Below are 144,179 nucleotides of genomic sequence, written 5' to 3' on the forward strand. Positions count from 1 at the left end.
AAGCAAGCCGGGTTGTAGATCCCTACATATTTCCGTCACTAAACAAAAGAGTATAAATTACCAAAATGTTGTTATAAAATAACAAAATTATAAAATAAAAGTAATTTACGAAATAAAAATACTTAAAGGAGTGCATTTGGAGTCCATGTTGAAATCTGAACTGGTGATGGGAAGATAATTGAAAAAACCTTTTGTAAGATGAAAGAATATCAGTTGCGGAGAACGGAGGAAGTAATCTTTTGCGTTGCAGCGGTGGTGATTACATTGCAATTTTGGATGTAAACTTTTGAAAAACTAAACTGATAAATTAATTGTAGCTATTTCATGAATTCGTTTGAATTAATAAAGAGTTTTGTTTTTCATGAAAACCATATTTCAATACAGCATTTCCATTATCCAAACAAGACATGAAAATTTCATGCCAAGGGGTTGGTGAAAATGACATGCCAAAGCATTGGTTAAAATGACATGTCAAAGCATGGGTGAAAATGACGTGTCAAAGCATTGGTGAAAATGACATGTCAAATCATTGGTGGAAATGACATGTCAACGCATTGGTTAAAATGACATGTTTAGGATCCAGAAAAGAACGTCATCTTTTGGGGTCCACGCTCATATAAAATTCATCGATGAAGATGCTAAAAAGATGACATGCTAGATCACTTGCACCCATGATTGAATGTCATCTTTGGCATCGAACATTTTGCTGGGATTTGTTGTCTGACTGTAGCTCGTTTTCCATACCTAACATATAGAATATTCTAGGAGTATGTAAACATCTGTACCAAATTAAAGACCTCTGTCTTAACCGTTACGTTGCATTTCCAAACGCTGGCAACATCTATTTTCATATGATCTCGAATATTTTTGTAGAAGGGCTGATATTAGCTATTTTCGTCCAAAATCTGGAATACATTGTCATAGTTAATCATATCTTCATAAGTATTTAGAACGTTCGTCCGACATTTTATTCATACACATTTTTTAATAAAAATGTGGTTATTTTTACATTTTTCTGCAGCACATGCTTTGCACAAGACGTAAAGAACAAAAATTAGTGGTATTTTGCTTTAAAAATCCTTAAATGTCCCAAATATATAGTGATTCTAGGTCTACAAATACTATATATGAATAATCTACGAATAATCTATACCTAAATGACGGAATATATTCAAAATGTGTTTTGTTATTTTTAAATCTTTCTCGTTATAGCAATGTCCATCAATAGTTTCATATATGCATAAAAATATGGAATTAATAACGATTTTGTTCATTTTTGAGGAGTGTACCAATATGAACTTAGCATACTGTATATTTTATAGGGTCACCGATAATCATTTCGATGTGTTACAAACGAAATGACAAATTTGATTATACTCTTCATGTTACGGTAAAGGGTTGTACCCTTTTTGTTTTTATTAAATTTTGTTTGGTATATTTTTGTAACATTTGTACATTTTGGTAGAATATTTTTTAATTCAGTGGCGACCGTGACCGGCAAAAATAGTAAAAGTTGTAAACTGCTCCCATATGAATTGTATGGTGTCTGAAGTAAAGGAACGCTTTTCAAGTATTAAGTGTCAAAACTTGAAGATTCTTGCACGTAAAGGAACAGAGCTTTTGTGTGAATGTTGTTGGTAGCTGACGAAGTCAGAGCGCCATATGAAGAGAACAAGAATTTCTTTTTGCTAGATCGAAAGATCAATGTCTAATCCGGCTTGAAGCGACCAATGTATGCGAAGGCAATAAAAAATAAAAACAAAAAGAAAACAAAACAAGAAACAACAGTATCAATTTCGTTATAATAAAAATAAATGAATTCATTTATTTAATTTGTCTGTTCCTTTACTTTAAAAAATTGTAACAGTGGCAAAAAATGGTAAAAGTGGTGAACAGCTATCATATAAATTGTACGCTTTTAAAAGTAAGGGAGCCCTTTGTGGGTAAAAAGTGGTAAAAACTGGTAACCTCAGGAACGCAAAGTCGATGGTCAGACTAGCATGATTTCAACATGGCGACGTCAAGTTTATAGGCGAGGGGTATGAAGTAGCACAGTGTCACGACCGTGGCCAAAAATGGTAAAAACTAAATACTTCGTTGAACAAATTTATTGATGCGAAGTGATAGAAAACATATTAATTAAGAAGAATCTGAATTTTGGTACTGATACGTGAAGTAGTTTTTGCTATATAAGGATTTAAATCCGACAATTTTAGGTAATACGTATTTTTGTGTTTTTTTTTTTTCTAAAATTAATAAATTATATTATGCGTTAATATTTAAAATTTAAATGAAACGGTCGCTGCAAAAATTGTTCCTAAGTTCTCTTGGAATGTAATAAACTTGGCTACACTTTTGTTTGCATGTAAATATTAATCATATGGTGTTTACATTTACCCAAACATGTATTACTAAGTTTATTAATTTTCTGAAGCAAATTTTAAATTGAGTGGAGTGGGAAAAAGTTGTATAAAAGTGTATATCGATATTTTTTGCTGTATGAGTAGTAAAAAGTGAGTACTTCAAATATATAAAGGTCCCAGCTGCAGAGGTTTGCAGACGAATGTGTCATTTCTCTTTTTCAGCGACCACCTCACTGAGATGATACCCCCTTTTTTAACAAATCGTTTTGCGGTGTTGGCTATAGCGCGAAAACGAATGAACCGATCATCATATATTTTTGTGGGCTTATTAAGTACCTAATAATCTTGCTTTAAAACGAGAAATTTTTAAAAATATCAATTTTGAAAAAAATTGTGAACAGCGAAAATCAAAATTCGATTTTTTACAAAAAAATTGACCGTTCTTTGACCACTAATCGGTCAAAAAAAAATTTAAAGGAAATTTTTCATATTTAAAGACTAGAGTTTGATATATTCAATATGCTTACAAACAATATGAAGACTAAACACCAAATTTTAGTCATATCGGGTGGATATTGGGGCTACAACACTCAAAATACCGAAAATGAGGAGGCACGGTTCTATGGGGTCTATAGGAAGACGAGGACCTATACCGAAATGTTTCTGGTGGAAGGTTATAAGTCCCCCAACGGAGACTTAATACCAATTTTCAGCCATTTCGGAGTGATAATCCGGCTAAAACCTCCAAAATACCGAAAATCGGGAGGTACCGTCCTATAGGGGCTATATGAAGGCGTGGACCTATGCAGACAAATTTCAATGTGAAGGTATAATGCCCCCTACGAAGACTAAATACCAAATTTCAGCAATTTCGTTGAAATAATGAGACTAAAATCTTCAAAATACGGATAATCGGGAGGTACCGTTGTATGGGGGCTATATCAAAACGTGGACCTAAGCCCACAATTCTCTGTTGGAATGTTTGATACCTCTGCCGAAGACTAACCACAAAATTTGAATACTTTCGGTTGGTCATTGTGCCTAAAACATTCAAAATACCGAAAATCGGGAGGTACGGTTCTATGGGGGCTATATCAAATCGTGGACCGACCAACCCAATTTTTTGTCCTAAAGATTGTAAGTCAATAATAGGTACGTGTACCAAAATTGATGCACCTACGACAACTCCTTCTATTTTTGGCCACAGTTAATATGAACTCGCGACATTGTGAGTAGTGAAACACATGTACATGGTTTTCTGTGTTTGTTGTGTTGCCTCTTCTTGTCATTCGTTGCAAGATTTTTTTCTTCCATTTTCTTTCATTTTTATTTTCTCAAGCAAACGTTAACAACTAAACAAGCATAAAAAGATTTAATAAAACCATTTAATTAACGAAATAGTGAAAATTTAACTACTATTATTAATTTAATTATTAGCGTTAATTATTTTGTGTTGTTTTTTTAGTTTATTTATGTTTGTTTTGTTTTTATTGGTATGAGGAACACAACAAACGCGAATGGTAAAATAAAGAGGACACGCAAAATCTTATGGGTACTTTACACGATATGTATTTTACATATGGGTTGTCACTTTGCGTGTACATTTTATATATAAAAAGTGACAACCCATATGTAAAATACATATCGTGTAAAGTACCCATTAAATTTCACGTTAACGTGTGTGGACACTAACGAAACTTGAAAAGAAACTTTAACGAAATTGGTTTCAAGAAACCTTGCTAGTCTGACCATCGACAAAGGAACACGACTAATACTGTACGGATAAATAATAGGTTTGTATGGTTACCCTTACAATTGTAACAATTTGTATCAATTGTTGCCGGAAGTCGTCTGTTAACATAAAAGTCCAGCAAAAGAAAGTGAAGAGATATTTTGACATTTCTTTTACCGAGAGTTTGCAAATTCTTGCTGGACAAATTTCTTCTAGCAAGCACTTGCAACTCTTCTTCTTCCTGCAAACAATAAATCAGCTGGTTTTAATTATTCGATGATTTATGTTATCGTGGAAATAAGCCAAATGTAAAATTTATTTTTTCAGGTTATTTTCTTTTTTTGTTTATATACAAATTATAAAATAGAAAATGTTTGCTTGTCTGGTTCCTTTAATGGCGAACTAATCAAATCAGCTGATTCCTTGCAGGTTTTTGCTGGGAAGATGTCTGTTTACTTATTACATTTTTCTTGCAAAAGAGAATAAAAACTCCTTACTCTCCGAGAAAGTTCTTGCTGGACAATTATTGCTGGGAAAGTAACCAGACAGACCTAATATCTCTACCTATCTGTTTACAAAAGCTTTGTTCCTTTACTTTTTTAATGGTAAGAGTGGTAAAAGAGAAAAGTGTCAAAATTGCTCTCTCATGAACATTTTTACCAGAAAAGTAAAGAAACGGAAAATGGTAGATCTGGCAGCAATGTCAAAAAGAAACATAACAAATAAATTTTCGTCTTTTATTTCACAGTTTTTAATCTAGTTTTGTCAGCGTTCGACTTTTTTCTGTTTTTCGTCCATTTTCTTCTTCATTGTGAAATAATCGTCAAACAAAAGTCGAAAAATCAGTTCTGCCATTTTTTACCTGCAGACATTTTGCTGGTAGCCTGTGGTAGAAGAGAAAGCCATTTTCGCTCTCTCTCTCTTCTCTCACTCTCTTAAAAATTGCTTCCAGTTTTGCCACTTTTCGGGGTTAAGGAACGCTTTGCAGGTTAAAAATGGTAACCTCAGGTAAGTAAAGGAACACAGCTAATGTTGATGTGGACGAAAATCCAAATTACTACTTTGGTGGACGAAAATCGAATGACAACTCTGCTACTTAACAAGAGAGAGAATGAGAGAGAGAATAAACAAACGATAGACACTGCAAAGTGGCGCCAATTTTTAGTACATTCTCTTCTGCTAAATGTTCAAATTCTAACGGAAGAAAATAAACATCTTAATTTGAATAGTGAATAATTTAATTCGTAATTAAACTATGCCCTCCCCACATAGAGGTGTAGGGTATAATTGGTGAGTTATGTAAATACATTTCATCCACCACAAAAACAAAACTTTGGATCATGTAGAAAAAATTATAGCAAAATTAAAATGGTGTTGCAACATAATTTTATACATAAAATGTGAAACAATATTGTTTATCCCTTTCGGTGATTCTATGCCATATGGCATAACCAGTTTTTGAAGCCCGTTTTAAGGCAAAATACTTATGGCCACTCTTTTTTTAATAATTTTGTATTTTTCCCTGAAGTGTTATTTAAAAATAATTCGACAAACATTTTTGATTGGTGGACCCTATACATTGTTATGTCTCAAAGAGCAAGCGCTCCTCGTTCGATTTAAAATTTGCATGAAAATACCATCTTATAATTTTATATATTTTATTAACAAAAATATTTTTTTTGTTAACTTTTTGTATTTAATTTAGTAGATAATCATTGCCTTAATAATTAAAACGAAAAAAAGATCCGAAATATAGTTCAATGGAGCTGCCAGATTTTTTATATTTCATACTATGCCATATGGCATAGATTTTTCCCAACGGAAATGTTTCACTTTGTTTGACTCCCAGATCTTCTATTGTAAAACCCCTAGATCTTCTATAAGAAGACCTCCAGATCTTGTATAAATAGACCTCCAGGTCTTCTATAAGAAGACCTCCAGATCTTGTATAAGTAGACCTCCAGGTCTTCTATACGAAGACTTCCAGGTCTTCTATAAGGGAATCTCCAGATCCACCATAGGAAAACTTTCAGATGATGTATAACAATTCTTGCAGATTTTCTAAAATAACTCCTTCAAATATTATATAAGATGGCCCCCACGTATTCTACAAGCTGACCTCCAGCCCTTCTATAGGATGACATTCAGGTGTTCTATAAGAAGTCCTTCAAATCTGCTATATGAAGACATTCAGGTCTTCTATAAGAAGTCCTCCAGTTTTTCTATAAGATGGCCTCAAATCTTCCCTAAGAAGACCCTAGGTTTTCTATAGGAAGACCCTAGGTTTTCTATAAGAAGACCCTAGGTCTTCTACAAGAGGCTTTAAATGTTCTAAAAGAAGACCTCCAGATATTCTATAAGAAGACCTTCTATGTGAAGATCCCCAAATTTTCTAATAGTAGACCTCCAGATATTCTATGAAAAACCTTCATGTCTTCTATAAGTAGACCTCCTGGTCTTCAATGAGAAGATCTTATACTTTTCTATAAGAAGGGCCCCTGCTCTTCTATGAGAAGACCATCTGGTTTTTTATAAGAATGTCTCCTGATCTTCTATGAGAAGACGTCCTGCTCTTCTATGAGCAGATCTCCTGCTCTTATATAAGAAGACCTCCTTCTCCTCTATAAGAATACCTCCTGCCCTTCTATATGCAAACGTCCTTCTCTTCTACGAGAAGACGCCCTGATCTTCTATGAGCAGACTTCCTGCTCTTGTATAAGAAGTCCTCCTTCTCTTCTATAAGAAGACCTCCTACCCTTCTATATGCAAACGTCCTGCTCTTACATGAAAAGACGTCCTGCTCTTCTATCAGAAGACGTCCTGCCCTTCTATATGCAAACGTCCTGCTCTTCTATGAAAAGACGTCCTGCTCTTCAAGAAGAGGACCTCCTGCTCTTCAAGGAGATGACCTCCTGCTCTTCTACAAGAAGACCTCTTGCTCTACTATAAGAAGACCTCCTGCTCTTCTATAAGAAGACCTCCTGCCCTTCTATATGCAAACGTCCTGCTCTTCTATGTGAAAACATCCTGTCCTTCTATGAGACGACCTTTTGCTCTTCCAGGAGAAGACATCCTGTCCTTCTATGAGAGGACCTTCTGCTCTTTTATGAGAAGACGTCCTGCTCTTCTATAAGAAGACCTCTTCCTCTTCTATAAGGCCTCCTGGTCTTCTAAAAGATGACATTTAATTAAAAACTTAAATATTTTAGTTTTGTTTTTTTTTTTCCTTTAAATACATTCTATGCCATATGGCATCGTCTCCAAAAACCACTTTTCCAAACAAAATGTTAAAAAATTAGTTTTGATTATTCATATAGAGGGCTTAAGTATATATAAAATTGGAAAAATATATTTTTCAGATCAAAAACAAAAAAGAAGCACCGAAAGGGTTATGCAATGAAATAAATTATTTTCTGTATTTTTTGCATATATTCATTCAAATATGGTATTTGGTAAGTATATTTATGCGTGTATGGAAGAGAAACTACACAGATTTCGACTTAAGTTTAAGTGGATGCATGGCTTGTGGATCTTAACTTTCAACTACAGGATGGAAGCCATTTTCATCGGCTGTGTACGTCACTCTGTGCAGCTTTCCTTCTGGATCTGTAAACTCATAGGAACCAGATTTTACGACAGCTTGTACCGGACCCTCTTCTCCCTGAACATCTTTTAATTCACCGGCTTCATCTTGTTTCGTTCCATCAGAGAGGGAAAATCTGAAAAATTGAGAAAATATGATTTGGATTAGAAATGTTGTATACTTGTTGCACATTTGAAAAGCAATAAATGGAAAATATCAAAATTAATAGCAAAAACATAAAACAGTAAAGATGGGACAAAATGCATAAGCAGTTTGATTTTACTGATTTTGATTTTAAGCCACGATACAATAAGTTAAGATAGACCATATTTAACAGCTGATCACAATTTTTGTCTAATTATGTCCTGTTCTGTCAACATCATGCAATAACACATCAGATTGTGAAACTTATGCACAAGAAAACGGAACATAAAACAGAACAGGAATATCTACGCAACATTACAAACACAAATTCGGCAAACGAAATACTCAAAAGCTTAAATATTAAAGAAGTTCGCGCTATTACAAAGTAAACCAATTCATCAACGATGCAAATATGGCGAATAAGCTAAAGAAGAAGAAAATTATTATGGGAAATACCATTTTAGAACAATATAAGGTAACAGCAATACCCAGCTGACTGAACTGGGCTGTAATGTTAGTGTCAAATTCCTTTCGACATTTTTTATAATTATTTCTATGTTCGATGTATATTAGGGATTTTTGAGGAAATAATATATCATTCAGAAAAAAACTATGTCCTATAAAGACTTCTTCATATCAATGACATGTAACCTCCTCCAAGTCCGAACGACGTGCCGCACACTAAAACACCGCTTATAGAGGCGGCACAACATTTGTTAATACGTGTGCTATTTTGCTTAATTTGAAAAAACTAAAGCCCTAATAAACATGTGTTTTTTTGATTTCAAAAACAAAAGATTGAAACACCTACTCCTTTTTCATTGAATTTCCAGCGACCCCAAACATTTTTTCAAGAATTCTATTTCTGTGAGAAATTATGCTTTTAGATGAATGATATGAGACATTCAAATTGAAAATGTAACGAATTTTCATTCATGTTTTTCAAAATATTCAATCAAATGTAAAAAAAATAGATTTTTAAATTCCAATAAGTTATAGACGTTTCCTTATTTATTTTTCATATACCTGTGACGCTAACGTTACAATCAAAAACAAATGTCTATGTGGTTGTTGTTGAGTTGTATTTGTTGTAGTATTTACTTCACCTTATTTGTTCTACCATGTTACATTAAATGAACACAAAATGCATTGCCAAAAGAAATATTTAATGAAAGAAATAAAAATATTGGAATTAAGTAAATGAAAATATTGCACAGCGGAAAAAGTGCAGATTTAGCACGCAAAAATAAAAGTCGATGTTTTATTGTATGTTTGACCCTAATTTGGATAAGAAAACTTCTAGATTGGCAATTTTACTCCATTTATTAATATATTTGGTAAATTTGTATTTTTACCCATACATCAGTACGACGAGATTTTCGGAATTTTAAAGATTTCTACCACTTCATCCAACTGAAATGTCTAAGATTAGTCTCCGTTGAGGTTATACATATATTCCTAAAAAAATTTCGGTATAGATCCACGTTTTTATATACATAGCCCGCATAGAACGGTATCCCCGATTTCGGTAATTTTGAAGGTTTTAGCCACATTATCCAATCGAAATTGCTGAAGGTTGGCATTGTCTCCGTTGGAGGTATAAATATTCCGATGGAAAATTTGCGGCGTAGGTGCACGTTTTGATATAGCCCCCATAGAAAGGTGCCGCTCGAATTCCGGTATTTTAAGATAAAAGTCATAATAAAACAGTATAAAATATTTCGTTGCAGGTTACTCCAGCTACAATAAAAATAAAAAAGATCTACGCGCTATCCCGCGGCACTCCCTACTCAATACCTTTAACAAAGTACTCAAGTTGAAACAAAATCAGTTGTCAGTTTTAATTGCAAAATCCGAATTGCAATAAATATTTTCTTATACGAAATATTTTTAACTTAACTGCAATACAATAAAGCTTAAAAATTGCTTCGTAGGAAGACTGCATGCGACGATAGCCAAGCCTATAAGGCCATCTACATATAGCCCAGAAAGTCTGCGTTCACCTTATTACTTTTCAACAATGATACAAAAACATTACATAAATGGGTAAATGAGAACATGTTTTCTTTCATAAATATTTTATTCGCACTCTTTAGTACAAAAATAAAAAGAAAAACTTAAAAAATCCATTACTATTACGAAGATAACGGTATAAAAGTGTTACAACTGCTAAATTAGAGAACCAAAAAGTCTGAGTTCACTTTTGGTCTGTTCCTTTACTTTTGAAAATGGTAAAACCGGCAAAAGTAGCAAAAGTTGTAAATTGCTCACATATGAATTGTATGGTGTCAGAAGCAAAGCAACGCTTTTCGAGTAAAAAGTGGAAAAACTTGAAGATTCTTGCACGTAAAGGAACAGAGCTTTTGTATGTTGTAATAGTACCGTTAGTTTTTTTTTTTTTGAATCTTTTGCAATTTTCTCTCATTTGTTAATGAATATTGTCACAACTGATCGATCTGTGAGTTCGTTCGCGCATTTAACTTAAAAGAGTGAATAATTTCAAGAATGGAAAACAAGGGCAAAGAAATTAGCATTAACGAAAGGAATATTGTAGGTGAATTATGGAAAAGCAATCGAAATATTGGTGAAATGTGGGTAGAACATATTCGTCCATACAGAGAGTGATAAATAACTAAAAATAAGCCGAAACTTTTTCGTCTAAGCCCAGATAAGGACGTCCAAAAATATTATCAGAACGGGAGGATCGCAACATAATTAATATATTGAATACAAACCGTCCGATAACTACTTCGAAAATTGTTGAAAATATGAAAGTGGTATTCAAAAAACGTATTTGTGCGGAAACCGTCAGAAAAACACTGCATAAAACTGGATATCACGGTAGAGTCGCATGGCGAATGCCATACATATCCTTAGTGAATAGGCAGACACGTATTGAATTTGCAGATGAATACATAAACAAGCCTCCAGAATTCTGGAAACAAGTGATATTTTTGGACTAAAGTATCCCAGCAAAATTTGAAGGAAGGGGTTCTATGCGATGACGTGATTTCATGGCATATTTTGCATTGGTTCAAAGCAAGTCGTGAAAGATCCGATATTTTCATCAGCATTTGAATCATTTGTACATATCACTATAAACAAACAAGTCGATTTGTCCATCCCTACATGTAGCGACATCAAAACAAAAGAGTATACATTTCCAAAATTGTTGTTATAAAATTACAAAATTACAAATTAAATTAAATTACAAATTAAATCCCGCGGGAGTTTGTTAGTTCTCCTACCGGGCGCGTCCCGACCGGCGGATAGGGGGAGGAGGATGGTCGTACCACTCTGTCCAATGCCTATTGAATGGTGGGTCTGGGGCAGAGGGGTGGGATTATCCACCTCTGGAAACCTTGAGTTTCCCGCGGACAAAAAACTGACTATGGGGGTGTTCCCCTAAAACAAAAAACAAATATGGAAGGAAAAAAGGAAGAAAAAGTTACGGTGCAGGGCCTAATAAACCCAGTGCCGGCGGGGATCAGTGATCTGCCTACGAGTCACGCCCCGTCGATATCATGCGATCGTGAGCAATCTCCCGTAGATGTGGGTGCCTTGGCATCTGTGGTCGAAGGTAATGCTACAAGCACACAACCTAGTGTAAAAATGGAGGAGGATAAAGGGGAGCACAGGGGGAGGATTAACTTGACCCAACTATTTGATGGTAGCGACCCTGATTCCGAATCCGATAGCTGCGGCAAAACAAACACCTCCGTTGTGGAAAATCACATGAAAGAGGAAGTCCACAAGATGGTAGAGGAAGTGAGCGAGAGCATCCCTAAGCTCACGACAAAAAGAGTGCAGTGGTCTGGGGCCCAAAGGAAGAAATATAAGAGGAACCAGGCTAAACAAAAGAAGGAACAACAGCTGGCTGCTTCAAAGGTTACCACAGACAGTCCCTCCACTTCTTCGGAAGCGGCAAAGAGGACAAGGTCTCCTGAGGAGCAGAACGTGCCAAAACCCAGTAAGAAGAAAAAGAGCTTCCCACCTTCAATTGCCCAGGACAAACCTCGTCAGGACAAAAGCCAAGTAGACTGCCAAAAGTATCCTTCAAATGATACTGAAGAGGCGAGTTCTGACAAAAAGAAGGTGAGCGCGACATCGGAATCTTCTGTGGTGGCCAAGGACTCAGTAAAGAAGCCTACCTCCACCCAGAAGAGGAAGATGGACGCTGAAACCGGAACGGAGCCGCCATCGACCTACGCCAAGGTAGCCAAGCGATACTACAAGGACGAGCTGTGCTACGCAGTAATCGATACTAGTAAAGGATCTGGAAGGCTACACAAAGAGTACTTATCGGAGATCGAAAAATCGATCAACGATAAAATATTGGAACAAATCCTGAAAGGACGAGTCCCAATAAAAATAAACTGCTGTGAGCCAAGGGGGAACCTCCTATTGTACCACCTCGACTCACACGTAAACTCTGCAGCTCTCGGGGAGGTAGTCGGCAGTATAGCAACTCCATGGGAAGGTGGCAGACTAAAACTGGTGAGGAAAGACGAAATTCCTCATCTAACCAAAGCATCGGTGTACATCAAGGGGTATGGCTGCAAGCTCGAGACGGAGCGCATGCTTGAAGTCTTTGGCGTACAAAACGAGGCCCTAAAGGTGGAAAGATGGGAGGTCTTCCACAGGGAGGAGAAGGAAGACGGCACTCTCCTTGTGATGGGGATCGACGATCTTTCGCTAGCCGGGCTCGTCAAAACCAAGGGCAAGGCATTCTTCGTCTCGAACTCGGTCTTCTTCAAAATTGGAAAGGCAAGAGTTGGTGAGGAGGAGATTGCCAAACCAAACAACCAAGAGGTCAACTTACCAAAAGGCTTACAGGAGGGAGGAGCAGACGATATTAGCGACTCCCAAGAAGCCAACCTACTGGAGGACCAATGATTGAGGTCATCCAGATCAACCTCCATCGGAGCGAAACGGCAACACTAGCCCTGATGGACAAAATAACAAAAGGTAATATACATATTGGTTTAATCCAAGAACCTTGGACCATTAAAAACAAGGTTTCTGGACTTAACCACATAAATTATCAACTTTTTTTACGCAAATACGGGATCCCGACCGAGGACCTGCATTATATGCCACAAAAACTTATGCTTTCTTTTTTCTCCAGAGTTGTCATCGTCCGACGTCACAGTATTGAAGCAGGGGAATGGCAACATATACCTAGCATCATTATACCTGCCGTTCGACTCCCCGACTTTACCACCTTCGTCGGAATTGCAGCAACTGGTGAGAAGGATAAAGCAAACAGGTAACGAAGTACTAGTAGGTAGCGATGCTAACTCTCACCACATCTCGTGGGGTAGTACTAACATTAACAAAGGGGTCAAGCCCTTATGGATTACTTAAATACTAACGACCTGATTACACTTAACACCGGGAATACGCCAACTTTTGTTAATAGAATAAGGGAGGAAGTACTAGATATAACGATATGTTCAGAAAATTTAATAAACGAGGTACACGAGTGGAGGGTCCTGGACGAACACTCCTTCTCAGACCATAAGTATATTAGATTTAAAATAGCTAGGCCATCGCCTAAACCGATAACCTTCCGAAACAAATCCAAAACAAATTGGACAAAGTTCGGAAAACGAGTAAAAGAAAGACTTGGGCAACCTGATGAGGAATGCCTAGGTAAGGAGGACATAGAGAGAGGTGTCCTAAAGTTAACTGAGGCACTAGTAAAGTCTTTCGAGGAAAGTTGTCCCCTTCGAGAGAGGAAATCCGCCTACGAAAAACCCTGGATGACAGGGGAAATTCGAAATAAAGTCAAGGAGGTCCGCAGACTTTATAATAGGGCCAAACGTAAAAAAGCAGCTGTATTCTGGGACAACTATCAGGCAAAATTAAAGGAATACAACAAAATAACAAGAAACGCCAAACGAAACTCATGGAAGCTTTTCTACGAACAGGTGGATAGTGTAAATGACGTTTCAAAGAATAAAAATTTCTATCTAAAACCCATACACAGACCGAGTAATTGGTCGATGGAAATGGAAAAAGGATTGAAACAACGGAAGAAACTCTAGGCCTTTTGATGAAAACGCACTTCCCGCAGAATACCATGGTTAACACTGAGGCATCGACGGAATGTATTAACTCATCGGAAGAGGCACCAAAGATCGACAGCTTAATGGTCCAACAAGCCATTTTAAGCTTTTCACCATATAAAGCAGCTGGACCAGATCAGCGGCTTTACTACAGAGGGAAGTGGACTTTATTGCGTCCAAACTGGTCGGGATCTTCAATGCATGCTTAAAATTTGCATACACTCCTATAGCCTGGCAGGAAGCAAGGGTAGTCTTTATACCCTAACCTGGCAAGCCAAGTTATGCAACACCAAAATCTTATCGACCGATAAGTTTAACTTCATTCTTACTCAAAACAATGGAACGGACAGTTGACACCATGATAAAGAGTAAGATCCCCAACGATATGCTTAAATTCAAACAACATGCATACGTTAAAGGCAGATCAGTGGAAACCGCATTGCATGAGGTAGTACACCACATAAAAAGAACCTTCGAAATGAAAATGTACACACTTGCTGTATGCATCGACATCGAAGGCGCTTTCAATAACGTAAGCACCGAGACACTTATCCACTCCTTAGACGAGTTTCAGGTAGACAGGGCCTTAAGGAACTGGATAAACCACATGCTAAGGAATAGATGGATAAGCTGCGGGCTATACGACGTGAAAATAAGAGACAAAGTTGGACAAGGAACGCCACAGGGAGGGATACTTTCACCTCTGTTGTGGGTTACCACCATAAACAGTCTCTTGAGGACCCTAACCGAAGAAGGATTTGACCCAGTCTGCTACGCAGACGACGTTATAATACTTCTGAGGGGAAAGAATCCGAATCAACTCTGTCGAAGAGCAGAAACGGCTCTAAAAATTGCTTTTAACTGGGCCAGGCCGAGAGGTCTGAACGCCAACCCGGAAAAAACAGAATTATGTCTATTCGCTAGAAAAACGAAAATGGGACACTACGAGGAACCAGTTTTTCTAGATAAGACAATAAATATCTCCTGTACAGTTAAATATCTAGGAGTAATTCTGGATAGGAAACTTAAATGGAAAGACCATATACAAGAAAGGGCTAACAAGCCCCAAATATGTTGGTCAACCTGCAGAAGGGCGATAGGCTCAAAATGGGGGTTCAATCCTAGGATGATACACTGGCTATACAGAAGCGTAATTAGACCAATTCTAACGTACGCGCCTGTGGTATGGTGGACAGCCATGGACAAAAAATGCAATGTGGAAATATTGCAAAAGGTCCAAAGAACATGCTGCCTAAGCATTAGCGGAGCAATGAGGACCACGCCGACTAGGGCTCTAGAAACAATTTTGTTTCTACACCCAATAGATATTCAGGTAAGGTATGAGGCAGCCATCGCAGCTGTAAGACTAAAGTCGATGAACGAGTGGATCGAAAAGAGCCACCAAACATAACACCAAAACATATTAAAGGTCACAACGGGTGAATCTATAAATCAGGTAGTATCGGACCGTATACCTGAAACTAGTGAAGTAGCCTTGTGTGAAGTGTCAATACCTGACAGAGACATGTGGATCGGGGGAGCTCTAGCAAAGATTCCCGCTGGAAGCTGTGGGTTTACGGATGGGGCTGTGCTAGGGGGGAGAACCGGACTGGGTCTTTATATAATGGAAACGGAAATCTCCCCCCGTCTGCCGGATCATAACACGATCCTGCAGGCAGAACTCTGGGCGATAACAGAGTGTCTGCTTTGGTTTGATACTCACACAAGGCCTACCACTGTAAATATCCTTACGGATAGCAAAGCCATTAGAGCTATATCAACCAAGACAGTGAAATCTAGAACTGTCTTGGAATGTATTAAATCTATAAAAAATTACTCCCAACACGGTAAGGTAAACATTATATGGGTACCAAGGCATACCGGGATTAGGGGTAATGAAATAGCAAACTCCTTGGCAAAACAAGCCAAGGAGCAACCCACTGTAAGTCTAGAAAACGCTAAGCCGTTTAAAGCTACGCGACTAGAACTAAAGACATGGGCAAAAAATGCACATGTATCCCTCTGGAGTAGTGAAGAGAAGGGAAAAAACACAAAAATCCTATGGGGAAACCCAGACGAGGACAAAACAAAAGAATTACTTTTACTAAGTAAAAAAGATATTAGTAGACTGACAGGAATCCTTACAGGTCACCTAGGTCTAAAAGCGCATCTGCACAAAATAGGTTGTGCAGAAAACAGTGAATGCAGAGCATGCGGAGAGGACGACGAAACGTTGGAGCATTACCTCTGCCATTGTCAAGCCTTCACAAATCTGAGAACCCAGTTACTAGGGAATGACATTATACCAGGACTCGATCAAATTAGGACAATCGAGTTCAAAAAGATCAGATACTATGTAAATAGGACAGAGATCCTAGACTAAGTCAAAAAAGATAATCCTCCATAACCAAAAAAAAAAAAAAAAATTAGAGCGCACAACAGGCCTACTTATGGCTTAAGTGTATGTCCACATGGGCATGTGGTGATCTAGGATCACCCCTCTTATCAACCTAACCTACCCTAACCTACAAATTAAATGTAGGTTCACGAACTAGAAATTCTTAAAGGAGTGCTGTTGGACTCCATGTCGAAATCTGAACTGGTGATGAGAAGATAATAGAAAAGCTTTTGTAAGATGAAACAAAATCAGTGGCTGAGAGTGGACGAAGTAAACTCCGTTGCGGTGCAGCGGCGGTGATTAAATTGAAATTTTGGGTGTAAACTTTATGCTGATAAATTAGTTCTAGTTATTTCATGAATTAGTTTGAATTAATAAAGAGTTTGGTTTGTCATGAAGATCATATTTCAATACAGAATTTTCCATTTTCCAAACAAGACATGAAAATGTCATGCCACAGGGTTGGTGAAAATGACATGTCAAAGCATTGGTCAAAATGACATGCTTAGGATCCGACAATGAATGTCATCTTAAGATCCGAAAATGAATGTCATCTTATGGTGGTCACGCTCATATAAAATTCATGAGTGAAAATGCTAAAAAGATGACATGCCAGATCACTTGCACCCATGATTCAATAGCATCCTTGGCATCGAACATTTTGTTGGGATGTTCTGTATGTTTGCAATAAATGGACGTCAAATAGCTTGCAGAAAAGCTGGAACAGCGCTTGAAAAACAAAAAAATAGGTACGGTACAACATGGTGGGCGCGCTGTTCTGGTTTGAGGGTGTATGTCAGCTTCTGGAGTGGTCCAACTTACATTTATTGAATCGACAATGGACAAGTATGGCTATCTAAACATCTTGAAACACAATTTGAAACAAAATGCAGAAAAACTTGGCTTAGCTACGACATTTTGGTTCCAACAAGATAACGTTTCAAAGCATACTGCTGGGATCAATGTTCAGGGAAAAGGGAATTATTGTGGAACACTAATAGCTTCACTTATCGCCGTTATTCACAATATGGATGAATATGTTTTACCCACATTTCACCAATATTTCGATAGCTTTTTCCATAATTCACCTATAATTTTCATTTCATCAATGCTAATTTCTTTGCCGTTAAATGGGCATACGAGCTCGCAGAATCATCAGTTGTGACAATATTAATTAAAAATGGGAGAAAACTACAAAAGATTAAAAAAAACTAACGGTACTATTACAACATACAAAATAAACGCAGACTTTTTGGTTCTCTAATTTAGCAGTTGTAACACTTTTATACCGTTATCTTCGTAATAGTAATTTATTTTTTGGAGTTTTTCTTTTTAATCTTGTACTAAACAGTGCGAATAAAATATTTATGAACGATAAACTGTTCTCATTTATGCCTTTTTCAGACTGACTGTGTTTTCCTCTCTATTCGTTGTTCGACCCCAAATTACGATGTAATTACTTCATTTCCCACACAAAATATTGAGAACGAACAACGATTTGTATACATTGTTCAATTTAAATTAATCTCAGAACGACGATAAAATATGTCCCATCTCTAACAAATGAGAGAATTTATCGAAATAAATTAATTATGACAGGAAAAATACAAAATTTAAAAATTTATTAAAAACCCAAACATTTTTGGAAGAACTGCAAAATATGAATGAAAAGAAAACGGTTTAACGAATAGTATATATTCAAATCATAGGAAATTGTGTCTTCTCTTTCATTGCACTTGCATTTTTTGCCCATCGTTTCAAATTCGCATACAAATTTATAAACAAAAATCAAATGCCCGACGGAAAGTCTTTATACCAAAAATTTATTTAAAATAGAAAAATTTGAAAATGAAACTAACTAATTTGAATGAAACTAATATAATTTAATATTAAATAGATATCTGAAAGAAGGGAAAATATTTTTTCAGTTCATATAAATTAACTTTACTCTTTTGGTTGAAACTTTCTTTAAAATCAGTAAACAAAAACTATGAAAATGTGAATCATGTTGCTATGAATTGTGTACCATATCGTATGAACGGGTTAATTCGTGTACGTAATTAATGGAACGAACGACGTTATTCAAATGCTGATATGAACATGGCATTACCCATTTATGTAATATTTCAGTCTCACTTTTGAAAAGTAATAAGTGAAATCAGACTTTTTAGGCTATGTGTATGTTACAAAAGCAAAGTTATCCTAAACTACACCTAACTCTGAAATTAATCCATAAAATTAAATAAAGATATAAGATATTTCTAATTAAACGGGGTTTTAAAGCATAAACTGCTCAAAACAAACATAAAAGCATATTTTATATTAAATTTAAATGAAAAGAAAATATAAACAAATTTCATGGACATCTCTCAAAACCCAGCTATGAATTGTCCATTAATAATTTAAAACAAGACATATTACATTAAGATATCATGAGATCGGGAATAAGAATTCAATTTGGTCCTAAAAGAACGAATTGATCCCCCAAAACTCTTAAGAGAAGGTGGCAGATTGTTAAAAGCACGCGAAACTCTGTCAAAACACGACTTCTCCAACACCGACTTGATTCTCGGCAAAATAATTTGCACCTTCCTCACCGACCTACTAAAGGAAGACAAATCGACAACCCACACCGGTACCAGCAACTAACTATCTAATGAAAATATAAAAGACATCTAATTTCGCAGTAAAATTTACTACCGAAAAAACTCTAAACATTGTCAATAAAAATGAACCGTTATTCCACTGTAGCTGATGCAAAACAAATAATTATAAATAACGTTAGATTCTGGGAACACTTTAGATCAATACTGCACTAATAAATTTTAAATTTGTGGGACTTTTTCCATTTTTGGCGCACTAAATCGGTATTTTTTCCACTGTGCATTGGTGTCGTTTTTATTGGGATAGCTGTTGCAATCAGGGTTTAGAAGCCAGCATCTAAAAACATTAGTATTAGCTGTACACTTCAACTGCAACCGAACGCATATTTACTTTTGTACATTTTTGCTTATTTCGTTTTTTACGCCTAATATTTTTTTTAGGTATAATAGAAAACTACGCTACATATTTTGCAGTTGGCTGACCATTCGTCGCAGCGAATTAGCAAATGAGGGTGGTTTTGTGATTAGAGTTGCCAACGCCGTAATAAAACAGGTGTCATTTAATGTCAAAATGCCTCCATCATATGGTAGAACCTAAAGAATAGTAATACTAATTATTATTGTTTAAAAATAAAAAAATATATATTGAAAAATTTACATGTCCTTTGAACGAAAAAGTGGAATTAATTATATCGTGATTTTTAATGCATTACACTGGTAACCCTGATCACAAAAACAATTGTTTGCTGAAAACCTGGCTAAGCCGTCGAAACTTTGTTGCTTATTATCTTTTCTGATATGTGTTGATCATGTGTGCTGTAAAATATGAGTATGCATGTCCGACGCTATTTTATTATAGCGACAGAATCATTTCATATAATTTTATATCGTCTTAATCACACAGTTGCTCTTATTTGTATTGTATTATTTTAAAACAACGAATTTATTAGTGCAGAAAATTTGATATTGTTCGTAATCTCAATTTGTGTTATTTCAAAATTTGACAACATGAGTTCAGCCATCACCGTACAGCAGAGGTCCTAAGAAAATGTAACGCTTCGAGAAACTTTTTTTTTCAATTTTTTTGTGGAAATTTTAAATCAAAATCACTATAAAAAGGCGTCAGTTTCTTCGAACGTTTATAACAACAACGATTACGACTGGACTTGGTTTTATAAACTCCCATATCTATTTGCAATTTCATCGGAAAATAGAATTCGCTGATAGTATATAATCCTGTAAATCGGTAGCGCGCCGTGTTCTACTCTCCTGGCCGTGAAGGTGTATATATTGAATTTTATATTAACATTAAAATATTGTTTTTTTAAAAGCAAGCAGACATTTGTCAATTTAGAACCACATACGATATTTAACTCCGATAGAGAAATATAAACAAACACTAAGAAAACAGCTGTTCGTGTCTCTTATATTAGTGACATCGCTAGTGCTGCGAAGTTTAGTGTGACTTGGTTCCACTTAATGGTATTGCCACATCTAACTAATTCGTCAAACTGTCCGTTACTTTTAATTTGAACGGGGAAATGGGAGACAATGCGTCCCCCAGCACATCAAGAATCAGCCTAAGTGAATTTAGAGTCACAAAATTAAGAGAGCTAAAGCAAACTAATCTAACAAAATTAGAATCCGCATACACAAAGCTTCATGATGAAAATCAGCAATTAATAAAATTATGTCAAGAGTTAAGCGAGAAAACATCAAATAATAATGTCCAGCCTATTGAGGCTTGTAAGGACCAAGCAAAAGATGTTTCAGCTACTAAATGAAACGGAAGTAATGTTAATCCGACAAATGGTAATTCCCAAACGACGGTATATGTAACGGATGAAGAAGAGTTAGCGAAGGAAACCGAAGAAAAGGAAAAGTAATAAAAAAAGTAAAACTACTATCCAACCAACTCCGATGGAGATGGAAATCTTTACACCACCAATAACAAGCCAATCCGAAGCTTAAGCATCTAATGAATCCCAAGCACCTAAGTAAGTGGTAAAATACATTCGTCCGCTGCCCATTATTGTAAAACAAACTGAAAGTTTCACAAAGCTTTATGAACTCCTCAAAAAAAAAAAATACAAAAACGGGTTTTTAACTAAGACTTTGGATAGAAATGCCCAAAAAATATCCACATTCGAAGCAAAGTGCTATAGAGAAGTCACCAAAGCTCTCAACGAAGCAAACATCCAAAAGCATTCATATGAAAACAAGCAAGGCGGTCCGATACGGGTTGTGGCCAAAAATTTGCATCATACAAGTGACCCAGAATACATAGTTTCTGATTTGAAAGATCAAGGTGTAAAAATATTGAACGTTTTTAACAAAACACATTTTATATCAAAGAAGCCATTGAACATGTTTATACTTAGCTTTGAATCTACGGAAGATATAAAAAAATCTACGGCATCAAAAAATATTAGGAGCATATCCCTCAATTCAAGAATTGCCAAGGATTTAACTACAAATGTTACTGCTCCAAACAAGATTCGCCAAATGTGCAGGTAAGCACGAAACCAAGAATTGCGAAAAACCGACGGTATTTCTTCCTGAATGCTGCAACTGTGAAGAACAACATCCCGCAAGTTACAGAGGATGTATCGTCGCAAAAGTACTCCAGAAAATTAGAAATAAAAAGCAAAAACTACAAAGAGTACCATCAAATCTGCGCCGACGAGCAATATACCACATAGTGCATCTAGAGCAAGGAATACGTCCATTCCACCTCGACAAAATAATCAATATGCAGAAGTGTTAATGGAAAAAACGGCACCTCAAATCAGCACTACAAACATCAATCCCGAAAAACCATAATTGAAAATACTTTCAAAACTGGGAGCCATAGAGTCATTCAACAAAGTCTTAGATGCGCGTCTAAGCTTGCTGGAAAATTTCTTTAGCTGTCTGAATGATTAGGGGACTAAAAGTTATGCAATGGAACGCAAATGGCCTGATGCGACACAAAGATGAAATTAGTCTAATTATGGACAAAGAAAATATTGATATTTGTTTAGTTAGTGAAACTCACTTGGTGAAACACTCATACATTCAATTTAAAAATCACGAATTATACCATACTACACATACCAGCAATAACGCTCGCGGTGGTAGCGCTGTGATAATCAAAAAATCGATAGAGCATTGGCTAGAAAACCAGATTAATTTAGAAGATGATCAAGCAACGACGGTACAATATTTGAAAATGGCAATCCGTTGTCTGTTACATCAGTATACAGTCCGCCACGCCATAAAATAAAACAAGAACTTTATGAAGCTCTTATCAGTTCTTATACATATAGATTTATTATGGGGGGAGACTTCAATGCCAAACATGTGCAATGGGGTTCCAGACTTACTACGATCAAAGGAAAAGAATTGTTTAAAGCTATTAAAAGCAAAGGATATAAGGTTATTACTACGAGAACTTCGTCGCATTGGCCATCAGATGCAGGAAAAAAGCCTGATCTTATAGATTTCTTCATTACCAGGAAAGTTAAGACACAAAAGATAACAGTTCACGATGGTTATGATTTAGGATCCGACCATTCCCCAATATACTTAATGTATCAATATCAGCCTTCATTGGTTTATTTAATAAACATACGGACTGGGACAAGTTTAAATATTTAATCAGCAAATCCATCGAACACTCATCTATAGAAACTACGGAGGAGCTTGAAAACGAAGTCGTAATATTTACACACCTCATACAACAGGCTGCGTGGCAGAGTACACCTCCACTAAATGTGCCACCATCAACACCAACTTATCCGCATCATATCAAAGAACTGGTAAAACTGAAACGAAAGATTCGCAAAAACGATCTCCAGAAAACAAAAGACTTTTGAATAATATCACTCTAAGACTTAGTAGAAAACTTAAAAATTTTAATGAGTGCAATTTACACCATTTTCTCTCCAGTCTTTCATATGATAGCAAAAGCAAAAGCAACAGCAACAAACCAATTCAACAAAAAGCTCTAATCTTACAGGAAAATTGTCTATCGGCAAAGAGCAACACAGAAAATGCAAATGCATTCGCTGATCATTTAAAAACGATATTTTCCAAACCTACAACTTATCCAGATGCCAACCCAGGAAGTTACGAATCTATATCGCAAGATTTAAACCGAAACACAAGCAATGCATTCGAAATCGACTTTATTACACTAAAAGAAACGTGGAAAATGGTAAAGGATCTTGACAGTTAAAAATCCCCAGGTTTCGATTTAATTACTGGTGATGTGCTTAAACAGCTATCTTACCACGGTATATTGAAACTACAGAACATTATGAATTCGGTCGTAAAACATATATATATATATATATATATATATATATATATATATATATATATATATATACTGAGCTACTGGAAAGTAGCTGAAGTAACCAAGCTACAAAAACCAGGTAAAAATTCTAACGATGTAAAATCATATAGACCAATTTTTTTACTAATAGTAGTTGGAAAACTTTTTGAAAAATTGTTTCATAAACGTCTCGAAAAGGTCGTCCTTTCAAAAAATATCATACCTGATCACCAATTTGGTTTTCGGAAGAAACATTCAACCATAGAACAAGTACAGAGGGTAACGCACACTATCGAAAACGCCTTTGAGAACAAGCAGGTATGCTCAGCAGTTTTTCTAGATATCTCCCAAGCATTTGACGGAGTATGGCATGCCGGTCTCATCCAAAAAATCAGAACTATTCTACCTCTAAACTATGTAGAAATAATATCTTCCTACATCGAAAGTAGATTCTTTAGAGTAAGATATGAAACAGAATATACCAAACTATATCCTATAACATTAGGAGTTCCACAAGTAAGTATATTGGGTCCTATTCTTTACTTAGTATATGCATATGGCATGCCTCTGCTCGAAAATAGCTTTCGTACATGCATCTCTATAGGATTGAAATATTTCTTCATCCACAGCTCTTAAGTCTTCGAATGATGTCGGACCACAAACGTAGTCGCATACAAAAAATTGTTGGCGAACGGATCGTTTGTACATAAATCGAAAAATGAGGTTAACGTTGTTGCTGGAGGTGTACCTGCCCTTTCTCGTGCATTGGTTGCATTAAAATAAAATCTTTGTCCATTTTCCAGATGTACAGATAAATGCACAATAGTTGGATGACGTTGATGGATAGGGAAATTTTCCAAACTGCTTCGTTACGGCTTATATAGCGTGCCATCTGATAATGACTTATTTCATCACTGGGATTTAGAAGCGAAAAAACAGCCATATCCCAACCTTTAGTTACGTACTTACAGATGTATTTTATGGACTTCGCCGATTTAGACAAAAGTGGACAGTAAGGGACTATCCAGCGGTTATCAACATCAACGTCGTTGTTTCCCACCTGTATTGCTATTGATTGACCACCATCAGTTGTAGATCGACGACGATAAAGCAGATAGCCGTCAATAACAGTTATTGTGTCGTGAACGAATTGCCGTGGATATTTTGTTGGTACACTTTCCGTCCACCATACATGGAGAATTTTCATTAATTACTCCACATGGTCCATGAACCATATTCTTGACAACAACTCCATGTAGAATTGGATCCACGTTTATGTCAGGTATTTCCGCAGATATAATGTCATCAATAACATCGGGTGTAATCTTTTCCACCAACCAAATAAGAATATGAGCATGAGGCAAGCCATTCTACCATATACATCCAACATCTCGTTTCTCCGAACACACGTAGTTTAATAATGAAATCCATTAGAGATATCAGCTTTTGTCTAAAGACCCGTGCTATCAAGTCATGTCGATGTATCGATGTTATTTCCTCCCACTTTGGATTGCATGTAAATGTTATGAATAAATCTGGCCGGCAATATTATCGCACATAAGCCATTGCATCCTGCGTTTACTCCTGCATATTGAGGGGACTTCCTGTAAAATTGCCGGCAAAATTACTGCTTTTCTGAGATCATTAGGGTTGATGCCATTTTTGGGGATGCCGAATATACATAAGCCGTTCACTTTCAACATCTGTAAAAAATAAATGTACTTTTAAAAGAAGAACTTTTTGAAACAACAAATTTGGGCAATTTCACTTACTTGTTACTGGATTTATTTGCCGAATTTCAAAATGGTATCCATCGTTTCCGTATGGATACTGTAGAGCATCGTATGATCGATGAGTTTCTGATATTATATTTACCGTATAATCGCATCGACGAACTATGATGTCTCGATGTGCAACAGGATCTCTCACAGCAACATCATTAGCTGTAGGGGCATTGTATCGCCCTTGGTGTTCTCCTGCTGGTATCTTGTCAGCGTGTATTACAACTTGATGATTTGGCAGTGATTATAGATCACTATTAGCTTTCTTGAATGTCCGGACTAATTCATTACTTTCATGTAACATCTCTTGTAATTCTGCAACAATTCGTTCACGTGTGGCGGGATTGTGTTGTCGACGTTGTTGAACCTGGTCTAGGTCATCTGAGTGTCCAATAAAATAAATTTGAAGATACTTATGATCTCTGGTAGGTAACAGTGATCCCATACAATGGTATATTTGACCTTGGACTCGAAATGTTGGCATAAACTTTTCTCTAACTACATTAGTGGCACCGAAGGATGTCATCTGGAAACATGCATTTTATTTTCGAATGTTTGAAAGGAAATATTTGGATTCTGAAGATGTTCGCGACATCAACGAAAACAATGGTTCCATGGGTGACCGTAATTCAGGCAATACAATTTTGCCATTACTACAGCAAATTCCGGGTGGTTCATTTTTGTATTTGATCGCATTACAATGTTCACAAACATTATCCATTTCACCAATAGAGACTAATTCATCGTCGCTGTAATCTATATTTGGATTGTAATTGAAAGCGATGCGTTCATATACATTTAGGCGGTTTTGAACTCGGCGTTGATTATGGTTCCTGTGTGGATCACGTTCCTCTAATGTCTCATTGGATCTCCTTTGCGCTGCTCTGGAGCGTTAATTTCTGAGGCGCCTTTCTCGTTCACTCTGTGTTCCATTGCTTCTAGTATGCACTACTCTTAAACGACCATTCCCGAGGCGTCTCTCACGTTTACTCGATGGCTCAATAGCTCTTAAAGATGACGATCTGGAACGTTGACTTCGAAGACGTAGATCATGTTGTGCAGTTGTCTCATTAGACCTTGATGATGCCGTTCTATCATATTGATTGGAAACACGAATTTGGTGTTGTTCCGGTGTCTCTCTCGTGACGATCGAATCCATTGACTATTAAGGTGTACTTGCAGTTGTTCAGGAGTCTGGTGAGTTCTCAATGATGAGGATCTAATCTGTTGACTTTGAAGGCGTACTTGAAATTGTTCGGGTGTTCCGTGTGCTCTCAATGTTGACTATCTAATTTGTTGACCGAAAGTCGTTAATTTTGCTGATTTGATGATTCGTTCGTACGTGAGGTAGACGCTAATACTTGTTGAGTTCCAAGACGGACATTGTAGTGTTCCAATATTTCAGCAGCTCTTGAAGTTTATGCTCTATTCCGCGCATTTGATAGGCGAACTTCACACTCTTGATCCGTTTCATGTGTCCTTAGAGACTGTAGAACCAATGCATTTTTATTTATTTATTTTTTTGCTTACCGATGATTTTTTTGGAGGCATGTTAATGAATTGATTTTTTTAATAGTCATATTGCTTTTGTGCAAAAATATGTGTTTTTAATTAAAGGTTGGAAGCACTCTTCTGAAATAATAAGTTATAATTCATTTTTACTTCACTTTCACTAATCACTTTGAGAAAATGCAAATTTTGGGTTTTTCGACACTTTGTGTCTATCAAAAAAATAGATCACTGAACAACTATTGTATTGCTTTTGTGCGACAAATATGTATTTTAATGAAATGTTTTTAGCACTCTTCTGGAATAATATAAAAAAATATCGCTCCAAAATGTGGCCTCTGTAAAAAAAACATACCTAACAGATAGCCAATGGAAAACACACAACAGAAAAAAACAAAGAGTATATCATAGTTTATTAGTTTTCAACCACAATAATACAAATGACATTTCCCCTTGGGCCTCACTAATTGCTTTTATTGTGAGAATCGTAAAAAATCGTCAACGTTTTTTTTTCCAAAAAAAAAAATCGATTCAAGTGCAGATACCTGCACTTATTTTTGAATAAAAACTTAAGATATCCATCGATTTCTATGAACCATGTCTTATTTCGTTCATAGCTTATGAGCATTTTCCTAGAAGTTATATGACTTAACACATTTTTTCTGTTAACCAATTGAACTGAAACTTTGCACACTCTTCAGACTTGGATGACAATACATTAAAAACCCCAAAACCAATATGGGCCCATTTTTTTATAGCCCCCATATAGCGGTACCACCCGATTTAAAGTATTTTAAGGATTCTATCTTCATTCTTCGGCCGAATTCGCTGCAACTTGGCATTTGGAGTTCCCAATGGTACAGAAACTTCCCCACCAAAAGTTGTAGACATAGGTCTCGATTTTGGTATAGCCCCTATAAAGGGTACCAATCTATTTCAGGCAGTTTAAAGTGTGTATATATATTTTTGACCTAAATTGGCTGTAATTTGGTTATGGGATTCTCAGTGGTCAAAAAAAAATGTATTTACTAAAAGTTAAAAATTAAAAAAAAAAAAAATAATTTAAAAAAATTAAGTTACAGTGTTTTGTTTATAAATGCATTAAAACTAGAAAATAATTTTTCGCTTAGCTTCAATATGTATATTCTTCTTCATGATGAAATCTCTCAAATAAAACGCTAGTATTTGAATCAGGAATGGAAAATTCAGTACAATAGTACTTTTTTCAGTACCATGTCGCTATAAAAAGTACCGAAGTACTCCCGCGACCATTTCAGTACGACCGGTCGATCGGTACGACCGGTATCGTAGTACCTTCCAATCTGAAAAGTTGGAAAACCTCTTCTATGGGCTACATTATTTCTGGCAACCTATCGATAGTCCGACTATCGCTTTGATTACTGACGTAAAACAATGTTAACATCGACCACCAAGACATGTTTTTGGGCTATCTGTTACGAATTATTAAAAAAAATAATTTGATTAGCGATCAAAACGAAAGTCGGACTGGCCTATATGAAAGCATGCATCTATACCAGCCTCGCCCAAGATTTTCCATCAATGCTTTAGTATGTGTGTATGTATTAGTGAAGAAAACAACAACCACATGATGTTTATCGTTTCCTTTTATTCACAACACTGTAAGTGAGAGAGAGGAGCAAATGCAAAAACAGCTCAGTGGGCGCCCTCACTATACTTCTTTGCAAAGAAGCCCTTCTCTGATCTATACCCACAATTGTCAATAGGAATGCTTTATACCCATATCGAATACAAAATAGTTATTTCGATGGGATAATGAGCATATATCTTTAAAATGTCGAAAATCGGATGGTACAGTTTGGACGTGGACCACCACTGTCAAATTTTTGGTTGTGAGTTTTGTAACCCCAACGAAGACCATGGCACAATTACCCAAGTAGTGGTATCACAGCTGTTCAATATAAAAAGTCAAATCCCTTTATAAAAAATTATTTTTGTTGTAATTTCCCCAATAACAAAGAACATTTTGACATAACATATTCAAAATTTTACGATACCCACTACCTGGGTAATTGTGCCATGACGAAGACTAAATACCAAATATCAACAATTTAGTATGATAATACCCCGTTTATATATAACCGGATTTAACAAACCGACTGGGTTTTAAATGTCAATTCCATTGCTTATATTTCAAACAAATCCTCATAAAGAAGGTTAACCCTGCAAAAAGCTCTAATATAAACAGCATATAATATGGATCACACCTTCAAAACAACGAAAATCGTCAGGAACCGGTAGAGTCTCCGACGAATATTTTGATGTGTTACAAACGGAAACAAAGTTAATTATATCCTCTTTCGTATTTAAATATTCATCTCGTATTAAATATTCTTATTTGGTAGATTATTTTGATCGAATACTCAGTCATATAATTCCCGAGCTGTATTTATTTGATCATTAATTTAGTTAATTTATTGTTCGGCTGGTACAATAATTGCTAATACACTTTCAAAATCGAAAAATGACGCAGTTTTTACGATGTTTAAGATAAATTCCAAAATAAAAGTTGAAAACAAAACAAATGTTGAAAAATTTATTTTTTTTGTGGTAAAACAATGTGTGCTATAAAGGAAAAACTGTATTGACAAATTTAAAAAAAATTAGGAAAACATATTATGATAATTATTATAATAATATTTTTGTAATTGATCTTAAGGGGAGTACACACTATCAATCAAAAATGACAGCCAACGTACTTTTAGGACAATTTTCCGGCAAATAACAACTTTTATTTAGCGAAAAACCTTTTAAATACAATATATACGGTATTATTTAGATATTACCAGGGCTTCGGAGTCGAGCCATTTTTGGTCAGACACCGACTCCGAATCCAGACCAATTTTTTTCTCGACTCCAACTCCGGAGTCGACTCCGAAAATAGATAAAATAAAATTCACAACTTAAATTATTATATAATAATTATAGTCATTTCAGTTTGAACTTTCAAGATACATTACATTGGGAGGATACCAAAACATAGACCTATATTGTTCGTTTTTTTTTTCGTTGACAATACGGAATAAAAAGTAACAAGCACTTCAGTATACTTCACACTTCAGAACATGTAGCAAAACCCTTCAAAGCAACTGCAATCGGACGGTATCGTTATAAGGTTTCTCTACCTAAACACCAACATACGAGTATACATATTTACAATTTTCCGAATTTCACTTATGTACCCAATGAGATTCGAAATATCAAATTACCATAATTACTGTCCGGTAACACTCTTTGTAATTTTTCGAGTTATGGAAAATTAACGATATTTTAACACCGCATCGTGATAGAAGACCAAAATAGCCTATTTCCCCTTAACATACACTCTCGTGGTTAAGGTTACTTGAGGTTCACATTTTTAGGGTTTTTATGTTTTCACGATTTTGCTTGAAAACGGTAAGTCCTATTGAAATGGGGCTAAAGAAAATATTGTTTCTGCCAAAATTCACTAGAGGATTGACCTTAAAGTCCAATTTACATATGCACATTTAATGATTTCGTTTTACGAAATCCTAGAATCAAATGAAGTGTATTTACATCTGTTTTTTTGCGTCATTTGCTTACGCACACAATCGCACATACACACATATACAATAACACAAACACACGCACACAATATATTTATTCAGAGAAATAGGAATTTTACAACACAAATGTGTATCAAATAACTTAAATTAATTCTAAAATCAAAAAAACATAATTTTTGCAAGTTTTTTAAACATTTATTTTCACTTTTGTCATCGTTTAAGTATTTTTGTTTTTCTACAACACACACAAACAAACAAAGACATCATAAAACAGTTGCATTTTTTGGTAGTTTATGACAAAAAACTGGGCTGCTTATAATAGTATGATGTTTTCGTGCGTTGTTTAGAATAAATGACGCAGCTATCGTCATTTATTTTTGTATGGTAAATGACGCAAAATGTTGCCTGTTTTAGCAAATAAATGACGAAACAGCTCTAAATGACGAAAAAATTGCTAATGTAAATTGGACATTATAATTTGTTCGTAGGTTTTACCATTTTTGAGATATAGAAGTTTAGGTCACATTTTTAGGTTTTAATTGTTAAGTTTTCACCATTTTGCTTGGGAAAGGCAAGTCTTATCGAAATGGGACTGGAGAAAATCATATAGCTGAGGAAATTCTCTACAAGACTGACTTTTGCAATATTTTCCTAGGTTGTACCATTTTTGAGATATATAAGTTTAAGTTGGTAAATTGTAGTCATGGTATAGTTTTATAAAGAGGCGATACAGTCAGTGCATTGTCCCAATTTGAACTTCTATATCTCAAAAACGGTACGAAAATATCATGAAGGTCACTCTTGTAGAAAATTTTCACTGCTACAACATTTTCTTTACATCCATTTCCTTAGGACTTTCAAGCAAAATCATGAAAATGTAAAAAACCCCTATAAGTGTGAAGTTTGACCGCGATTTATTTAAAAAGTAAAAAACTGTAAAACTTCTCAGGTGTAATCTCCTTCCATTTAAATTTGGTTAAGGGGCACCGTGGTAGGTCTTTCGTATGATTTCCCTTAAAGTACTACAAGGTCTTTCATAGAAGTCCAACAGGTACTTTTACAGCGGACATAAATGACTTCTAATAAAAAAAAAAAACAAACAAAAAAAAACAAGAGAAGACCAGTGAGTCTTCACTAAAATGACCTGTAAATCTTCTAAAAGATCTTCCCCAAGTGTATTTGGAGCATGCAAACATTATTCCAATCAAATGACCCAAAAATGCTTCCGATATGCATTTTGTAGTCAAAATAGAGATTAAGAGTTTTTTTAAACTATGATCATTTAAATAAATTAAATTGATTTGACAAATTTTGATAAATGTAGAAAAGATTGTTGCCCGGAGTCGGAGTCGAGCTTTTTTTCACGACTCCGGCTCCGACTCCAGCAAAATTTGCTAGACTCCGACTCCAGACTCCAACTCCGACTCCGAAGACCTGGATATTACAAAAGAAATTTTTCAGTTAGGCTTCGATATTCCCGAAATAGACCTCGTTGACTGTCAGTTTTGCTTGTCAATGTGTACTATACTTTAGTTAAATACAAAAAATTTCAAGAATATCGAAGGCCATGAAAGGCTTTATCCTTAAATTTTTTTTGGAATGTAAGTGCATATTTTCTATCTTCTGAACGTCATTTAGGACTCGGCGACCAATTTCAATAAAATTAAGGGAGGTTTAGCCGTAATTTTTCAGGAGATTCCTCTACCTTCCCTCCCAGTCCTTGGTTTTGGCTGGCTTATGTGTTTCACGAAATAGATTATTTTTATATTTTCGTGACTTTTGCACATTATTTTAACTATATTTGACTAAATATTCAAAAATAAGCAAAATTTCCTTTTATTTCTGCTGTTTTCATAACTGTCCTTCCGGGTTCATAATATTAACTTCATCGACTTTCATCGGCAAAAACAATATTTCACCCACCAAGCTTGTATCTTCATATTTACGCGCAGTGATATTTTTCCTTAAAAACGGTTCAAGAATACGGTTTTTTTTTGTTTTAGCACCGAACTCAGGTAAGATGCTGTCAAAAAATTTATTTTCCCTGATTGACAATTTTATTAGCTTTCTAATGGTATACATATAAGCTTAATCGGTTACTTAAAATTGGTACAAAATCCGGGTTTTATATCCCTATATCCGGTTCAAAACATTAGATAACCGGTTCTATTCTCTAAAAAATTTGTCATTGACGTGTTCAGCATATCGGGAGCTATATATGGTAAATATTTCGGATACATCCTAGATGTCAATATAAGCGATAACCAATGGGTATGTCTACCTACCAATACATAACAAATAACGAATATACAGAAAAACAAAACATAGGTTTTTTCTGAAAAAAACCGGGTAAATGGCAAAAAAGACAATGAAAACGTGACAATATCGATTAGTTGTCAATGAGAACCGTACCTAAAATTCTCTGAGCAATATTTTTGTGGAATATTTGGATGCTGTAAAATCTCATCTTGTGGTACTTTTACTACGGTTCAAGAAATAAAGGACGAAAAGGACATTAAAGGAATTGAGTTAGAAGAATGAAATGTTCTACAAAAAGGTTCGCCATTCGATTTGACTGAAGACATGTAATCTCAAAACGAACCTACAATAACGGCAAACAGAGATATAAAGCTATTTTCTCAATCATCATAGGCGAAAATTCAAAAAATTCATCGCGCGATATCTCAGAAACTTGACCTATGAGGAAAATTTCCTTTTGGGTTCTTAATATACTCACCAAGGGCTTTCATCTCCAAAAGGAATTTTCCACCGCACAGACCTTGAGCTCATCTTTGTGGCACAGTGTTATCATAGTCATCCATCGATGGTTGAAGGGTAGAAAATCATTCGACAGATTCAAATAGTTAATTCTATATTGACTGTATAAGTCAACAGTGGCTAGCCAGAAAGACGGGATGTGGACCAAAAATTTTTTTCTTATTTATTTTACACCAATTGCTATTGCTAAGAACGAAAACGTCAATGAAATAAATAAAAATATAATGCTCAAGATAGGAAAAAATATTGATGTCCGGATTATTGAGGTACGAAAAATATGAGATGTCCGGATTACCGAGTCTACAATGTAAAAAATTCCAGTGTTCGGATTAACGAGTGTCCGGATTATCGAGACTATACTGTATATTTATCAAATTGTCGTTGAAAATATGCTAGAAACAACTGGATAGAGGCATTTTACAACAATATTATGTTCTGAAGAGTTGTGTATTACATTCCAGCGAATATTTTTCCCAAAGATGCCATTGAGAAAAATGTAACCGTTTTGGAGACACCTTGCGAAATTAATACAAATTATGGTATTTTCAGATATATGTATTATAAAATTTAAGGCAATAAATGAGGGTATTCGTGTTCATCATTTTTTTAAATATTTTCTTCTTGTTCTTATCTACAAGTTTGCTGCGGATGTCATGAAAAGATTCGTATTGGTTTCAAAGATATAGCCCCGATTTGCTTTAAAAAGTCAATATTTCCCCAAGTTTAGATAGGGCCATAAAAGTCGAACCCGATCGAACAAAACAAAACCCAAATATGATTTTTGTCTATTGGGCCTGTACTTTCACAAAAACCGCATTATAAGTCTTTTGCACAAACTATCTTGAAAATGTTGCATAGTTATTGAAGCATTTTTAAAATCATTTTCATATTTTGTTATAGTTATTTGTGTTCAAATACAAAAGATGCCGACTACTGGTACATACCGGACTTAAGAACACTTACCCTATCTAACGTTTTTTCAAATTCATCAGAAAAAGATATAAGCAAATAAAAATATTCCCAATTGCAATGCAATTCGCCATATCTCTGATATTTGACTAAGAAATTTTCGACTGACGGACACAGCTCCGATTTTGTTGAAAACTACATGCACTCCACGTCAGTAGAATAGAACACTTAAATTTGTGTTAATGTTAGCTTATTTATACCAAAGTAATGAATCTACCTTTTTATTCTTGTAGGTATTTAAAGTTTATGATGCTCCGTATTAAAAGCAGAAAAAATATGTTTCTAGCTGTTCGCGAAATGATTTTCTGCACGCAGAAAAATATATGTTAATAATATATTTGGATCCAAACAAATATTTGTTTGGGACTGATTGTAAACAAATATATGTTTGAATCCAAACATAATTTGTTTGTGTCCAACAAATATATGTTTGCAACATTTTGTAACATATCTTAATTTTATATGTTTGGGTACCAACATGTTTTTTATGTTAGAACATATTTTTGGTCGATTTTGTAAAATCAAAGTCAAACTTCCATAAAGATATCACCTCAATGACCCGAGAACTGCAGGCTTTATTTGTTAAAGTTTCCGATGATTGGAGTAAAGTACCTGAAAAGTGCCACATTACTCAGATAGAGAACAAGGAGACCTAACCAGAAGCTTGGATAAAGCCACAAAACCTTGGAACTCCAATTACTCCAGCGTTAAAAAGAGTGTCGAAAAAACCCAGAGCCCAAAGAAAACAGGACCAAAAAGAAGAAAGAACCATTCAAAAGAAAAAGGAGGAGCAAACAAGGGAAGTTATCCCTGAAGTTGGCCACTAGGTTACCGAAGCAACAGAACCTACCTGGAGAAAAGTACTACCGAAAGCTAAGCGGAGAATTAAACCCAGCAAACCGGAAGCGTTGATAATAAAGACATGTGGGAGCTCATCGTATTCCGATATACTTAAACAGATGACAGAAGTCCGATCTTTGACACATGAAGTGCTTCTAGAAATAAAAGACATAGACGGGGTGTCTACAAAAGAGGATGTGCTCGATACAATTAAAGAAGTTTCTGAGAAATTTATTTCCTTGAAATTATCTGCAATAAAGTCGATGAGGAAAACATATAGAGACACTCAAACTGCCAAAATTGCATTGAGTTCTGTTCTAGCAAAAATTATTCTGCAGGTACCGAAATTACGTATTGGATGGGCTGATTGTCGAACACACGGCGACTTCAATGCGTGGAATGGGGTTGTCATATAACAAACGAAAGGGGGCGAATACTACTGGAATCTTTTGCCCGAATCGATGTAACACTACTGAACTCAGGAAATAGCCCGACATTTAGTCGAAATGGTGGAAGTTCAGTAATTGATGTTGCTTTTGCCAGTACAAATATATAAAGTCGCCTTTCTTGGCAAATTTCAGAAGCATACACAACAGCGACCACTGTGTAATACTAATGAGTCTAAGTGAATCTGCACCGACCAGTACTCGCGAACAAAATACAACGGGTTGGAAGAGAACCCCCTTTAATGGAGAGATATTAAAACCGTCAATGGAAAGTATTGAATTAAATGGCTCCCCAGAGGAAATGTCACAACAACTTATCTCGCAAATAACCCAATCGTGCAACGCTTCGATGAAAAAGAGAAAACGAGGTTAAAATAAATTCCCAGTGTATTGGTGGAATGATGAAATAGCCGAGCTACGCAAAGACTGTATCCGAGCCGGAAGACGATTCGTAAGAACCCGCAATAGAGCTGAAAATGTTATACATCACCACATCCTCAAGGAGAATAAAAAGAAACTCAAAGCTGCAATACGCCATAGCAAACGGATCTGTTTTCTGCGCAATTGTGACGAGCTTGAAAACCAGCCATACGGTCTAGCTTATAAACTAGTGACAGAAGTTGCAACGTTGAAAGATATAGTAAATCATCTTTTTCCACGCCAAAAGGTAACATCCTGGGAAACATTCGACCCCGGTATATGCTTCACATACCCACCTGTTACAATAACGGAGATAAGGATAGCCGTTTCAAAATTTGAGGACTCTAAGGCTCCTGGTTTAGACTGCATTCTTAACGCTGCAGTTAATGTCGCTGCCGCTCATATTATTATTTTTGTTTACGTTTTTTTTGATCTCAGTTTCACACAGCAACATATGGATGATGGTGTGACGTCATTGACATGACCATCCATATGTTCGCATGTGTGTGTGTGTTTCTATGTTTTTGATATTATTTTGTTTTGAGTCGTTCTCTTAATTGATCATTGAGCCTTTGTTATGTTTTTTGTTAACCGCAGTCCTTTTCTCCTCATTTTATTGTCACTCAAACAGGTTTTTTGTTGGAACAAAACCGTTGGAAATTTGCAATGCAGTAGAATTTTGTGGTTTATTATTGTCGCCCTTTTTAATAAATTTAGTTCGTGAGGGATAAAGACTGCGGTAAGTTGTGTGGCTCTGTTTATTTTTTTATATTAGTTTCTAATTTCATATTTTTTGTTAGAAATAAACGCGTTAAGCAATAAACCCATATTAAAGGAAATTGTTGGTGTTTTCTGTTTGGTCGTTTGTTGCTAGTGGTTAAATTCGCTATCCCTCCCAGGAGAAACTCACGTCGCAGCCAGCGACAAACTTTATTTCGCATTCTAGTTGCGATTGCTGAAAAAATTTGAAACTTTATTTCGCACTCTAGAGCGATAAAGAGGAAAAATTTGGAAAAATTTTATTTCGCATTCTGGAGCGAGTATTGATGAACATTTTGGAAAAAATTTTATTTCGCATTCTGGAGCGAGTATTGATGAAAAAAAGATGCCATTGAGAAAAATGTAACCGTTTTGGAGACACCTTGCGAAATTAATACAAATTATGGTATTTTCAGATATATGTATTATAAAATTTAAGGCAATAAATGAGGGTATTCGTGTTCATCATTTTTTTAAATATTTTCTTCTTGTTCTTATCTACAAGTTTGCTGCGGATGTCATGAAAAGATTCGTATTGGTTTCAAAGATATAGCCCCGATTTGCTTTAAAAAGTCAATATTTCCCCAAGTTTAGATAGGGCCATAAAAGTCGAACCCGATCGAACAAAACAAAACCCAAATATGATTTTTGTCTATTGGGCCTGTACTTTCACAAAAACCGCATTATAAGTCTTTTGCACAAACTATCTTGAAAATGTTGCATAGTTATTGAAGCATTTTTAAAATCATTTTCATATTTTGTTATAGTTATTTGTGTTCAAATACAAAAGATGCCGACTACTGGTACATACCGGACTTAAGAACACTTACCCTATCTAACGTTTTTTCAAATTCATCAGAAAAAGATATAAGCAAATAAAAATATTCCCAATTGCAATGCAATTCGCCATATCTCTGATATTTGACTAAGAAATTTTCGACTGACGGACACAGCTCCGATTTTGTTGAAAACTACATGCACTCCACGTCAGTAGAATAGAACACTTAAATTTGTGTTAATGTTAGCTTATTTATACCAAAGTAATGAATCTACCTTTTTATTCTTGTAGGTATTTAAAGTTTATGATGCTCCGTATTAAAAGCAGAAAAAATATGTTTCTAGCTGTTCGCGAAATGATTTTCTGCACGCAGAAAAATATATGTTAATAATATATTTGGATCCAAACAAATATTTGTTTGGGACTGATTGTAAACAAATATATGTTTGAATCCAAACATAATTTGTTTGTGTCCAACAAATATATGTTTGCAACATTTTGTAACATATCTTAATTTTATATGTTTGGGTACCAACATGTTTTTTATGTTAGAACATATTTTTGGTCGATTTTGTAAAATCAAAGTCAAACTTCCATAAAGATATCACCTCAATGACCCGAGAACTGCAGGCTTTATTTGTTAAAGTTTCCGATGATTGGAGTAAAGTACCTGAAAAGTGCCACATTACTCAGATAGAGAACAAGGAGACCTAACCAGAAGCTTGGATAAAGCCACAAAACCTTGGAACTCCAATTACTCCAGCGTTAAAAAGAGTGTCGAAAAAACCCAGAGCCCAAAGAAAACAGGACCAAAAAGAAGAAAGAACCATTCAAAAGAAAAAGGAGGAGCAAACAAGGGAAGTTATCCCTGAAGTTGGCCACTAGGTTACCGAAGCAACAGAACCTACCTGGAGAAAAGTACTACCGAAAGCTAAGCGGAGAATTAAACCCAGCAAACCGGAAGCGTTGATAATAAAGACATGTGGGAGCTCATCGTATTCCGATATACTTAACCAGATGACAGAAGTCCGATCTTTGACACATGAAGTGCTTCTAGAAATAAAAGACATAGACGGGGTGTCTACAAAAGAGGATGTGCTCGATACAATTAAAGAAGTTTCTGAGAAATTTATTTCCTTGAAATTATCTGCAATAAAGTCGATGAGGAAAACATATAGAGACACTCAAACTGCCAAAATTGCATTGAGTTCTGTTCTAGCAAAAATTATTCTGCAGGTACCGAAATTACGTATTGGATGGGCTGATTGTCGAACACACGGCGACTTCAATGCGTGGAATGGGGTTGTCCTATAACAAACGAAAGGGGGCGAATACTACTGGAATCTTTTGCCCGAATCGATGTAACACTACTGAACTCAGGAAATAGCCCGACATTTAGTCGAAATGGTGGAAGTTCAGTAATTGATGTTGCTTTTGCCAGTACAAATATATAAAGTCGCCTTTCTTGGCAAATTTCAGAAGCATACACAACAGCGACCACTGTGTAATACTAATGAGTCTAAGTGAATCTGCACCGACCAGTACTCGCGAACAAAATACAACGGGTTGGAAGAGAACCCCCTTTAATGGAGAGATATTAAAACCGTCAATGGAAAGTATTGAATTAAATGGCTCCCCAGAGGAAATGTCACAACAACTTATCTCGCAAATAACCCAATCGTGCAACGCTTCGATGAAAAAGAGAAAACGAGGTTAAAATAAATTCCCAGTGTATTGGTGGAATGATGAAATAGCCGAGCTACGCAAAGACTGTATCCGAGCCGGAAGACGATTCGTAAGAACCCGCAATAGAGCTGAAAATGTTATACATCACCACATCCTCAAGGAGAATAAAAAGAAACTCAAAGCTGCAATACGCCATAGCAAACGGATCTGTTTTCTGCGCAATTGTGACGAGCTTGAAAACCAGCCATACGGTCTAGCTTATAAACTAGTGACAGAAGTTGCAACGTTGAAAGATATAGTAAATCATCTTTTTCCACGCCAAAAGGTAACATCCTGGGAAACATTCGACCCCGGTATATGCTTCACATACCCACCTGTTACAATAACGGAGATAAGGATAGCCGTTTCAAAATTTGAGGACTCTAAGGCTCCTGGTTTAGACTGCATTCTTAACGCTGCAGTTAATGTCGCTGCCGCTCATATTTTTATTTTTGTTTACGTTTTTTTTGATCTCAGTTTCACACAGCAACATATGGATGATGGTGTGACGTCATTGACATGACCATCCATATGTTCGCATGTGTGTGTGTGTTTCTATGTTTTTGATATTATTTTGTTTTGAGTCGTTCTCTTAATTGATCATTGAGCCTTTGTTATGTTTTTTGTTAACCGCAGTCCTTTTCTCCTCATTTTATTGTCACTCAAACAGGTTTTTTGTTGGAACAAAACCGTTGGAAATTTGCAATGCAGTAGAATTTTGTGGTTTATTATTGTCGCCCTTTTTAATAAATTTAGTTCGTGAGGGATAAAGACTGCGGTAAGTTGTGTGGCTCTGTTTATTTTTTTATATTAGTTTCTAATTTCATATTTTTTGTTAGAAATAAACGCGTTAAGCAATAAACCCATATTAAAGGAAATTGTTGGTGTTTTCTGTTTGGTCGTTTGTTGCTAGTGGTTAAATTCGCTATCCCTCCCAGGAGAAACTCACGTCGCAGCCAGCGACAAACTTTATTTCGCATTCTAGTTGCGATTGCTGAAAAAATTTGAAACTTTATTTCGCACTCTAGAGCGATAAAGAGGAAAAATTTGGAAAAATTTTATTTCGCATTCTGGAGCGAGTATTGATGAACATTTTGGAAAAAATTTTATTTCGCATTCTGGAGCGAGTATTGATGAAAATTTTGGAAAAATTTTATTTCGCAATCTGGTGCGAACTTTGCCGAGAGTTTTAGAAAAACTTTATATTGCCGAAATTTGTATGTGCGGAAAAATTTTACTTGTGAAATTTCTGCAGAAATTTTGTGTCATTGCTGTTTTGATAATTTGTGTGGCCCGTCATTAATAATTGGAGATCTGTTTGCTGTTTAAAGAAATATATGCTGTCTTCAAGAAACAACTGGGGCAATTTTAGAAAATTGTTTGTGGATTTTTGGAAAAAATTGTGTGGCCCTTCTGGTGTGAAATTTTGTGGTGCTGAAAATTAAAAGTTGGAGCCATTTTTGTGAAATTTGCCACAATTTTGAAAAATTGTTTGCCGCCATAGAACTTGGAGAATTTTTGTGGCAAATTTTAGCGGCATTTTAATTTGGATTTGTGCTGCCATTTTGAATTTTGATACCTGTTGTGTGCTGTAAACATGATGCCGAGATCACCAGCAAATACAACAAAAACAAATGCTAGTGGTACTAAAGGTGTTCCAGCTGGTGCCTCCACGGCAGCCGGAGGGTCGACCACTGCTGGAACTTCTATTACCATTGCCGCTACAACGCTACAGGAGTTATCACGCAGCTGATTGCAGCAACAACAATGAAAAGTGTTTCCCAAGTTGAAATGGAAAGCTTGAGGAAACAAATTGACGTGTTGCAGATACAATTGCAGAATTCACAGCGTGCATTGAAAGCTGCAAGGACTTCCGCTAACGGATCAACGCCAAATTCAACACAAGTGGTTACTGGTAACATTTTGAGTGAGTATAGTGGTGGTTCCAGTAGTGCCCAATCTGAAGTAGACACGAATCGCCCGAGTGTCACACCACAATCTTACGTAACCAATGATCAGCCTACTGTATTCCGCCATAGTCAGCCGCCGCCTCTGCAACCTGCTCCGTCAGCCGTTGCCCAACCGTCGCTGCCAACTTCTCTGCCTGCATCTCAGTCGCCCTTGACGCAGCCGTTTAATGCAATTCAACAGCCGCCATATTATAACAACTTTTTGATGCCGCCATTGCCAAAAAAGTTGTATGACTTGCCGAATTTTAGCGGTGTCCCTGAAGACTGGCCAATGTTTTCAACGGCATTTGAACATTCGACGACAGCGTACCAGTACAATAATTTTGAGAATTGTGTGAGATTGCAGAAAGCGTTAAAGGGTGATGCCAGAGAATGTGTGATGTCATTGCTCATACATCCGGACAATGTGAACACGGTGATGGAGCAACTGAAATTCCAATATGGCCGACCTGAATTGCTGATACGAGGGCAGTTGAAGCAGGTGAGGGAAATTCCATCTATTAGTGAAAATGCCGTGGAGAAGTTGGTGCCATTTGCAATAAAAGTTCAGAATCTTGCCGCCTTTTTGGAAACAGCAAATGGTCATCAACATTTATCAAACCCTACACTAATGGATGAGTTAATTCAAAAGTTGCCCATGAGTAAGAGGTTGGAATGGGTTCAGAACTCATCGAATTTGGACTCGTGGCCTACAGTTTTGGATTTTAATAATTGGTTAAAAGGTGTAGCCAATTTGATTCGAAGTGTCCAGCTTACAACAACAAGTCGTCCAACAGGTGAAACCAAGAAAAAAGTGGTTCTGTATGCATCCGATGATCGAGATAAAGAAGAAGAGTGCCGATTATGCCGAGGACAACACAATTTGTTTTATTGCAAGAAATTTCATTCCATGTCAGTGCCGAATAGATGGAATGAAGTGAAGAAGTTAAGGTTATGTTTTTCTTGCCTTGGTAGTGGACATTCAACTAGAAATTGCCGCCGTAGAAAAGAATGTCATGTAAATGGTTGCCAAAGAAAACATAACAAATTGCTGCATGACAAATCAAAAGATGTTGGTGAAAATAATTCAAATAGTGTTTTTGCCCGGAATGATCAAGATGCCGAACCAGTGTTGAGTTGTGTTTCCAGTATTTGTGAAAAATCAAACTTGTTGTTCCGAGTGCTGGCTGTGAAACTTTATGGTCCGAACTGTGTTGTTGAAACGTTTGCCTTGTTGGATGAAGGTTCGTCGGTGACAATGATAGACAGTTCCTTGGTGAGGCAACTTGGACTTAGTGGTCGTCAAAGCAAGTTGAATTTAAGCTGGTATGGTGGTAAGTCGTCTCAAGAAAGTGCAATGGTGGTTGATCTTCATGTGAGTGGAATTTCTAAGAAGAGGAAGTATGCTTTAAGAAATGTGTATGGTGTTCCAAATTTGAAATTGCCGACTCAAAGTTTCAACGTGAAGTCAAATAAGCATTATGAAGTGCCAGTGCAGCCATACAACAACGTGACGCCTAAGTTGCTCATCGGACTTGATAATTGTCATTTGGGGTTGCCAGATGAAGTTGTGCCATTGGAAGAAGGTGGACCTTATGCAGCGATACACCCCTAGGATGGGTAGTTGTTGCTCAGATGTGTGGAAGACAGCCTACATCCCACACATGTTTGCTGACAGCTCAGCCAGAGCAAAATTTATATGATTTGGTGTCAAGTTACTTCGAAACAGAAAATTTTGGTGTGAAGACCCTGCCGACAATAGAGGGTAAGGATAATGTTCGTACTAGACAGTTGCTCAAGGATTTTACGATAAAGGTTGCCGGAAGATTTCAATCCAGACTACTATGGCGTGATGAAAATGTAGTCCTGTCGGATAGCTATTCCATGGCCTTTAATCGACTTGTTGGAATTGAGCGGAAAATGAAGAAGAATCCTGATTTTCGTGCCGACTACAAAAGAATCATTCAGGATTATGTCAACAAAGGGTATGTACGAAAGTTAACATCATCCGAAATATCTATTTGTAGCCCGAGAAGTTGGTATCTACCACATTTTGGTGTGTTGAATCCAATGAAGCCTGGGAAATTTCGCCTCGTGTTTGATGCTGCCGCCAAAGTCGAAGGAGTTTCTCTAAACTCGAAATTATTGAAGGGTCCTCAACAATACAGACCACTGCCTGCCGTCTTGTTTAATTTTCGAATTTGGAAAGTCGCTGTCTGCGCAGATATCAAAGAGATGTTTAACCAAATTATTATTGCCGAAGAAGATAGGTGTTCTCAAAGATTTCTTTGGCGTGAAAATGAATGTTGCCCCCAGATGTTTATGAGATGACTGTAATGACGTTTGGAGCCGCTTGCTCGCCTTGTATTGCCCAGTATGTGAAAGAGAGCAATGCCCTAGAATTTCGTGATCGTGAAGGCAATTATCGACAACCATTATGTTGATGATTTTGTCGACAGCTTCGAAACTTCAGCGAAAGCCATAGAGATATCGATGCAAGTGCGTGAAATACATAAGTCAGCCGGTTTCGAGTTGCGCAATTTCACATCGAATTCAAAAGAGGTTGTCGTGGCTCTGGAGGGTAATTTGGGAAGAAATGTGAACTTCTGTGATGATTTAGCCGATGTTCAGTTTTCCACAGAAAAGATTCTGGGCATGTATTGGCATCCTGGTGACGACAAAAAGAGAATTGTTGAGTGTTGTCATGTCGGTATACGACCCCCTCAGCTTATTAAGTCACTTCATGGTAACAGCTAAATTGTTATTGAGAGAAGTCTGGAGATATGATATTCGGTGGGACGAAGATATCCCAAATGAACTGTTTGACATATGGAATAATTGGCGTGATGAGTTGAAGAATGTGGCCCAAGTAAGTGTTCCTAGATACTACTTTAGAATTGGATTGCCTGAAACAGTCGAGTTGCACATTTTCGTCGATGCCAGCGAAGACGCATTTGGTGCCGTGTCGTATTGGAGGTCTATAAAGTCAGATGGTGAGATTGAAGTCTCGTTTATTACCTCAAAAACCAAATGTGCTCCGTTGAAATCAATGACCATTCCCAGACTTGAACTTCAAGCTGCCGTATTGGGAACTCGTTTGCTGTGCACTATCGAGAAGGAACATTCGGTCAAGGTTTCCCGGCGAATTTGCTGGAGTGATTCTTCAACTGTCATCAACTGGATAAATTCTGACAACAGAAGATATAAGCCGTTTGTCGCCCATAGAATCACAGAGATTATGGATTCCACACGTCCTACTGATTGGAAATGTTGCCCACAAATTTGAATGTTGCCGATGAAACAACAAGAGCGAAAAGAAATATGGATTTTTCTTTTAATTCCCGCTGGTACCAAGGTCCACAATTTTTGCATCAGCCGGAGGATGACTGGCCCGAAATGATCCAATGATGAGCCGCCTGAAGAAGAGCTTCTTTCGAAATTTGTTTTAACGGTCAGTACAAATGTTGTTATTGATTTTAATCGTTTCTCGTCTTTTCTCAGGATAAAACGTACAATGGGTTATGTCCTGAGATTTGTCGAACGATATTTTAAGAAGAAAATTGGAGAGGTTGAAATTTGTCTAACAGTCGCCGAATTTAAGGATGCCGAAACTGTTCTTTGCCGCTTATCTCAACGTGAAAGTTTCGCCTTCGAATTAGATGTTTTAAAGTCTGGTGGTTCCATCCCAAAGAGCAATGAGTTGTACACCCTGTCGCCCTATATTGATGAGAATAATTTGATGCGAGTATATGGGCGTATTGATGCCGCCAGTTGTTTGCCTATTGAAACCAGACGTCCCATTATACTTTCACCAAAGCATCGCCTAGCGGAACTTATTGTTGTCCATGAGCATAAACTTATGAAGCACCAAAACTTTGAAGCCACTATTGCCGCCATAAGAAGACGTTATTGGATTCCTCGACTTCGAAAACTATTGAAAAGCTGTATCTCCAAATGTAATGTCTGCAAGTTACGCCGTGTCTCTCCAATGCCGCCATTTATGGGTTCCCTGCCTAGCGACAGATTAACTCCAAATGTCCGTCCATTTGCCTACACCGGATTAGATTATTTTGACCCAATTACCATCACTATCGGTCGACGTCATGAAAAACGATGGGTGGCTCTGTTTACATGTTTGACGATCAGAGCCATACATTTGGAGATTGCCTTTGATCTGTCAACTGATGCCTGCATTTTAGCCATACGCAATTTTATAAATCGCAGAGGAACCCCGATAAGAATACGGAGCGACAATGGCAAGAATTTTGTTGGAGCAGAACAAGAAGCCAAGAGATTTGACGAAGTTTTCGAAGTGGTCCGAGTGAAGGATGAGTTGTCTACAAAGGGCATTGACTGGCAGTTTAATTGCCCATATAATCCATCAGAAGGAGGCATTTGGGAACGGATGGTTCAATGTGTCAAAAAGGTATTGCGTGTAACGTTGAAGGAAGTCGCCCCCAGAGAGCACGCGTTACATAGTTTTCTCATTGAAGCCGAAAATATAGTCAATACGCGCCCTTTAACCCATATGCCTGTTGGTCCCGATGAGGAAGAACGGCGAATCATTTTTTGTTGGGCCATCCAAATATGCCAGAAACTCCAGCCGGAACAATTGTCGACAAACCAGCTGTGTTGAAGAAACAGTGGCGTATCTCACGACAGCTTCGTGGCCACTTTTGGAAAAGGTGGATCGCCGAATATTTGCCCACACTAACTAGAAGAGCTAAATGGTGCCAGTACACAAAGCCCGTAGCCCCAGGTGACTTGGTATTGATTTGTGATCCTGATGTCTCTCGTCGTGAATGGACAAGAGGTCGAGTGCAAGACAGAGGAGGAAGCCAGTCGGCTGAAAATCGGCGGCGCGCCGCCGCCGCTCTTTTTCTTCGAGTCGAGCCCCCGCCGATTTTGTCGGCTCAAATCGGCTAAAAATCGCCAGTCGTCAAATCGGTAGAAACGGCGCGCGCCGATAATTTTCAGCAAAAATCCATGAAATTTCGCGATGTACATAGTCCCGGTCCACACTAGACTGATTTCATCGAAAAATTTCATGAAATTTTGCTTTCTGAGTAATTTTATGAAATTTCTGTAGTGGGGAATTTTACCTTAGAACGTCTAATTTCATGAAATTTTTTAATGAAATTCATTCTAGTGTGTACCGGGACTATGTACATCGCGAAATTTCATGGATTTTTGCTGAAAATTATCGGCGCGTGCCGTTTCTACCGATTTGACGACTGTCGATTGTGGTTTATTATTGTCGCCCTTTTTTAATAAATTTAGTTCGTGAGGGATAAGTTGTGTGGCTCTGTTTATTTTTTTTATATTAGTTTTTAATTTCATATTTTTTGTTAGAAATAAACGCGTTAAGCAATAAACCCATATTAAAGGAAATTGTTGGTGTTTTCTGTTTGGTCGTTTGGGTTTGTTGCTAGTGGTTAAATTCGCTATCCCTCCCAGGAGAAACTCACGTCGCAGCCAGCGACAGTTAAAGAAGATGTTGAATGCTGTGGTGATCAACTGCTACAGCTTTTCAACTCCTGCCTGCGATAAGGATATTTCCCATCAATATGTTGAAGCTACGGATGGCTTATCAGAAAGACAATTTGGGTTCAGGAAGAAAAGATTAACGGTGGAGGCTATAAAAACGGTTGTTGATATTGCAAGAGCCGCAATAGATGGTAAAAGTTGGAAGAAGGGTACAAAGGAATACTTTGTGGTTGTAACCCTCGATGTAAAAAATGCGTTCAATACAGCAAGCTGGGAAAACATTGTGAAGGCCCTCATTCGTTTTATTTATTACAACAAATAGAGACGCTAGTCGTTTCTACTACAACAAGTATATTTGAAATATGGATGTACCTATTTATTACATTATATAATCATTTGATTCCAGATGCCGATTTCCCGCTGATGATTTCAACTTTGAGGAAAATGTGTTTTATTTCACAATTAAAGAGAAGCGTTCAACGATGTTTCTAAATATTTTTTTCTTTTTTAAAGTGTGACTTTTTATAAGTTATTTCATTCAGTTTTTCTTTTATCAAAGTGTGTTATGTATTTCTTTAGAATTTTGTATGTACCTATGTGTCTTTGTTGTTTTGCCTTTTTTCTATGCCCTTCAATAAAAAAACACCACCATTTATAAATGTGTATATGTGTTAGAAATAGCCAGTGAGCGCTTGCTGAGAGCACATGAGCATACATTTCAATGTGTTTCACATTGCCATTTACCTTCCCTTGCTCTCAGAAACCGCCCACTGGTGCATGTGTTTGTTTTTTGTGGCTTTTGGGTTCGTTTTTGTTTGTGCACCCAAACATATATTTGTTTATATTTGGACCCAAACATATGTTACGTTTGGAACTGCTTGCAAACAAATATATGTCTGCTGCAAAATATGTTTGGGACATATGTTAGAGAGGCCATTTTTTCTGTGTGTGGTCATTTCTTCGATAGTTCTATAAAAAATAGTCAATTATTTTTGGTCATCAGAATAGAACAATCATTTTATTTTCGCGAATTGTTGAGATATTGACGCAGAGCTTTCTAATCATTTTCACCAAAGAAAACCTACCCAGCAAAATGTTCGATGCCAAAGATGCCATTCAATCATTGGTGCAAGTGATCTGACATGTCATCTTTTTAGCATCTTTATCGATGAATTTTATATGAACGTGGACCCCAAAAGATTGTATTCATTTTTGGATCCAAAGCATGTCATTTATACCAATGTTTTGACATGTCATTTTCCAATGCTCTGGCATTTCATTTCCACCAATGATTTGGTTTGTCATTTTTACCAACCCTTTGCGATGACATTATCATTACGACGAGAGTTTTAACAACGTTAGTTGTGATATCGAGTCTCCGACAACATCGAGCCTATTGTAAATAATTAATCTTATATATTTAGAAAAATGTGTATAAATAAAAACACAAAATTCATCTCTATTGGATCGATGGAATGGGTTCAAATGCTGATGAAAGATCGGATCTTTCAGGACTTCCTTTGCATTGCACTATAGGTAATTTGTTCAGTTTTTGAGGCAAAAAGTCCATTTTACAATTTTTAATAATAATATTTTTTTAGTTGGCATTGAAAAAAGAACATGTCAAAATTTATTAATATGAAAGATATTTTTTCAAAATAGCGCCATTATCGCGGTTTAAATTGCAGTCAAAGTGAGAATTTTGAAGAAAAACTTAAAAAAGTATATTGTAAGGCTTGAATATTAAAACCGCGGAAAAATAAACCAATTATAAATATATGTGAAGTGGAATAGATTGGCACTTGTGAGAGGAATTTATTTAATATATAATATAGCTTAAATATTTTGGGTAGCGACCAAAAAACACAAAAAGTCAGAAATAAATATTTTATTTTGCTTAAACTCACTACATATGGACTTATACTACTCGTAAATTGACCGTTTTTGGCCATGATTTTGCCACCTAGAACATTACTGAAAGTCTTCTGCATTGGTACTACTTACTAGGTTTCGAAGCCCGATTATGCCCGTTTTTTGATATTTATCAGAATTTGTTAGGTTACTTCTCAATAAAAACTCTTAAAATTGTGGAAGTTTGGTTTGAGGAAATAAATAAATATAAAAATATTGTTTTTTACAATTTCATTGCAAATGAAATTAGTAATGCCGACAATTTGTTCGTTATATCCGTGGTTTTCTATAAACTGCGTGGCAGTAGTAAGCTTTATTTTACCTCTCTTTTACATATTAATCATTGATACGGTTTAAAGGAGTACTAAAATCGAGTTTATTAACGTATTGTTACGGAATTAGATTTAACTAATCTCCGTGTAGACGTTGTTTTATTCCCCAGTACGATTTGGACCAAATAAAACAGGGTTCGTTTTAGATTACGTTTCTACAATGCTTTATTTACTTTATTACACTTATTCAGAACCGACTTTAATTACTAAGCACACAGCAAGTCTCTAGTTAGCACGCAGCTCTTATTTAATCGATCTGTTCAGTTCAACGCTTAAAACACAACTACTCCGTCCTTGCCAGTTCCCCTGTATTTATATCCCATAGTCTCCCTGTTCGAGAAATATCTAGAGCATATGGCAATACCTCGAATCTGTGCAGCGAACACACAGACGCACATTCGCACTAAGCGAACAACCATACTCACATACATACATGGGGGGAATACAATTGGACGACAAGCACAGTAATAACGTAATTACAACAACAAACAAGTGCAAAGAAGTAACAAACTAATCAATAATTACATGATTATGGCAAAACAAAATAAAAGCACATTAATGAAAGGTAAAGTAACATCTAGAATAATGAAGAGAGTTCTACATGGTAGTTGTTGTTGCTTAAATAAAGTAACTGCGTAATAAAAACTTTACGTTACAATTCAAATATTTAAATTAACGGAAATTAAACTAAACTAACTTAAACCTATCAGTTACATTCGTAACAGTATATTTAAAAAATATACAAAATTGCAATAGCAATTCGTTTGCAAATCTACCCGCGGGTAACCATTTTTGTTACTTACAACCGTGAATGAAATTGGTATTGGAAGAAATACCTTTGTTCGTTATAAATGTAGTTGCTTATGACCGTTGTTCGTTATACCCGAATTTATCTGTAGAAAACTTTGTATTATCTCAATTTTACACATAAATAATTTAAAACATTAACAAATCCTTTAATTCCGTCGTTATTAATTTTTGCCTCAAAAACAGGGCAAATTACCAGTAGTGCATTGGTTCAAATGCGAATGAAAAGATCGTATCTTTCACGACTTCATTTGAACCAATGCAAAAGATGCCATGATATCACGTCATCGCATGGAACCCCTTCCTTCGAATTTTGCTGGGTATAAATAATTCCGCGGTCACCGAAATAACAGCGTAAAAGGGCTTCAATTGACAGTTAATTAAAACATCTCAGAATATCAGTAGGAGTCGCACAGTTATGTCATATTTCTTCACAATACAATCGAGTGCTTTGGATGCTGATAAGATGGAACATTTTCAAAAATATTATGAAAAATGTCAATATTTCTTATAAAAAACTTGATGTTTTGTTCAATAAAATGATTTTTCCGCGAACATGTCTCCCGTTTAAGTTTTGAAAATATGCTCCACATTAAGAGGAATAAAATAGCTTCACATAAAGAGGTATAAAATTGAATACACCCTTTGGACTTTGAATTTTATATGTGTTCTTATTTCGATGTCCGCAACTGTTCTCAACAGTTTTATGTTATAATATAAATGGACCAGGTGATGCTCTTCATACCGGATTTTACGAATATAGTATTTTTTTTTTAACTGAACTCACATATATAAGCCTCGTTTAAAATAGCGGTTGTGTTCATATCAGATTACCTTCCTCTGAATGGGAGCATTTCAAACCTTTAAAAGCAGACTTGTTCGCGAAAAAAATCATTTTATTGAATAAAACATCAAGGTTATTATAAGAAATTTTGACGTTTTTCATAATTTTTGAAAATGTTCCATCTCATCAGCATTCGAAGCACTTGATTGCATCCGTCGTGGTTTTCTGTGTCTTATTCTATCTTATTGTGAATAAATATGACATAACTGCGCGACACCTACTGATATTCCGAGATGTTTCAATTATCTGTCAAGCCCTTTTACGCTGTTATTTCGGTGACCGCGGAGTTATTTATAGGTTTTTTTTGGTGATTAGAAAGCTCTGCTTTATCCAATGAAAGAAAATTCGGCATTGATACATCAACAATTCGCAAAAATAAAATGATTATTCTATGCTGATGACCAAAAATAAATGCCTATTTTTCATAGTATATTCGGAAAATAATCAGAAAATCATTTCGCGAAGAGCTAGAAAAATATTTTTTTCCTTACAATATTAAGCATGTAGATGCATTCGTTTTGGGATAAATGAGCTAATATTAACAAAAGGTGTTCTATTCTACCGACGTAGAGTGTATAGGTTTTATGCAGAAATTTTCAAAGGGAAAATTGCAAGTAAGGCGAATTTACTAAGAATGCGAATTTAGGCATTTATTATAATAACAATTTCAAATAAATACATAAAATATAGAATTAATCAGATTTAGATTTAGATTTATTGAGACTTTTTTTTCAAGAATAAAGTATTTAAAACAATCATTGATTAGAATTCTTAAAACTATTGTGTATTATTTTAATATCATAATTTAAAGAGTATGCAACTTGCTGACACAGAGATATGATGTTCCTGTAAATATTTATTAACAATAACTTTATAATACGAACAGTGCTTGCTCCCGGCACTTAGAGAAATTTATAGAGTTATATTTATGTATGTGTGAATAAAAACTTAAAAACTACTATTTTAACTTAAACTAAATAAAAAAATTAAAAAAAATCATCCCCTATGAGTACCGGGAGTAGAATATATATAAAAGTTATGACTAGGACTATCGATTTGCTCCTGTAAAATTCCAATGGCTGATAGATAGTTCGTGTTTATCCAGCTAAATTCCTTTTCGCTTTCCAAAATGTTTTTAATTAAACGGTTATCATGATAAGAAAGTTTTTCAACAAAACGTTTCATTAAATTGAGGGAGTATTTTGACAAAGGTATAATTTTACTTTCTCTATAAATATATTCATTAGAATATCGCTTATTAAGTGATCTAAAATTCCGTCCTAAACACTTGCGGAGGACGTGTCGTTCAAAAATCTCAAATTTTTTCATTGTAGTAGGTGATATGCAAAACCAAATTGCAAAGGCATACAGAAGTACTGGCCGTAAGCTTACTTTATATAGATAAAGTTTAGTTTTTGTAGACAAAAATTTACTATTAAAAAGAAATGCAAAGACACCTTTTATACGATTGGATCTTTCTAAATTATATAAAGCGTGTTTATTAAACTTCAACAACTTGTTAAAATAAACGCCAAGATATTTTAAATTTTCTTTAAAATCAATTTTGTTACCATCCAAAGATAAATCTAGTTTTTTACTTTCTAGTACCACTGTGTATTTGCATTTACCTGAAACATTGCGAATGCATATGGCATTACTTTTTGAAACATCCCAATTTGTGTTTTTAAAAGAAGTAAAACCTTCGGGCGAATCTAGAATGAAGTCAAATTGTGAAAAGGAAATTTAAAGTTGCAGAGGTAAGTGATCTGAAAAAGTGGAGAGGGTACTAGTTGTAAAATTTTGGTTGCATATCAAATTGGTACTGACGATGAAGTGATCTAAGTGGGAAGAACCACTCGGATATGTGGGATATGAATAGCAAATTCTTGAAACATTCTAATTTTCGGATGCAATCCAGTTTGAAAGAACCTCACCATTATAGTTATTGGTGGTATCTCCCCAGGCAATATTTTTAGCGTTTAAATCGCCACCAATTACTAAACCATCAAAATTTTCCGAGAATGTTTGAATAGAGGATAAACCGTTACAAATAGATCTTCTATCATAGTTACTAGGAAAGTAAATAGACCCGCATAAAATTTTCCGTACTGAACCATTAATTTTTACGTTAATCTCCACAAATAAATGTGGAAAATTTAATCCAGGAATACTAACTTTCGTACAAGAAATGTTTTTATTAAAAGCTACAGCAACCCCGAGAGGACTACCATCCCTTAAAATAACATAATTATCTAAATATAAGGTGTTTCCTTCAGGTAAGTGCAACTCTTGTAGAAAAGCTACATCAACCTTGGAATGGCGCAGAATTTCATTACGTTCAATTTTCCTACCAACGTGGACGAGGGATCCAACGTTATACGTAATTAAGTTCAAACATTTATGGACAGTAGACATCTTGAACAGCTTTTACTAACTTCAAGCATTCAGCTTTAGCTTCGTCTTTTGACATTTTTTGGTAATTGCTAAGAAAACGTTTTACCCTTTTTTCAAGCGTCAATTGCTCCAGATCACATAACATTTGTGCTACATTTAAAAATTCTTGAATAAATCTAGGTTTCTCTGGTTTGTCGCAAAAAGTATCAGTTCCCCTAAGAATTTTAGCAAATGAGCTCTTCGTAGTAACGGTGTTTGTTGCATTGAGAGCTCTAGCAACATTGCCGATTGCGGCAGTTTTTTGTGCTTTAAGATCTTCAGCGGCCTTTTTCCTATGTAATACATAATCTTTGTAAGCGCTACATCCCCTATAATTAGCAGTGTGACCATAACTATTGCAATTAACACAAAAAACTTTATCTTCCGAACCTAATTCACAGGCACCACGTTCATGTTTTTTATCACATTTGACGCATGAGATGGGACGACTACAATTTTTTGAAAAGTGTCCCCACTGTTGACACCTATAGCACTGTGGAATTTTGGTCGAACTTTTGGGTTTTTCCCAATATGCAGTTTGACCAAGGATAGTATGGAGCCCAATGACCTCGTTTACTCTGCGATTTACCTTTAAAGTAACTAAAAATAGTCCGGTATCAATGCCATTCTTTTTAGAGAATTCAGTAGAAAACTTAGTAACTGATTCAACAGTATCGGGAACAAAATAGTCAATCTCTGACTTTATATCATCAGGATTTGTCTTATAATATAATCCCCTGCAGATTAAGCTTTGGCCATAGACTAATTAAGCAGAGACTACGAACGCTCTCATTTTTCATTCTCAACCAGATGTCGCACGAATCGATTTGGGGCTAGTCATCTGACTCAAGCCAGACTGGGGCTAGTCAAATGACTCAACTTCGAAAACAGTTTATTAGTTTTTCTACCAATTAGGGTCTTTGTTTGCAAACTTCGCCACTTTAAAATGTACTTTACATATGAAATTAACTATTCCACTCTTTTTGATAGGCATATAGTTCGTAAATGTTAATATTTTTAGGAGTTTTCGTTTGAGTGAAACAAGTAGCTTTCACTCAAACCACAAACATGCGTAAACGACATCTATGTCGCCGCAGATAAATGGTGAGAGCCATTCTTTGTCTCTACATTAATTAGTCTATGGTTTAAACTCCTTAGGAGTGTAAGAATAAGAAGAAATCTTCTTTTCTTTTAATAACTGCATCATTTCTGCATGTGTCGAGGCATCTGTCAAGAATAATTTGCTTCTGGTTTTTGATTGATTTTTAATCTTAAATTGGATGTTTTTGGATTTTAGCTGTTCAATAAGAGAATTTATATTAACGTTCTGCAGAAAAATAGGTGGACAAAACGAATCTTTCTTTTCTGCTTTGGTCTGCATATTATTTTTAACGTTAGGAACACTATCATTTACAATGAAATCTGATTCTATATCCAAATCACCTAACAAGGAAAACCTATTTGAATCTTGCAATTTATCTTGCGAATTATTATTTAAGCTACTTTGGGATAATCGTAGTTGAACATCACCTACATGTTTGCGCCTTTTCTTGTTTTTAACTTCTTGAAAACCTTGATCCATAGAAGTAGTTGAAATTGTTCTCTTATTCAAGTCATCCAATACATTTTCCATTGAAATTGCAGTATCTTCATTTAGCATATTGACCGATTGCTCTAGATCTGGGTTTCTTTTTAATTTGCTTACAGCTAAAAGCGTAGCACGTGGTGCTTTGGGTACAGATTCGGGTTTCTTCCCACACAAAGATTGTTTAGATTGAGCTCCTGGCGATGCTTCATTCAAATCACGAATTTTTGTTGCGTCAGACAAGGAGGACGATCTTCTTCCAACAGCTCGAGTTTTTATTACACCAGAAATATTAGGAGGTCTCCCTCCAGCTTGCAAAAGTGTAGGGAGTTTTCCCATGATTTATGCAAGCAATAAAAGTCTTAAACGCTTGTATATGTTGCTGATTGTTCTTTTATTCAAAGATTTATTTTGAAAAGATTGGAAAAATTATTGTTTTAAAATTTTTTTATTTTTTCGTTTTTTGATTGGAAAAACACAACCGACAGTTTTCACAGTCAATATTCGAATCTCTATAGAATTAATCAATTAAAAATATTTCACATTTTTTTAAATTAAACGTTGTGCAGTTATATCCGTGTCCAAAACGATGCAATTAAATCAGTGTGTTTTGATAGCAAGAGATAACATCAGCTGGGCTTACTGGGTGACCTAATAATTGCATCTTAATTGTGAGTTTATTGAAGATCTATCATCGTCCAAAAATTGGCATTTGTACCATACATATGTATGGATGAGAATACCTGCGGTTTTGTATTTTCAGGGTATATCGAAAATAATTAAATAAGGGTATATCTTATAAACAAATTTAGTTTAATATCCATCATAGCATGGAGGGTAATTCGCCTTTACCATAATTAATATTTCAAAAAATGTCGAAGGTGTGGCAAAGAGATCATTTAAAAGAGATGGCGAAACGACACTCCTATTATATACATACGTATAGAAAATCACACTGTACAATTAATATGCTAAGCCTCCCCATAATTTGTAATAATGCAAAAACTTTGAATTTCTTTACCGTGATATAGACTATTTGTAATATGGGTGGAAAATGTGGTTTTCTACACACAAACCAACCAATAAAAGTAGTCCATTATATATTAAGCAGTAGTAGTAGTATCAGGGGAAAAGCCAGGAGTTGTATGAAATCGACTTTGACATAATATGTCCTCCATTAAATAAAATATGAACCAAAATTAATTTTGTATATTTTTCTATAAACTCCTACCTCGTGCAAACCTTCAATAACATTACAAACAAAAAACTGGATATATTGGGCTGTAACTCTGTTATTTGATCACTAAAAATTTTCACAATTTACAAAAGTTTTGGTCCATTTAACCCGCTAAATATTATCTGATCGCCATCTCAAACCCATTATTCATTTTTATTCCCTCCACCACAAAATGTGGGGTATATTAAATTAGCCTTTCCGTTTGCAACACCACTAAATATTTGTCTGAGAAATTCTCAGTGAGAATCCAAAAACTATATTATGTCCATCTGCGTGTTGAAATCATGATAAAAGTCAGTATAACTAGGAGAAATGAAGGAAGTTTTGTGTAGTCATTTGCAGCAGTCCTAAGATGATTGATATTGAAAATGAGTCGAAATTTTGGTAATGTGCCCATATAACGGTACCATCGGATGTGTGAAATCTATCAGGCGAAAATATAGATTCCCCGTGACATATTCGAATTTTTTGACAATTTTGAAAATAAACCATCGCATGGTGTAAGAAGTAAAGTGTTTGCATGAATTAATTACAACAGCTAAAAAATTTACAATAACAACATGGCTTTATGAGAAAAAAACAATATTTGAATTTTGGATGAGGGTTAGTCTTGAGGCGAAGGTGGTCGATAAAGCTGGGATTTTGGAAATTCGTATTAGAAGGGTACGAAAAGTACTAAAAGTTACCAAATATTTTACCATTTGTATATGGCGAATCGGTAAAGCTAGAAATCTGAAATTTGAAATGAGAGTCACTGAAGGAACGTAGGATAGATGCAGGAAATGGTTTTAGAAATTTGTACGTGCACGAAAAGTACTAACATGTACTAAATTTGGTACCATTTGTCATTATGTGCACGGATAGAGCTTGAAATTTGGAATGAGAATCAAGGTTGAGAAGTAGGTAGGTACATACAAAGTACTTAATAGTACTTAATTTGGTATAATTTGGATTTGGGTGAATGGATAGAGCTGGAATCCTTAAATTTGTAATTATGGTTAGAATTAGAATGTAGGGTACTTTACCCAGGGTGTAGGGTTGAAATATGTAGGTAGTTTTGGAAATTCGTTCTTATGTGTACGAAAAGTACTAAAGGGTACTAAATTTGCTACAATTTGAATTTGGATGGTCGGATAGAGCTGGAATCTTGAAATTTGGAATTAAGATTACTGTTGTAATGTAGGATTGAGGTAGTTTTCGAAATTCGTACTTATGGGTACGAAAAGTACTGAATGGTAGTACATTTGGTACAGTTTGTATTTGGGCGACCGGATAGAGCTGGAATCCTGAAATTTGGAATTGAGATTACTGTTGGAGTGAAAGATTGAGGTAGTTTTGGAAATTCGTACTTATAGGTACGAAAAGTAGTAATTGGTACCAAATGTGGTACATTTTGGTTTCGGGTGGTCGGATAGAGTTGGAATCCTAAAATTTGAAAATATGATTATTGGGATATAAGATTGAGGAAGTTTTGAAAATTCGTATTTATGTGTATGAAAATTACTAAATGGTACTAAATTTGGTACAATTTGTATTTGGGTGAAAGGATAGAGCTGGGATCCTGAGATTTGGAACTAAGATTACTGTTGGGCTGTAGAATTGAGGCAGTCTTCGAAATTCGTACTTATGGGTACGAAAAGTACTGAATGGTACTAAATTTGGTACAGTTTGTATTTGGGCGATCGGATAGAGCTGGAATCCTGAAATTTGGAATTGAGATTACTGTTGGAGTGAAAGATTGAGGTAGTTTTGGAAATTCGTACTTATAGGTACGAAAAGTAGTAATTGGTACCAAATGTGGTACATTTTGGATTCGGGTGGTCGGATAAAGTTGGAATCCAAAAATTGAAAATATGATTATTGGGATATAGGATTGAGGAAGTTTTGGAAATTCGTATTTATGTGTACGAAAAGTACTAAATGGTACTAAATTTGGTACAATTTGTATTTGGGTGAAAGGATACAGCTGGGATCCTGAGATTTAAAATTAAGATTACTGTTGGGCTGTAGAATTGAGGTAGTTTTACAACTTCCTACATATGGGTACGAAAAGATCGGGTAGAGCTGGAATCCTAAAATTTGGAAATATGTTTATTGTTGGGATGTAGGATTGAGGTCGTTTTGGAAATTCGTTCTTATGGGTACGAAAGGGATGGATGATACCAAGCAACGGTCCTGACCGGTTTTAACATGGCAAAGCCCAGGATTTATCTTGGTCCCTCTTTCATCTCAAGTGGACACTGACCTCCCCGTGGTGTCACCTGGGGAACTGCCTTTAACACCCGTTAAGCTAACATGTGCCGCGCGTTCTCCCATAAGAACGTTTAAAACTTGGGTTTGGGCGTCGGGCTAGTAACCCTCCCCTAGAAAAAACAGCATACTATGAAAAACGAAAGAAAAGAAAAACAACCCCCTCTAAAGTTGACGAACCCCGCAAACGTTTTAAGGACCATGATCTGCGAATCTGCACCTGGAATGTTCGCACTCTCTATAGAGAAGGTGCAGTCTTCGCATTGGCAGACGTACTTGAAAAGTACAAGGCCGATATTACCGCCATACAGGAAATACGATGGATTGGGAAAGGCGTCACAACAACGCACTGTATTATAGCTGCCATGACGTAAAGCATGAGTTTGGTTGCGGATTTGTAGTTAGTCGGAGACTAAAACATCTGGTATCCAGCTTCACTCCAGTGAATGAAAGACTTGCTGCAATTCGAATAAAAGCTAAATTCTTCAACATCAGCTCTATTTGCGCTCATGCTCCCACTGAAGAAAAGGTCGAACAGACCAAAGATATATTTTACGAGCGCTTAGAAGAAACATATGACAGTTGCCCTGCCCATGACATTAAAATCATTCTAGGCGATTTTAATGCCAAAATTGGAAAGGAGAATATCTTTGGCCCAACAGTCGGGAAATTCAGCCTCCACAGTGAAACATCTGACAATGGTATGAGGCTGATAGACTTTGCAGCTGCAAAAAACATGGTAGTTAGCAGTACCAGATTTAATCATCTCGATATTCATAAGGGCACCTGGCTGTCTCCAGATCAGAAATCAAATTGATCATGTTGTGATAGATGGAAGACATTCATCGAGCGTGTTGGATGTACGATCGTTCCGAGGCGCAAACATTGATTCGGACCACTACCTTGTTGCACCAAAGGTACGCACCCGCTTAAACATAGCAAACAAAGTACGAACAGACACAACACGAAAGTTAGACATCGGTAAGCTGCAATCACAACAGATAGCCAGAGCATATTCCACTCAACTAGCCCAATTGCTTAATCAAAGCACTCCTCATCCCGATAACATATCAGCGCAATGGCAAAGCATTGCCCACTCCATGCAAACAGCCGCAAAATCCATACTTGGATACCAGAGGCCTCCACCAAGGAATCCATGGTATGATCAGGAGTGTCGTGCTGCCACCGAAGAGAAAAATGCGGCATATAGGGCTACTTTACAATCCGTAGCAACGCGTAGCGCACGAGAGAGATACAGGGAGAAAAGGAGAGAGGAGAAACGTCTTTTCCGCAGGAAAAAGAGAGAGATGGAAAAGCGGGAGTGTGAAAAACTCGAGATGTACAGGAGTCAGAATGAAGTCCGAAAATTCTACCAAAGAGTCAAGCATCAAACTGATGGCTTTGGTACAGGCACATCCTCCTGTAGAGACCAGCAAGGTAATTTGGTAACTGATACAGATAGTGTACTCAGGATATGGAAACAACATTTTTCAAAACTGTTGGTATCCAATAGCAGCGAAGACGACGAAGATACCAAAGTCCCAATCCCAGAAGATGGTATTGAATGTATACCGCCCAGCCAAGATGAGGTAAAGACAGCAATAAATCGGCTGAAGAATAATAAGGCAGCAGGAGCGGATGGCTTACCAGCCGAGCTGTTCAAAACCGGAGGCGACACGCTGATAAGGTGTATTCATCAGCTAGTTAGCACCATCTGGCAGGAAGAACGAGTACCCGACGATTGGAACCTGAGTATCCTGTGCCCCGTCCACAAGAAGGGAGATAAGACTGTATGCTCTAACTATAAGGGCATAAGTCTACTCCCTATTGCCTACAAGATCGTGTCAGGGATATTGTGCGAACGACTAAAGCCAATGGTCAACGAGATAATTGGACCATACCAATGCGGCTTTAGACCTGGCAAGTCCACCATTGACCAGATATTTACCCTGCGGCAAATCCTGGAGAAGACCCAAGAGATACAGATCGACACCTACCACCTTTTTGTCGATTATAAAGCAGCCTTCGACAGCCCGCTGCGTTCAAAGGTATTCGAAGCCATGTCTGAATTTGGTATCCCCGCAAAGCTCATCCGGCTTTGCAAAATGACTTTTACTGACACGAGGTCCTCAGTTAAAATAGGAAAGAACCTCTCCGAAGAGTTTGGTACCAAAAGAGGTTTCAGACAATGAGACAGCCTTTCGTGTGATCTCCTTAACATCCTGCTGTAAAAGGTTATACGAGAGGCAAACGTCAAAAGAAGTGGCACAATATACACCAATAGTCACATGTTACTTGCTTATGCTGATGATATAGACATCATAGGCCGATCAGTAAAAGAAGTAACTGATACCTTTATGAAGGTCGAAGGAGAATCTGCTAAAGTGGGTCTGGCGGTAAACGGTGAAAAGACCAAGTTGATGGTGTCGACGCGCAATGCGTCCATTGAGCTCGGACCGACTGTGGAAGTTGGTTCCTATAATATTGAGGTAGTAAAAGACTTCGTCTACCTCGGCACCTCCGTAAACACAACAAACGACATCAGTTGTGAAATAAAAAGAAGAATCGTATTGGCCAACAGATGCTACTTTGGTTTAAGTAAGCAGTTTAAAAACAAAGCCACATCTCGTCAAACAAAAATAACGCTCTACAAAACACTGATACTACCCGTGCTGATGTATGGCTCCGAAGCCTGGGTACTTGCGCAAGCAGACATGGCAGTGCTTGGTGTGTTTGAGAGAAAAATTCTTCGAAAGATCTACGGACCAATCTGCGTTGACGGTGAATATTGACGTCGCATGAACCACGAGCTGTATCTGCTGTACAACGACATCAATATTGTTAAACGTATCGAGATGCAGCGATTGTGTTGGCTAGGCCATATCATAAGAATGAGCGATGATGACCCCGCTAAAAAGGTGTATAAACACGGACCGCTTGGCGGTGCACGCAGAATTGGCAGGCCAAGGAATAGATGGCGCAAACAAGTGGATGATGAGATGAAAAGGCGCGGTATTCCTGAAAGCGAAGCAACAAATAGAGAGAATTGGAGATCTTTTCTTAGTTCGGCCTATAGAACAAATGTTCTGTAATGGGCCAGCTAAGTAAGTAAGTAAGGGTACGAAAAATACTAAATGGTACCAAATTTGATAGAATTTAGATTCGGGTGGTCGGATAGAGGTGGATTGAGATAGTTTTGGAAATTCGTACTTAAGGTACGAAAAGTACTAAATGGTACTACATTTTGTAGAATTCGGATATGGGTAGACGAATAGAGCTGGAATCCTGATATTTGGAATTGAGATTACTGTTGGAGTTTAGGATTGATATACGCAGGTAGTTTTGGAAATTCTTACTTATATGTGTGAAAAGCACTAAATGGTACTAAATTCGGTACAATTTGTATTTGTTTGAACATATATAGGTGGATTCCTGAAATTTGGAATTAAGATTGTCTAATAAGATTGTGATAGAGAGTTAGTTTTGGAAACTCGTAGTTATGTGTAATAAATTGTACGAAATAAATGGAAATAAACTTTGAACCTTTAGTATTTTCCAAAATATAGACTGGAATTCTGAATTTTGGGATTATGGTCAGTGTTCGTGTGTAAGGTTGAGATATGGAGGTCTTTATAGAAATACAAGCCATATATATACGAAAAGTAGTAAATGGTACTAAATTTCGTTTAGGAATAGATATGTAAAATACTGTATTAGGGTCAGTGTTGGTGAATAGGGTTGAGAAATTTATGTTATTTTGGAAATACGTGCTATGAAAATTACTAAATGGTTGAATAAGAATTTGGAACAAATTGTTATTGAGTTAAGTGGCTGAGCTGGAATTTTGAAATTCAGTGGGGGTATTTAGCGAACGGATAAAACAACAAATCTGAAATTTATAATGTGGGTGGCTGTTGATGTGTAGGAGTGAGATACGGCCGATTTTTTGGAAATTCGAACTAATGGAGTACGAACTGAATTTAAATGAAATTAAAAATCAATTAAAATAAGTATCAATGTTTCTGTGTTAGCTATTTCCATTTTATCCCCTTTCCGCATGCGAAGTTGCGGGCACTTTGCTAGTAATTATCTGGAAATTGGGCAAGTTTTAATCCTGAAATTAGGAAAGACATATGATTAGAAAACACTGTAGAAGTGGGAATTGTGAAAATAATCTGTTTAAAGAATGTATGTGCGAAAAGAAAGTTAATTTTTATTGAAATTTCAATTTATCTATTGTTTCTGTAATCGAGGCCTAAAGTAATCAACATAACATTGAAAAATACCTTGTTTGAGTACTTTATTCTTTTGTTTTCTTTTATCTTTGCCTAATTCATCATAAAAAATATGAAATTAAATGTAATTTTGATAATAAAACAATATTTTTATTATTTTTAAGTATTTTGGAGTTTTAAAGTGTCATGTTTCCAAAAAATGTAATTCCACTTGCAAAAACAAAAGTGTTTTCATTCCGAAAAAATGTTTCGTTTTTCGGTTTCTGAAGAACTAAGTACGGAATCAATTCGACTTTCGATCGGAATTCGTTTCTGTGACATGCCGGATAACAAATTTTACATTATTGTGATTTGAGTTTCTTTGTATTTAGAAATAATACGGCCAGGTCTCGAAATCCGTTGAATAAAGTCACGTACTAAAGGTAGGTTTGTCGGTAGCTTTTGGTGTTCACGGGTAATTCTCTATGTATTGTAAAATTGTGAGTTTACATATAATCCCATCAAAATTTGAAGGAAGATGTTCTATGCGATGACGTAATTTCATGTCATCTTTTGTATTGGTTCAAACGAAGTCGTGAAATATCCGATGTTTTCATTAGCATTTGAACCTATGCAAACGAAGCCGTGAAACATCCGATGTTTTCATCAGGATTTAAACCCATTCCATCGATCGAATAAAGATGATGTTTGTGTTTTTTATTTACACGCCTTTATATTTTCTTTTATTTGTCTAAATATGTTTAATGCTATATAAGATTTATTATTTACAATAGGCTTGATGTTGTCGGAGACTGGAAATCACGACCGAAGTTGTTAAAACTCTCGTCGCACAGAGGGGAAATTTGTGTTAAATGTTGATCAAAAGCCCTAGAAAGCACATTTATAGTCGGATTGATATAAAATTTTGCACAAAGCATACCTTCTGTACAAAGATTAATCCTCTAGAAAATAATGAAAATCGGTCCAGATTTGGATGCAGCTTTTATATATATTCGCATCTGATATGAGATAAAAATGCATCAAAATCACTGAAACTTGACACATGCAACCTGAACTAGCCTAAAAAAACATTGAGCCAATTTTCAAACAAATCGGTACAGATGTATATATAGTCGCATATACATATGTATATTTCATTCCAAATTGTATTTTTTGAAACTTACTTAAATTAAATTTTTCTCAATTCACATGAGAAAAGCCGTGAATGTTTCTGAATAATGCAAACATATTTGATAGGTGTTGGTTTAGTCTTATAAAAAAGAGTCCCGGTTATAAGGCGGAACAAAATTTAGTGGGAGTAAACCTTGCAATTCCATATAAAAATATTTCATATTTTAGTTAAGAAAAAATAGATTTTTTCGGAATGGCGCAAAAATGCGCAATTTTTTATGATTGAATCTGATATTTGAGACTCAAGCGCATAAAACATTAGAAGAAACTATAGTCGGGAAACGACGGGGAAATAGACTTTTTCACTATTGAAATTGTAGTAATCTTAAAAATTATCATAAAAATTTTTCATAAAGGGGATATGTATCACCATTATTAAAGAGCAAAGATGTAAAATCAATCTGAACATTTTAAAAGCTAATCTTGTTCGGAGACTGTACAAAAACAATAAATCTTGAAAAATATAAATTTTCGCGAAAATGATGTCATTTTAACGTTTTCAGTATGGCTGAGTTCAATCGGCTGCTGCATTGGATTCGTTAATCTTACAAAGTCGAGGATGGTTATAGCAAATGTAGAAAAGAGTCTGGTTGCCGTTTATCAAATTTTTTTTTTTTCAAATAAACTATTTTCATATTTTGAGTTTTGAGCAACTTAAGGCCTATGTTTCCCCTCTGTGCGTCGTAATGTTGCCTTATATTTCCTGTATATCATATGAGTACGAATTCCAAAAAAAAGGAACACGAATCTGAAAACAAAGAAGTAACGACTTTTGGAAAGAAAATGTTATAACTATGATAATATTTTCCTGAAAAAGTTTCTCCTTTCCTTTCGTTACATTTGATTCTCAAGAGATCCCTAAAAACAAGTCGATTTGTAGATCCCTTCCAAAATTTTGTTATAAAATTGAAAGTAATTCACGAACAAGAAATTCGTAAAGGAGATAATAAAAAAAAAACATTTTGTAAGACGAAATAAAATCAAAATGCGGAGAGGGGAGCAAGTAAACTCTTTTGAGGTACAGCGACGGCGATAAATTGCAATTTTTTATATAATTTTTGCTGATAAATTAGTTGTTTAATAAAGAGTTTTGTTTGTCATGAAAGTCATATTAAAATAGAGCATTTTTCATTTTCCAAATAAGACATGAAAATTTCATGCCAAAGCATTGGTGAAAATGACATGTCATCTCATTTGTTAAAATTACATGCTTAGGATCCAAAAAAGAACGTCATATTTTGGGGGTCAAGCTCATATAAAATTCATGAGTAAAAATGACAAAAAGATATGCCAGATCACTTGCACCCATGATTCAACTCATGATTAGTCATCGAACATTTTGCTGGGATTTTACATATAATATGTTTTTTGTACAAGGGAGACTTCTCTAAATACTCCCTTGTACCATCTGGGATGTTTATGAAACCATTATATTATTATTATTATTATTATTATTATTATTATTATTATTATTATTATTATGTTTTTTTTTTGTATGACATAACCTAAAAATGTAAACAACATACGTAAGCAAAACATCTGCTCCCTTCATGTTTACAGAATAGAGCGCCATCTAATCGAAAAGAACTACATGTGTATCGACACATCATTTTGATTCACCAAAATCGTCTACGTATCGCACGATGAGTAGAACATAGAGATATGAACATAAAATACGAAAAAACAGATGGTCTTGATAACAATTTAAACAATGGCAAAGGCTCCTAAGTCGATCAATTTTTTGGTTAGACTCCGACTGTAGCCCAATTTTTTTCACGACTTCAACTCTGGAGTTGACTCCGAAAATAAATTTCAACACTCGAATTAATTAAAATATGTATTGATAAGTTGGGTTCTTCGTAATGTATTCTTTAGTAAAATGCCAAATGCATTTTCTGTATTATTTCTGCTGTATCTTAAGGCCTCGTTTTCTACATGTGGTTGTTTAAACTAAATATTTTACACAGAATCCAATTCCGATCGAAAGTGGAATTGATCCGTATTTAGTATCTTCAGAAACCGAAAATTTTTTTCGGAATGAAACCACTTTGGGTTTCTCAAGTGGAATTGTATTTTTTGGAAACATGTCACTTTAAAATACTCCAAATACACTTAAAAATAATAAAAGTATTGTTTTATTAACATAATCACATTTAATTTCATATTTTTTCTAGCATTTTATTTAAAAAATTCGCACATTTCCATTATTTCTCAATCAACGAAACCAATTACTAACAAAGTATTGTCACATAATTTTTCGTTGTAAATTTGTAAAAACTAAACAATCTGGCATTACGAATGATAAATTAAAACAATGATAAAAGAAAAAAGAAGAAAGAACTCAAAAAAGTATTAATGTTAATGTTCAACGTTATGTTGATTTTTGCGCCTCAATTACAGAAATATAGAAAAATTGAAAATCCAATAAAAATTAATTTTCTTTTCGCACAAAAAAGCTTACTTTAAACACAATGTTTCCACAATTCCCACTTCTACAGTGGTTCCTAATCATATGTTTTTGTTTTGCTTCTTTTGATTCCTCTAATGTTGCCATATGTATACTAAATAATGAGATTTTCGGAATTCACCAAATGTTTCGAAATCTGAAGAAGCTGAAACAAAAACGATCGAAATGAAATTACGGAATTGAAACCATTCCGATCGGATTCTGTGACATGCCTGATAATATTGGTTTACTATTCAGCACTCTCTTTAAAAATATTGATTACCACTGTATTATATATTGCATTAATTAAGTCAATATTATAGTTGTGTCTTTTTACTTTTTCAGTAATATTTATTCAGTAACTTCTTTTCAGAGAGTAAGAGAGATTTTACTCTTTGATACGAAAATAGAGAAAAAAGTAAAAAGACAGCATTTAGTAAACTTTAGCAAGATAACAGTTGATAACCAAAATAAAAACATTGGTGCCAATGCATTAAAGAAAAACTAACTCCAAAGCAATGAAAAAGTTCTCCAATTTTAAGCATATATTCAAATTTAAGCATATACATAAAGTTTAATATGCACACAGAATAGTGATAACATACATATGTATATGCAATATAATGTAATTCATTTTAATTGGCCCGATGGCTTAGAATTATTGTAAAGTTGATTAATAAATAAAAAATACAAAATAAATATATAAAAAATATGTATTAATTAATTTTTATTTATTTATTTTTTGTTTATAAAACAATCAATAAATATAGCTGAATCATAATATTTACAGTATTTTACCACAAAAATAAGATAAACATTCAGCAGCTGACCATGAGCAAATGATTAAAAAATAGCTGATCGAACTTGCTAAATGTTGCTGGGAAAAAATCTTTCAGCAACTTTTAGCAATTTCTCAGCAAACAACTGTCGCTCTCTTTTACTGAACTTTTGTGTAAAAAGACAGCATTTAGTAACATTTCGTAATAATTATTACAAATTATCACGTAAAAAGACACAGCTTATATCCACGTGTAGTTATAATATAAAAGGAATTAATATTATTATATCTGAGAGACTTTAAATTTGACAGAATAAACACCACACATTGTAATAATAAGTCGTGTAAGCTCCATCTATAGAGCTGTAAACTTGTAGATCCCACTTTTTCATACGTCATTATCTAAATCATTAATCCAAGTAAAACTTACTAAACAGTTTCACCATAGGTTAATGAATACACTTGGAAGTATTACTGCTATACGAAGCCCACTGGGTTCAGCACAGTTATTACAATAAATCCGTTAAATATTTCATTTGTTGAGATTTAATTTTGTACTATATTTTCTACAATGACTTATAGTACGTTTAGATTTACGAAATTCACTCGATTTTAAAAAATCAATTCCATAGCGTATACGTCAAATAAAATCCAGTGGATTTATAACTAAGATTTATTGGACGTAAATGCTATGAAATTCAAATTTGAAATCGAGTGAATCTGTAAGTCTAAACGTACTATTTCACACACATATAAAACCTCACCTAAATTTGTAATTTCCGGTACCGTCGTTGTCATTTTCTAATTCCACAATTTGAACATCTTGTTGAGGAGCACCAAAGATTGTAGTGAAAAACACACATATAACAAAGAATAATACAGCTTTCATGTCTCCTTAGAATAAATAGCGGTTTAAGTATTCGATATCCGTGTTTATCTTGCAAGTATTCCGTGTTTATCTTGTTCTTCGCGGATGATGACTGACAGCATCTTTGTCAGCCATTCCACTTTTATATGCCAAAAATAAATCGCAGATTTTTTGTTTAAAGGGAAAATCAGGTTTCGAGACAATGTTTTGCGCATCGCTTAATTACAAAAGCATCGCTAAATTATACAGCATTTGAACTGAGACGTGTAATGAATTCAACTACACTCAAGCAAAATATATATACATAAATGTATGTATGTACATGTTAACATACTAATGGGAAGATCACCGACTGCAATTCTAAAGCAACACTATGTTATAGGTAGTGGCAACAAAGCAGAAGCGATATATAAATTACGATGCAAAAAACAAAAACGATAACTTCTAAGAAATGCCAAACGCTTTCGTTGCCAATCTCAACAAGCAATATTTAACAAGGTAAATAAATACCTATGAAGAAATTGTTAAGGGCTTTGTGCTTGATATTATGGATTAAAATAACCTATGTTTATAAACAGAGCTTGAAATTACAAAATATTAGATTTTTTATTTTAGACTCCCAACAAATTTTTTAAGTACATTGATACATATATCTTTTTCTCATCTGAAAGAGCACATCATAAACTACTTTTGGTATTTTTGTTGTTGAAAAATTTTACGAGTTTTGTGGTAAATGGATATCTGCGATACCCTTTTTTGTAAAGGGTTGTACACACCATCATTCAAAACTGACTGTCAACGTAATTTACGACAATTTTCTGCTAAATAAAAACTTTTATTTAGCTAAAAATGTTTGAAATACAATATGTAGAGTATTATTTAGAGATTAGGAAAGTAATCATTCAGCATGACTTTGACGACTGACAGTTTTGTTGGTCAGTGTGTACCATGCTTTAAAGCGTTTTGCGGCGCCAACGATAACCGAAAACGAATGTATCGATCTTCATATATTTTTGTGGGCGTTTTAAGACTCTTATAAGAGCAGTACACATTGTCAGTTTTGAATGTCGATATTTCGCAGTTATCGATAACTGTCCAACCGTCACGCAACCACAAAATATTTTGTGGTTGCATGATGAATGACACAAATGAACGGCCACACTAGCAAGCAACAACAAAGCTGTCATTCAAAACTGACAATGTGTACCCAGCTTTTATCTTGTCTTTGAGCGTAACAGAACTCTAATGCCCGTTATTTCTAGCCCTAGGTAACCTGGGTAGGTAGCTACCTCTTAGATATCTTTACCTACGCGTTTGGTAATTTCTACGTGCCATTTACCGAGGCGTGTAAATTTTAAAAACATGTGGAAACATTGGTGATTTTCACTCATGATTTCGTAAAAACATTGCCACATATAAGTGTTTTACAATTTTTAACACATTGCACATAGTTTTCAATCTGAAAATTTTTGGCCAAAACCCTATTTTTGAAGTTTCGAAATTTTAACTTTTTTTGCACAGAATAATAAAAAACACCTCAAGTCGTCTGAAAATAATTAGTTTTCGTAAATAACGTTAGTATTCGTTGATTGGCGCAGTACCAAAGTTGAGACTTTTTTATGTAAAAATAAAACAGACTTTGTGCTGTAAAATATACAGCTATCTTTTGGAAGATAGCTGGGGGTCTGAACTAATAAATTGAGAAATAAATTCTTGCTCAAATTTGCCACAGTTAAAACAAAGTGGATTTTTCTATTTTAAGATGGGAGAATTTTTTGTAAATACCTGCTGTGACTGTACGTAGTATCCAATTGAAATAGAACGGTAATATCAACATCTATCAACCGATTTTTCTTAAAATTCATATTTAAGGGTTTCAGAGTGTAGAAAACAAGTATGTGTAAGGTTTTTGAAAATAGGTCAATTTTTTGTCATAGCCCCCACATAAAAGTACCGTCCAATTTTAGATATTTTGTGAATTTTAGCGACACTTTATGACCGATTCGGCTGAAATTTGGTATTTCGACCTCTTGGAAGATATGAATCCTTCGTACCAAAAATTTTTAACATAGGTCAATGTTTTGGTTTAGACCCCACACAACGGGACCACCCTGTTCAACAAATTTTGGCAGTTTTTGGTCATTTTGGTCGATAAAACGTAAGAATTGCTGTTTGTACACATTTATTAAAAATAATAATTAATTTCAATACAAAATGGACGTTGAAATAGGTTTGGCCAGAAAATTTGGATTTGGGACCATTGTGCATTGGCAACGATTAACCAGGCAAAATCCTTGGTGTAAGTAACACGGCGTTTTCGACCCGGTAACGTTACGTATGGATTGAAATTATGAAATTTTGCTTACACGGGGGATATCTATGAACACATAGACAACTACGCGTAGAAATTACGGCCATTAAAGGTCTACTTTAAAATACAGTTTCCAGAAAACGGGTTTAAAGTTTCTATGCTACATACAAATCACAATAATTTTTTGCATTCCAATGCTCATATCTCAGCCATTTTTTCCCATCGACTTGAAGTTTTTTTGGAGCATACCTGTGCTTCAAAATAATCGCATATATTTTTTTGAAATCGATAAATAGGGGTAACACCTAAAATTGCCAATAAAATTTAAAATATGGAATAGTGGGATATTTATTTATTTACAATTATAGTACAGATGTATAAAAGCAATGAAATACCCATTTATAAAAGTTTTCATTTCATATTTTCATAAAAACAGATTTGAGCCCCAGATTTTAGGGATGTGTATCATCCCTGCCATGATATAAGGAATTTGATTTCTGTAATAACTTAATTCGTTCAAAAAATTTCTCATCGGGCAAATTTGTCATTTCGAACATTTAATTGGGTGGTGCCGGTATATTGGGACTATACCAAAATGTAACTGTAACTTTTAGTACATTCTCAAATAATCGACTAACCGAAAATCGAGTTTTAAGTTTTTCACGAAAACCGTATAATCAAAAACCGATTATTGCATTCCACTGCGTATCCCTACTTTGAATGTATACTAATCGTTGAACCGTTTACTTTTCATTCATGTTTTCAGTTTTTCTAAAAAAGCCCTACATTTTTAAATTGTGTATTTTGTTTGTCATAATTAATTTATTTCGATAAATGCTCTCATTTGTTAGAGATGGGACATATTTTATCGTTGTTCGGAGAGTATTTCTATTTGAACAATGTACCAAAATCGTTCTTCGCTCTCAGAATTTTGTATGGAAAATGAAGTAATTAATACATAATTTGGGCGTATTACCGTCAGTATGAACAAGGCATAAATAATGGATTTTTACAGTACTTACAAGGCATATTTATGTATGTAAGGTAGATGCATGAATTACAACCACTAACAAATTTACAAACAAATTTATTAACAAATTTACAAAATTAAGTGTCAAAGAAAATATTGAATAATAGGGTCGTTCTTAAAATTTTCTTAGGAAAAACATAAATACATTTTGAAAATCCTATAAAATAGAACAAATTTGAATCAAAATGTAATTATAAAGCATTTTATGGTAGCAAATTCCGAAGTTCCAAATTTCATGAGTGGACCCTATTACCTTTTGAAAACCAAATTTACAAAAAAAGTAAATATAAAAAAAGTAAATATACACTTCTACCTTATATAAATGTACCTTGAGTTCTTATTGGTAGTCGTAACTACTTACGTCGGGAATATCGCACTAAATAACTAGTTACTCTACGACCACCAGAAGTAGAAAAATAAGTTAAAACCATATGTATGTACAGTTAGTCAACTAAATTATTGCAAACTATGAATTTTGAAACATTTAGATTTTTAATTAGGAATTACTACAAGAAATTCTTTCAATAATGTTGGGTTATTTGTCCACATATGTTGATTTACCTGTAAATGACAACATCAAGCCAATAAATGCAGAAATCGGTCGGGCATAAAGAATAGGTACCTAGTTTTTGTGGAGTCATTTAAATAATTGCAAAAATGAATGAATGTACAATAAAATCGTGGGATTTTCCCCGCGATTTTTCGCAATAAAGGATTTTTACGACTTTTATGGTATGTGGACATGTAGATTCATAATTTTTGATCATAAATTAATTGTTGTGTGTGTAACATGAACGGTATATTCAGAAAAAGAGAAAGTCGTGCAATCGGATTTCTGAAAATATGCTACATTTATTTGGTGTATTCGAATTATAATAATGGTAAATCCGCCAGAAAAATTGCTAAAATCACCTCTCATAAGCTGACATAGACTAATGAATCGTATACACAAAGAGATTGTAGTGTGCTTCTTTTTTGTAGGTGTCGCCCTTACGGAAACTGCTTAATCTTTTCACTCAATTGCACAATGTTTTGGAGTAAATTGCAATATTTTGTTGAATTTGTTTATATGAGGATGTAGATCTGGCCAAAGATTATCCACGTGTTGTCTTTTATCAGAATAAATAGTTTAAAATCTATAGTAACTGTTTGCGTAGCAATATGGAAAGAAAATTAGAGAAAAATAAAACACGATGTGAAAGTATTTTTTCTAATCGCAGTGGACTGTATTTTTATTGATTTAACGTTCGTGGAACGGTATTACCTTTGTACAAAGGGTTTGACGAGTAGGACGTGATCCTATCGTTGGTGTTAGTTTTAATAACTCTAGGGTAGATACTGAGAGGCGGGCTTTTCTCAAACGTCACTCATTAGATTCTGTCATTACCTTTCATTTTATGTACTTCGTACATAATCGTATTTTAAGGTAGTAGACAGACTCCAATGAGGAGAAAAAGCATCCTTGAAACAAATTTAAAAATTAAAATGGGTTTAATAAAACCTCATAGCAAATTGTTCATTCCGCCGGCCTTGCAATATCCAGCTATGTTGCAAAATTAAATGTTAGTTATTTAAGTACTTTACATTCGTGTGCCCGTGGGGCACGATCGTGCAATGCCTCGTGGAGACCTTGATCATCATGTAAAGATTGTAAAAGGTGATTGAAGACCACCTCTTACAGATTTACGTGGCGAGACCACAAGTTTCTCCTGGAGTAACTCCGAGGAGTCGCCGAGGGCGAAATTAATTTGTATAAAAATAGGACTGTATTCTCCGAAGGAGGTACAGTACCAGCTGTCCTTTTTGCCGTAGGCTTCATGTGGAGTGGCTTTTTTAATCAGCTTGTTGTTCCTTGTCGTGCATTGGGACGTCATCCTCACACCATCGTCGCAACCATCGTTCGAAATTTTCCAAGTCATAAGAAAAATGGAGAGGAAGCGAGAATTAAACAATAAAACAAACTTTTAGGTCAGAAGGACCTCTTAACCGTTGGTCGTTTTACATATATAGCCCGATGCTTCGCGGCTCTAACACGGTCATCAAAGCTATATTTTTTCAATAACACGAAAAAGTAGTGAGGTCGCGTAGACGCCTCGAAACATGGTCTATTATTAATTAACTCCGTGGGAGTGGGAATATGGATGTTTGAGTGCCGTCGGGATTAAATTTCGTTTTCAGTATCAGTATTGATACCCTCTTTCGAACATAGATAAATATTTTTGCCCCGGAGGAGCTTGAATGAAATATCCAGTGACGGAATATTTTAGGACTTTTTATTAATCAAAATTTCAATCAAATGCCTAATGAACATTTTGGGATGTGCCCATTAAAACCAATAAGATAGACGGCCGTATGGCCAAAGTTTAAGTAGATGGTCGTAGAACCAATACTTGCGTAGCAAGTGGTGGAGAAGTGTAGGCGATGTAATCTCTGTTTTCCGTGGGAAAACTAACCTAGCATGGCTTACTAACCCGTCAACACATACACCACCGAAAGTTAAGTGCATGACTGTCAATAGCGTCCGTATGGATAAATTGGAGCTCAAAGACTCAATGTCCCCAGTCTTCTATCCTAACTATTTCAAGGAGAATCCCTAAATAGAAGGCCCAGTATGGGTGGATGGCATTGGAGCTGTAAGGATCCAGCCGAAGACTGTACTTTGCGCTATCAACGAACCTAATATCTTAGTATGAGAACCCTGTGCCAGAATCTTCGGATAAAGATCTGCACCAAGAAGAAGGTCAACAGAATGGGAAAAGAATGGATCGGGGTTCGCCAAACGTAGATTTGGCAATTGTGGTAGAGTGTCAGTTGGGATGGAACAGGAGGGCAGATTATCTGCAATGGTCGGAACGACAAGAGCAGTTGTGTCCATTGAATGCGTAGCGTCCAAAGGAGACACAATGTGAATGGAACATTCTTTGTCAGAAATGACAGAAACTGACCTACTCACACCCAAAATTGAGGCTCTAACTGCATTTGTGGCAATACCTATTCTACTTTGCATATTTTCAGAAATGAAAGATGATTCAGAAGCAGGATCAATTAAAGCTCTGGCTGGGTACGTAGTACCTTCGTGCACAATATGGACCATAGCCGTGCCTAACAATATTTCCCTATTCTTAGTGGTATGAAATACTTGTCTAGAATTAGACCCAGATGGATGACCTGTAGAGGTAGAAGGGGAATTTGAAGCAACTAAACTCCTGGAATCAGGCGACGTCGGAGATGTACGATGCGGTGAGACCTCCCTATGTAACAGGGTGTGATGCCTTTTGTTGCATATAGTACAATTATGTACACTATTACATTTTGAAGCTTTATGTCCGTGAGACAAACAGTTAAGACAACAGTAATGTTTCTTAACTGCACTTATCCTTTCAGGAACTAAAAGTCGAAGGAATTTTTGGCAAACCCTAAGATGGTGCCTTTGTCGTGAACAAAGAGCACACGATTTTGGCGAGGGTGCACGAGAATACCGTGAAGAACGAGGTGTGCTTTGTGGCGTGGCCACAGATGTTTTAGTGCTTTCACCATTCGTGGAATGGGAAAGTCTTTTGTTGTGATTTAGAGGTTCGACGTAGTCTATGCCCCTAATATCACGTAAGCAGGTCAGAGTTTGGATTCTTTCCGTGAGAAATTGATCCAAATCTGACCAAGAGGACAATGCGGATTTGTTTTTAATGCATTGTTCCCATAGCACAACGCAGTGTTTAGGTAATCTCTGAAGACAAAGGAAAACTAGAATTGGATCCCAGTCTTCTGTCGGCACGTCATAATTAGACATGGACGAAATACACCCGTTTATGCCTCTTTGCAAAGACTTCAACCCTAAACTAGTTTCCTCTTCTAAAACTGGTAGGTCAAAGAGGCGTTTTAGTTGGTGGTTCACCAAAATACGTGGATTGTCGTAAGTTTGTTGCAAAGCATTCCACGCCAGACTAAAATTTGTGTGGGTAAGCGAAAACTTAGCCACTATTTCATGGGCATCACCACTGGTCTTTTTCTTTAAATGACATAAGCGTTCTATATCACTTATGCCGCTGTTGTTTATATAGAGGGCAGAAAATAAATCCCTGAACGTAGGCCAGGAGAGAAAATCGCCATTAAACACTTCGATGTCACAGGGGGGTAAATTAAGTCTGTGACAAGCATTAACATCTCCACAGGATGTGAAGGATGAGTTATTTGAAGGTGTCAATCGATGTGAAACATCGGAAATGGTCGTTGTATCTTCAGAACGTGGTACTGTAGGTTTATCTATATGAGATTTTGGAGAAGTGAAAGTAGGTGACTGAGACGAGGTCCGGAGTACACCTAACTTTCTATTAATGGACGATAAAACATTCATAAAGCACTTGTATGCGACATCGAATTTGATGTCGGCAGCTACAAGGTTTTCCTTATTGGAATTTTTATCTTCATATAGATAATTGAGGCATATATCAGATTGTTTTTTAACTTTTTCCCATAATGTTTTCGCCTCAGCTCCTAGCAATTCTAAGATATAAACATCGAGCTCATCGTCCCGTTGGGAACTGAAGTAGGCATCAAATTTGACTAAAGCATCAGCAGCTCTGTTGAACAAATCTAAAGGAGTGAAGGGCATTTTGAATGAAATTCAGGTTTAAAGTCAAAAACAAAGATAATTTGTGACACGAAATGTCGTATTGAGAAATTAAATGTAGTCGAAGACTAAATAAATTTCCTAAATAATGCACGTAGTTGTACAAATTCAACGAAATTGCTTGAAAAGTATTCTATTACTTTGGAAATGACACGTGATGTCAAAATTGTATGCGAAAATCCAATAAAGGTAGTAAATTTTCACTAAAGTATTAGAAAAAATAATTTTAAAACACGTGATGCTTCAAAATAAAATTATTTTATTGGTAAAATACACTGAGTTTATTTGTAGTCGTAGACTATTTCCATAATGTATCGTGGATACGGCAATATATTTGAGGTTTAACGTGATTAAACCCAAAAAAATTCTTTAAATTTTAAGAAAAATGTAAAACTAAATCCAATTTTCTCTCAGTGTATTCTAAATTTCGCAAAATATTTAGAGTGTATCGTATAATACACGTAAACTATGGCAATGTGTCGAAGATAGCACTTGCCGAAAACAAATTTCCAAAAATATTAAAAATATTGAAAATTCGCAAAACCACTTCACTAATACCGACGGTAGCGGGCACGGTGTCAAAAACACGAATAAAATTTATTTTCAGTTAATATCCGAAGGATTCAACTCAAAAAATACGAGAAAACAGCACTAAAATATCTTTACGAAAATAATTTTAATTTTTAGTACACGGGAATACGCCTAATACAATCGATCGTAGTGTAAATGGTATATGAGTGCCAAATCTGCCACCCGTATTAATTAAAGGTGGAAACAATCAGCAGTAATGACAAGTGAATGACAATTATTCTTTTATATTGGAATTGTTATTGTTGTGATGATTTTGATGCATTGGCGAACAAAAAGTAGCACAATAAAAGAAAAACACCACAATAACAATTGATTATGTATTAAAATATAAAAGAAATGTGCAAAAACACTGATAAATTTGGAAATAAATAAAAATAAGAAAAATCAATGTGATTGTTTTTGTTTTTATGTGAGGAAATAGTGGACACTTATTTTTGTTGGTATTTTTTAAATGAATTTTACCGACGGCAATATCGTAGGTGGCGGACGGACATTAAATATTTATTGTAAAACGACAAACGGTTTTTTTTTTTAATTATGCACAACACTTGTAAATTTTGGTATGTCACTTTTTCACGTAATGAAATGTGTACATACCTTTGTTGTGATGGTAAAAATCGCAATTTATTGGAAAATAAATTGATGTGGTTGATCGTAGATCCTTTGTTGTTGTTGCTGCGACGTAGTCTTTGCTTTTTGTTGGTTTTTGGGTTTTCCTTGTAAAGGCAAAGAGACCGATCGTAAAATCCGGCTCGATTGGACCAATGTTTGCGTAGCAATATGGAAAGAAAATTAGAGAAAAATAAAACACGATGTGAAAGTATTTTTTCTAATCGCAGTGGACTGTATTTTTATTGATTTAACGTTCGTGGAACGGTATTACCTTTGTACAAAGGGTTTGACGAGTAGGACGTGATCATATCGTTGGTGTTAGTTTTAATAACTCTAGCGTAGATATTGAGATGCGGACTTTTCTCAAACGTCACTCATTAGATTCTGTCATTACCTTTCATTTTATGTACTTCGTACATAATCGTATTTTAAGGTAGTAGACAGACTCCAATGAGGAGAAAAAGCATCCTTGAAACAAATTTAAAAATTAAAATGGGTTTAATAAAACCTCATGGCAAATTGTTCAGTAACTATAAATAAAACTACTAACGCCATCTACCAATTTTAGAAAATTCGAAGAAAAATGCTGAGAGCAAATCTATGTCTATACGATTCATTAGCCTATGAAGCTGAGAACTGTATACAACATCATATACCGCACCGAGAGAGAATAGTAACCCCACGAATTGACAGGAGAATGATTAAAGAAATTGACGCAGCACAAGAAAATTGATTTCTCAAGTTAAAAAGATTTTGGAGTGTGTCATATGGAAAAGTCAGACAACCCTTCCTCACGAGTGACTAGGTAAAACCCATTGCCATCCAATATACAGAAACTATTCAGACTTGTTACAGACAATTTTTCACGTCATCTTTAGTATTGGGATGTCGTTATTTTTTATGATGAAACTAAAATTATTTTGAAATGTCCCGATGGGCCTCAAAAAGTATTGCGAAACCCCCTTACAGCTATGGAAAACAAAAATTCAAAACATACCATAAAGTTCGGAAAACTGTCATATATGGGGGAAACGATAACAGAGGAGGTTTATTTAGATGTTAAAAAAATGATTTAACCAACAGCGTCAAGAAATTTGGGCCTGTTCACCCTAAAAATTCATACCAATTTCAATATAAGTACCACCAAGACAACGACTTTGTTTGATTTCGCGTTGCGGATGGCATCTGCAACATCACTCACACGCGCACCTCTTTGGGTCAGTTACTGTCACGCCGTTGAAAGTAACTGCTGTTCTGTCATCATTCTTCTCCGGATTCGAGAATGATTTAACCGTTGTCCACAATTTACTTAATCCTGCACCAATGTTGCATTGCTTCAGGTGGTCTAACCACTTTTTCATCTTATGTTCGCCTACTAGCCTGTTGACTTCAGGAGTAAGCTCTCTAACTCTTGGGTCTTCAGGGTTCGTACGACGAAGCTCATCACGCTCATTTGCTAGTCCCGCCGCCTCTGCTGGGAAATTTGGTCTTATTTCGGGAATTCGACCAGCAGGTATGTAGCGAGCGGCTGCTGCAGTGATGATGTCCCGGAAAGTTTTCTCAGCTACCCGAGGATCTCTGAAGTGGTGATTGGTAAATTCTCTGAACCCTTCCCAATCGGCTTTCCCATGATCCAGGAAAGTACGGCGTTCAGAGGTTATGAAATCGGTGGTCTGTTTACGGAGACGATGATAGGATGGTGGTCTGAGCTAAGGGAAATTACGGATTGCCAGGATACGTCATTTATCAGACCTCGTGCCACAATGGTGATATCTGGCGAGCTGTGGCAGTCTCCTCTAATCCCCGTAGGAGCGTCTTCATTCACCGCGCAAAACGTGGAGCTATCAATTTGTTAGGCCAGCGCTGTACCCCTCTGGTCCCTACCTAGGACGGAATGCCAAAGCTCGTGATGAGCATTGAAGTCCCCTAGCACCAGACGGTTATTGCCCTCTAAAAGCGAACTAATATCGGGCACATAACGCCGGGCACAGCTATTCATCGGCGGTATGTAGACATTAAGCAGCTCTACCTCGGCAGTACCACACTTTACTGCTACCCCCATACATTCCATGTATGGGTCACTAGAGACAAGTCAAGAGATAGGTCTGTACTGGACAGACAGATGAAGGCAAGTCCTCCTCCTCCGCTTCTTGTGCGATCCTTCCGCAAAACGTTGTAACCATCACAACGCAAGCTACAGGTGGCAGTGGGCTTTGTTTCTTTAATCACGGCTACCATGATGTTTTTCCGACTCATAAAATCCACAATTTCGCTTGTTGCGGAGACCGTTGCAATTGAATTGCAAGAATGACGAATTTCCGGGCCGTTGAACAACAACTTGTGGTGTTTTTTAGGAGACTGCGGGGGCGTCTCGTATTCCGACGACTACGAAGGGTCAGACGACGACGTTGTAGACGCACTAGACTGGACTGGATGTTCTGACGCAGCAAGGAGCAACATACCTATTGCTGTAATCCCGGGTGCGACTAAGGCCAGAGCACCCACGAAAATGCACCCATTCCATACATCCATTACATCTCACCTATACTGACAGGTGGTGGATGCGGATCTGGCAAACGGGACAGATCCATACTGGCCCGGGGTTCATATCTACCTCGGGACGGACCAGAAGAGCTCGGAGCAGGCATTCCGGGATAAATTGCCGCTCCCATGGTGAAAAAATACACGAACACAAACACATAATTGTTGAGGTGACGGCCCCTGGTCGAAGATTCCTCCGTGTCAATCCGGTGCATAGAACCGGCCCGTGAGCTTGACACATTTTCGTAGTGCTTTTTGGTCTTAGTCAGTGGAGATTTGTGGTGGTTTTTAACAGATTTTTTCTGTAGCGATTTTTGCCTCGGAACAGTTGGCATCCCTGATAACAACATTCAACCGTTGAGCATCAACCTCTTCCCTAATTCTCTTTTTTATTACAAGTAAATATCCGCTAGGGACATGGACTAGTTCGGTATCGGAAACTCGTCGATTCCAAAGGTTGCAGTAACTAGTTCCACTTTAGACTCTTCATAGTGCAATCAAATGCAAACTTTTACAAGGAGATATCAGCGAAAGTAACCAACCACTTGACTCTCTATGCATTACCCGTAGTTTGTACTGTACTAGTCCAAGTCTACACTTATATACGTGTTCTACTGTAGTTGTTTAAAAAGTCGTGGATTTTATTTAAGAGTAAGAGCAATTTGTATATTTCCTTCGTTTTCCTTTTCATACCAGCACAATATGAATAATATATACGAAAATGTTCAGTCCATCAACACTAGCATCTGTTATCGTATGCTGCATTGATGTGTAAGATATTAACAAAATGCAAATGTGAATTATTCATACAACTGACGCCTCGTCGTTTACTTGGGGACATAAAGGTGTCAATTGGTTCCCATCGCATTACTTATGACTATATCACACCGTATGCTTTTTCATATGTATGTTGTCACTTTGGGTATACTACATGGCAGAACTACCAGGTAGTGGCATCACACTAGCTGATCGAATATGAAAAGTCAAATCCCTTTATAAAAAAATTATTTTTGTTGTAATTTCCCCAACAACATAAAGAAAGTTTTGACATAACATATTCAAAATTTTACGATGCCACTACCTGGTTAATTGTGCCGTGGTATACTAATATACAGGCCACCTGATGTCATACATGTGAAAAAACATATGGTGTGATATAGCCATTAGGGTTCATTGTGTAGTAGTACCGCTTATGGCCCCGGCATATACGGTCCGTTGTGAGTAGCGTCGCGCGTTAAAAACAACAACCACATGAAAAATGTGTAAGTGATGCCAAGTTTGTTCTTGAAGTTTTCATGTGGTTGTTGTAACGCAACGCTCAACGTGCCGTATGTGCCGGGGCCATTAGAACTAGTTCTGGGGGGTAACTCTGTATTGCGATACGTAAAAAAATGGTACCGAATCGAGTAATCGGTACTCTCTAATTCGTTTCCTTATCACCTTTCGCATCAACTTTTCGCAAATCTGGCATCGCTGCCCTCTGTAATACGACAAGGTACGTCAAACTCGTTCGTTAAACGCAAATATCTTGCGCAAACAAAATAGCAGACAAAAAATTAACGAAACATGTAAGTAAGCACAATTAAATTTTTATATTTATATCTAAATTGTTTATTCTTTTAGGGAAAAGTCAAAAAAGTTACAGACTCAGGAACGTCAGTTGCAAACCTTAGTAGACTTCATGGTCCAACACAGCGATTTGGCCAAGGGATAGGTGCAAAGTGCAAATGCGAAACAACGCGCCAACAATTTGTGGACAAAACTGGCTGATGACCTCAATTCAAATGGACCTTCTGTAAGAGATGTCGATGGTTGGAAAAAAGTAATGTATTATATTTTTTATGTATAAAATGTGAAACTAACTATGTGTACATATTTACAGGTTTGGTCTGACCTAAAAACCCATACAAAGGTTAAGACGCGCAGGAACAAAGTGAGTATTTCCAGCACCGGTGGTGGTGTCTCACAGTATTGCCCGTTTTCCCCTAAAGAGTAACAAATCATTACTCTTCTTCATATGGAAGAAGCCGTTAACGGACTGCCAACATCGGCGTGCTTCAAAACAAGTGCTAATACTAGTCAAGATGTCTCAACGATCTTATAGAAGAGGTTTTGTTATAGCACCAAAATGAAAACATCATTTTAAATGAACCAGCGCCCGCGGCCAAACGTAACTGCTGGATGAAAGCTTTCAGTCTACCATACGTTCACGGCTGTCAAACCAAAACGAACGTCATAGCCTTTTAAAAACACAAGTGGGCACTCAAGGGATATTTCACAAAGAATCCACCAAACTTTTGGGCGATATTCCGTGTTCCTTGAAGGAATTAGTAAGATACAATAGGAAAATGTTTGAATTAAAAGAAAAAACTTGCCTTTTGCCATGGTAGAACAAATAAGGTAAAGTAAATACTACAATAATTACACATAGAAATTAGTTTTTGTTTGTAATGTTAGTGTCAACGGTATATGTAAACAAAATAGGGAAATATCTATATATTATTGGAATTTAAAAAACTAATAATTTTTCACGTTTGATTGAATATTTTGAAAAACATGAATGAAAATTCGTTAGATTTTCAATTTGAATGTTTCCAAATTATTCCACTAAATGCATAAATTCTCACAGATAGTAGAATTCCTGCAAAAATTATTGGGATCACTGGAAATTCATTGAAAAAGGAGAAGATGCTTCAGTCTGTTGTTTTTGAAATCAAAGAAGCAGATGTTTATTAGGGTTTTTTCAAATTTAACGAAATATCACACATATTAACCAATGTTTTGCCGCCACTATAAGTGGTGTTTATGCGGCACATCGTTCGGACTTGGAGGAGATTACATGTCATTTATATGAAGAAGTCTTTATGGGAAATAGTTTTTTTTGGAATAATTTTTTCCACAAAAAATATATAGGGATATGTACATCGAACAAGTAAAAAAGTATCAGTCGGCTTTGCCGACAGAGATATACCCTCAGCCTGTGTATATTGAAACAAATTTTTCCCAAAAAAACCTATGTATTTATGGGGTTTTAAAAATTTTGGGCGCGTTTGAACCGACAAAAGTATTGATTAGAATTAAAGATTTGCGGAGGAGATACTAAAAGGAATGGATCGATATTGACCATTCTGGAAGTGGATCTCCAGCCACTACATATGGTGCCTATGGAGTTTTTACACCCTTCGGGCTGTTTGCTCAAGAAGTATGGACTTGCCCCTGAAAAAAACTTTTACCATCGTAATTGAGGCAGCGAATGCAAGTAGCTTCAACAAAAATCAAAGTGATTCGATATCAGGCCTTAAAGTGAACTTATCCGAAATTTTGTGTGGGAGGTACCGGATGAAGTACACAAATATAGTCTATATTTGAACCTGATCTATATCTGGTAGATATATAAGGATGCGTAAAGTATGGATCAATTCGGCCACTCCCTTCAAAAGTTACGGTACGAACAATTTTTCCGAACATTTTTGAACTTTTGTGGGCGAGGTACTTGAAGGAGTGGACCGATATAGTTTATCTTCGAACTTAAACTAAGTTTGTCCAAAATATTACGAACGCCACATTTTGGACCGAAACGGCGGGTCCGTTCGAGAGTTATCTTACGCTCCAACCAGCTCACACGGTGTCATAGGGTTTTTTTTGCAACTTTCATGCTATTTTCTCAAGAAGTATGGACTTGCCCCTAATGAAACTTGTACCGTCCTATGGGGGCAGTGAATACAAGTTGCTAAAAAAATCAAAGCGATTCGAGATGTGGCCCTAAACTGAACTTTTCCGAAATTATGTGTGGGAGGTACCCGAAGGAGTAGACCGATTAAGTCCATATTGAAACCTTATCTAAGTCTGGTACACATTTCAGGATGTGCAAAGTATGGATCAATTCTGCCACTCCCTTCAAGAGTTACCGTACGAACAATTTTTCCGAACATTTTCGAACTTTTGTGTGGGAGGCACCGGAAGGAGTGGACCGATATAGCCCATCTTCGAACTTAAACTAAGTTTGGGCAAAATATTACGAAAGCCAACATTTTAACCGAATCGGTTTATCTGTTCGAGAGTTATCGTGCGCTCCAGCCAGCCAGACAGACAGACGGACGGACATTGCTCAATCGACTCCAAATTGTCTGAAACACATTTCGTCCAAACATACTTGGGGTCTAAAACCATTATTTCGATGAAGCACATTTTGTCCGTACGAAAGTGTATATACCCTCGTTAGCATAAATGCTGAGGGTATAAAAAAGAAATAAATATTTTAAATGTCGCATATGACACTAACGTTACAGCCCAGTTCAGTCAGCTGGGTATATTGTTCTTTCTAGCTTTTTGCAAGGAAAAATTTGAATATAAAAATAAATACAAGCTCTAAAAACAAAAAATGCAACAGAAAAGCTAGAATTAAACACAGAAAATTTTAGAATTGGAAATAAGTAAAACTTTGTGATAAGTGACGATATGTGATCCAATATATTGATATGTATAATTATTCCTCATTTCCCATACAGTAAGTATTAATTTAATTCTTTATAATATGCATATAAGGTAACCTAGTTTAAGAACGACTGACTAATGAATTTTAAGATCTCAAAATCGCCATACAGAAGCTTTAACATTTTACATTACAAGTTTTTTTATTTTTTATTTATTTTATTTATAAGTAAAGGTAATTTTATTTAAATCAAATTGTTTCTAATATTATTCCTTATTTCGTCAGCAATATTTGTTTCTTCGCTGTTGTTCGTATTGCTATAAACACACATTTCAATTTCATTAAGACTTTCTGTCTCAATAATTTGGTGCACCGACGTAGCCAGGGGGGGGGCCCGGGGGGCCCGGGCCCCCCCCCGAAATGATTTTCGTTCCCATAGGATATTAGCTTATGTTACACATTTTTTTAATTTTTGAGTGAATTTTTAAACTGTTTTAAAATTTTCAAGAAATATGTAAAGTATTTGGTGGAAGAGAATTATTTAACTACATTTGGTATACTTATTGTGCAACATATTTGAAAGTATAAAAATAATGAAAACTTTAGACTTTTTGAGCAATTTTCTGCAGAGTTGTTGTTAAGTTTTAAGGTGTTGTTTAAGCGTTTAATTGTAATTTTAGACTGACTGTAAGTTTTACTGAGGTCAGAACAATAGGTTTTTTTGTATTTATTGAACGTTTATAGCATATTACGTCCAATACTTTAGCTTATAAACAACATCTAGAAAAAACATTCTTGCGATCTTTTGTTTTTGAAACTTTTGAATAGAGCAATGAGTATATAGTCTCTAACACCTTTTTGTAATAAACTATTTTGATCTTCATAACAATTACAAATTCTTTATTATGTTTGAAATTTGCAACAAATAAAACTATATCAATCATTTTTTATGATATATTTTCTATTCCACCGTTAAGATTATTTGAAACTCGTCTCTTCCTACAAATTAGTAAATGTCTATTGTACAATAAAGGATTTTTCTGTCGTATTTTATGTTTTGTTCGATCTTTCGAATGTTAACAAAATCAAGATTATTTTATTTTCGGCAAAGGACTTTATAACGACAAACGAAATCAAACAAAAAAAAATATCGAAAACAGATTCAGATTCGTCAAAATCTCAACAAGTATCAGTCGGGAGAGAAGGTAACCGAAGAAATGAAGCGGACCGACAAAGTTAATTTGGAAGTATATCTTATTTTGGGAGTCATTCCTTTTAAAAGATATTGCGCCCACAAGTCATTTCACTTACACAGTCACAGTATAATTTTCAGTTTTTTCAAGAAAAAATATACACAGACAAAGAATGCCGACCTTAAACTGCATTAAACAACTATTTTCAAGGTTTGTTGGGATGTACCCATTTTCGAGCTAAAACTAAGTTTAGACAATATATTACTAAAACCAAAGTTTGGTAGCTACAATTCTTGAATTTTAGGGTGGAAAAACCAGAAGGAGTAGACCGAAAATCACCATCTACGAACTTTATATAAGGCTCGCAGAAATATTGCTATAAACAATGTTTGGACCAACGCAGTATCCGGTTCGAAAGTTGTCGTGCGCACCAGCCACTACATATGATGGCCCTAGGCGTTCCTTACAGCTTTCGGGCCATTTTCTCTGGAAGTATGGGCATGTCCCTGAAAAAACTTCTATTGTAGTAATAGGAGTCCCGAGAACAATTGTTGCAAAAAAGCAAACCGTTTCCAAAGAGGTCTTTATAATTTATTTATATAATAATTTACATAATAATTTATTTATTTCATATTTTTAGTTATAACTAAATTATTAGCATAAAGGAAGTGAAGCCATGAATACTGAGGTCTTAAGCTTACACAGGTATATTTACTAATTATCTAGAGATGTCTTAAACTGTACTTCTCCGAAAAATTTCAAATACTCTGTGGAAGGTTATCGTAAGAGTGGATCGAATCGGTTGATCTGTTCGAGAATTATCGTGTTCTCCAGGCAGTCACCCAGACGGACGAACATAGCTAAGTCTACTCCAAATTTTCTGAAACAAGTTTCTTCCAAACACACTTTGGCCCTAAAGCCATTATTTCGATGAGGCATATTTTGACTAAAGGCTGAGAGTATAAAAAATGTAGATTGGGAAAAATTGTGTTCATGGATTTTTGCTATAAATCTGGGCGCCAAAATTTCATTTTAAAATTATTCAAGATAAGAGTTTTCTTGTTTTCTGATCAATTTATGAGAAAATCCACGATAGAGAAGTGCGACGATTGGACGCCAAAATAGTCTATTGACAGATGCACGATTGGGCGACAGAATTTGTCAATACATACCCACGATTGGGTGCTAGAATTTCATCATGGATAGACTCACTATTACTCAGCATTAGTTCTCTATTAAGAAAACCACTATCAGCTTCAGAATTTCTTTGTGATAAGATCTACGATTGGACACCAAAATATCTTTAGGGAATAACTTCAATGGCAGTAACAGTAACAACGATTGGACACCTGACTTTCCGAAATTGAAAAACTGACCATATTCTGACACCAGCGCGTGATAAAAGACAAGAAAAGAAGACACTTGTATCGGAATTTTTTTCTTTTATTTATATAAAAATATAAAAAATACTAGTGGATAACGCCATGATATCCGAACGTTCCCTTAAAAGACAATCTTGTAGAGAATTTTCATATCTATAACATTTTCCCTGGTCACATTTCGATAAGACTTGTGGTTTCCAAGCAAAATCGTGAAAACTTAAAAAAACCCTAAAAATGTCAACTTGAATCGCGATTTATTTAAAAAGCGGTCCGGCGATTTTTTTTTTTTTTTTATTTTTCTCATCTATGAACATTGTAGTTTCAAAATATGCAAAAACTTCCCAGTGTAAGAACCTACTATTTCAATTTGTTTCAAAAGCACCGTGGGAAAGATTAAGATATTTCTAAGATTTTCCGATTTTATACTCTTTCTTTTGGTCTTACCGAAGTGATATCACTGAATTACATAACATTCACTGTAGTTGTGAGTTATTTGATAAATGATACATCCAAAAGTATACGCGATTATTAATATATCTATAGTTTGAACATATATTAACTCTGATATATTGTCAAGAAAGTTCTGAAAAAAGGAAAATTGGCCAAGAAGTCTTACGTAATTTTAATTAAAAAATAGTAATGACAATTATTTCATGAGTAATATAAGTATATAATAAGGTTTACATCATTACTAAATAAGAAATTTTCGCTAACATGAACTTTCAAAATTTTGGTCAGGTGGGCCCCCCCCGAAATGAAATCCTGGCTACGTCCCTGATTTGGTGTGTTGCCAGTTGTGAATTAAAATCTACGCAAATACGTTCATTATTTGAACCACTCTTTCTGGTGCGTAATGCAATTATCTGACTGCTAACAGACACCGAAATCTGCCTTTCAAAACACCAAACACTCTCTCAATTATGGACCTTCCTTTGCAAAACTTTTTATTAAAACGACTCTCGGGCGAATTTTCCGTCGCGTTCCTGTGTGGGGTAAGTAGCCAGGGTTCCAGTGGGTAGCCCGAATCACCTTTTAAATGATTAAAAAATAAGTAAGAAAAAATCATTTAAACTTGTTTTATGTTTCTTACCAAACACCCAAAATCTCTTCTCTCCTTCTTCGAAACGTTATTTTAATTTTTTGCTTTGCGTTGGAAAGGGCCCAAATATGTGAGTCATGGTTAACACCGCCATACCGGCAATTTATAAATGTAATTCTCATTTGGTGACCACATATCTACCAAAAAGGAAAGTATTATTTAATAAGCCGCATTATACAAAAAACCTCACATACCACCATTGCGTTCATACTGTGCTTTAATTTTCTCTTGAAGTATAGGTGTTCGTTTCTGGTCGGTCTAATCATTTGTACATGGGTGCCATCAACTGCCCCAATCACCCCACGAATGCCACACGAATGGAAAAACCCTATTTTTATTGCAATTTCCTCTTCCACAGTTACCTCATATTGTATGTGCTTGGGACAAAGTATTCGCTCGATCACCTCGCAAACTTCCTTTAAGCAACGCGACATAGATTGCTGTGATAATCCTGAAAGATGGTCTTGGCCGATTTGGTGTTGATAACCACCTTGTCCAAGCAATTTCAAAGCAGCAGCCACTTTTATCGGGGTTGGAATTGCTATGGATCTATTTGGAACGACGAGGTCGTCTTTAATAGCGTTTAATACATCCATAAATGCAACTTTATTGAGACGAAAATTTTGTATAATTCTATAAAAATGAAATATTTGAAAATGTTTCTCACATAATTCGTACTTCTATTTTCTTACCCGTGGTAATTTAGGGAGAGTATATTTGATCGATCTCTTAAATTTCTTGTAATTCGTTCATCATGTTCATTTTCCTCAAACCATAACGCCACCGAATCCAACTAGAAACATTACCTCTGGGTTACAACGAAGTAATAATAGCAGGCGATTTTAACTCAAACACCCTAACAGATTCATCACTAAAAAAACAATATGATTGCTCTTGACTCATATGCCACTAACAACACAACCCCTACACACTTTTCAAATGTCATCTTCTATTATCAAGTGTCAGCACCTTGCTTCTCTAAACATGATTTAATTTTTCTCACCTATTCTTTCTGTTTCAATGAGAACGAACAAACATTCCTCAACCGAGATTACAGGTTTTTAAACATCATTTGGAATAATTTGTACCGGTTTATTACTGTGGTTGATGATCCATTATTCAGGAAAATATACTATTTCTATATAATGCGACAGTCTCTCTTAAAAGTAAAAGAATCACTCCGGATACAAAGCCTTGGTGTAACTCGTACATCAAATCGATTATTGTTGATAGGCATAAAGCATACTCCAGGTGGAAACGCTTTAGAACCCCTGAACTTTATAATGAATTTCGAACCGCAAGAAAAATCAATGCTGCAAAGAAGCGTTTTTATATCAATCAATACAATTCAGCATTAGATTCAAAAAGTAAACGATAGATAATTAGAGATATTGGTGTCGGTAAAACGAAGGCATTTGATACCTGCCCCGCAGATGCAAATGACCTTAACAAAACATTTATCAACATAGCATGTGTACAAGCTGATCCATTCTTCGATGGCTTTGATGGAAATATTGATTCATCATTTACTGGTGAGAGTGATTTCGAATTTAGATGCGCTTCACAGGAAGAAGTTCAAGATTATTTTAAACAAGTGAAATCGAATGCCGTCGAACCTGATGGAGTTGATCCTAAATTTGTCCGCATAATTTTTCCGAGTTTGTTACCAAACATCACACACTTTTTCAATACTATTATTTGTTCAAGCATTTACCCCAGGCTTTGGAAACAAGCAAAACTTGTCCCTGTACGCAAATCCAATATGGAATATAGACCTATCGCTATTCTCCCTTATATCTCCAAAATATTTGAAAAAATCATACATCAACAAATATCAGAGTATCTTCACCGAAAATCACTACTATCCGATTTGAAATCTGGCTTCGGCGCTAATCACAGCTGCATTATTGCCTTAACTGAAGTCTCGGAGGCAATAAGAAGTGAAATTTATGATAACAAGGTGAGTTTCATTGTGTTGCAGCAAAACTCTAACTAGGCGTTTACACCAGACAGTTTGTCTTCAAATACAACTCTGATTTACTAACACATACACATACTATTTGTCGTTAACAAATTTTTGTGAAAAAGAAGTGAGATGATAATTTAAATGAGCTGAAAACAAAAGAATATGTACAAAAACAAAATAAGTGAACGGAAAACTAAAAGGAATCGATGATTTTCATTCATAATTTTACAACTGTTGTGATAATAATTTTACAACAGTTGTCTGAACGCCTATGTCACACAGGCATGTTTTGGGTTTTTGACAATCAACTGTCCTGTCATTTGTAAACGCAGGGTAAAAGTTTTAAAACTTTCGACCATAAAAACTTGTGTCTTAAACTTCGCATTTTTTTTTAAATTTGCCACAACTTCGGTACGTCTTATAATGTCGTATCTTTGTAATCGGTCTCCGTCTGTATACACTGGAACCATGATATCAAAACCACTTTCAGTGGTTAAAGGAGTACCACAAGGATCGATGACTCTTTTTTTTTCTATGTATGCCAACGATCTTCCTCATCAGTTGATATATAGTAAAATCCATATGTATGCAGACGACGTGCAAACATATCAAAGTAGCCCCTTAAACAACATTAATCAATGTGTTCAACGTCTTAATGATGATCCCGGGAGAGTATGCAAATGGGTCAATGCTAATGGTCTTTTTTAAATCCCAAAAATAAAAATTGTTCCATACAAGCTATTGATATATTAGTTAACAATGAAAAGGTTGAAATAGTATCCTGCGCGAAAAATTTAGGTTTGATATTCAATAGTTCTTTGAATTGGACTAACCACATTAATACAGTTGTTGGACAGGTACATATGGTAATATGGGGCGCCTTCGCCACGTTTTTGTTCAAAATGTTCTCATATCGATATCATTAAAATTTTTCCAAATATTATTTTTGGTAAGAATATTAGCATTTCTTGACTATAAGTTTTGATATATAAATGATTATAACTTTTTTTTAAATATTATTTTTGAGAATTTACAAAATGTCTAAAAAGAGGAGAAGCCTCCCCACCCATGGGGTAGCTTCGCCATCGACATAGGACATATATCAACGGACTCTAAAACTGGCATTTACCATACTTCCACCCCAAATATCAACATTATGCATAAAAGGAACATGTTTTCTATTTAATAATCAAAAATGATTCTAAAATCTACAAAAAGAAACATGTTCTAGCCGTTAATTGAAGAAGGTAGCTTGAATTAAGCATAAAAATGAAATTTTTGCCAAATTATTTCAACTTCACATTATAGCGTGGTATATCAATAGCATAAACAATTTAAGTTAAACCTGACATATTTCTCACATTAACCCACAATACCCCTATCATGGCGTAGCCGCCCCACCCCCTACATAGTTCATAATATGAACATATTGACATTTATAATTACTTTTATCATGCAAATTATTTGGATTTATATTCTTCAGTAGCTGTCTATTAACGGTATAAAATATAATTTTGATATCACAAAAGGTATACAAGATATCACAAACTATACCTACCATCAATATTTTTCGCAATACCCCAAAAACATGAAACCGCGTGCATCAGCAATCATAAATTTGATAGAAATGCCAATTTTTGGGAGATGAAAGATCTTCGTTAAACTCACAATTTTTCCTTTAACGGCATTTCGGTAGCAGTTATAATTATCAGGAAAATCGGTGCTGGCGAAGGCGCCCCAGTGGCGAAGCCGCCCCATGTTACCATATATGCCAAGCTTCATATATTGTGGCTAACCCAATCCTACACACCACTTAATATAGGATTGCTATTGCCAAAAACATTTTTGGTCCCAAGCTTGTTATACGGCTGCGAGCTTTATGCGCATTGTGATGCATGCAGTCGAAGAAAATTGAATGTTGCTTTTAATAGCATAACTCGTTATGTGTACGGTCTAAGTACAACTCAACACATCTCATCATTTAAGAATTCTCTTTATGGCTGCATTTTCAAGAACCTCCTGAATCTGAAATCCTTGTTATCTATATTAATAAAAGAGTAGAGTGACTGATTCACTGACTGACTGATTGATTCATCAACGCCCAGACGAAACGGCTGAAGCTAGAATCATGAAATTTTGGGTGAGGGTCACTCTTGGTCCGAAGGTGACAGATAAGGCTTGCTTTTTGGAAATTCGTACTAGAACGGTACGAAAAGTACCAAAAGGTACTAAATATGGTACCATTAGTATTAGCCAAACGCGAAGAGCTAGAATTCTGAAATTTGGAATGAGGGTCGCTGATGAAAAGATAGAAAGGTATACCAAAGGGTTTTTGGAAATTCGGACTATAAGTGTACGAAAAGTACTAAAAGTTACCAAATTTAGTACCATTTGGTATTATGTGAACGGATAGAGCTATAATCTTGAAATTTGGAATAAAAATCAAGGTTTAGAAGATGTGTTGATACAAGGCGGTGGTTTTGGAAATGTGTACTCTTGTGTGCGAAAAGTACTAAATGGTACTAAATTTGGTACAATTTGCATTTGGGCGAACCGGTAGAGCTAGAACTCTGAAATTTGGAATGAGGGTCACTGATGGAAAGATAAAAAGGTGTACCAAAGGGTTTTTGGAAATTCGGACTACAAGTCTACGAAAAGTACTAAAACGTACTAAATTTAGTACTATTTCGTATTATGGGAAAGAATAGAGGTAAAATCTTCAAATTTGGAATGTAAATCAAGGTCTGGAAGATGTGTTGATATATGGTTTTGGGAATGTGCATTCATGTGTACGAATAGTACTAAATGGTACTAAATTTGGTACACTTTGAATTTGGCGAACCGATACGGTTAGAATTCTGAAATTTGGAATTTCTATTACTGTTGGAGTGTAGGTGTGAGATATGGAAGTAGTTTTCGAAATTCGTACATATGAGTACGAAAAGTACTAAATAGTACCAACTAAGGTACATTTTGAACAGATGGAGCTGGAATCCTGCAATTTAGAATTAGGATTACTGTAGGAGTGTAGTATAAAGGTATTTTGGAACTTCGTACTTTTGGGTACGAAAAGTACTAAATGGTACCAAATTTGGTACAATTTGGAATAGAGTGATCGGATAAAGGTGGAATCTTGAGATTTGGAATTAAGATTACTATTGGAGTGAATGATTGAGGTAGTTTTGAAAATTTATGGTTATGGGTACGAAAAGTACTAAATGGTATCAAACCTGGTACAATTTGGATATGAGTGATCGGATAGAGTTGGAATAGTGAAATTTGGAACTAAGATTATTGTTGGACTGTAGCATTGTGAAAGTTTAAGAAATTCGTACTTTTGGGTACGAAAAGTACTAAATGGTACTAACCTTGGTACAACTTGGATTTGGCGTAACGGATACAGCTGGAATCCTGAAATTTGGAATGAGGGTCACTGATGGAGAGTAACAAAGAAAAGTTTTTGGAAATTCGAACTAAAAGTGTACGAAAAGTACTAAATGGAGCTAAATTTAGTACAATTTGGATTCGGGTGAACGGATAGAGCTGGAATACTGAAATTTGGAATGAAGGTCACTGATGATGAGTAACAATGAAAGGTGTTTGGAAGGTCGACCTATTAGTATACGAAAAGTAATAAATGGTACTAAATTTAGTACAATTTGGATTTGGGTGAAAGGATTGAGCTGCAATTTTGAAATTTAGAATGAGGGTTACTGATGGAGAGTAACAAAAGTACTAAATGGTACTAAATTTAGTACAATTTGGATTCGGGTGAACGGATAGAGCAGGAATCCTGAAATTTGGAATGAGGGTCACTGATGAAGAGTAAGAAAGATGTACCAAAGGTCGAAAAGTCCTAAATGGTGATGAGTTTAGTATGATTTGGGTGAACGGATAGAGCTGGAATCCTTAAATTTGGAATGAGGGGTCACTGATGGAGAGTAACAAAGAAAGGTTTTTGGAAATTGGAACTATAAGGGTACGAAAATAACTAAATGGTACTAAAGTTAGTTCAATTCGGATTTGGGTGAACGGATAGAGCAGGAATACTGCAATTTGGAATGAGGGTCACTGATGGAGAGTAACAAAGAAAGGCTTTTCGAAATTCGAACTAAAAGTGCACGAAAATTACTAAATATAGTACAGTTTGGATTTGGGTTAACGAATAGAGCTGGAATCCTGATATGTGGAATGATGGTCACTGATAAAGGGTAAGAAAGATGTACCAAAGGTCGAAAAGTCCTAAATGGTAGTGAGTTTAGTATCATTTAGATTTGGGTGAACAGATAGAGCTGGAATTTCGAAATTTGGAATTAAGATTACTGTTGGAATGTAGAATTAAGATATGGAGGTAACTTTGGAAAATCATACTAATGTGCACGAAGCAATACTAAATGCAACTAAATTCGATACAATTTGTATTTGCTTGGACAGATTACTGTTGGAGTGTAGGATTGCGGTAACTTTGGAAATTCGTACTTAGGGAAAAGCGCTAAATGGAACTATATTGGCTATAATTGAGATTAACGTGAACGGATAGAGCTGAGATATAAAAGTAGTGGTAAAAAAAGTGGTAAATGGTACAAACTTTGGTACGGCAGATATTTTTTTTTTTTGGAAAATCTAACAACAGTGTACAGAGCTAAAAGGAAATAAATTGATTAAATGTTGATATTAAAAATAGGTTTTACTACAGAAACGCCAGTGTTCACCACTTCCATAATAAATATTGTTCAGATATATTTTATTCCCTTTCCGCATACGAAGTAGCGGGCATTTGCTAGTTTCTTCATAAAATAATCTATAAACAAAAGCCAAAATATCTTTATAACAAACTAAGACTTTGCCAGATCAAACAGACGTTAAAACAACTTTTAATTCTTTACAATAATGTAATTCTCAATTTTATTTAAATTATTCGGGTATAATTCTGATGTATTAATCCTGTACTGTAATTTATAAGACGACAGTCTTGTTGTGCAGGATGATCTCACAAATAAAAAAAAGTTTTAAAAACACACGTACCGCTCAAAAATTTTGTTTAAAATGTTTTTATTTACAATTTTTGACATTTCGTTTTGTCATTCCTCGCTATTGTTAACTTTGGTGATGCCAGGGTTGCCTTATTTTCTATTTGTTTTGCGAAAGCGTTTGCGTTAATGATACAGAGTACCAAATTGTAATCTTATCGCATTTAGCTTTCGCATCGAACTTGCATCGCAATACAGGGTAACCCCCGGACTAATTAAATTGCGACAATTGGAATTTTCAGTGCTAGCGGGTATTTCTCGTTGGGTGAGAAATAATATTGCAAACAATCAACAACTTATACCATAGTTGAGCTCGCATGTATGCTAGCACACAGGCAAATTGTGAAAACGGACTCTTAGTTTTTGTGAACCTTAAACAATTAAACGTTAATGGGTGAATATTGCGAAAAGACTTGTTTTGGGGGGCGAAAATGGGCTAAAATAAATATTTTTCGGCTTCTACTGTTTTATAAGACAATTTAATGCATTAATTTGTGATGGGCCATTTTTTTCACGACTAAAATGTCTCAAAATCATAATTTGAAAAATCGGTCCATAAAAACCGGATAAAAATTCGGTTTTAATATCAGAATAACCGTTTCCATAATTCGGATATCAGGATCTTTATTCCAAAAAATAATGAAATTAACGTGCTTAGTAAAACGAGATCCAACTGTTTTAATGACTCCGAGAATTCTAGATCATCAATAGGTTAACAATAATACATTGAAATAAATAGATATAGGGAAGGTCGAAATGTTCTACGAAAAAAATCCTCATTTGATTTGACTGAAGACATGTCATCTTAAATATTAGCTTAAACAACGGCGAACAAAGATATAACACTGATTCCAGATGGCTTTTAGGGTCTCCAGCAAAATATTCATCACGCCATATCGCGAAAGTTCGACTCACGGCGAATCTGTCCTTCGGGGTTCTGTATATACTCACCAAGGGCTTTCATCTCCAATAGGAATTTTCTACTCCCAGACTTTGAGCTCCATTTTGTTGCACAGTGTTATATATAATGATTATATATGATTTTCGAGCTTCGTTTAAGGACATTTGGTTTTACTAATTCCGTTTCTAAGAATTAAAATGTTTTCAATATTTTCAACCCTAAATGCGTCGGGACACAGAAACAAGACTTTTCGCAATATTCACCTTAATAAAATTTTTTTATTTAAAAATGTTTAAATAAGGAATGAAACATCAGGAAAAATTAAATATTAATTCTCCCTTAAATTTCCCTCTCTCTCGATATCGCTCAACTCTGACTCATACAGTCCAGTTAAAGGTTTAGATCAGTGCCGAACACCCATTTGTCGTTTGTTACGAAGATTTTCGGCAATTCACACACATACGATCCGAACGCAAAGAAAGAGTGTGCAATAGAGAGCAAATGTTTTGATTTGTTTTTGTTTTGTAGCTTGCTTGCATACAATCTTACTAACACAAAGTCATAAATTGCCAATGTTTTGAATACATTCTTGGTCGGCACTGGTTTAGATCAGGGCTGCTCACTTCTTCACGGTAGCGTAAATTGAGTGTAAGCATCAGTCGTTGTTTAGCCTGCAACGGAGAAACACATCTTCAATGTGAGCACCCCTGGTTTAGATTCCTCTCTAATTCTGCTACCTCCTCTGAGTGTGGAATCCCCCATCCCCGCACATTTATTCAGATGATATTGAGAGTATCAGCCCGTTTTCCCACGCCAACCAATATTCTACTGCCAAAAGAAAACAACAACCACATGAAAAATGTGTAAGTGATGCCAAGTTTGTTCTTGAAGTTTTCATGTGGTTGTTGTAACGCAACGCTCAACGCGCCGAATGTGCAGTTGTATTAATATTTAATACAACTAATGGAGTTTCTACACGTTGTGTTTTATACTTAACGACTTCACTTTTTACAAATCTGAATTTTGTACACATGTTGTGAAACAAACACAAATTTTAATGCATTTTACGAAAAGAAAAAACAACAGAAAACGAATGAAAAATTAAATGTTGCTGTGCAGAAGGAATTACATATCGCTCATTTACTCAAAGAGTGACACATCCCAAAAAATCGAGTTTCGAGAAAAACGCGTTATAAGTTGGCGATTGAAATTTGACATCTCAACTTAAAAAGCTTATTACACAAAAACTAAAATAATTATTTGGACCATTGGGCGAAAACCCAGTGTTAGTTGCTATGCATAACATGTATAAAAGATACCGTGTAGGAGGCCCATAAATAACACTGTGCTACAGTGAAAATTTGCAGGGGTTCTAATGCATAAATTCGGTTTTGTGGGAGTCCACAGAAGACGAAAATACCTTTGGTTTCTTTGGGTCACTTCGGTTTTTCATTTTATAACGGTAAAAGTAGTGAAAAATGGACTTTCTTGGATTTTCAAGTTTAAACGGACATTACTTCTTTTTTCCAAAACCGATTTGCACACACTGTTTTTCATTATAAAGGGGAGAGTAATGCCTTTCGAACAAGCCATAGATTTTTAAAATCGGTTAACAAATGGCTAAGTAATAGTGGTTTAAGTGTGACAAAAACGCATTAAAAAACAGTAAAATGTTTTTCCTAGTGCTCTAGGCTGCGTAAATGAAACCTAACGGTACAATTGTTTACAGTTAGCAAGTAGGAAATTTAGTTGGCTTTCCAAAATGGGAAAAACTAACGAAATCGGTTGAAAAATGAATGCGTTATGGCATTTTTTGTGTTTCAACTTTTTGGTTTTTTTCATATTTTCAACAGTAAATAACACTGTGCTACAGTGAAAATTTGCAGGGGTTCTAATGTATAAATTCGGTTTTGTGGGAGTCCATAGAAGACGAAAATACCTTTGGTTTCTTTGGGTCACCTCGGGTTTTGATTTTATAACGGTAAATGTAGTGAAAATGGGCTTTCTAGGATTTTCAAATTTAAACGGACATTACTTCTTTTTTCCACAACCGATTTACACACACTGTTTTTCGTTATAAAGGGGAGAGTAATGCCTTTCGAACAAGCCATAGATTTTTAATATCGGTTAACAAATGGCTAAGTAATAGTGGTTTAAGTGTGACAAGAACGCATTAAAAAACAGTAAAATGTTTTTCCTTGTGCTCTAGGCTGCGTAAATGACACCTAACAGTACAATTATTTACAGTTAGCAAGTAGGAAATTTAGTTGGCTTTCCAAAATGGGAAAAACCAACAAAATCCGATGAAAAGTGAATGCGTTATGGCATTTTTTGTGTTTCAACTTTTTGGTTTTTTTTCATATTTTCCTTTATAAAACATTGATACCTTGTGCGTAATTGTTAAGCAGGATAATCACAATTAGAATCATGCATGCTAAGATACCCACCTTTTATAAAGGAAAATATGAAAAAAACCAAAAATTTGAAAGACAAAAAATGTTATAACGAATTCATTTTTCAACCGATTTCGTTGGTTTTTCCCATTTTGGAAAGCCAACTAAATTTCCTACTTGCTAACAGTAAATAATTGTACTGTTAGGTGTCATTTACGCAGCCTAGAGCACAAGGAAAAACATTTTACTGTTTTTTAATGCGTTTTTGTCACACTTAAACCACTATTACTTAGCCATTTGTTAACCGATATTAAAAATCTATGGCTTGTTCGAAAGGCATTACTCTCCCCTTTATAACGAAAAACAGTGTGTGTAAATCGGTTGTGGAAAAAAGAAGTAATGTCCGTTTAAATTTGAAAATCCTAGAAAGCCCATTTTCACTACATTTACCGTTATAAAATCAAAACCCGAAGTGACCCAAAGAAACCAAAGGTATTTTCGTCTTCTATGGACTCCCACAAAACCGAATTTGTGCATCAGAAATCCTGCAAAAAAATTTTGTCCACTTTTGTATCACAGTGTAATTGTACAGTTAGGTGTCGTTTACGCAGCCTAGAGCACAAGGATAAACATTTTACTGTTTTTTAATGCGTTTTTGTCACACTTAAACCACTATTACTTAGCCATTTGTTAACCGATTTTAAAAATCTATGGCTTGTTCGAAAGGCATTACTCTCCCCTTTATAATGAAATACAGTGTGTGCAAATCGGTTGTGGAAAAAAGAAGTAATGTCCGTTTAAATTTGAAAATCCAAGAAAGCCCATTTTTCACTACATTTACCGTTATAAAATCAAAACCCGAAGTGACCCAAAGAAACCAAAGGTATTTTCGTCTTCTATGGACTCCCACAAAACCGAATTTGTGCATCAGAAATCCTGCAAAAAAATTTTGTCCACATTTGTATCACAGTGTAATTAATGTGTGTCCATTATCCATTAAATTTTAAAGAGATAATTAATGCATTTCACAGGTTAAATAGCATAGTAATGAATTAATACGGTAAGACTATGCCGTTTGTATACTAACATTTTTATACCCTCCACCATAGGATGGGGGTATATTAAGTTTGTCACTACGTTTGTAACTACTCGAAATAATCATTGTAGACCCCACAAACTATATATATTCTTGATCAGCGTGCAATTCTACATCGATATAGCCATGTCCGTCCGTCTGTGGAAATCAATCTAGCGTCCGAACGGATTGACGTAGGTGGTCATTTTTATATATTTTGAATGTATTAGTCCCATTTGACAACAGAAGCGGTTGTAACTTTGTATTTTGCATTTCCAGAGGCTAAGAAACATTTCTACCATAAAATGTTTATATAAGTCCACGTTTTGATATAGCCGCCATAGGACTATATCTCCCGATTTTCGGTATTTTGAAGGTTTTGGCCTCATTATCACACCGAGATGGCTGAAATTTGGTATTTAGTCTTCGTTAGGGGTATAAAACTTTCCCCCAGAAATTCGTAGGTATAGGTCCACGCCATCATATAGCACCCCTGGAACAGTACCTTTCGATTTTAGGTATTTTGAAGGTTGTGGCCACATTAATCCACCGAAATGGCTGAAATTTGTGGTGGAGGGTATAAAAAGTTCGGCCAGACCGAACTTAACGCTTTTCCTACTTGTTGTACATGGCTTAGCCACTATAAACGCAAAGAACTAGAGAATGTAAATGACCCTCAATGGGTCAAATTAAGTTTCCTGAATAGATCGTATTGATCAAAAGCAAATATTTTGGCAATGCAAATCAAAACAAAAATAAAAAGTAATACTAGAGAGATCACGACAATGAATAAAACTACATTGCAGGTTCAAAGAAGAACGAAAAAACAGATTGATTGGAATATTATTTCCACTAAACCATAGACAGTTAGGGACAAAAGTTTACATACACCTCTTAAATCTCGGGTTTTAGGGTAAGTAATGATTTTTATGAAATTCCAAGTGTGCAGTTTTATTTATTCTCACTAATAAACAATATTTAAAACAACAAAAGTATATTCCATTATACAAATAACGGCAAATTTATGGAATTGGTCCAAGGATTATATCAGATAATATTACAAGACAATTCAAGGCCTTCTGTGTGTAATTTGCGCCAAGAATTCCGCGGAATTTATTAACTTCCTTAGAAATCTGAACAAAAACGTGAATTTATCGACGTCCAGGAAGGTATATTTTTCACAAGAACAACTTAAAGGCTTTCTAGTGTCTCAAGATCTGCAATCTGGCGCTAATATTGTGCTTTTTATAAAGTACAATACCTAAAAATGCAAAGAATTAAGCCATGGTCAGTTTTAACGAGCGATAAGCCTGACCTTAAATAACCGCCTTTAACACGCAAAAGTTTTTCTCTCTCTAAAGTATATATCAGACACCCAGAGACATTCGCTATTACATGTATATGTATATGTGCTCGCTGCTGCATAGACTGTTCTAGTCCCTTTGATCTTGGAGATTCTACAATGTTCAAACGAAGTGCTAACCAATTGGCAAATACACACATGTACGCACATACAAACAGACCGGTTAGTGTTTACAATTAATGGGGTTGCTAATAAATAAGGGAACAAACTGAAATATAGAAAATAAGTGATTGGAATTCTATACAGTAATCGTTGTTGTAAATATTATTTAAATAAACTAAGTGTCTGTTTATGTATGTCGATAAGAAAATGAATGCGTAAGAAAAACTACCAAATTTGAGTGTTTTTCTATTTTTTTTTTTTTTTTTTTTTTTTGAAGCAAAAGCAAAGGAAATAATATTTCCAAACCTAAAGTTTGGGTGTGTTTTATGCGCACACATTCTCGTTTCGAAATACATAAACAGGGGATAAATGCTTAATGAAAATTGATGTTACAATTTAAATTCTTAAATTATCTAAATAACTTAAACACACCAGTTATTTTCGTAACGTTGCCTCCCGCTTTAGCCTGTTCGTCCGAATAGGCACAGTTCCAGTTCCATGACAGCAAGAATTTAGGTATATGGGCAATGTTTTTGAAAATTTAACATAGTTGAAGCCAAGGTTTACCCTTTTATAACTCACGAATTGTGGTTGTATATTATAAAAATAAAATGCTTTTGGATAAAATGAAATGTTTTTAGACATGGCAAAAATATTGACTTTTAAAGATAATTTGCGTGGAAGCTGTGGCTGTAAAAATGGGTTGAAGCCAACGCGTCTTTTTTGTCTTCTCTCGATTTGTGATTAAACCACACTTTTCACGATTTTCCGGTCAAAGTAAAAGTAGAAGCCAACTAAATAAGGATCATCTCACCAATGTATAATTTTTCAAAGTTTATTCTGCGGCTACTGTTAAATGATGCTGACATTTTGAAGCCAGATTTTAAGTGTTTTTTGAAAATTACTTTTAATGCAGATGCAGCAGATGCTACATCTTAGCATCCAAATTAAATTTCGAAAAATATATACAAATTAAAAGATATGGTCTTGCTGTACATGAAAATCACATGCGGACCAAAAGATTTTGATAATTACGCGATTTACGCATATTTTAAAAATGCATATAAATTGAAATAGTTTATTTAAGCTCTATTTCCGTTTAAGAAGCCTAATTATTTATATCAACAACCCGATAACTTTCTGCAGTGGGAAACCTTCTATGTGAATGTAGATAAAGCAAAATCTGTCCATTTTCTTGGGAGTTTCAAGAAAAATAGAAGAAGTGCTTCTATAGATTTTTCCAAATATTTTGAACACAAGAATGCATGTGAAAACAATTCAAACCAAAATTTATTTTTGTTACCCAAATATGTGCTTATATTGCCTATAACATCCAAACTATTACCCCGATCAATACAATGTTGGTCTCATTTGATTCGCCGTGAAGTTTTTTATTTAAAAATATTTTTTATAATTTTTGACGGATAAATGGACCTATATTTTGAAAAAAGTCGAATTACATTTAAAATGTTGTAAATTTTTTGTAAATTCCGCGAATACAAAGCAAACTTTAAAAAATATTATGCAATCTACTCACTGACGTCGCTTCGTGATAACTTTCTAGTGACAATTGTGCTTATTAAAATAATTAGCGTTTTAATAAGATTTTTTTCTTAAAAGTAGAAGTAGAACCGCTCGCGAGCGGATTTGTACTTGGGAATTCTTCCTTAATCTATGTACCCAAAAATCGTTGATGTAGCGCGAAAAGAAAAATTGAATTTTTTTGAAAATGGAATATAAAAGAATTTGCAATATTTCCCATATACTCATCCCAGTCTTTTGGGTCGCTGTCCACTACTTTCAGTAAATGTTCCTCCAGAGTTAAACCTTTCCACCATGCCGTCGGATTGGGGATGCAGAGACGTTGTTCTGGTTTTCTTAATTGCGTATGAGTCAACCTTGAATATCTCTGATTCATTCCTTGGTCGGAATATATCTCGGATGGAACACCATAGCAACATGTTGTGGCACTGTGTCTTACACTTTGTGAAAAGGTAACAAAAAAATAGACTTTGGAGAAAACATAGTTCATTTTGAAATATAAATTACTAGCTGAACCCGGTGCGCTTCGCTACTCCGACCAAGATAAAATATAATGGAATGCTATACTTATATTGAAATTATTCTTTAAAATACTTTAATTCATATTCAGTGCCGTGTATGGAGCTTATGTTATGGTATTTTTGTATGGTGCAGGTAGTAAGAAAAATGTCCCCTTTAAAGAAGAGAATTAAATTAGGAATAACGTTAAGATTGAGAACGTTCTTCCAAGGGCATATATCAAGCTGTTGTGACACCTTAAATTACTATTAGGGTAACTCCCACTTGCATTGACAATTTTTAATCCAATAATAATAATGAGGATAATGACATGTCTTAAGTAAATATAGGTAACTGTTTCCCCTTTGCCCATCCCACCTAAGAAGTATCCAGATATACGATATTTAATAATTTTAGCCTTGATTTTCTCCAACTAAAAGTACACGCATGATGACTTCTACCGAAATGGCGAAATGAAAGAAATAACTGCTTTTTTCACCACTATGTGATATTTTCGATATTTGTAAAATATAGAAAAAATGTATGACCCTAGTTCCTATATTTTTAATCTGCATAAAATGCAAATTCGATGTCCCTTAGTCTGTAGAAAAGTAGACAAAGCTCTCAACATTTTTGATGGAGTTTTTAATGAAAATTATACAGCCGCCAGAAACCGATGGCTTTCGATAATTAAAAAAAAATGTATTTAAATAATTTTAACAATTAATTAAGTTAATTATAGTAACACGAAATTGTAATTGTATAATCGGGAACATCCGAATACATATTGAATTGTAGAAGATGATTTTATCGGTCGTTGTTTTAAAATAGACTCCATAGAACAGTACCATATTTTCGGTATTTTGAAGATTTGGAAATTAGATGTATACCACTATGTTCTAGGAAATTGTTGGTATAGACCCATAGTGTCCGTAAAACAATACCTACATATTTTCGATATTTTGTTGGTGTTAGGCACATTGTACAATAAAAGCGTGTGCAATTTTTATCTCGGTCTTCGGTCGAGGTACAAACATTTTATGCCGAAAATGTTCGGCGAAGCTCCACGTTTCGGCATAGCACCCATAGAACGACACCGTCCGCAAGCGGTATTTTTGGAGTTGAGCTTCAATCACTGCGCTGTGGATATTCTTGATCACCTATATACCATTGGTTGCGGTAATTTCGAATTTTCAGACTCGGAATATGAACACAACCGCGTAAAAGATGTTTTTTCGTTACTTACGGTTGCAAAATTAACATCGGAATGTATTTGCTTTCCCAAATAATAAAAAAACAAAATAATTAAACTTGAATATAAACATTTTAAGACAATCGCGAAACAAAACAGTTGTAGATTGGTTGAATTTTTGATCCACGTACAACCGACATTCAAATATTGATAAAACTAAAACATAAAATGTCACAATTTGGCCACATTAGGAATTTTTACTTATTCTATTTGAAAAAAAATTAAAAAAATTGTTTGACGCTACATGAACGATTTTTGGTACATGGATTGAGGAAAAATTCCCATTCCCAAATCTGTTCTAGATACTAATTTTGGAAATTGCGTGCAAAAGTTATGGCAGTTACAATTCTGATTATTAGAAAAAATCTTATAAAAACGCTATTCATTATATCGAGAAACTTTGTTAATTTATGGCTTCCTACGTACTAAATGTTTACTGAGGTCTCATAGCTTTAGTGAAAAAGTTGTAAATTTTCGCGGAAATTAGGAAATAATTCAAAACAATTGCAAGCTTGCAACTTGTTTTAATGAAATTCAAGCTGTTTATGCATCCGAAAAATATATAAAAATATGTACGTAATCTAAACATCGCGAAGATTCAAATGAAAATTATACAAATCCGTTTAGTGGTTTGCATATTATAGCAAAAACAAAAAAATATATTGAGGAAATTTATAAAATTGTTGTAAGAGTAAATATTTATTAAAATTTATTTTGTGAGTTAGTTGAAGAATATGTAGTAAAAATAGGTAAAATTTCACGCAAAAAAATTAAATTTTTTATTATATTTACTTCGCGAATACACGCTAACATCTAACGGAAGATCAAGTTCAAATAGATTTTGTGTTCCTTTAAATAAGGTATAATCTTGAAATAAAACTCTATCGGGTAATTTTCATTTTGAAATGCGTGTGAATCGCGAAATCCTCAAAATAGCTTGATGCGCATGTGGTTTACCAATACAACGAATTCTTCTCTTTTAATTTTTACACATTTGCCAGTATTTACTTTGGCCACTAAGATGTAGCATCGCCTGCAGCGTAGAGTGCAAAAAACGGTATAACGCTTATAATTTGCACGCTTATAATTTGCACATCCGATGTCACTATCATCCAAGAAAAAATACATCGATCTAAACCTATTTCGATAAAATCCATCAAGCATCACACACTATTTTTGGGATAAATCGGATACAGAATTATTATCACCTTCTTGTAATAAAACAAAAAAAAACACTTTTTTTTATCACTCTTTCAGATGATCACTTTATTCACGAGTTCACTTTTGAATCTATCTTTAGACTGACTTTACAATAATTTTACTTGCTATTTATATATTTTTTCTTAACTTAGAACAATATTAAAATGTTTATGTCAACCACAATTTCACCGAATTAATTTTACAAGTTGACAAATTAATTAGAATTTTGTCTGCTGAAAAGAAATGCTAATAATGCAATCTTTAGGCAGCGCGTTTATTTGAACGGAAGTACTATTGCAAAATCGAATGTTATTTCTTCTTTTGTTTATGGATGATGAAAGTTAAGGTGGCATGTGTACTTGTTAAAGAGGGTATGTTTGTGTGTTTGTTCTTTCGTTTATTTAAGCGGAAGAACAAAAAGAACTACAAAAATGATTTTAGTTTTTATTTCATTTAATTGTAAAAATTATGAAAATTGGATTGCGCGTGTAAGGGAATTTTAGGAGACATGATTCTGTTAAATAATATTTGTAGGTGTTATGAGAATATTGGATGGTACTATAACACCCCCACTGCTAGTTTGAGGCTCCGACGAAATTTTTATGGTTGACATTTTTCTTGTTATAAACATTATAGTTAGACAAATAATAATAATAAAGATTGTTAGATCTATACTTATGCCGATTGCGTTTGAATTTCTGTAGTGGTATATAATTGATTGAATAGTTTCTTCATGTTTTAGTTGTTTTAGGTATAATGATTCTAATTTAAGTTTTGGCATTTGATTTGGGTTTTCTTTGACCTTAGTTATAATGTTTGGTAGTATAAATTTGTCATGTATTCTGATTTTAATGTTATGGTACGTTTTGTTCAGGGCTATGATTTCACAATTTTTAAATCTTATAATGAAAGTTCCTGTCATACTTATATTATTTTTATTGCAGTTATGTGTTATGCTTTTGAAATAGTTTTGGAAGATTATGATACCTGAGACAATTTCGGTGACAGCAGTATGGTTATGTTCTTCCATATTGCAATATGCTTCTTTAAAATTTATGATATTACTCAAACATGTGTCATTAATTTTTACCAAATTCTTTTGCATATTATTTTTTTATGTTTACATCGAAAATATTGTTGTTGATATCTATTAGAACTTCATTTCTATTTAAAACTATTGATTTATTATGATTGTTTGGAATGGGTGTAAATACAATTTTTGATAGGATATTATCCCAGTAATTTGGAATTAGTAAAATAATTATAATATTAGTATTGTCAATAGCGACCGCAACCTTTATGTTTGTGTAACTGTCAAAGTCATTGATTAAGTCTAGTTCAGTTTTTGTTAAAATATTTGAGGGAATGATGCCTAATTTACTTGAGAATATTATTTGTCCGATATTGTCTATGTGATCTTTTAAAAGTGAGATGTCATTGTTTATTTGGTAGATTTGTGTTATGAATGAGATTTCGTCTTCTATTGTTGCAATTTTATTTTGTAGATAGTTTTTAAAGTTGTTGAGGTATTTTTCTACTAAAATTTGTTTCTGGTTTATGTGATGGGTAATATTTTGTATTTGGTCGGATATAAAATTATTGACGTAAGTCAAATTGTCCATTCTGTTATTCAATGTCTTCTGATTTTTATACAGTGACTGCAGGGAGTTGTTAATTTTTATTTCATCGTCATTGTCCATTGAACCAGTTATAAATTTCAGACCTGTGCCTAGTATGTTTATTAATCCCCGTTTTGATCTGAAATGTGGATTAAGATCTTCTATTTTGTTCTTTAGTAAAACAAAATTTTTGTTTGTTGTGTCCAGTAGGGTTTTTGTTTCAGTAGTTGTCACGTTCAAGGAATGTATATTTTGCAGTATTAGATCTAAAGTTTGTGTGTAGTAGGTCGTATTGATGATGTGAATTATTTTATTGTAGTGTTCAATTACTTTTACTTCTTCCGTCTTAATAGGTACATATCCATTGTTGTTTGTTAGGTCCTGGATGTCGATAGTTTGAGGTGCAACGGTCACAGAGAATAATATAATCAATATCCATGTCGTCATCTAAAAAGAGTCGGCAAGTTATTTGTTAGTAGTTATTGTGGGGTTATCTCTGTCCTGATAACGCTTCTTTGGTCTAACATGTGTCTTGTAGTACTTGTGTCCTGTTGTCTTGCTTGCAATGTGTTCTCCGTCTAGTTTTATAGCATCTATTTTCCTATACTTGCGGTGGTTTTTGCCACCTCTTATTTCTCTTATGAAATTGGTCCCTTCTTCTAGGTCTACATCTCTCCTGTCTTCGTTCAACCTTCTAATATATTTTTCCTTCTTTGAGACCGTTTTCTCATAAATGTCCAAGTATCTATCTTCATGAATTTTTCCATTAATGAAATCTATGGGTTTGATGCCAGTAGTACTATGTATTGTGTTGTTGTAGAATCCTATTATTCGAAGTATTTTCTCTTCTATGGTTTCGTCTTTATTTTGATCGTTGTGCCTAAGGAGTCTAATGTGCTCATTAATAGTATTGTGTAATCTTTCTACATCAGCATTAGGTGTATGATTACTGTTTGATGTAAAATGTATGTCGATGTTTTCATCGGATAAAAATTGTCGCATTGGGATGGCTTTAAAGCCAAGTTCATTGTCAACGATAATCTTTTCTACTTTCCCATAGGTGTTTATATATTGTAAAAGTTTTGTTTTAAATTCTGTCCACGATCTTCCGAGTAATTTATAAGCCACAGCAAATTTTGAGAATTTATCGATAATAGTCATAAAGAGACATTTTTCTAGTGTATAAAAAACGTCAATATGTATTATTTCACGTGGTTTGCTTGGAGTTTCTGTGATTTTAAACGGAATTTTTGGAGGGTTTCTGTCATATTTTTCTAGAGCGCATATCTCACAATTGTTTATGAATTGAGTTATTTTTAATTTCAGTTTGGGGTTACATATCTGTATTTTTAGTTCTTCGAATACAGCCTGTATTCCTCTGTGATTTTTGTCTTGGTGTTCCTTTTGTATGAGTTCTGTCAATTTAAGTTCGTCTTCGACATCTTCTAATTTCTTAAAGCATCTGATTATTCTAAAGCTTTTATTCTCTGAGAACATTTCTAAATATGTGTTACGAAATGTGTCGAAAAATTCAGGATCAATTATAATTGCATTTAGATGATTTGGGTCAAAATGGTTTTTTAATAGGGTGATTGCATATTCTCTGTCAAGAGTTTTGATTCCAATAGTTTTCCTAACATTTTTGAATATATTTTCTGTCTTGATTTTAGCTGAACCTGACAAGATTTTCTTTATTATAATCTGAGTTTTATACGTATTAATGGGTGAGTTACTTTCTTTGATGACTGGGTCTTCAAATAGTGTCAAATTAATGTTTGGAAGTCCTTGTTCGATTCTAGATAATGCGTCGGCATTGCTATTTTTCTTTCCTTTTTTATATTTTATTTCGTAGTCAAATTCTGATAGCCGGAGTCTCCATCTAACGAGCTTAGAGTTTGGTTCTTTAATCGAGAAAAGCCAAGTCAATGGTCTATGATCGGTTTCGATGATAAACTTACGTCCAAAAAGGTATGGGCGGAAATATTTGGTAGCCCAAACTATTGCTAGTAATTCCTTTTCAATTGTACTGTAATTGATCTCATGCTCATTGAGTGTCCTGCTAGCATAACAAATTGGGTGGTCGTCTTGAGAAAGTATTGCGCCTAGCGCAAAGTTGCTAGCGTCTGTCGTCAGAGTGAATTTCTTGGAAAAGTCTGGATATATAAGTATTGGGTCGTTTGTCAGTAGCAATTTAAATGTATTAAAGCTGTGTTGATATTGTTCATCAGTAGGGTCAATTTTAGCTCCTTTCTTTAAAAATACGGTCATTGGTTTAGCAATCAGTGAGTAGTCCTTAATAAACTTTCTGTAATATCCTGTGAGCCCCAAGAATTGTTTAATTTGTTTTGCAGTTCTGGGTAACGGAAAATTTATAACACATTCTATTTTTTTGGGGTTAGGTTTTATACCATTTTGTGTAACAATATGCCCAAGGAATTCGGTTTCTCGTTTGAAAAATTCGGATTTATCTAGTTGTATTTTTAAATTAGCTTCTTCAAGTCTGTTGAAAATTAACTTTATAGATTCTGTATGCTCTTGGAGGGATGTGGAGAATATTATAATGTCGTCGAGGTAGACCAGACATATTTTATTAATATATTATTTAAGAATTGTATTCATTAATCTTTGGAAAGTCGCGGGTGCTGTTTTCAACCCAAATGGCATTCTCAGAAATTCGTAGTGGCCTCCCTCAACTGTAAAGGCTGTTTTGTGTATGTCTTTCTCGTCTACTTCTATCTGATAGAAACCTTTGGCTAAGTCGATTGTTGTAAAATACATGCATTTCCCGAGTTTATCAAGGATTTCGTCGATATTTGGGATTGGGTAGCGGTCGTCGATGGTTACTTCATTCAACTTTCTATAGTCCACTACGAGACGCCATTTCTTTTTGCCACTTGCATCTTCCTTTTTTGGCACTATCCAAATGGGTGCAGAATATGGGGAAGTGCTGTGCCGTATGATACCGTTATCCAACATTTCTTGAATCTGATTTTCTACTTCTTCTTTGTGGATATATGGATATCTGTACGATTTAGAATGGATAGGGATATTGTTTATCGTATTTATTTTATGCTTTATAGCATTGGTGAAGGTTAAGTTTGAACCAGGTTGATAAAACAAGTTGTTATATCGTTTAATTATATTCATAATTATGGTTTTCTCTTCCAAATTCATATGAGATGTACGAATTTGGTCCAATGCCGATTCTCCTTGTTGGAATTCTTCATTACATACACAGAAGTTTTTTGCGTCAACTGTGGTAGAATCAGTAACTCTTACTATGTTAGAACTATTTATAGACGTTTTTATTTCAAGCTTGTAATTTTCAACATTGTATAATCCTTCTTTGAGGACCAATTCGCCCTTGTCATTTCGTTGTTCAGAAATATGAGTTAGTCCATTTTTTTGACCAACTACAAATTGAATGGTTCTAGTTTTTCCATATAGAAGCGCAATTTGTTTATCGTTTATTTTTAACGTATCATTAGTATAGTCTATTACTGCTCTAAATCGTTTCAAAACGTCATTTCCTATTATCCCATCGTAGAAATCATGGAACTTACATTCAATCAAATTTATATTGTCGTTTGGATCACCAATTTCAGAAAAGAGTTGAACTCTATAGATAGTTGTAGTTCTCACATGATTTTGAAGAGTCCTGAGAGTTAATGGTCCAGTTTTAATCTTCCATTTGGGATTGCACAGACCAGGGTTCACAATGGAATGTGTGGCTCCCGTGTCTATTAAAAATTTTAGTCTTCCTTTTACTATTATATGGGGTAACTCTCCGCTAAGGCCTGTATATGAAAATTTTCGGGTGTGTCAAAATACTGATCACAATTTTCTCCGTTATCTGCCTCTTCAGAACTCTGTGGTAATTGGTTTCCGTATGAAATTGGGTCGTCGCAAAATTCTTCCGTCGGTGGAATGACGTACTCATCTACACCTATAGTCTGTTCAATATTATTTTGAACCATATTTATATCCATAGGCTCTGGTCGTGGTTGGTTGTTTGATTGGTACGTGTTTGGGATTGGGTAGCGGTCGTCGATGGTTACTTCATTCAACTTTCTATAGTCCACTACGAGACGCCATTTCTTTTTGCCACTTGCATCTTCCTTTTTTGGCACTATCCAAATGGGTGCAGAATATGGGGAAGTGCTGTGCCGTATGATACCGTTATCCAACATTTCTTGAATCTGATTTTCTACTTCTTCTTTGTGGATATATGGATATCTGTACGATTTAGAATGGATAGGGATATTGTTTATCGTATTTATTTTATGCTTTATAGCATTGGTGAAGGTTAAGTTTGAACCAGGTTGATAAAACAAGTTGTTATATCGTTTAATTATATTCATAATTATGGTTTTCTCTTCCAAATTCATATGAGATGTACGAATTTGGTCCAATGCCGATTCTCCTTGTTGGAATTCTTCATTACATACACAGAAGTTTTTTGCGTCAACTGTGGTAGAATCAGTAACTCTTACTATGTTAGAACTATTTATAGACGTTTTTATTTCAAGCTTGTAATTTTCAACATTGTATAATCCTTCTTTGAGGACCAATTCGCCCTTGTCATTTCGTTGTTCAGAAATATGAGTTAGTCCATTTTTTTGACCAACTACAAATTGAATGGTTCTAGTTTTTCCATATAGAAGCGCAATTTGTTTATCGTTTATTTTTAACGTATCATTAGTATAGTCTATTACTGCTCTAAATCGTTTCAAAACGTCATTTCCTATTATCCCATCGTAGAAATCATGGAACTTACATTCAATCAAATTTATATTGTCGTTTGGATCACCAATTTCAGAAAAGAGTTGAACTCTATAGATAGTTGTAGTTCTCACATGATTTTGAAGAGTCCTGAGAGTTAATGGTCCAGTTTTAATCTTCCATTTGGGATTGCACAGACCAGGGTTCACAATGGAATGTGTGGCTCCCGTGTCTATTAAAAATTTTAGTCTTCCTTTTACTATTATATGGGGTAACTCTCCGCTAAGGCCTGTATATGAAAATTTTCGGGTGTGTCAAAATACTGATCACAATTTTCTCCGTTATCTGCCTCTTCAGAACTCTGTGGTAATTGGTTTCCGTATGAAATTGGGTCGTCGCAAAATTCTTCCGTCGGTGGAATGACGTACTCATCTACACCTATAGTCTGTTCAATATTATTTTGAACCATATTTATATCCATAGGCTCTGGTCGTGGTTGGTTGTTTGATTGGTACGTGTTTGGTCGAGGGTTTTGATAGTTTTGTGACCAAATACGTTGTTGGTTATTCCAACTGTTCCCGTTATTTTGACTAAATCTAACATTATTTCCTGTTGTATTATTTTGTCTCGGAACATAGTTTTGTCTGAAAACTTGATTGCCATTTGTGTTTTGTTGAACTCCTCTATTGTCTTGTTTTGTCCTTGTATTGTTTGTAGTTTGTTTACTATTTGGTCCGAATACTGTATTTGAATTTGTACAGTATGCGTAACCGGACTGAAATAAGATATCCATGGCATCTTCTAAAGATTCAGGATTCCTACATATTAGAATCGTTTTCATAGGCTCTGGCATTTTTTCTTTGAAAATGCTGAGAGCTGTTCGCATATTATTTCTTGCGCACTCATTTGCTGCTTGCCCAGAACCTACTACAGTAACAGTTTTATTATTAAGACTTCTCAGATTCTGTTTTATGTCCTTATAGAACTCTGCAGAATTTGTTTTGAAAGTAGTGCTTTTAAGTTTGTCAAAAAGTTCTTCCAAACTGAGTTTTTCTCCGAAATTATTTACCAATACGGCTTTTATTTCTTCCCATGATTGAGCCTGACAATTTATTTCTATAATTTCTCTAGCCTTTCCTTTCAATTTACTCTTTATTATATCACTAAAGAGATATTGGGATAATTCGTCGTATGCCCTTAAAATAGGGTAAACTCTTTCTATCAAATTTATGAATGTTTGTAAGTCACTTCTGTCTCCACTGAATTCGGGTAATCGATCTAAATATTTCAATGGATCGATACGAACAGAGAGAGGGGCATTTGGTTCTACCATTTTTCCGACTTTATGTTTTAATTTCCTGTCTTAAAGTCTCCTACGTTGTCGTCTTCTATTTATACGCCTATTCCTACTAAGTCTTTGTGGTCGAATAATGTTTTCTTGTACGTCAGTGTCAGTAGAATATCCGTCGTTTGACTCAATACCTGAGTCGAGTGGTTGCGTTGGTTCAATAAAAAAAATTTCGATTTCTAATTCCAAATCTGAGGGATAATCAGAAACTGATTCTGAATCACTCATAAGAAAATGTATGTGTATACCAAATGAAGTGTTAAGCTTAAATTTAAAAATCTAAATATAAGTAAAATATATATTATGTAGAGAAAAAAAATCTTACATTGATGTAATAGCTGGTTTCCTGGTGCTGCAATGGTCTTCTTGGTTTTCAAAGTTTAGTTGAGATTTTCACGTCCTTTGTTGATTATTGCTTTACAGGTTCGTTGGTTCTTGTTCTTTTAGGTCTTCTTTAAATTTGTTGTTTCAAGGATTTATTTTTGTATCGTCTTTTGCTACGTTTATTGGAGTTTTGGGTTTGTATTAACTTTTGTAATGCTCAAAAAGTCTTTGTATTAAAGGATCTTCTATATCCTTGTTAGAATGTTTGCGAGGATCTTGTCTTTAAGGTCCATTAAATCACGTATATTTTTTTTTTGTATTACAGGATCTTTTCCATCCTTTTAAAAGTGTTCAAGAGGAATGTTATTTCATGTCCTTTGTAAAACACATATATATATATATTTTTTAAGGATCTTCTGCATCCTTTTAAAAGTGTTCAAGAGGAATGTTATTTCATATCCTTTGTAAAACACGTATATATATTTTTAGAGGATCTTCTGTATCCTTTAAAAGTGTTCAAGAGGAGTTCCCTTTTTTATTAAAGGATCTTCTGCAACCTTTAAAATGTTCAGTAGGATCTTTTATTTAAGGTCCTTTGGAACTAGGGACTTTTTTAATTCCTCTTTTTTATTCACTCGCGAAATCCGCAATTAAACGTTAACACGTATATATGTACGATACATATATTGCGGATCCTACCGACTGCGCCAATTATTGTCACCTTCTTGTAATAAAACAAAAAAAACACTTTTTTTTATCACTCTTTCAGATGATCACTTTATTCACGAGTTCACTTTTGAATCTATCTTTAGACTGACTTTACAATAATTTTACTTGCTATTTATATATTTTTTCTTAACTTAGAACAATATTAAAATGTTTATGTCAACCACAATTTCACCGAATTAATTTTACAAGTTGACAAATTAATTAGAATTTTGTCTGCTGAAAAGAAATGCTAATAATGCAATCTTTAGGCAGCGCGTTTATTTGAACGGAAGTACTATTGCAAAATCGAATGTTATTTCTTCTTTTGTTTATGGATGATGAAAGTTAAGGTGGCATGTGTACTTGTTAAAGAGGGTATGTTTGTGTGTTTGTTCTTTCGTTTATTTAAGCGGAAGAACAAAAAGAACTACAAAAATGATTTTAGTTTTTATTTCATTTAATTGTAGAAATTATGAAAATTGGATTGCGCGTGTAAGGGAATTTTAGGAGACATGATTCTGTTAAATAATATTTGTAGGTGTTATGAGAATATTGGATGGTACTATAACAATACAGCTCCCATGCCACTAAATTGTTTAAACCGCTGTTTTCGCATAACGCGAGTGATGTGTCAGTTTCTTCATAGAAAAGGAAACGATCCACAGAAAACGCGACTACATCCGAGATATTTCCAAAAACATTTTTCGGTTTTTGTAGTTGCTGTTTTCGCCGCTCTAATGGATGGATTTATATGATCCGGACAGTCAAAAAACTAAAATATCTTGGGGTTCCAGCATAATCAAACGGATATTGTAAATACTGTATCCCACAAATAGGGTTTTTCGAAAAAATATCGCACTAAATTTTGGACTTTGTGCAGTGGATTACTCTGATGCTGTCTGGGCTACATGGTCAATTATGCGTAAGGGGGATGCAGTGGAAATTTTGAAATGTCATACATTAGAAGTGTAATCTTCATTTTTATTCTTCTACTTTTACTTTGGACAGATATCCGTTATTTAAACGTTATTTAAAATAACAACGTAAAAAAACTCGTTTGCTTCAACGTGTTTTTACCATTTACGTGTTTTTATTCATTTACGCGGTCATAGCTTCCGCGAAAATTGACTTTTTAGCCACATTTTTGAGCGTTGATTAATGACACTTCGGTTGATGCAACTACGGTCATATTTCGTGGTACACTGCAATATTTCGCGAATTATAACAGTGCAAACCTTGGGTTCATCAATGTTAAATTTTCGTCATATACACTTTTCGCTAAAAATTTGAAAAAGGTGGAAATAAGCAAGTAGACAACAAAAGCCTCAAAAAAATGTGAGGAAGCAGTTAACTTTCTTCAAAATATATTTTTGCAAATGTTAGCGGATTTTTCGCGCTAAAAATTGAAAAAGGTGGAAATAAGCAAGTCGACAACAAACGCCTGCAACGAAATGTGAGGAAACAATTAACTTTCTTCAAAATATATTTTTGCAAATTTTAGCGGATTTCTCGCACTAAAAAATTTAAAAAAAGGGGAAACAAGCAAGTCGGCAACAAAAGCCTCCAACGAAATGTGAGAAAACAATTAACTTTCTCCAAAATATATTTTTGCAAATTTTCGCGGATTCTTCGCGATATCTCAAAAATAAAATACGTCAGATCCTTCCTTGGATAAATACGAACATTTTACGGCAAACGCGAAACAAATCGGTTGTAAATTGGTCGAGTTTTTGATTCACGTACGAACGTCATTTGAGTTTTATATAATAGATGAGTTTTCAAAAATTTCAATAAAAAAGGATCAATTCTTGGAATAATATTGAAACGATAAGGTCGACAAGTTATAAGTTATATAAATTAAATTTATTTTGCAGGAACTAGCATCAAATTTCCCATTGACGGGATGAGCTCCATATGACTCCTTTGTCCGTCTTATTCAACAAATTTGGCGAATTATTTCATAGAAGAACAACCGACACATTTTCCGCTCTAACAAACAATTTGGTGCAATTTGCGATTTGTGACCAATGGTAAGTTATAAAGTGCATTTATTGCAGTAACGATTGGTGCAACGTCATTGGAGAATTTGGAGTCTATTTCCCTAGTTTTAAGAAATTACAAAATCATGATCACATTTCATCTCCATAAAATACTTATTGCTATTAGAATCAACATCTTAATCCCTAATCTACGATGCAGCGATCGCTTCATGGCAGAAGAAGATAATAAGTAAGTTATTCTCATACCTTTTTTACGCGTAAATCTCACTATATTTACATTATACACTATAATAACATTATTTTCCATTTTGTCGTTATTCTTAATTACGGTATAATCTCGATAATCCGGACACCACATGTTTCAGCGGTGTCCGGATTATCGAATTGTCCGGATCACCGAGTAGTAACAAATATACATATATAATTTTGTGCGTTTAATCATTAACGGACTTTTACAAATATCAAGGGTTGCGACCACTTTAAGACCGGGTGCAGCTTCCCTGGCTGCCAAATTTACTTCTTATGTTCCTCCAGCGTAATTTAGGTGACATTTGCTGAGCATTTTTGTCATGTAAAACTTCTCTAAAACTGGTGTATATTAATTCATATTTTTAGGGACATACTCTTCGTAGCCCATGGAAATATTTTGATTTACCTTGTCCATGGGACATGAGCCTCTTACGACTTGCGATAGAACTTCAGAAATCAAATGCAATAATCTCATTATGGTATATAGCTTACGAATTTAATGCCAAAGAAAGATATTAAAAGGGGCCATACGATTTTTTTTAATTTATTAAAATTCCTATATTAGGTCTCTACTCGTTTCTTCGATTAGCTATAAATCCCAGTAAAAACTAAGCGTGTATTCCCAACGCTTTACATGATTTAATAATTTCTAGGTAAAATATCCTTGGAATACATTACATGCCCCAATGTCTTTCTTCCTGATCTGAAAGCTAAAGAACTAATTCCATTTTCAGGTACATGCAACATAACTTTAAAATAATGTTGCTTGTCATAGCCAGTCATCAATGGTTGAACGATGAGAAAATCATTTGACAGATTCATATAGTTAATCAAATATTTTTTGACGTAAACAGTGGTGAAGACGTTTGGAGGGGGTAGATTAGATGATATAAAGGGAACCTCAGAGAATTAGCCTCCAGACCTCTATTTAATTTGTGGACTGTAAATAATAGGAGCACCAAACCCAATGATGATAATGAACAAAGAGGAGATGCTATCTAGGTAAAATCAGCTTGCGACAATAATAATTCAAAATGACCAATAGATTCAAAAGCAAACCAGTGAGTTTATTAATACAATAATGGTAGTTGTTCACCGTTGTAGGAATGTAGGCCAAGTGAACGAGCTTAGCCAGTCTTACATCCTAGGAAGTGTAGTTTTTATGTTACGTACATTTTGGTAATACGGTTAACATTATGTTAACGTAAATTAGTACAATTCATGGTTATCAAGTTCAAAGTAGATGTAATTCACAATAGAAGTAAAAATTCAGTTAGATTTTGGTAGGACTTAAATGTACTTAAAATGAATTCTAAATATATAATCTAAGTTCAAACTTATGAAGTTTGGACATGGCGCCCGGCCGGAAAAGTAGTGGATTGATGTGTTACACATAGTACAGATGCAAGGGATCGTATGGCTTCCGATAATATATAGTTCTCAGGTCCTTGTGTCGTTGTTTCCTGTTTGGAAATAGTAATTTGGGGTTTATTCTTCTAATTGTGCTTCTGACTTGGATGGAGTAGCGTCTGATGATATTTGCCGCATTTCCAACATGCGTATTTGGATTTACAATCTCGGAACCTGTGGCTTCGTGCAAGGCAATTGACACAATATAAATTTTTAAGTACATATCTGTTTCGTTCCTTTGGCGTCATTCGAAGAAATTTAGGACAGGCACTCAAGGCGTGAAATTTGTTGCACATTTTGCATTTGTAGAAGTCGGATTTGTACCGATTATCGTTCGATTTTGATCTGGAAATATTAAAAGAGATATTAATACTGTTCGATGACATGCTTTACAGTCGTAAAGGATGCCAATACTATAATTGTTTGTAAATGTAGTAGTTTATTCCTTTTCCGGTGTATCACAATACGGTAAGAAGCATAATTTTACTATTGGGCGGTTGATAATACCATTTGCAGTACGTACGTCTGCCACACGTACATTTTTGTCGGAACCCATGTAGGTTTTTTCAATTCTTCCCAGACGCCATTCGCTGGTTGAACATTTGCGCAAAGTTGAGCTTTTGAGCTCAAAGGGACCGGCGAAATCAATACGGGTAACTTGAAATGGTGGTGTTAGAATACACCTTTCTTCTGGTAATGGGGCCATAATTTGATGGCATGATTTTTGTCTATATAAAATACATACATTGCATCTATGTATTATGCTTTTCACTCGGCGTTTCAGGCGTGAGATATAGAATTCAGTTTGTGCGTACCTTGACATTAAATTACACTCTGCATTAGAAATGTGTGTAAATGTGACAAATATAAGTTACATAGTTTTGAATTTCCAGGGAGAATGATAGGAAACTTTTCAGAATACGGAATAGATGAATCTGCTAAACGTCCATTTACACGCATGATTCGTGTTTCATCTACAAATGGGTTTAGAGCTATTAATGAGCTCTTTTTAGAAATTGGTATAGAATTGGAAAGAGAGTCATATTCCTCCGAATAGAATCTACGTTGCGATAGTAAAGTCTATTTTTTGTAGAATTTAACTCTTTCAAAGTTAAATTTATTGAGTCAAATTTATACTGCAGCTTGTATACTTTGTGTGTACAAAAGAAAAACTGAAAACATAAGAGATGACCCTAAGGGCCCTTGAGTATAACGAAAATCTTTGCAGAATGTCATCTTCACCGGAAGTTGAGTGTAATATTTCAACAAATTGTTTACCTATGGAACAATTGAATTGTTTGATCTTAGGCCAATTGAGTTCGGGAGTATTGAGCCATGATGGTCCGTTCCACCAGAGCGAGTTCGATATTAAATTCTGGGTTCTGCAGCCTCGAGTGCCAATATCTGCAGGATTGTCGCTTGTGGACACATGTCTCCATTTTGCCCCTGGGGTATATTCATGAATTTGTGACGTACGGTTGGCCACGAATGTTTCCCAAGTCCATGGTGGTTTTGATAACCAACCTAACACAATAGAGGAGTCAGTCCACAGAGTTATAGGGGAGTTTTTAAAAGTGAAGATTGTCATGACGTACTTGATTAATTTAGATAGAAGTACAGCACCCATTAATTCCAATTTTGGAAGAGAAATGATTTTAATTGGAGCGACTTTACTTTTAGCAACCAATAAATTTGTAGCAGTTGGTGAATTCTTACATTGACAGCGGACATATACGGCGGCACAATAAGCTCCCTTGGATGCGTCACAAAACCCGTGCAATTCTATATGATTGCTTGGCATGTACTGTATTCATCTTGGGACTGAAATGGACTCAATATGAGAGAAATCTGATACAATGTTATTCCATTTTTCATTAGAATCTTGGCTAACTGTTTCATCCCAGCCTATGCCTTCAAGCCAAAGTTGCTGCATAAGCATCTTTGCTCTGATAACTACAGTGGTTATCCATCCTGCAGGGTCAAACAGTTGTGCTACTGCGGACAAAATTTGACGTTTTGTTACATTTGCATGTTCGGGTATAGAAAAGGGTGTATAAGTGAAGGAATCTTTGATGGCATTCCATTAATGCCCAAAGTTTTTGTGGAACTATTTTCGTGGAACCGAAGAAAATTTAAATCGTATAAATCTTCTGGGGGTAGATGGGATAATAAGTTGATATTATTGGCAGTTATCTTTTTAAGGGGAAAACCAGCGGAATTGAGAACTTCCTTTAACGATTTTAGTGAATTAATGGTTTCCTCAACAGAAAATCCACCAGACAGTATGTCATCTACATACGTTTCTTTGCGTAATATTGACGCGACTGTAGGGTACTGTGCTGCCGAATCGGACGCAAGTCGTAAAAGGGTTCGAATGGCAAGGAACGGTGCACAATTTAAGCCAAATGTGACCGTCTTCAATCGAAAATCTTTAATGGGACCATTTTCATTATTTTGAAAGAGAATCCTTTGAAAATCTCTATCTTTGGGGTGAACTATGATTTGGCGGTACATTTTTTGTACGTCGCCACAAAAAAACATATTTATATTTTCTCCAGTTGAGAATGGCAGAAATCAAATCGGTTTGAAGTGTGGGTCCCGTGTATAAAACGTCGTTTAATGAAAACCCGGATTTTGTCTTACGAGATGCGTTAAAGACAATTCGCACTTTTGTGGATTTATGGTCAGGCCTAACAACCGCATGATGCGGAAGATAGTATGAATGGTATTTTTCGTTCACAATAATTTTGGTAGAGGATGTTTCTTCCATGTGATCCATGGAAATGTATTCATTAAGAACTGCATTGTATTCAGTGTTTAAATCTTCATCTTTAGATATATTTTTTCCCATCCGCACGGATTGTGCAAGAGCTGAAAAACGAGATGAACCAAGATAAACACCATTAGGGAACTCCTTTTTAAATGGTAACTGAACCACGTATCGACCATCTGATTGTCGAGACACAGTTTGAGTAAAAAATTCTTCACAGTGTTTATCTTCGGCAGATATTGGTGGAGGAAAACTAATCTCTTCCGACTCCCAAAACTTCTTGAGAGTTTCATTCAATTGATAGTTTTCTGAAGGTACTACATTGAGAGAAAATGAGTGCACAGGTTCTGTTTTGCACGGCCCACTTAAAACCCAACCAAATATCGTATTATACGCTGAAACATCGCCACATACGTTCTTCTTGATTCCCTCCAGATTTATAAATCTCTCAGAATCGTTTCCAAGTATGAGGTCTATGTTTGCAGATTTGTTAAAATTCGGGTCTGCGAGACTCATACGCTGAAGTTCATTTGAATAGGGTACTGAAAACGTTGTGGATGGTAATCGTTTTGTTAACTTTGGTAGAACGATAGCATTGACTGTGCAACTGAAATCACTGATTGTGGACACTATTTTTAGACTGCACTCTTTATCAGCAGTTTGAGCAATACCATCAATACCTGATATGTTAAAATGAGATCTACGATACGGTATCTGCAACCTGCTTCGAATTTTCTCTGACAAAAATGTTCTTTTTGAACCGGGGTCTATTAGCGCGAATTGTAAATTTTTCGCCTTTATGTTTAATTTGAACAAGAGCAGTTCGTAGTAAAATGGTTTCATTATTGTGTGAAATATTGGCTTGAACTTGAGAATTTTGAGATTTGGGCGATGTTAAATATTTATCTTCAACATTGAGACTGTTATTTTCATGTTTCAGAGAATTATTTTTATTGGGAAGATGCAGTAAAGAGTGGTGTTGTTTCTTACAAGTCGAACAAGAATATTTACTTCGACATTTAGATTTTAAGTGAGAATCCGATAAACAATTATTGCATAGTTTATTTTTGAAAACGAAATCAATTCTTTCTTGTGGCTCGAACTTTCGAAATTCTGGGCATGATTTTCCTTGCAAAGAGGACAATATACATGCAATTTTTCAGTGGAAGAGTATGTCTGGACTTTGTTTTTGTATGAGTTAGCCGATGGCATACTGTGCCTTTCTTTCGTTATCCTAATACTTGATACTCGTTCAACTACCTCGAATCTATTTTTAAGGAAGTCGTCCATTTGGGACCAGCTAGGCAAATCTTTGTGCGATTTTAGGGATTGTTCCCATAGGGCAAGGGTTTCATCAGGAAGTTTGGTAGATATTAGATATATGAGTATGGGGTCCCAACTATTTACTTTGATGTTCAGCGACTTAAGTGTGCTCAAGCAGTCACTAACAGAAGAATGAATTTTATGAATTGATTCAGCTGTTTCATAATTAGCTGTGGGGATATTAAATAGTGTTTTTAATTGATTACACTGCTCAACAAAATTGAAAAGGTTGAATGTTTCAAGCGAAGTTGTTGTTGTTTCTAAATGAAATCGGCGAGCTATTTTCAAATCTGGTCACGGTTTTTCTCCATCAGCTCTTGTTCTTGAGATATAGCTCAAAATCGGTTTTTACGAGTTTTATCCAGAATTTCGTTATTTTCGGATACAAACAAATATTTTTTGCGGGTTTTTCGACGCTAGTATATTAAGAAGATGTTGTACGCTCGACACAAAACGTTTTTTGAAATAATTATGGTGAGTATTTATCAAAAAATATAGAAAACATACGATGAATCTTGTAAAAATTGCATATTTTGAGTACTTTAAGCTGTAATTACGTCATCGGGGGAAGTCATAGAAGCTTCATATGGCATTCCGGATATGCTCAGGGTGTCTGCTATATAGTCCTGTATTCAAATATTTAATATAAAGTTCATAGCGCCCACGATTCGCCCATAACCTAAAAATCGTCATGAAGACTGCCATTGAAAAGTAAATGGCATATTTGGCACCCCAAGCGAGTTCAAAATTAGCATCACATAGTGGGTATCGCTTAACAATGGCCCCTGCACTACCTTTCGTTTTGTTCCTTAAGCGATATAGTTTTTGGGCACTTGTGAGTTCTGGATGGTCTACGTAGACCGCCGTGAACATGTCACGGAATGACGGCCATTCTTCGTAGCCTCCATTAAAAATTTCAGTGTCACATGGGGGAACTTTTATCTGATTCTTTGAGGTGTTTGAACATTGAACATTTTGAGAAACTGGGGGAAGAAATTGGGAAGACATCCTCTGTCTTCCTAAACATCCAGAAATTTGCAATACGTCAATAATTTGTGCACGAGTGGCATAATATGCTTCTGAACAAACCTCGAAGTTGACCTTCGCGTTTTCTTTGAAATCTTTTGTGTTCGACGACTCAGGATCGATCATAAGGGTCTCATAATCTGACTGCAATTTTTTCCATCTAGCTTCCAAATCTTCTAGTTTTATTCCTAAAATGGAGTCTGTTTGATCTGTGATATCACATTTCTCAAACTTACTGCAGAAGCTGATGATCACAGTCAAAAAGAAATTGTTCATGAATTATAGATGGTCTTAAAGTTGATTTACTAGTACCTTGACCCGAAGTAGAATCAGTGGATCTTTTGTCAGAACTAGTGTCAGTAAGCGTAGTGGGATCTGTTGGCATTTTGAAATTTTAATTTCGAACGGACTCGTGAGTATATTTTGCTAATTTAAATTAGCTTTTTGTCTCAAATAAAGGATAGGAATGTATTAAATAACCCGATTAACCCAACCGGTGACCAATGGTGTGGTATGGAATAAGATAATAAATAAGTTTGTGAGAAAATTGTGGATAATTCCTTTAGATAACATAAATTAGAACGTTATTTCGTCCAGTACAGGTTAATTTTACACCTTCATAAAGGGAAAATTTCAATTTCTTCCAAGAAATATATCACGGTGCTCTTGAAACAATTTTAAATGGAAGGTGCGTACACCTTGGAAGTTTTTGCGGATTCTGAAACTACAATGTTCATAGATTAGAAAAATCAAAAAACAAAAAAAAAATCGCCGGAGCGCTTTTTAAATAAATCGCGATTTAAGTTGAGATTTTTAGGGGTTGTTTAGGTTTTCACGATTTTGCTTAGAAACCGCAAGTCCTATCAAAATAACACTAAAGAAAATATTGTAGCTGTGAAAATTCTCTATAAGATTGATTTTTATGGTATTCTCGTTGGTTTTACCATTTTTGAGATATAGAAGTTCAAATTGGGACAATTCAAACTCAATTCAAATCTGTATCGCCCCCTTATAAAACAATGTCATGACTGCAAATTCCCAACTTAAACTTATATATCTAACAAAATGGTACAACTTAGGATTAGTAACTTAAGCCAGTCTTGTAGAGAATTTTGACAGCTTTAAGATTTTCTCAGGTCCCATATCGATAAAACTTACCGTATTCAAGCAAAATCGAGAAACCCTAACAAAAAAACCTAAAAATGTAAACTGAGCTTCTTTATCTCAAAAATGGTACAGGCTGGGAACAAATGATAAGCGTCAATCCTCTAGAGAATTTTCACAGCTACAACATTTTCTTTAGCTCCATTTCGATTGGACTTGCGGTTTCCAAGCAAAATCGTGAAAACCTAAAATACACCTAAAAATGTGAATTTTGACCGCGATTTATTTAAAAATCTCTACAGCGATTTTTTCTTGTTTTTGGATTTTTCTCATCTATGAACATTGCTGTTTCAGAATTCACAAAAACTTCCCCTGTGTAAGCGGTTTTCTTCAAAAGTTAGTTAAGGCGCACACTTCATGACATTGTTTTATAAGGGGGCGATACAGTCAGTGCATTGTCCCAATTTGAACTTCTATATCTCAAAAATGGTAAAAACAACGAAAATACAATAAAGGTCGATCTTGTAGAGAATTTTCAAAGCTACAACATTTTCTTTAGTCCCATTTTAATAGGACGTGCGGTTTCATGATCATCATGATCACATTTCATCTCCATAAAATACTTATTGCTATTAGAATCAACATCTTAATCCCTAATCTACGATGCAGCGATCGCTTCATGGCAGAAGAAGATAATAAGTAAGTTATTCTCATACCTTTTTTACGCGTAAATCTCACTATATTTACATTATACACTATAATAACATTATTTTCCATTTTGTCGTTATTCTTAATTACGGTATAATCTCGATAATCCGGACACCACATGTTTCAGCGGTGTCCGGATTATCGAATTGTCCGGATCACCGAGTAGTAACAAATATACATATATAATTTTGTGCGTTTAATCATTAACGGACTTTTACAAATATCAAGGGTTGCGACCACTTTAAGACCGGGTGCAGCTTCCCTGGCTGCCAAATTTACTTCTTATGTTCCTCCAGCGTAATTTAGGTGACATTTGCTGAGCATTTTTGTCATGTAAAACTTCTCTAAAACTGGTGTATATTAATTCATATTTTTAGGGACATACTCTTCGTAGCCCATGGAAATATTTTGATTTACCTTGTCCATGGGACATGAGCCTCTTACGACTTGCGATAGAACTTCAGAAATCAAATGCAATAATCTCATTATGGTATATAGCTTACGAATTTAATGCCAAAGAAAGATATTAAAAGGGGCCATACGATTTTTTTTAATTTATTAAAATTCCTATATTAGGTCTCTACTCGTTTCTTCGATTAGCTATAAATCCCAGTAAAAACTAAGCGTGTATTCCCAACGCTTTACATGATTTAATAATTTCTAGGTAAAATATCCTTGGAATACATTACATGCCCCAATGTCTTTCTTCCTGATCTGAAAGCTAAAGAACTAATTCCATTTTCAGGTACATGCAACATAACTTTAAAATAATGTTGCTTGTCATAGCCAGTCATCAATGGTTGAACGATGAGAAAATCATTTGACAGATTCATATAGTTAATCAAATATTTTTTGACGTAAACAGTGGTGAAGACGTTTGGAGGGGGTAGATTAGATGATATAAAGGGAACCTCAGAGAATTAGCCTCCAGACCTCTATTTAATTTGTGGACTGTAAATAATAGGAGCACCAAACCCAATGATGATAATGAACAAAGAGGAGATGCTATCTAGGTAAAATCAGCTTGCGACAATAATAATTCAAAATGACCAATAGATTCAAAAGCAAACCAGTGAGTTTATTAATACAATAATGGTAGTTGTTCACCGTTGTAGGAATGTAGGCCAAGTGAACGAGCTTAGCCAGTCTTACATCCTAGGAAGTGTAGTTTTTATGTTACGTACATTTTGGTAATACGGTTAACATTATGTTAACGTAAATTAGTACAATTCATGGTTATCAAGTTCAAAGTAGATGTAATTCACAATAGAAGTAAAAATTCAGTTAGATTTTGGTAGGACTTAAATGTACTTAAAATGAATTCTAAATATATAATCTAAGTTCAAACTTATGAAGTTTGGACATGGCGCCCGGCCGGAAAAGTAGTGGATTGATGTGTTACACATAGTACAGATGCAAGGGATCGTATGGCTTCCGATAATATATAGTTCTCAGGTCCTTGTGTCGTTGTTTCCTGTTTGGAAATAGTAATTTGGGGTTTATTCTTCTAATTGTGCTTCTGACTTGGATGGAGTAGCGTCTGATGATATTTGCCGCATTTCCAACATGCGTATTTGGATTTACAATCTCGGAACCTGTGGCTTCGTGCAAGGCAATTGACACAATATAAATTTTTAAGTACATATCTGTTTCGTTCCTTTGGCGTCATTCGAAGAAATTTAGGACAGGCACTCAAGGCGTGAAATTTGTTGCACATTTTGCATTTGTAGAAGTCGGATTTGTACCGATTATCGTTCGATTTTGATCTGGAAATATTAAAAGAGATATTAATACTGTTCGATGACATGCTTTACAGTCGTAAAGGATGCCAATACTATAATTGTTTGTAAATGTAGTAGTTTATTCCTTTTCCGGTGTATCACAATACGGTAAGAAGCATAATTTTACTATTGGGCGGTTGATAATACCATTTGCAGTACGTACGTCTGCCACACGTACATTTTTGTCGGAACCCATGTAGGTTTTTTCAATTCTTCCCAGACGCCATTCGCTGGTTGAACATTTGCGCAAAGTTGAGCTTTTGAGCTCAAAGGGACCGGCGAAATCAATACGGGTAACTTGAAATGGTGGTGTTAGAATACACCTTTCTTCTGGTAATGGGGCCATAATTTGATGGCATGATTTTTGTCTATATAAAATACATACATTGCATCTATGTATTATGCTTTTCACTCGGCGTTTCAGGCGTGAGATATAGAATTCAGTTTGTGCGTACCTTGACATTAAATTACACTCTGCATTAGAAATGTGTGTAAATGTGACAAATATAAGTTACATAGTTTTGAATTTCCAGGGAGAATGATAGGAAACTTTTCAGAATACGGAATAGATGAATCTGCTAAACGTCCATTTACACGCATGATTCGTGTTTCATCTACAAATGGGTTTAGAGCTATTAATGAGCTCTTTTTAGAAATTGGTATAGAATTGGAAAGAGAGTCATATTCCTCCGAATAGAATCTACGTTGCGATAGTAAAGTCTATTTTTTGTAGAATTTAACTCTTTCAAAGTTAAATTTATTGAGTCAAATTTATACTGCAGCTTGTATACTTTGTGTGTACAAAAGAAAAACTGAAAACATAAGAGATGACCCTAAGGGCCCTTGAGTATAACGAAAATCTTTGCAGAATGTCATCTTCACCGGAAGTTGAGTGTAATATTTCAACAAATTGTTTACCTATGGAACAATTGAATTGTTTGATCTTAGGCCAATTGAGTTCGGGAGTATTGAGCCATGATGGTCCGTTCCACCAGAGCGAGTTCGATATTAAATTCTGGGTTCTGCAGCCTCGAGTGCCAATATCTGCAGGATTGTCGCTTGTGGACACATGTCTCCATTTTGCCCCTGGGGTATATTCATGAATTTGTGACGTACGGTTGGCCACGAATGTTTCCCAAGTCCATGGTGGTTTTGATAACCAACATAACACAATAGAGGAGTCAGTCCACAGAGTTATAGGGGAGTTTTTAAAAGTGAAGATTGTCATGACGTACTTGATTAATTTAGATAGAAGTACAGCACCCATTAATTCCAATTTTGGAAGAGAAATGATTTTAATTGGAGCGACTTTACTTTTAGCAACCAATAAATTTGTAGCAGTTGGTGAATTCTTACATTGACAGCGGACATATACGGCGGCACAATAAGCTCCCTTGGATGCGTCACAAAACCCGTGCAATTCTATATGATTGCTTGGCATGTACTGTATTCATCTTGGGACTGAAATGGACTCAATATGAGAGAAATCTGATACAATGTTATTCCATTTTTCATTAGAATCTTGGCTAACTGTTTCATCCCAGCCTATGCCTTCAAGCCAAAGTTGCTGCATAAGCATCTTTGCTCTGATAACTACAGTGGTTATCCATCCTGCAGGGTCAAACAGTTGTGCTACTGCGGACAAAATTTGACGTTTTGTTACATTTGCATGTTCGGGTATAGAAAAGGGTGTATAAGTGAAGGAATCTTTGATGGCATTCCATTAATGCCCAAAGTTTTTGTGGAACTATTTTCGTGGAACCGAAGAAAATTTAAATCGTATAAATCTTCTGGGGGTAGATGGGATAATAAGTTGATATTATTGGCAGTTATCTTTTTAAGGGGAAAACCAGCGGAATTGAGAACTTCCTTTAACGATTTTAGTGAATTAATGGTTTCCTCAACAGAAAATCCACCAGACAGTATGTCATCTACATACGTTTCTTTGCGTAATATTGACGCGACTGTAGGGTACTGTGCTGCCGAATCGGACGCAAGTCGTAAAAGGGTTCGAATGGCAAGGAACGGTGCACAATTTAAGCCAAATGTGACCGTCTTCAATCGAAAATCTTTAATGGGACCATTTTCATTATTTTGAAAGAGAATCCTTTGAAAATCTCTATCTTTGGGGTGAACTATGATTTGGCGGTACATTTTTTGTACGTCGCCACAAAAAAACATATTTATATTTTCTCCAGTTGAGAATGGCAGAAATCAAATCGGTTTGAAGTGTGGGTCCCGTGTATAAAACGTCGTTTAATGAAAACCCGGATTTTGTCTTACGAGATGCGTTAAAGACAATTCGCACTTTTGTGGATTTATGGTCAGGCCTAACAACCGCATGATGCGGAAGATAGTATGAATGGTATTTTTCGTTCACAATAATTTTGGTAGAGGATGTTTCTTCCATGTGATCCATGGAAATGTATTCATTAAGAACTGCATTGTATTCAGTGTTTAAATCTTCATCTTTAGATATATTTTTTCCCATCCGCACGGATTGTGCAAGAGCTGAAAAACGAGATGAACCAAGATAAACACCATTAGGGAACTCCTTTTTAAATGGTAACTGAACCACGTATCGACCATCTGATTGTCGAGACACAGTTTGAGTAAAAAATTCTTCACAGTGTTTATCTTCGGCAGATATTGGTGGAGGAAAACTAATCTCTTCCGACTCCCAAAACTTCTTGAGAGTTTCATTCAATTGATAGTTTTCTGAAGGTACTACATTGAGAGAAAATGAGTGCACAGGTTCTGTTTTGCACGGCCCACTTAAAACCCAACCAAATATCGTATTATACGCTGAAACATCGCCACATACGTTCTTCTTGATTCCCTCCAGATTTATAAATCTCTCAGAATCGTTTCCAAGTATGAGGTCTATGTTTGCAGATTTGTTAAAATTCGGGTCTGCGAGACTCATACGCTGAAGTTCATTTGAATAGGGTACTGAAAACGTTGTGGATGGTAATCGTTTTGTTAACTTTGGTAGAACGATAGCATTGACTGTGCAACTGAAATCACTGATTGTGGACACTATTTTTAGACTGCACTCTTTATCAGCAGTTTGAGCAATACCATCAATACCTGATATGTTAAAATGAGATCTACGATACGGTATCTGCAACCTGCTTCGAATTTTCTCTGACAAAAATGTTCTTTTTGAACCGGGGTCTATTAGCGCGAATTGTAAATTTTTCGCCTTTATGTTTAATTTGAACAAGAGCAGTTCGTAGTAAAATGGTTTCATTATTGTGTGAAATATTGGCTTGAACTTGAGAATTTTGAGATTTGGGCGATGTTAAATATTTATCTTCAACATTGAGACTGTTATTTTCATGTTTCAGAGAATTATTTTTATTGGGAAGATGCAGTAAAGAGTGGTGTTGTTTCTTACAAGTCGAACAAGAATATTTACTTCGACATTTAGATTTTAAGTGAGAATCCGATAAACAATTATTGCATAGTTTATTTTTGAAAACGAAATCAATTCTTTCTTGTGGCTCGAACTTTCGAAATTCTGGGCATGATTTTCCTTGCAAAGAGGACAATATACATGCAATTTTTCAGTGGAAGAGTATGTCTGGACTTTGTTTTTGTATGAGTTAGCCGATGGCATACTGTGCCTTTCTTTCGTTATCCTAATACTTGATACTCGTTCAACTACCTCGAATCTATTTTTAAGGAAGTCGTCCATTTGGGACCAGCTAGGCAAATCTTTGTGCGATTTTAGGGATTGTTCCCATAGGGCAAGGGTTTCATCAGGAAGTTTGGTAGATATTAGATATATGAGTATGGGGTCCCAACTATTTACTTTGATGTTCAGCGACTTAAGTGTGCTCAAGCAGTCACTAACAGAAGAATGAATTTTATGAATTGATTCAGCTGTTTCATAATTAGCTGTGGGGATATTAAATAGTGTTTTTAATTGATTACACTGCTCAACAAAATTGAAAAGGTTGAATGTTTCAAGCGAAGTTGTTGTTGTTTCTAAATGAAATCGGCGAGCTATTTTCAAATCTGGTCACGGTTTTTCTCCATCAGCTCTTGTTCTTGAGATATAGCTCAAAATCGGTTTTTACGAGTTTTATCCAGAATTTCGTTATTTTCGGATACAAACAAATATTTTTTGCGGGTTTTTCGACGCTAGTATATTAAGAAGATGTTGTACGCTCGACACAAAACGTTTTTTGAAATAATTATGGTGAGTATTTATCAAAAAATATAGAAAACATACGATGAATCTTGTAAAAATTGCATATTTTGAGTACTTTAAGCTGTAATTACGTCATCGGGGGAAGTCATAGAAGCTTCATATGGCATTCCGGATATGCTCAGGGTGTCTGCTATATAGTCCTGTATTCAAATATTTAATATAAAGTTCATAGCGCCCACGATTCGCCCATAACCTAAAAATCGTCATGAAGACTGCCATTGAAAAGTAAATGGCATATTTGGCACCCCAAGCGAGTTCAAAATTAGCATCACATAGTGGGTATCGCTTAACAATGGCCCCTGCACTACCTTTCGTTTTGTTCCTTAAGCGATATAGTTTTTGGGCACTTGTGAGTTCTGGATGGTCTACGTAGACCGCCGTGAACATGTCACGGAATGACGGCCATTCTTCGTAGCCTCCATTAAAAATTTCAGTGTCACATGGGGGAACTTTTATCTGATTCTTTGAGGTGTTTGAACATTGAACATTTTGAGAAACTGGGGGAAGAAATTGGGAAGACATCCTCTGTCTTCCTAAACATCCAGAAATTTGCAATACGTCAATAATTTGTGCACGAGTGGCATAATATGCTTCTGAACAAACCTCGAAGTTGACCTTCGCGTTTTCTTTGAAATCTTTTGTGTTCGACGACTCAGGATCGATCATAAGGGTCTCATAATCTGACTGCAATTTTTTCCATCTAGCTTCCAAATCTTCTAGTTTTATTCCTAAAATGGAGTCTGTTTGATCTGTGATATCACATTTCTCAAACTTACTGCAGAAGCTGATGATCACAGTCAAAAAGAAATTGTTCATGAATTATAGATGGTCTTAAAGTTGATTTACTAGTACCTTGACCCGAAGTAGAATCAGTGGATCTTTTGTCAGAACTAGTGTCAGTAAGCGTAGTGGGATCTGTTGGCATTTTGAAATTTTAATTTCGAACGGACTCGTGAGTATATTTTGCTAATTTAAATTAGCTTTTTGTCTCAAATAAAGGATAGGAATGTATTAAATAACCCGATTAACCCAACCGGTGACCAATGGTGTGGTATGGAATAAGATAATAAATAAGTTTGTGAGAAAATTGTGGATAATTCCTTTAGATAACATAAATTAGAACGTTATTTCGTCCAGTACAGGTTAATTTTACACCTTCATAAAGGGAAAATTTCAATTTCTTCCAAGAAATATATCACGGTGCTCTTGAAACAATTTTAAATGGAAGGTGCGTACACCTTGGAAGTTTTTGCGGATTCTGAAACTACAATGTTCATAGATTAGAAAAATCAAAAAACAAAAAAAAAATCGCCGGAGCGCTTTTTAAATAAATCGCGATTTAAGTTGAGATTTTTAGGGGTTGTTTAGGTTTTCACGATTTTGCTTAGAAACCGCAAGTCCTATCAAAATAACACTAAAGAAAATATTGTAGCTGTGAAAATTCTCTATAAGATTGATTTTTATGGTATTCTCGTTGGTTTTACCATTTTTGAGATATAGAAGTTCAAATTGGGACAATTCAAACTCAATTCAAATCTGTATCGCCCCCTTATAAAACAATGTCATGACTGCAAATTCCCAACTTAAACTTATATATCTAACAAAATGGTACAACTTAGGATTAGTAACTTAAGCCAGTCTTGTAGAGAATTTTGACAGCTTTAAGATTTTCTCAGGTCCCATATCGATAAAACTTACCGTATTCAAGCAAAATCGAGAAACCCTAACAAAAAAACCTAAAAATGTAAACTGAGCTTCTTTATCTCAAAAATGGTACAGGCTGGGAACAAATGATAAGCGTCAATCCTCTAGAGAATTTTCACAGCTACAACATTTTCTTTAGCTCCATTTCGATTGGACTTGCGGTTTCCAAGCAAAATCGTGAAAACCTAAAATACACCTAAAAATGTGAATTTTGACCGCGATTTATTTAAAAATCTCTACAGCGATTTTTTCTTGTTTTTGGATTTTTCTCATCTATGAACATTGCTGTTTCAGAATTCACAAAAACTTCCCCTGTGTAAGCGGTTTTCTTCAAAAGTTAGTTAAGGCGCACACTTCATGACATTGTTTTATAAGGGGGCGATACAGTCAGTGCATTGTCCCAATTTGAACTTCTATATCTCAAAAATGGTAAAAACAACGAAAATACAATAAAGGTCGATCTTGTAGAGAATTTTCAAAGCTACAACATTTTCTTTAGTCCCATTTTAATAGGACGTGCGGTTTCTAAGCAAAATCGTGAAAACCTATACAACCGCTAAAAATGTCTACTTAAATCGCGATTTATTTAAAAAGCGCTCCGGCGATTTTTTTTTTGTTTCTTGATTTTTCTAATCTATGAACATTGTAGTTTCAGAATCCGCAAAAACTTCCAAGGTGTACGCACATTCAATTTAAAATTGTTTAAAGAGCACCGTGATATGTGTGTATTAAAATATATAGGTAGATATTGTGAGCATAGGAGAGTTTAACAGTTGCCCTTCAATTTGAAGTAAGCAATATAGTTTGACTAAACGCAAATGGTTTAAAGTCGAGGTTAATTGTAAACCTTTGCCAGTAATACTAAACGAAATGGCCCTGCTTTATTAGAGCAAATTGTGATGTTTGTATGGTGGGATAAGTCCTTTCTAAATTATTCCTCTTTAAACATAACGATGAGATAATGAATTTTGCAAGAATGATTTTGTTGGCGGTGAGAATTCAATTAAAAAGTTTATGTGTGATTTCCAGATTAGGTATGTGTTTTAATCTATGTTTATGGTATTCTTGGTTGTTATGTATTTAACAATAATATAAAGAACAATCCAAGTCACATTGAGTTGGATAGTGTAAATGCTACATAAGTATTTCCACTCGAATAATGTCACATATAAATCACAATAAAAGGGCACGATACTGCTTCTTTTAACTACTCTCTCAAACAATTTCTCTTATTGTGTAAACAAACACTCATCTGAATTCGCCGTACCCAAAGAGGTAATAATCAACTTTGCAATGGAATTGTTGTTTAATTTGTTGAGATATTGTTCGAAATATTTTTGTAGCCAAATAATATAGCAGATGTTTACATAATATAGTAGATGTTTGAAAAATGATATGTTGAATTACCTCCAGTGTATTGCTGATAAAGATATCCGAAAATTGTGTTATTATTATTATTTTTTTCTTGGTTTTTCGAACGAAATTCGATTTGGAGTGAAATTATTTTTTTTAAAGAGAAATTAAGCACCATAATCTCTTTTAGTTAAATTTAACAATTGTAATTAGCCATACTGTCTCTACTTTTTGGACCAAAAGAGAAATGAAACTTTACACTGAGATTGGCAAATTAGAAAAAAAAACACTCAATTTTTGATCTATTTCTTCCAACTTCTTTTGAATTTGTATATTATGTACACTTTATATGTATATTTGTATGTAAGATATGTGAGATCACAAGGGAGAAGTTGATTCTTATATACATACATACATACATACATATGTACATATGAAATTTGTAAAATGCGCAAAAACGATTTTACGACCTTCTATGGAAACACATAACCTCACTTTGTAAACCTTAATGATTTACGATTTTCTCACTTTTACAAAATGCAATTTTTTTCTCACTACTCGGGATTTCTTTGATGCAATTTTTAAGCACGTTTGGGAACCAATTTTTAATATTTTTACAAGCGGAACACATTCAATTTTGCAAAGCTGATGGCAAATTTTTACTATTTTTATCACACGTATTTGTCTCTATTATATTTTTCCGTATTTAAACTAATTTTTCCCGTTTTTTTTTTCAAATGTAAACATTTAATTACATTTTCTGCAAATCACAAAAATTGTAATACACGTGCATGTTGTAATGCTTACCGAACCGCTTAGACTGATTTACTGTGGAGTTGCATTATCGCATTTACCTCTGTTTCTCTCCTTTTTGAGTGGGTTGTGGATTTTGTTTGTCTGTTCTTCTTTTCGGCGAATGGACCATGAAGACGTTTGGAGGGGGTAGATTAGATGATATAAAGGGAACCTCAGAGAATTAGCCTCCAGACCTCTATTTAATTTGTGGACTGTAAATAATAGGAGCACCAAACCCAATGATGATGATGAACAAAGAGGAGATGGTATCTAGGTAAAATCAGCTTGCGACAATAATAATTCAAAATGTACAATAGATTTAAAAGCAAACCAGTGAGTTTATTAATGCAATAATGGTAGTTGTTCACCGTTGTAGGAATGTAGGCCAAGTGAACGAGCTTAGCCAGTCTTACATCCTAGGAAGTGTAGTTTTTATGTTACGTACATTTTGGTAATACGGTTAACATTACGTTAACGTAAATTAGTACAATTCATGGTTATCAAGTTCAAAGTAGATGCAATTCACAATAGAAGTAAAAATTCAGTTAGATTTTGGTAGGACTTAAACGTACTTAAAATGAATTCTAAATATATAATCTAAGTTCAAACTTATGAAGTTTGGACAAGTGGCTATCTAGAAATTCAAGTTTTCGACCAAAACCTTTGAAAAACTTAATTATTCCTATGTATATATCAATTACTATTGCTAAGAACGAAAACGCCAATGAAATAAATAAGAATCTAATGCTCAAGTTTGGAAAAAAATATTAGTGTCCGGATTATCGATGTAAGAAAAATATGTGATGTCCGGATTACAGAGTCTACAATGTAATAAGTTCTAGTGCCCGGGGTATCGAGACTATACTGTATTTTAATCTCAAAGACCACTATCTGTGGCATCGAAATATTATTAATCATAACCACTTTGCAATTCATTTTGTTTCGTATATACTCAGAAGAATATAAAAAAAACACTCCCATTTTCCCTGAGCATAGGACAGCGGTTTCGTTACATAATTTTTGGCGCCCAACGTGGGGCACGACATCTTCAAATATTGGTTGATAACACCTATACCATACTTTAGTAATTATGCAGAATGTTGTGCCTCACATTTCCTGTCGAATTGCTATTTTGAATTTTGGAATTGCAATATTGGCAGATATGCTTTGAGATTTTATAATTTGGATCTAATTTCAAAACATACATAAGCATATATTCTTGGTAATGCTATTCGATTATGTGGGGAGGGTATTATAAGTTGGTTTTGGCCAAAAAGTTTGTAACGCATCGAAATAATGAAATAATAGACCCATACTTATATATACCAAAATGTATGTCTCGACGAGCTGAGTCGATCTGGCTTTATGTGTCCGTACGTCTGTCCATCTAATCACGCTACAGGTCGCAATTTTAATCCAATAGTCACCAAATTTTGAGTGTTGTTGAAGGTCCCTATTGATTTTGGTGATGGTCGGATAATATTCAGTGGTCGGAATGGTCAAAAAACTTATTTGGAGTAAAAGTCAAGATTTTATTTCAAAGCAAATATATATGCTTCTGTATGGGGTATATCAAAAGCAATGCTAATGAAAGTAGAAAATATCACCTTTGCTATGATGTAACGTAGGTTGACGTAGGTGGTCAAACAACGAATAATACATCCCATTCTTGCATTTTTTTTATAATCACGCTATAGGTCGCAATTTTGATCGGATCGTCACGAAATTGTGGGGGTTGATGGGAGTCTCACAGAGAAAGAAGTCTATTGATGGTTGGCGTACATCCCACTTTTCCATTTTTTTTTTTGAGTTGTACTGACGATGCACTTAATGCGTTTCAACAAAATTTACCTGTATTAACACATTCAGACATTCAGGGCAAAGGCGCTAAGCTGTCCCAATTTTAATATTTTGAATTTTACCAGTCAAAAGCTTATGCATAGGGGTAGTGGTGTAGCGTATCACATAGTCGGCCCCGACCCGACTATAGCCTTGGCTCACTTGTTTCAGATATGCCTTTGGTCCGAAGCCCAAATGCGGGCAATTTTGCGAATAGAAATGTGGATTCAGATAATGAAGAAGTGGTTCAATCGGATATTGAGAAAGTTACAGCAACAGGGCTTAGGACAAGACAACAGACTAGTCGTGAAGCTGGGATGAATCGTCAGGCCATAGAGGAACAACGTTCTACTACTGGCGATGTTGCAAATAATTAGCAGCATATACGACAAATAGTTCAGAATTCTTTAGAAGACCTCGGCAGCGAAATCTCAAATAGTTATAAGAAATCTCCGCAATGAACTTCGATACGAATTGCTAGAGTGCGTTCTACTGAGTGAAGAAAGACCAATAAACGAGAAATTATTATTTCACAATCAGATGAGAATACAAAAGAAACAACTCATAAATCTAAATACAAGACTCGATCTGCAGCTAGAATGTACAAGTTTTGGAAAGATCGTAAGAGTCTCAAGAAGCATAGTATATCTTACATGAATATAGACAAAAATGATACTCGACCATTTGTGAACGTTAAGGTATTTCGAAAGACATATTTATCTTTAGCGCACGAAATTATTTCGAAGCAAAATTCAGACCATATGGAATTTCAGGGGGGTGTTAAAACTGCAGGTGGTCAGAAGCAACGAGTTGCAGGTATTATTACCGCAGAACTAACATATGGTGATGCAACAAAACCTTTGAAATTTTTAGTTATACCTAACTTAAAACAAAATTTAATTTGCGGAATTGACTTTTGGAATTTATTCGATATTAAAATTATAAATAATGTTTAAGAGATATCATCCGTTGAGATAAGCTTTGATTTCACTCCCTTGCAACGACAACAGCTGGAATCAATCATTGCAATGTTTCCTTCATCTGAGAAAGAGGGTTTAGGTAAAACAACATTGGTAGAACATAATATTGTGTTTGCGGAGGCAATAAATGAAAATAACCCAAAAAAGAAAACAAAACAACAGCAGTATCAATTTCGTTATAATAAAACTAATTAATCCTTTATTTAAGAAATATTGTTCGGATAAACAATATCTATACCTTTTATTTTACAATTGTTGCTGTGGACGAAAATCCAAGTTACGACTTCAATCGACGAAAATCGATTGACCACTCTTTTACTTAAGAAGAGGGAGAATAAACAAACGATGGACACTGCAAAGTGGCGCCAATGTTTAGTACATTCTCACACAAAGTTGCACTTCTGCAAAATGCTCAAATTCTAACGAAAGAAAATAAGTATCATAATTTGAATAGTGAATGATTTAATTCGTAATTAAACATTGCCGGCCACTTTGAAATATCCAGCGATGTTTCAACTTAAATTCTAGTTTTTAATTATTAATACATATTAATGAATATATTATATTGAATGACGGAACTGTCAATAGTGAGCATTTTAGACTTTTCTTTCCTTTTTGTAACATTCTTTATAACATTCCATGTGATCCGGAGGACCCATGCCAATTTTCATTGGCACTACTTTGCACCGAAGCTTAGTTCAACCTTCCGGATATGAGCGATTCGATACAATCACATTTTATCATTTAGCCGAAAAAACGAAGAAATGTAAAATATCCCGGATAGGAGCTTCTTCGTTTTATTTCGCACAGAAGGGCGCTACCGTCAAAATAAATTTAAATCAAAAACGAAGAGTTGTTAAATTTCCCGGATAGGAGCGTCCTCGTTTTATTTCGTCAGAAGGGCGCTACCGACCATCAAATTGTAAACTCCCAGAAAGGAGCCACTACTACTAAGAATCTACGTTCAACTACATGTGGCTTATAATTATTCATACCAGACTCGCCAGACTAGTAATATCTGAGAGTGGGTTGTCTTATTCAGTTTTTCTACTATATGGTAAAAAGAAAGAAAAGAAATGTACAGTTTGACAACAAATGTAATGGACAGACCAAAATTGTAAAAAATTTCATAATAATTGTTCGTTTATGGCAACAAATTATATTAAAATTATACGTTTTTTGGGTATTGCAAAGAGAAAAGCAGTACTATAAAAGTAATCATTTTTGCACATATTTGTAGTTATTATGCATTTTTATGACTTTTGCTGCTAATAATGGACTAACAGTATTGAATGTGATAAAGTTCAGTGATAAAAAAAACCTTAATCATACAGGTAACAAACGCATCGGCCACAGACAACTATGCAAAAAATGAATTTTTGACCCAATATGTATTGTCGGATAATGGACCAATGCAAAACAGTCCGATTGTGGCTTTGAAAAGATCAATATAGCTCTGGAAAGTATAGGCAAAAATAGACCCTCAGTGCAGTATTTTGAAACGACCAACAACAGACCTCTATTTACTCTCTCAATAGTATAGAAAAGACTTCATTTTTAAAAAATAGATAGATATTATGCTCTATTTTTTTTTTTTTTTTTGGTCCATTTTAAGAAAAAAAAAAACTCAAAAAGATCCTCCAACGATGTATCAAGATTTTGCACCCTTATAGTGGAACATGCCGAGCCTTAATTTTGGATAACTAAGTTCACTAAAGCTCCATTGAATGTCCAAAGTGGATAAAGAGCTTATTAAGGAACACTTAGTTGGTAATTATCCAAGAAATCATAGATTTGGTAATTTTTGCAATACATTTATTGTCACCTCAAAGTAGTAGGTAATTCATATTTTTGGCCGAATTTTTTATAAATCGCAAATAAACTTTGCATATTTTGACGGAATATTGTTTTGAGGACCAATAGCAAGAGATTTACAAAAAAAAAACCGTAGTTTTTACATAATTTGTTGCCATAAACGAACGATTAATATGAACATTTTTACAATGTTGGTCCGTGCAATACATTTGTTTTGAAACTGTATTTATTTTGACCAGACTGATCAATTAATTTATTGGTCGTCCTACAATACCGTGTTACTTTTTCACGAAGTGAAGACCACGGTTAACGCCCGAAAGAAAATGTTTTATTTTAAAAGACCAATTTACACGAAGTGCGAAAGGTGCTCGATCCGAATGACCACGAAATCGTCCATTTGAATATCGTGTACCGATAACCAATGTATACAAGTCTTTCAGACACTATTCCACCTCTTGGAGATAGTATTTGTTTTAGCTTTTCGAAATCGGTAAACGATAAACAAGGAGATAAAAGATTATGTTGAAAAAGAACCGGATTAGAATAATTTGACGCAGTAAATAACACAGAATGCTTTAACAGAACGAATGCTTTAAATGAATATGTGCGAAAATACTTTATACATTTCTTCTCTTATAAGAATTACTTTTAGAATTGTTCTTTTCTACATGCCTAGCATAAGTCACTACTCATAAACTTGGGGAAAGTGGACCAGTAATGACCAACCGAAAACTGTATTGTTACGAATATAACTGATAGGTCTAAGTTAATTTAGTTGAATTTCCTTTAGTTTAAAAATTTGAATTGTAACGTAGAGTTTTATTACTTTATGTCAAAAACAACAACTACCATGTAGAACTTTCTTAATTATTCCAGTTCTTACTTTACATGTTATTGATGTGCTTTTGTTTTCATTTGTTTTGCCATAATCATGCAATTATCGTTTAGTTAGCTATTTCTTGTATTTGTTTTTGTTGTACATTCTTTTATGTTTGTCATTGTTGTGCTTCTCCACTTGTATTTACGCCCATGTATGTGAGTGTGGTTATTCGCTTAGTGCGTCCGTGTGTTTGTTGCATAGATTCTAGGAGTTACCAGACGTGTTTTCTCGAGAATTCCCGAACAAGGAGAGTAACGTGGTTTGCTCGTAGGCTGCGGTAAGTCCAGTCCCGTCCAGGGTTTCCATAAGGACCCACTAAACATTACGAAATAAAAGGCTACTTTAATCCCTTCTAGGGGTTCAACCGGATGTTTATTGATCTAAATACTAGTATGTTCTAATTCAATGAAATGCCCTATTGATATTCTTGAGAAGGTTTTTAGTAAGGCCGGTGATAAGGGTGACTAACTGCTAGGAGTGAATGGGAACGATGATGTTGATTGATGTTTCAGTATCGACGATGTTCTTTAATGACGAACTGCGTTGATGATCGGGATCGACGAGCCTGATTGACAGTCGGTTTCTGTGCTGATTGTGGAGACGAAGCTGGTTGGCATTCGCCCGAAAGAAAACGTTTTATTTTAAAATACCAATTTACACGAAGTGCGAAAAGTGCTCGATCCGAATGACCACGAAATCGTCCATTTGAATATCGTGTACCGATAACCAATGTATACAAGTCTTTCAGACACTATTCCACCTCTTGGAGATAGTATTTGTTTTAGCTTTTCGAAATCGGTAAACGATAAACAAGGAGATAAAAGATTATGTTGAAAAAGAACCGGATTAGAATAATTTGACGCAGTAAATAACACAGAATGCTTTAACAGAACGAATGCTTTAAATGAATATGTGCGAAAATACTTTATACATTTTTATTTTTATATACATTTCTTCTCTTATAAGAATTACTTTTAGAATTGTTCTTTTCTACATGCCTAGCATAAGTCACTACTCTTAAACTTGGGGAAAGTGGACCAGTAATGACCAACCGAAAACTGTATTGCTACGAATGTAACTGATAGGTTTAAGTTAATTTAGTTGATTTTCCTTTAGTATACAAATTTTAATTGTAACGTAGAGTTTTATTACTTTACTAGCAGACCCCGGTCCGCGTTGCTGGCCCGTCGTAATGAGTTTTAATGACAATTTTTAATCGACTTTATGCTTGACAATTCAAAAATAGGTATTTTCTACTTCACTTCTTCGGTCCATTGTCAAACCGAGAAGGACTTTAAATCTATCAACAGATTTTGTCTGTAACCTTTTCCGGACTTTGTCAGATTTTTCGCCAATTTGTGCCTTTTAGGATTTCTATCGTCCATGTCCCTGTCTTTATCCTAAAGCGATCTAACTTTAAAAGTTAAAAAATGGGTTAATCGAATTCTCCCGCTTATTGAGATTTATATGTTTTAGCTTTTCATGGCTGATGGACCGTTGAACCTCACCATTTAAGTACATTTGTAAATATATAGTTTTTCTTGATCGGGGCGCAACCACCGTTGTCTCGAAAACTAATTTTCATCCTGATGCACTCATAAGTTTAGCAAATATAGCGATTATAAAATAATAGGCCCCGAAATTCATCTACAAATATATAGCATTTTGGACCACGGGACATTTCTGAACATTTTCTGAAAATTAGGTTCAGTAGTTTTGGAAAAACAATGTTTTGAAAAGAGTGGGCGTGGGCATCAGTTTTCAACATATAACATATTAAAAAAAGTGGGCCTGGTCCGGTATTTTGGCTCCATATAGGGTTCACACAACTTCATTGCATTAAAATGTATGCTGAAACCGATATAATCATAAGTTTGGCTTATACATATAGCGTTTAACAGAAAGGCATGAGGAATGTACCCCACCTCTTCCGAAATTAATTAAATATACATAACAACAGCAAACATTGAGCTTTTGCTGCAAATTTTATGGAAATCCCTTCAGTAGTATTGGAGTTATGACATATTAAAAAAACAGGCGTGGTCGGGCCTATAGTCCCCAAAGAATTACGTAGATTGTAGATTAATCCGTAAATTTTTATTCCGATACATACATATTTTTTGCAAATATAACGTTTTTTAAAAATATCGCATAGGGGAGGTACCCCGCCCCCTCTGGAATTCAATAAAATATGTAACCTGTTTTTGGGGGCGTGGTAAACTTTTCTTTCCAAAAAACCCAAGATGGGTTATGACATCATTTGATTTTTATTCAAAATTCAAGAAAATATGCCTGTAGATTCCCTGACATTTTAAGGAAAATCGGTTCAGTAGTTTTGTAGATGTAGCATGTAGTTTTGTAGATATAAGATGTCTTTGGTTCCTAATAAAGTAGGTAAGGTCGGAGGCACAACCACAATTGTCTCGCAAATTAACTTCCAAATAGATACATTCGTAATTATTTGAAATATAACATTTTTAAAAAAGTTCCCCGCCCTTTCCGAAATTCAACTGAATTTGTAGCCTATTTTAAGCGGGGGCCATCTCTGTACATTCCCTGGCAATTTCAGGAAAATCGATTCAGTAGTTTTTGTTGAAATGATAAAAATTGAAAAAAGTGGGCGTAAAAGTGGCTTGGTAAAATTTTCTTTGCATAAAAACCCAAGTCGAAAATCGGTCCAGCCGTTCTCAACTGATGCCATTATCAACGAACGATATTTGATTTTTATTTTTAAAGATTTATTAGTTTAGACAAATCGCGATTTTCTTGAAAAACCCCTTCAGTAGTTTTGTATATATAACCTAATTAGAAAGAGAGCGTTGTCGGATCTTAAGTCCCAAAATAAGTACGCAAGGTTGGAGACACAATAGCCGTTTTCAACTGATTCAATTACCAACAAACGACAATTGAGTTTTATATATAAAGATTTAAACAACAACTACCATGTAGAACTTTCTTAATTATTCCAGTTCTTACTTTACATGTTATTGATGTGCTTTTGTTTTCATTTGTTTTGCCATAATCATGCAATTATCGTTTAGTTACCTATTTCTTGTATTTGTTTTTGTTGTACATTCTTTTATGTTTGTCATTAGGTGTGTACGATAACCCAATAATTTGTACAAATTCGTACAAATTTTTACTGAATGCTGTTCGATAACAAAATTATCCAGCAAAAGAGAACGAGTTTGGAGAGATTTTTGGAGAGTTTTGTGACTGAGAACTTGCAAATTTTTGCTGGGAAAATTTGTCCCGCAAAAATTTGCAAGTCTGATCAGCTGACTTTTAATCACCTGTTCAATGTAAACAAATCGAAATGTTAACATTTTTGACCAAGAAAATTTCACAATTGCACATTTTTTTAGATTCTAAAGCGTTGTGGATTGTATTAAAGCATTAAATAAGTAAAGTGCAACTTTAAAATTTATGTTTTTGTTCCGTGTGGTTTAAAATATCAAAAGAAACAAAAACAAATTTCATACATTTTCGGAAACAGCTGACTTTCCTGCAAGTTTTTGCAAAATGTTGTTCGATAACTTTCTGCAATTTTTCTTGCTTGAGAGAGTAAAATTCACTGAGAGAGGTTGCTGGAACTGACTGAGTAATTATTGCTGGGAAAGTTATCGTACACACCTATTGTTGTGCTTTTCCACTTGTATTTACGCCCATGTATGTGAGTGTGGTTATTCGCTTAGTGCGAGTGTGCGTCGGTGTGTTTGTTGCATTGATTCTAGGAGTTACCAGATGTGTTTTCTCGAGAATTCCCGAACAAGGAGAGTAACGTGGTTTGCTCGTCGGCTGCGGTAAGTCCAGTACCGTGCAAGGGTTCCATAAGGACCCACTAAACCTACAAAATAAAAGGCTAGTTTTATCCCTACTAGGGGTTCAATCGGATGTTTATTGATCTAAATACTAGTATGTTCTAATTCAATGAAATGTCATATTGATATTCTTGAGAAGGCTTTTAGTAAGGCCGGTGATAAGGGTGACTAACTGCTAGGAGTGAATGGGAACGATGATGTTGATTGATGTTTCAGTATCGACGATGTTCGTTAATGACGAACTGCGTTGATGATCGGGAACGACGAGCCTGATTGACAATCGGGTTCTGCACTGATTGTGGAGACGAAGCTGGTTGGCATTCGGGTTCTACAATTTAACGATGATCGGGAACGTGTTGATTGATGATCATTAGGTTGACGACGATATGATGAAATTCGGAAACTCGGCTGACGATGACCGTGAACTCGGCTGATGAACGACGATGATGACAGCTGTCGATAAGCGATGAACGGGAACGTGTTGATTGATGATATCGGGAGCTCGGCTGATGACGATTCGGTACGACGATGTGATAACGCTACAATAGTTACGGTTACGATCTCGTACAAGCTACTACATATATCTATAAACAGGGAACCGACGTTCCTTTGGAGGACAGACTACTGAAAAACCTGTGTGGAACGGAAAGCCGAAGCTTCCGTGTGAGACAGAAAGCCGAAGTCTTTGTGTGGGGTGGAAAGCCGAAGCTTCCGTGTGAGACGGAAAACCGGCGTTTCCGTGTGGGACAGAAAGCCCACGTCTCTGTGTGGGACGGAAAGCCCAAGCTTCCATGTGGGACAGAAAGCTGAAGACTCTGTGTGAGACAGAAAACCGAAGTCTCTGTGTGGAACTGGAAACCGAAGTCTCTGTGAGGGACAGTAAACAAGAATTCACTGTGTGCAATGTATTAATGGAACAGCTACAACGGGTAGTCCCTTCCAAAATTTGTAAACGCAACTCGCCACCAAAGATTACCTTGGTGAATAGCAAGCCCTTAGCAGTAGCAAGCTTACTTCAACCACGAAAACTGAAATACTTAAAGTTCAGCTGGTATGAAGTGTATGAGAATTATTCTGCATTGATGACAGCAAGCAAATGACTTCAATGAATGACTGGGGTAGATGGAGGTGCCGTTGAGTGCATGCTGATTCACTGCTACTGTGATGGCAGGGGTAAACGGTAGGTGTTGTTGTATGTGTGTGACATTTGTCACGTTACATCTTCCCCCGCTTCGGAAAGGGATACATTGTAGACCAAAGGAATTTAAACTAAACTTGAACACCGACCACGGTGTTCAGCGTCGACGTTAACGCCTTTTCGGCATTCACAGTCTCTTGACAGTATATTGTGCGTGCCGCAGTACGAACAAAATTTCATCCTTTTGCCTCTACACTGGAAACAACGCCAGTGGGTTGACCGGTTGTG

The 144,179-nt window shown here is 35.3% G+C and overlaps 1 protein-coding gene across 1 annotated transcript; it reads right to left on the reverse strand.

The window, feature by feature from the left end:
- Positions 1 to 7,484: 7,484 nt before the first annotated feature.
- On the reverse strand, positions 7,485 to 67,453 carry LOC141400075 (endocuticle structural glycoprotein SgAbd-5-like). The gene is made up of 2 exons (XM_073979488.1): positions 67,012 to 67,453; positions 7,485 to 7,814 (listed from the first exon to the last, which is right to left on the reverse strand). Exons 1-2 carry the CDS (start codon positions 67,134 to 67,136, stop codon positions 7,628 to 7,630), a joined length of 312 nt encoding a protein of 103 aa, XP_073835589.1. The 5' UTR covers positions 67,137 to 67,453; the 3' UTR covers positions 7,485 to 7,627.
- Positions 67,454 to 144,179: the final 76,726 nt, after the last annotated feature.

Source organism: Musca autumnalis, unplaced genomic scaffold, assembly GCF_047663935.1.
Source record: "Musca autumnalis isolate F117 unplaced genomic scaffold, ASM4766393v1 scaffold_3, whole genome shotgun sequence".
Taxonomy (NCBI): Eukaryota; Metazoa; Arthropoda; class Insecta; order Diptera; family Muscidae; genus Musca; species Musca autumnalis.

Bases quoted from the DNA above. Each gene is read 5' to 3' on its own strand.
- LOC141400075 (XM_073979488.1), bottom strand. From the start codon at position 67,136: ATGAAAGCTGTATTATTCTTTGTTATATGTGTGTTTTTCACTACAATC. The intron at 7,815-67,011 runs GTGAGGTTTTAT...TCAATTTTTCAG, and splicing joins ACCGGAAATTACAAATTTAG to ATTTTCCCTCTCTGATGGAA.